We start from the raw sequence: 144,179 nt of genomic DNA on the forward strand, positions 1-144,179 counted from the left end.
TTTCTCAGCAGACGAATTATAACTATCATTAGAGTAACATTGGTAACCATGGCAGAATTGAATGAAAAATCATTTTTTTTTATTCTAACATTTTAAATTTTGTAAAGTCCAAATTCCAAATTAAGTACTTTAATTTCCCGAAATTAGTGTAAAGACCAATTTTTGTTGACTTTTCTGTAAACAACTAATTACAATTATAATTCTTGAATTATTTTGTGATTATTTTCTTTTTCAGCTAAATACTTAAGTAATAAATATGGAATATTTTTTTATTCGATAAAATCAAGTTAATTTTAAACATTCTAAAATTAAATTTTAATATATACAAGATTAACCTCATTTCATTTCGAAGAATAAAGGAAAAAAAAAATAAAATACAATAAATATAAATATTTATTGTCATTCATTTCTTCTTACACAAACTTACAATCATGTATAAATATTTACCCTTAATAAAACCAAATAAGAAACCAAAAAAACAAAAAAGTTCACATTAAACTTGAAATTTTATTCCTGTGCATAATATAAAAAATATTTTTAAAGTCTAGTTTTGAGCTTGTGGAAAGAAGAAAGCGACAAAAAAAAAAGAAGAAGAAAAAATAAAAAATTATTCATTGTCACTGTCATATATGTATGTATGTGCATATGTATGTATCATAATTCATGGCGCTCCCGTAACATTTCAACTTAAGGCTTTTACTTATCATATCTTTTTTTTCTCTTCCCATTTAAAAATTTTGAATACATTAAAATACTTTATAGTTGAATGTAAGTATTAGTAAAAAATGCATAATGAATAATGATAATTAAAGCTCTCATTTATACTATGAGTACCTTAGCTATACTTTAATTAGTAAATTAATACTTATGTTTAATTGTTTACAACGATACTACTTTTTTAATAATAATTCTTGCAGTTAAAATTACAATATACTCGGAAGAATTAATTTTCCAAATAAAAGGCCAATTTTATTAACCCTTTAAATTTTTGTTGTTCATAAAATGTACATCAATTGTCATATGAATTGTAATTGTAAAATTTTCAATAGCAAAGTTTTTTTTGGTAAAAATCTGAGAGTATATTTTTTATTTATTTTATTAGGTTTAGATGTGCTCAAATTTAAAAATTTAATACAGATTAAATATGCTGTGTTACATGAAGTTATATATGTACATACATATTATATAAAAAATATAATATCTATTTAATTTTATAGTCATAACAAGCCCAAATATGTATTTCATTAAAAACAATTCATCAATGTATGAGTGAAAATAGTTTAAATAAAAAATATGAAAATTTTTTGAGTTTCGAACAGTTTTATTGAGTGATAAATATGAAATATGTATTACAAATATGTAGGTTACGTTTATAATATTCTTTATTTTAAATTATTGTCATGAAATGTAACTTCAATATTATTATGTTTGAAAGAGTTTTTGAAATAATGAGGGGTTGAGGTGTAAGAGTAGTAAGTATATAAATGTTTTCTATAAACTCTTTCATTATTTTAAAGGCATAATATGAATTACTAAGCTCTTGCTCAAATATAGAAATGAAAATTAGAACATTCCAATGTGAGTTTATAATTAGAATTTTTCAAAATATGAAATGAAATTGCCTTCAAATGATTTGCGTTTATGAAATATCGTTTGTAATAATTGAATTTTTTTTATAATTAACTTCGAAACGTAGTACTGCAAAAAACATAACGTGATGAATATGAATACTAATTTGCTGCTCATACTAATTTCGGTATATTGCGAAAAATTAGCCATGTTTTTGAAAAATTAGTGACATTTCTTAATGAGCACAAATATATCACAGTTTTTACTATATGTCGCGATATACTGTGTTTATGACAGGACATAAATGTCACGCAGTTCAACATAATAAATTCTATACTTGTTTTCAGTTTTACAACAGCTCAATTAAATTACTTGACTAGGTGTTAAGGGAATGGGCATGGGTTCTATTTATTCTGCATTTTCATTTATGTATCTAGACCTGTGATCTAAAATTTGCTTTTTGAAAACACAACCATACCTTAAAGTTTTATTCTTTACAATTTTTTTTCCCCAATCTGGTTTTGAGTCAAAAAAAATTTTTTTTTTCTCTTCATTTAATTGTGTAGTTGTAGTAGTTAATGTTTATATTCTCTTGATTTCTTTTAAATAATAATTTTTATTTTTATTTTTTTTTTATATTTAAACGCGCAAATAAGACATTTACTTAAAAGAGGAACACAAAATCACAAAAACACAAAAAAACAGAAAAATAAAACGGGAGAAAAAAAACAGAAAGAGCAATAAAATAAGAATAAAATGAAACGAAACGTCAATGCCCGACTAACCTTGAAATGATATTCGGTTTTGGTGGGTATTCCATTCCGATTGCCGATAATATGAGGAACTTTGGATTTTCGGTTTTCTTGTTTTCTTTTCTTTTTTATTTTATTTAAGTTTATGTTTTTTTTTCTCTGTTTTTTTTTTATTGTTATATTTTCATGTACATTTGTGTTTTTTTTCCTGTTGTTATTTTTGGTTTTTCTTTACTTATTTTCAACATTTTTATTTATTCTTTAATTTTTTTATTTTTTAGAATTTCGTTTTCTTACTATTACTGTGTTCTTGGGCTTATTTATTTTTTTTTCGTATTTTTATTGTAAATAATGTACTTTTGGACAAACCTTGTGGCCAAATCACCGAATTTTTTTTTGTGATTTGCATATGTACATATGTACGTATAGCATATATTTGCGTATGCATGTATAACAACTTTATATGTACATATGTACATACATTGCCCAAAATTCATTAACAAGAGAATGTACAATAATATAATTGAATTTGAAAAAAAAATCAAAGCGATAACTTTTTTTGGTTTTCATGTAGGCATGAATACCTACTTACATACATGCAAGTATGTACATATATGAATTATGTCGGTAGTTGGTTGCTCATTAATGGAAAAAGAATGAAAAAAAATTAACAAAATACGTTCAAGTTCAAAGAAAAACAGAAATGTATGTAAGAAAAAAAAAACAAGAAAAATATTTTTACTTCAAAATTGTAATGAACCAGAAAGTACAAGTATTTTTCAGGAATTGTTGTAATATTTCGTAGATAAGAGAGTATAGTAAAATGCAGATACATATGTATGTGTGCAGGTTAGCTGTTACATTATATTTACACTAGTAAAAAATAACTTTGAGTTAAAAGGTCATATTAATTACAATTACAGATAAATTGAGATATTTTAATTTTAAAAAATTATGCTAAGTAATTATAATTTATATTTACTATTATTGAGTCACTTAGCTATATGAAACATATACACACATATACACACATTCAGCTCATGATTGTACAGCTCTTTATTTCCTCAAATTGCTACTACATTCAATAGTCTTACGAAACTGAGAGAAACTATTAAAAATAAATATTTTTGCTACCGACTGTGGTAACAGACAGGGTGCTCAAATTTTTTTATTTGCTTCTATCTCAGATATTTTGGTTCGAATTAAAAATGGCCATAGTTGTTCTGAATTTTCAAAAACACTATTGTGTATTAAATTTTACAAAACTTTTAAATATAAATTTGATTTTTTTCGTTACTGAACATCCAATTCAGCCTATTGCAATCAAAATCTAATTGAATAAATTACGAATTTTACCATTATTGAGCTAAATCATAAATGTTTGATCTTCTCAGCTTAAAGATTGTATTATTTGTACCAAAAACTTGAATATGCTCGTCCAATGTATTGCCCTCCTTTAGGGGTTTTTTTATTAGGTACTGGTGTACTAGACTTAAGGTTGCATTGTTTTTTAACTATATATTTAATTTTAGTGTTTAACTATCAAATATAAATGTGTGTGTATGTCTCTCACTAGTCCATATATATGTATTTATAAATGGAATCAAAAAACTTTCGTTCGGCTGAATTGAAAATTTTATGTAGTTATTTTTTCGATAACCAACTACATAATATACAACAAATTCATATTTTTTTTGGGACTAACACAAAAGAATCAACTTGGAAACAAACAAAAAAAAGAAATACAAAATGATTTTTGTGTTGTATAGAGAAAAAAAAAACAAAAAATGGGAAAAAATAGGAAAAAAGAAGAATAATATCAGCTTTCCTACTATTTCCATTCCCTTGACATTCAAAATAAAGAAAAAGTGAAAATTTGTTATTAAAATTTGTCTCTTTTGTTTTTCTCATTGTTATTTTTGTTTTTCTATTCTTTTTCAATTGAATATTTTCATTAATATTTATATACAACACATAAATCAAGAGTTATAGAAATTGCAATTAAAATAGATTTTTCGATTGTAACACCAACAAATTTATTGTTAAAAAATTTATAAAATGTGACACATAGCACATATTCCGTATGAAAGCTATTAGCGCTCTCTGAGAAGAGAGCAAACATAAGTTTTTGTTTTGAAAAAACATTGAGAATTTCCTACAGTATTCCTCAATATTTTCTCAAATTATAAACAATAAAAAACAAAATGTTAAAGGAGAAAAAGAAGTCAATCTGAGAACAATCTGTCAAATGATCGAGAAAGGCTATGTTTTTTTACGCACATAAATACCATTCAAAATATCCAAAACATAAAATTTTAGAAACTTTTAAGAGATGTGGGGGATACAAATGTTTTGAGCGTAGTGTTCTTAGAACATAAATATGCTCTTTAAAATTGTGTACTTATATTATTTAATAATTTTTTTATATATTGTCAAATATGTCAAATATGCGTTACCTATTGTTGTGAGTGCACAAATCTGCCGTAGAATTTTTATTATTTTATTTGATTTATCATAAAATTTCAATTAAAAAAAACATACATATGTATATGTACATATTACATACATAGATACATATTTCATTTGGATTTTTACTTAAACCATAGAGTCTTAAACTTTTTTGGAATGATTGCTAATTTACACATTTAAGCCTAACCAGGCACAAAACCGTCACAAAATGACGAAATTATTTATATAAAAATATAATTTTGCATATATGAAGGTTAACATACCAAGAAGTATTGAAACTAAAATTTTAAATGAGAATTTCGTAGAGTCACATTTTCCATCTAGAGCTGATCATAAGGGCTCAGGCAGACATACAAGTTTTATTTTTGCAATTGCTGCTTGATTGTAAAATCGTTGCGCGCACGTCTAAGCAACTAAACTATTGCGTCAAATTAAGCCGGATCGCATAAGCTAAAAATTGCAATAAGTTTGTAAAAAATTAAAAACTGTTTGATTGCTAAATTAGATGCGATCATACAGTTGGTCGTGCTTGAATATAAATTATTGGTAACAACCTACCTGAGCCCTAAAAGGCGATAAGCCGATTGTGAATCACTGATTTAAAAGCCTTGCTTTCCCATCTTGTCAGTTCAATATTATAAAACAAATTTTTTTTTATTTATGTTTGTATTTGAAAACGAAATATGATAAAATAAAAGACAAGAATAGAACTTTAAATAGAAATTAAATAAAGAAGAAAAAAAAATATTCTATTTCAAATCTAGCAAAACTCAAAAACTTTTTTTTTTATTTTTTTCAAATAATATTTTGGAAGTAAACAAATACAAGGCGAAAAGAAAATTGATGAAGTTCATCGAACTTCTAACAAACGCGCAAACGCTTTTCTAATAGATAAAAAAAAGATGTCGTTGTGTTGTGGATCGTTTTATTTCAGCGTTTTTTATTTCAAAGTTTTTAATTTTTTTTATTCTATTCTATTTTGTTATATTTCTTTTTTTGAGTAATTTGGGAGCAGTAAACAAGCATTCATTATACAGAATTTAATTTATCACCTATATACATAGTGTATATATGTATATGAGTATTTGTTATGTACAATTATTATGACTGTATATATAAAAGATAACAATTTTCTTTTGAGGTATAAAAATTAAAAAAAAAAAAATTGTTCTTGTGTTGAATAGTTCTAGATTTTACTATGCATAACCTATACCAAAAACTCTTATCATTACAGAAATACAGGTTGAGTATACACACACACACGTTTTATATCTTGCTCTTGAATTATTGATTAGTAAACAAAATGATTGTTAGGGGGGTTGGTAGTTTAAACTTAGTAAGAATAGAACCATTTTGAGGAACGTGACTTTTATATCGTTTATAATTAAAATTGAAGACGTATCAAAAGATTTAATGCGATTAAAAGACGAATAAAACTTTCATTACCCATTGAAAATACTGGAATTCACATTTACTGACTAATAGTGCGAATTCGAACCTGGTTTATAAACGGAATATATCTATATTGTCTAGAAAATGGAAAAAAGTCAAAATTGTTTTCATTCTGAAACAAGCTCAGATGGAAAGCTCAGATGGAAAGAACATGCCAAGAAGAAACGAGTAGAATTAGAAAACAAATTTTGAGAAAACTATTGGCTCCTTCGTTGTAGGGGTAGATTGACAACATACAACAAGGTGTTGTATATAACCAAATAATAAAGCCTAGATGGACGTATGGTTTACTGCTATAGGTTTACTGGAGCGATCTTGCCCAAGTTTGTACTGTGCCATAAAATATAGCGCTCGTTTGGAATAGCATGTAAATATTGAGACCTATTGACTTATAGGGGACGCAGAATATCATTTCGTTCATAGTTTATCAAGAATGAGGCACTATATTCTCTCAGACGATTAGCATGCAGATTATATTTAGATACGATGACGAAACAATTCTAAAAGTTGTTGGAGTACACAATGAATGTTTTTGTTGGTGTTTTTAAACGTGTGAAAATTTAATTAAGGTAATTTTCTAGATCGTTGTATTGGAAAAATTATTATAGACTATTAGATATTTCTTTACCAGAAGAGTAAGGTCTAGTTGGAGTTTGTGGCTGCGACAGTAAACTGTAAAAGATAATTAGTGACTAACCCATTGCAGGGCGGCAGTATGATTTCGAATTAACATTGGATGTTGGTAATTTCTGGAATTTAAAATTATTTTTTTAATTTGTGTTTTTTTATTTTGTGTAATTTTTTATATTACTCATAATTTGTTATTTCAGTTTAAATTTTTTTAATGAATTCATTCAAAAATTCTCTTTCGAATTTTTTCTCGAAGAAAATTTGAAAATTCTTTTCAAAAGAAAAAATAAAAAAAGCAAAAACTTTACAATGATCACCTCTTTAATTCCATTTTTTACAGCCTTACCCCGTAAGAAAAAAGTGAAAAAAAAAAATTGAAGAAGAAAACAAAACTAAAACTTAATTTTTAACAATAAAATGGAGTCCAGTGGGTTACCAAAACTGAAAAATATTAAATTAAAAAAAAAATAAATAAAATTTCCATAAACTTTAGAACATTTCTGTATGTTAAATGGTAAAAAAAAAGAAAAACGTGTTCGAAATTCTTAACAATTACAAGAACAAAAAAAAAAAAACAGAATAACAAATAAATTTTAATGTTGTTTATGCTTTTGGTACATTCAAAATAAGTGGAAAAGAAAGAAGATCACGCCATTGTTACATGACTTCATCTTTTTTTTAGCTTTCATTTACATGAATTTTTGAATTGTAATACATATGTATGTACATAGTCTTTTACATAAGACTTAAATAACAAAGATAAGAGATAAATATTGTTATATGTATAAGATGCGTTTATAGAAATTGAATAAAAAAATTTTTTCAATGAATTTTGTAAACAACTAATGAAAATATTTAAAATTTCTTTAATATACTAACTATACCTTCATTAAAACAGATTAAAACGGAGCCATTAAAATTTGATGAAATATAACCAACTTATATTGAGACGCAGATATCAAAGTCTAATGAGAAATATTGTCCGCGGACGTTGTCTTTATAAACATTAAAGGTTGTACAGGATTAGAGACATCACAATCTTTTTCACTACGCAGCTTTATAATTTATTTTAAAATTTACTTTAATTTTAAATTAATTTCAATTAATGTACATAATTTTGAATAAATTTTTATTATTTTGTATAATTATATGCATAAATATACTTACAACTTTTTATGTAAAATTCATAAACCAAAATATTATTGTATATAAGAACCCATAAAGAAAATTATAATTTCTTTTCAATATTTTGTAAAATCATAAAGGGGGATCGAGAATCTGTTCTTGAAGAGTCAAAATTTTGTGTAAAAACATTTTGATTCTTACCTGAAAATAAAAAGAGAAAAAAGAGCAAACATTAGTTTAATTTATTCAAAATTTGATAAATAAAATATTAAAATTTATAAAAAATGAAAAAGAGAATTTGTAATTTTTCTAAAAATCAGATTTTTTGTAATCGACATTAAAGCTTACAACAGATAAATCAATAGTGTACAGCTATATTGTATAAAAAGTACATGTTTTGTAAAATTAAAATTCAATAAAAATTTAAGAAAATTAACAAGAAATTCGGCATAGTTTGAAATAAGAATTCGAGAACTATTGCTTGCTACCATTCCGTCAAGCAAAGAGTTTGATCAATGGGGGTTTTCGTTTATTCAATTCTAGAATAATTCTAGCTTGTAGTGGGTTACACGTTACATACACTAAAAATATAGATCATTTGGAAAGTGCTAGCTGCAATAAAGTGCACTCGGAAATTCAATCTGCAATAAAGAAATGTAGCGGAGACCTCTAGTATAAATTTTGTCACTACCTCATGAAATTTTTTTTCTTTTTTAATTTAAAATTCAAAGAAAATTTTATATTTCAAGGATGTTAAAATAAGTTTTCTTTAAGCCTTTAAATCTTTTTAAAATTTTTTGATTTTGCTGCGAATTGGAAGGCGAAAAGTATTGGGATACAATTTCATAAACAATGTCATTTCTGTTATTTTCGAACGACTGATTATTTAGAAGTTTCAGAATTTGTAGACTATGCCTAAACAAAAAAAACCTTAGCTAAAGTTTTTGCATACTGTTTAACGCTGCGACTTAGAAATTTTAGTTCTAATGTAGAATTTTCAGCGCAGTGTGCATAAACGAAAACCCTAAATACCTGCATTACAAGAGACCAAAAATATTTTATCTTGAAATCAAAGTTTTTTTTTATTTTGGAACTTTCAGAGATTTTACAGCAATTTTTGAATTATTTTTTCAAGCAAAAATTTCATGAATTTCGATTTTAAATTCTTCTTATATTTAAGACTCAGAGTCATGGTTACAAAATTCTTAAAACCCTACTACACGATTACCTAATATAATCACTACTAGTTCTCAAATATTTTTAGCAAAATTTTCGGTACGATCATCAGTCTTCATCATTTAGTAAGAAAATAAGTTTTTATTGAGAAAATTAAGGTCTGTAATTGTGACCTTCTCTATATAAAAAATTTTAAAACCATAGTTGAAAATGATTTCAAATTTAACAAAAAACACGCACAGAAAAAAAAAGACAGACAATGCTATTCTTAATTTTTATTTTCAATTAAAAAAATATTAATAAAAATGGCTAACTGCCAAAGATGAAACGGAAAGATGGACACAAGAAAATACTTTAAGTACACAAATTATTATTGATATTTTGGTAAAAAAAAAATCTATTATAAATTGCGAAAATATGCGTGTATACAAAATATTTTTTCCATCGGTTTCTATAATATGGACGACGAACATGTTATACCATGATTGTTTTTCGTATCCTAGATTTTGTTTTTTAAATTTACTTAATAAAATTAAAAAAAAAAAATTTGAACATTTATTTTTATTTTTCTTTTCCATATTAAAAATTCTAAAATAATTTACATAAAAAGCCCATTATTGTATATAGGCAAAACCTATGTTATAAGAATAATAATTATTTTCTAAAAATTATTATATAAGTATAAGTATGTATATTAGTTCCGAAGAGTTGCCAAATTAGAACAAATGTTTTAAAAACAGATTTTTGAATAATTTGACTTTTCGAGAACAAATTTTGATATACCTCTAACAACATGCATCCACTGTTTTTAACTACCGCCCTGATGGAAAAGTTGATTAGAATTCTCGTATTTTATATACGAGTATGAAGCATAAATATTTTTACCATATTTGAAATCATATTTAATTATTAAGTATTTGAGAATAAAAATTTCTAGGTTGAACCTTTTTATAATTGAAACTGTTTACAGAACATTCTCTGATCTATTAGGCAATTTCTTCATACTTCTGTAGCTCAGTTGAATAAGTGTCCGCCTAGAAAGCTATATATCACTTATTCGAGTTCAGTTCAAGGAGAAAAATTTTTTAATAAAATTTTGTGCCTTGACTCGTTCTTTTGATTACGTTATCCATCTGTTCTGCACTTGTATGAAAAAATTTCCTTTACTTATTCTTATAAGAACTAATAATTAATATAACGAATAACACGTTATATTAGTAATTATAGTAATAACACTAGTCATGTTTTATTCTGCTTCATTTAAAAATCTTTGTCTATTCTAATATGTTCGAAAAATATACTTTTTGCAAACTTTTTAAATGAATTACTCGAAATTATGTTATATGATATACAGAACGGGTCTAGGACGATTAAGTATACCCTTGAGGGGCACGTTAACCAACCTATATGATACACATATAGTGACGAGTTACTGTTATGAACTTGGAATTACAAATTATAAATTTAATTCTTGTGCGAGAAATACTAAATACTTTTACTATAATGCACTCACAAACTACAAAAAAATTAGCTAAAAAACTCACTACATTTTTGTCTTCTGACACAAAATTAGTAAATCTGATACACTTAATTATAATTCTTATTAAGATTTAAAAAATTTTTATTATATAATATGAATTTATTATTAGAAAAATTTATAGCCAATAAAATAAGGAATTAGAGCTAAATATAGGTATGGCATGATAGATAATAAAAACTGAATTTTTTTAATACCATGCCAAAATTTTCATTTTATAAGCGTAGATCCTCTCTACACCAACCATAAATTCAATTCGTATTTCACCAACAAAAAAAAAAAATTTAAAATAAAAGGCTAAATTTGACAACGTTTCATTTTCTAAAAGGTTTAATTGTGCGTTTTTTTTTTTTTGACATTTTTCCTTTCTCCTCTTGAATACACAAAGCTTTCTGGATTTTTTTTTTTTTTTCAAAAATTATAAAATTTATTTAACATATTTAAATTTAGTGATTCGCCCATTTATGTGCTAATAAAGAGTTTTTAAGCACATACTTGCGTACGTATATGTGATTTTGTTTTTTTTTTCTAAATATATGGAATAAATTAAATTATAGTTAAAGTATAACGTGAACATTAAACAGAGAATTTAAATAATATTTGGGAAGAAAGCGCAAACTGAAGAGAGGAGGAATGAAAGAAAAAAAAAATTGTCAAAAGAAACGTAAGGAAAATAAGAAAATAAATAATAAAATAAAAATGAAAAAAAGCAAAAAAAAACAAATTTATACACAAGTATTCACTCTTTTTTTTTCTTTTTTTGTTATTATTGTACCAGTTTACGCACACGGGAATAAAAATGGGCGATCGATGATTTGTCCCAGGTTTTCTAACCTTGAACTTCACTAATTATATACGAAAGTTTAATTTATTTTATTCTTATTATTTTTTTTTTTCATTTTTTCATTGTGTTGCTACTTTTTTCGGCATTTTGTATAATTTCTAATATCTACAAAAATGTATGTACATAGAAAAAATAGCAAACAAAAAAAAAAATTAAAGAAAAAAAAACAAACAACAAAAGAGTACAAAAAAAAATTTAAATTCTATGATGGTTTTTTAAAATAGTAGTAGTGTTGATGATGATGATCATGATTCTTTTGATATGTTGATAATCCTCACAATTTTATACTAATAATAGTGTGCAATAGCTAGACCTGCCATTCAGCTTCTAGTACCTAAACAAAATCAAGTTAAAAAATCTTAAAAATTCATCCTTCATAGCAAATGTTTTTACTAATGGAATTCAATTGATCGTGGATATCTACCTAGTCCCCATCTATCTACCCATTTATAGTCTGTGCTTTATCTCTTTCTTTATACATTATATGCTATGTGATATGGGGCATGTTCATGGGGGGAGGGGATGGGCCAATAGACCCTTATATGTGGTCGCGATGCACTGTTACTCCGGTTATATAAATCTACAAATCTACATAATGTTTTTTGAACAATTAGGAATTTTAGCTATTATTTGTAATTAATATGGGTATTCTATTGTCCATGCCCGGTTCGAATTATAATTTAGAATCCCTGTCAGAAACGAAGATGAACTTGGTTAAAACTGAACATGATGTAGTTCATTCTTTATAATGAAAATTAAAACAAATTGCAAACATTCTACTTTCATAATAAAATTTTAAGAGAAGCTCGATCTGAAAACACACATGTATTTCGATCAAAAATCTAAAAATATTGCTATGGTAACAAGTTATTCTATTAGAAAAAGTTTTCTACAATTTTATTTTTTTTTCAGTCTGTTTTACTGACTGCCGCTCTTCTTTAACAAAAAAGCAACACTCCTATACATTACGATCTCTATATTAAATACATATAGAAATTTTAGAAGAAAAAAATACTTAGAATTTTTATTGTTTTCTTGTTTTATTTTAGAATAATTTTGGTATCTTAGTATTTTTTGTCTCTATATTCTTTATCTTTCAGCTTTATTTGTTTGACCTCATTTAAGAGAACATTTTTTTTGTATCTTTATTTAGTTTGTTTTCTAAATAAAAAAATTCTTTTACTTTTTTTTGGATTTTATTGTTATACCATTTCCTTTTAGGTACTCAGGAATCGAATGATTATAGCTGAAAGATTTATTAATTTTAAAAAATAATTTTTAAATTTAAAACTTCTTTTTGCTTCTGAAAATTTCAATTCCCAGTATATTTACTTAGTTAAAATTTAACTAAGAAAAATTCATAGGTTTCATAAACTAATTATCTACATAGGTTCTTCTCGAACTAATCATCTACCATTTGAGTTGATTTGAACTGTAAAAGCTCCTCTTCATTAATTCTCCTCTGTATTTTTAATATTTAACTCTAATTTTTCAATAATTTATTAATTAGTGAAAGGATCAACCAAAACTAAAATATGATAGAGCAGCATTTTGTTAAAAAGTTTATACATAGTAACAATTTCCAAAATATTGTGAAACACAATCTACCTAGAAATATGCTAAAAACAAATGTTTCAAAAAAAACTGTTATAATTGTATACAAATTTAATAATTATTATCTATATTCCTTTAAACATTCTAGTTATTTAACCCATGTACATGTGCAACATTTTCTAAAAGCATGAAATTGTCGCAAAATACTCACAATGTTTACAAACTAAAATTTTTTTAAATAATAAAATTTTTTTACTGAGAGATTTTATATAACAGAATATAGGTACGCATTATTTCTTATCAGTTCTAAAGTATTTGCATTTACATGTAAGAGTACTCGTAACATTTACTTCTTGTTTTCTAATAACTATTTCTCTTAATAACAAGAGTATTTTGTAATTTTCGTTATATTTTTAATGGTTAATACTAAATAGAATTAAATAGAGAAAAATTACCGTTTCAAAATTATACACTTTAGGTATCTACACAAACATACACATAGTTTCATTATATGATTTTACGATCGTGAGTCTATTTTGTGCATGCTATGAAAACTAAAATCTCAAATTCTAAAATATACTAACTAAATAAAGCGCTAATTAATAAATGCGGTAAATTTTAAAACTAAATAACGAATAGAAATGTTTACATTTTTCATATTATTGTAGTTTGTGTCTTTGCTAAATCTTAAATTATGTTAAAATACATAGTTTCTCTTTGAATAAAATAAAATTTTTTTTTGCGAAAAATATACGAAAAAGCTTTATAGAAAAATTAAATTTATTTTATTCGCTAATAACGGTAAAACGGTTATTTTTAATACAGCTTATTGTAAGATAAATGAAAAAAGAAATAAAAATAAATATTTCAAATGTGAATTTGCTTTTGCTGAACATAATTAGAAACACTGCTCATTGCTAATTCAAATTATATAAACATGATAACTAAAATTATATTAATTTTACTTTAGTATTTAAAAATGTCTATAATTGAGCCAAATATATTTCATTTGAATTGAGAAAAGCAGTAGAGTTCAGTAGGTAATTCGAATTCGATTTTTGCCGCAATTTTATTTCTAAAATAACAAGATTTTCGGTACTGTCCGTAAAATCCCTTAAATGGGCAGGAATCCCTTAAATTGGCATACAAGTATATAACAGACCCTCATGCTTAGTTATTGCTGTAAGTTGGTTATTTATTCCACAAAGCAAACTAACTTATAAAATTTATATTGCATTTATAATCGTATTCTACAACAAAAACATAATAAATCAGAATTAAATAACAAATATTATGAACATACGTATATATAACGTGTGTACTATCAGATTTTATACGTAGCTTACATTTATATATGTGCATTATAAACAAACATAACACATCTTATCATTTTTGCGTTTTATAATTTAATTCGAAATCATTGTTATAAATCTCAAAAATTTTACATAAATAATATACAGATAATACTTGTACAAATAGATTTATATATATATATATATATATATATATATATATATATATATTTATATATTGCATATTATATAAGCAAGCAAGTAACTATATTAATAATAATATTGTTTCAAACTTATTATTTGAAGATCATAATTAAAATACAGGGCGATTAATAAATATTACACTGTCACGCCTTATTGTAATCAAGTCATAAAAATATTGGTAATTTCTCGTTACTCTTCGGGAAAAAAAATTAAAATTCCAGGGAGTTAAATAATTGAATGTTTGCCGTAAAAAGTGTTGTAGATAAAGTATGCAAAATTATGTATATGCAAGACGAATCAGGAGAAAGCGAAATCCGAGAGCACCATTTATCTTTCTCTTACCATTCATCACGGTTTTTCGCTGTTTCTTTGAGGACACATGATTTGAATTTCGATTTTTTATATCGCAATTGGCGAACAAGTTTTGTGAATGGTATTTTTTTTCTTAATTTTTCAGAATGACCAGGAATCTGTCTCATACCATAAAGGCTTATTCCGACAAATTTATGTTTCTGAATCAAGCAGCAATTTAATGATCTTAAATAATATTAAAAACATTAAAATAGAATAACCAAAACTATTGACGCTTTCCAATTCCATATTAAAATTTTAGAAAAATTTATCAAGCTCCAAATATTGACAAACAAATTTTTCAACTCACCAATAATACTTAGGTTATACTTAGATAAGAAAAACAAACGACCCCCTGTGTAATAAATTATTTTAACATAAAAACAAAAAAAAAAAACAAAATCAAATCGTGATTAATTTGCAATTACCATCCTTATGTAAATTTATCATAACGTTATTCTGTTGATAGGTCAATGCCTAACCATTTAAATAAAATAAAATACTTATACTTAATATAAATCTGTGAATGTATGTATGCATTAAATAGCAATCAGACAAAAGCACAAAAAAAAAATTGAAAAAAAGAAAAACAGAACAGTTGCATATTAATGCATTCACTGTATAACACAAAACATGTGCGACATCTATAACAATAAAATCATATAAATTGCCTAGAAAACTAATAAAAAAAAAGAAAAAACAAAATCGTCAACAATATTGTAAAACTTTAAAAACAAAAACACTTTTTTCACTTAATTTTTATAATATTGTGTACATGTGCTTGTGAAGAAGAAAAAAAACTCTAGCCTGTATTCATAGTATTATACAAGTACACGTCATATACTGCAATTTTAATGCATTTGTGCATTTTCATCAACCTACATACAAAAAACAGAACCTCATTTTACATGGAACAGTAAGTGTGGTAGTTATACTTAAAATATACATACACATACTCATAAGTATATTAACATTCTAATGTAAATATGTGTACATGTAGGTGCACATACTGCTCAAAATAATATTTTGAGACAAGAGAATGTATGTATATTGTATATATGCATTTATATATTAAAATATATTTATACAACCTTAATAGAAGTGGAAAATTATAAAAGTATGTAAATGAAAATTTGCTATTTTCTTCTTATTGTTATTATATGTATATAGTTTTTTTTTCTGGGGTAAATGTACCAGGGCAATGTACGACCTTCAACGTGATTTGTATGATTATATTCAATTTATTTAATTTTACTTGTGCATCTACAAATAATATAATTTTTAATATAACACAATATATATATATATGTATATATAGAGTCTTGACTGCATTTTATATTATTTCATTAAATTTTTTTTATTGTTTTGCAAGTAGCAAGTAGTACACAGATAGTATATATAGTATATATAGTAGATAATAACGAATTTAATATTGCATTGCGCGTTTTTAATTTGTTTTTTTTTTTTTTTTATTAAATTTTAATAATATCTCGAATATATATGCAAGGGTTTCTATTAAAAATTTATATTTGACATATAGAAAAATATAGGCACTTAATGAATAATTTTTTTTTGTTCAAAAATTAAGTTTATGTATTATGGAATTAATATTTTTAGGCATGCGCCACTAATAAAATAAATAGGAAAGCATAATTATTACGTGTGTTGTCTTGTTATTGTTACATATACCCGTTATGTACCTTTGTATATATGCAATTGTACTACTTGATTATAATTATGTGTATACTCAAAAATCTGAGCCTTAAATAATGGTCATAGCTATATCTGCGAGCATAAATATAATTTTCGTTCCATTAAAACACTAAACGATGTCAACAATATCAAAATAATATGTTTGCATACAAGAATAATATGAAAATGCACTGCTTAAAGAAACGAAATGAGTCATCATGTATTCTATGCAAACCTTTAGATGTAAAATTAATAATTAAGGTTAAAGATTAATAAAATTACAGAATGGTCCATGGGTTTCTATGGCCTAGAATCATGAAAGATCAGTTTTGTTTGATGAAGAATAAAATGAAAATTGTACAAAAAATATTTTTATAAAACATTTATATATATACATACATATTCATTTATATAATATGAATTTTTGAAGGAAAATCTAAATAATGAAATTTTTGAAGGTTATTGAAATTATGTCAATGATAAGAACTTTACAGCACATACATCTACATTTGTATATTTAAAATTTTTTGTTAATTTTCTTATAATTCACATAATTGTAAAATTCTGAAAGCCTGATCCGTATTTTGTTTTTAATATAACAGAAAAATTATTAAGCAAATTATTTTTGATATATTTAAATAAAGAATGTAAAAAAAAATATTTTATAAATCTAAATCGTATGAGGTTTGAAAGAATTTTAAAATAACAGATCGAATATCCTGTAACTTTTACTGAAATTCTTAAATTCTGCTAACAACAAAACCATATTTCTTTTGCTTGCTTGATTTGAATTAATTTCCTTTTTTCCAAATTTCATTGAAAACTTTCTTTTAAATTTATATAACACCAATCCTTATGTAGTGTCCTTAAAAATTTTTCAATTTATTCCAAGTATATGCTTTTTATAAATAGTGTAAATTTATATATGTATATGTGTACATGCAATAACCATAATATCCTGCAACTATATATAATATATACATACATTATACATATAAAGTAAATTATATAAGAACAAGAAAAATAAGTTAATAAAAAACTAAAATTAACTTAAAAAATTATTCATAATATTTTGTTGTTGCATATTTGTTGTACGTACATACTTACATACACACTTATATATATGTACACTTCTAATCAGTGAATATTCATTTTATGTTATTTATAAACTTTTGTACTTTTCTATAATTTTTTTTTGTTCTTGTTTTTTTGTTTTTTATATTACAATATTTCTAAAGTCAATGCACTTTCACAACATTGCAATTTTATGACCTCGAACTAAATTTATTCAATTTTATATAAAATAGCAATAATAAAATAGCAACAAGAGCAATAATAAAAACAATAATATAAAAAAAAATAACAATAACAATAAAACTGAATAATGAGAATGAAAAACCTTAAAAGTTTTTTTACATACAAACATACAAACGATTGTATGTACAATTATTATAGAATAATATGGTGACGTTAGCAATTGCAAAAAATTGCAATTTATGTTTGAATAGAAAATATAGAAATTTTTTTTTGTTTTCTTTATGAAAATTTAGAACTTAGAAAGTTAAGTAATGATGATTCCCATGTAATAGTTTCAGTTTTATATAACATGCATTAGGCTGGACCTATGCTTAAAGAAAATTTTCTATTTATGTTAATTTCTATAATTTTTCTATTTAAATTAATTCTGCGTTTGTATTTTTCCGCAACAATAAATGCTAGATTAATATTTAGCACGTTTTCAAAAAATTTTTGAAAAAAAATGCTTCTCGAAAAATTTTGAAAAGTCCGTCTGTCTGTTTATCACACTTCTACACCCTTTAAAATAATAACAGTTCATTTTGCTAGAAGAAAATTTTTTTCCACGTCAATCCATCCTCAAGTTACGCCTCACGAAATTTATGAATAATTATTTTTCTTTACTCACTCGCCTAAGCGTCTAATTCAACCATTATATTAGTGCTTCTTCGATTTTTTTTTTTTCCTCATCCTAAAAGTATGCAATAGTTTTGTATATGTACAATTTGATAAAATGAATGAAACTAAAAGACACTCTTTTACAGTAAGATTTCATTTTGGGAGTCAAAATTTTTGAAAAATTCAAAATGGGGTTTAAGGCGTGCTTTAAAAGTTATTAATAAATTCATTTTACATATTGTTATACCATAATTAGATTAAAAATTAAAAAGATTATTTAAATATCATAAAGCGGTGGATATCACCGCTCAATATTGAGGAACTTATATATAAACAACAACACTTTCTGTTACCAATGGCACAACGTTCAAATATTTGATTATTTTAAGAAATTTCTTTTACTAAAATTGTAAAAGAAATTTAATCAGAATTAAAAAAAAAAACACAAAATTTTGTATAAATTTTTTTTGCAATACATCTCTAGTTATGCCTAATAAAAGTGCTGCATATAGATTTATACGCTGCTGGTGTAAAACTTCATAAATATTAATTTCAAAAGCCATTGATTAATTTTCTAAAAAATATATACGAGATACTTGATTACTAAATAAGCAATAAGAGCAAATTTCCCTGATAAACCCTGATCATATAAGAGATAATGGAATTGGAAACTAAAAAATTATATAAATATATTTTCGTATATTATATACATACATACATATTAACATTAACATTTGATTGGAATACATTCAGCAGCTATTCGAAAAGCAAAGTAAAAATTATATTTATTTTTTAATTTTTATTTGTTATAACAAAACTTATAGGTCACGAATTGATATGTTTATTTTATAATTTAAACATTTGTTGGCATTTCATATACATATATGTGTATGCAAAATTTTAACATAAATATTTGAAATATATTATATGTGTATTTTGTTTTAGAAAGAATTGATGTGTTTTAACACAAATAACAATTAAAAATTGCATATGATATTGAAAAATAATTAATTTTAATAAAAAAATTAAAATTATACTAGGGGTTTTTGGACTTCATTGAAAAAATTTTTTTTTTTGTTGCTTTATGTTATGACAACAATAATTTATTAAAAATTTTTTATTTAAATTTTAGAAAATCGAAATTCTTAAATTTTATAAATGGGGCAGTTTACAATTTTAACGTAAATATTTTCAGAAATTATTAAAATTATATCTTATATTAAAATTTTAATTTTGAAATATATTTCAAATTATTTAACAAGCTCCTAGAATTAATCGAATTCTCATATTTATTTTTACTTTAAATTAAAATTTTTCATGCAGCATATAATTCTATACAATAAGCGGAGGTATTGTTATCGTATTAGATTTCACAATTTGACTGTGCGATGCAAATACACATATTCCATATTTGAGAATTAAAGCATTACAACACTATTTTTTAACAGTTATTATTTTGAGCAAGATGAATATTGGTCTCTCCATCTGTTGTTTATTTTCATATTTCAAGTTTAGCTAAATCAATTTTGAAGAGTATTTGTATATAACCTCATTAAGTAAATTTTCCTTTGAATAAAATAATGAACAAAATTTTTCTTGAAATTTTATATTTTAATGTCAGAACTGAAATTTTTATATAGGAACCGATTTTACATTTAAGATGTTATGTTCGTGAGGTTAATACTACAACTATAGATAACTCGAAAATTTTATATTTTTAGATAATTAGCCCAGGCTTCATAAAATCGAATATTGTCAGCTATCAATATCTAAGCCTAAAAGTATTCTTAAATATCTGAAACTGATAATACCAGAAGTAGATATTAACATGATAAATTGTTTGTTATTGCTAAATCTTTAAAAGTCAATATCTCTGAACCAATAATTGCGAATTATCTAATTGTAGCATTAAGCTCATACGATATATAACGAAAAAATATCTTAAAATTCTTATGGCTACGAATATAATAAAATTTTAATATGTTCCAATCTTCTTAAAAGTTACCAATTTCCTTAACTAGTAAGTTAAGAGACAGACAGAGAAAAACGGAGTAATGAAACTAGTACGAAAAAATAATGTCACATAATTAAGCAGCATTAATTACTTGTAGTAATTAAGTAATGAAGAAAATTTATTTTTAATAAAATCTTCATAATTTTATTATTTTTTAATAGTTAAATGAGTTATAAACGTTGTCTTATGCCATTTATTTGGTATTCAAGCACATTTTATTGATTTCATTATTTCAACTCGCCCATACAAAACTTCATATTAATAACAATTATACCTTATTATAATTACATCGTAGGTGCATTTATTATTATGACAATTCATATATTTTTAATAAAAAATTTTAAAATTTTTATAATTGTACAATATAAAATAATTTTTTTTGTTTTTTACTTAAATTAAACTTGTAAATTAATTGACATAATTATTAATATTTATTTATTATAATAAAAAATAATTCCTTTTATTTTGTATGTACATATGTATATGCATGCATACAGACCTACAAATATAATTAACAAAATCATCAAAATAACAGCAATATATATATATATATATATATGTAATTATTAATATATGTATGTAATAATAATAAAAATGAAACTACTACATCATTTTATTTTTAAGGTTAACTATAAGAGGAAAATTTAATCGAACAATGCACTTTCAATAACATAAAATTCAAAGTGCATTACCTCGTATAAAATGCCATTTTTATTTGCTTAGTTTTATCATAATTGTCAGAAATTGCTTAAAAAATATATATATATGTTTTAATATTACTATTGAAATTATATGTATATACATATACGTACATAAATATATAGATACAATAATATTGCTATTACACGATCAATTTATTTATTAATTTGCTCTTTTTTTTACTGTAAGTTAAAGTTATAGGCCAACATAAAATTTTATGCTATATATTGTACGTATGTATATTATATTAACTTATTAAACATAGCAAAATAAAAAGTATAACAAAATAATAAAAAAACATTCCAATTGAAGACACTTAATTTTTATTTGTTCAGTTCAGGCTGCTATATTTTGCTCTTTATTGCATACATTTGTAGCATTCTATATTTGTGTTTACTAATTACTTGTATGACAATTTTGTTTTCTTTAGTATTAACTCTCATTTTCGATTTTTTGTTTGATGTTATGCTTGTATTCATAATATTGCTTTAGCTTCTATGATATTACTATGTAGTATTTACTGTAATTATGTACATTTCAAATGTATAAAAAAATTTGAATTGCTCTAAATATAATTTTAACCTACCTTACTCATTATCATTATACTTTTAAAAGTTTTCTCATAATATAAAAATTATTTATTTTTGTCAGTTTAATATTCTTATCTGAGATCTCTCTCTCTATCTCTCTCTCTATTTGCCTACATAATTGTTGCATCTCATATTTTAATAAAATTTTCAACACCATTTCAATTTTACTCTTGCAAATATTATTGTTCATATAAATTTACAATTATTTAAAGTATTAATACTGTTATACTAGCATAGAATATTATTATATATCAATATTGTATACTTAATATCTAGTCTGCAATAATTATAATATCAAAAAGCAAAATAGAAACAAAAAAAAGTACAGTAAAAGTAGTTTTCTTATTAAAAGTAAAATTTTTCAGGTTAGTTCTTTACAATTAGCTTGCAATTAGTTCTATGTTTGAACATAAATATGCATAACTATGTTGAGATTGTAAAAGCTTGTAACCCCCTTCTTCATTTTATATCAGTTTAGAAGCTTAAGGATCTTTCATACAAAAAATATATTTGTATATTTTCATACCTTAAAAACAAGTGTTATACATAAATGTATGTGTTCAGTATAATGTTGTCACTTTTATTCACTGTTTCCTCTTTACCTATATACGAGTAGCATGTAATGTAATTTTTTTTTGTTGGAATCATGTTATGCGCTGTCTTATGTTATAAATGTGTATTAGTTTAACCATGAAATTTGTTTTTCTTTTCTTCTTTTTTTAATGGGGAGCTTTGATTATAAAAGAGCGCAATTTGTTTCTATTTTCTTCTTTAGTGTTGTTTCTGTGTCACAAATTTTTTCTTTATTCTTATTTCACTTGTATAGGTATTATACATATTTACATTTTATTTGAAATGACAGAAACAGAAGCAATATAATTTAATATTGTGTAGCATTATATAGAAACGATGAAAAGAAGAAAAAAAAGATGTATAAAAGTATAACTTGTGAATTGAAAATCTAAAAGTGTGAATGCAATTTTCGCTAAGTACTAAAACTAGTCATATAATAGCAAATATAGGAGTGTATTAGTACCCATAGTATACAATATAAGAGTTATTGCGATAGTATAATATAAGAATAATGTTGATTTCATGACATATAAAAAAAGTATGTATATTAAAAAATGGAAAAACAATTTTTCATTTTTCTTGTTAACATGAAAATTTTTTGTTTTTACCTTCATGCAAGTTATGATCTCCTATTACTTTTTATATGTATGTATAGAGTTTTGTTATATTATATTTTTCATTTTCTTTTTTTCTGGTATATTTTAAATATTACAATTTATTGAGTAGATAAATACTTAAAATACACATGTGTATTAAATATTTTGTATGAACAGATTGTATTAAAAAATTATAATGAATGTGGCATAATAGTATAAGTAAAGATATACACATGTTATTATAATGTAATAAATCTTTACGAAAATAGAAGAAAAATAAAAAAAAAAAAAAAAACAAAATTACGACATTTTAAAATAAGAACAAATGTGATAGAGTTTAGTTTAGGGAGAGAGAGCGAGAAACGAATGAACTCAAATGACACGGTTTAAATTCAACAAAATTTTATTCTAATTTATTTTTCTTTTATATCTTTCATTTTATTTCATATATTATTAATAATAATATTATTTTGAACAAGAGAATATAAAATACTAAAATTTATTTTATTCTATGTCTACTCGTATATCTGTATGTATGATATTTCAAAATTAAATTATTTCTCAGTGTATGTGTGTAATTATAGTTTTTCTTCTAATACAATTTAAATTATGCATTTTATATTAAATTTAAATTAAAATAGAATTTTTATTATTTTTGTTTATTTTTGCTTTGATAACATGACAAACATTTTCAAAATAAATTTATATGAACCCATTGATAATGAAATTGAATTAATTATATTAAATTGCTTTTGTTTTTTGTTTTAAATAGAACATGAGAACATTTTTTTTTTAATAGATGACACTCAGAAAAATTTAGGAGTAGTTTTTTAACAGATTTTCTGAAATTTTAGATTTAGTGAATTATCTACTAGGGAATTAGTAATAGTAAATGAAATTTGCATATACTATAGGCGTTCACTTCTGTAATCATCAATAGGCGTTCACTTCTGTAATTAAGGCATCAAAACGTGGTTTTAACGGTACATATACAGCTAGCTATTATAAATAAATACTAAAATTAACCAAATTTTGAAAAAAATGTTTCCAATACAAAATTTGCACCCATAAGTATGCAATTTTTTTTAAGAATTAAAATTATAAGAAAAAGAATTATTAATTCCCGAAATGACCCTAATAGCCGAGAGTATAACTAATACATTCTTATTTATAAGCTACATTAGATCTTAATAAGTAAATTAAATTTTTAAATTTAAAAAAATTATTAATTATTAAAGATAAGGATATAAAATTGAAAATTTTGACTTCTATTGACATTAAAATTGAAATACTGTAATCGAAATTTTCATTACAAATTAAAATTACTCAATTATGTTTAATTTTTCTTTTAATTTAATTTATATTAGAGCTATTCCTTTAAACAGCCTTGTACAAATTCACACATATCAGATTTTCAAATTATGAGAATTTAATTACGAAAATTTTATTATCAGAAATCAAATAAATAGGAATTTAAATGTAGAATATCTAGAACAACATTTTCCTAACAAAAAAATTTTAAAAAAATTGAATAACTTTAATTGCAAAATCAATTTCTTAAAATATCTGTAAATGCATTAATTATTTTAACATTTTTAATTAAATCGCTCATTTAGTGTTTTTTCCATGCATTTTTTTGGACTCACAGCAATATTTATACACACATTATAAGCCAGGACGCATTATAATATGACAAACATGTTTAATATTTGTACAATATATTAAGCATGTCAATAAAAATATTTATTATATGAAAAAAAAAAAATTTTTCATTTCAACTTAAATTTACTGACATAATATCTTTGAAAAAAAAACAAGATTATAAAAATTATAAAAAAAAAATTTGAATTCTTTCAAATTCAACACATTCTATTTTATGTAGGTCTCGTATAATTCAGTTATACACAATAAATTTACGTACATACACAATACATATAATTTTGATATTTTCCTATAATATGTACAAATCTATAAAGATAAGCAAAATCTTACTGTATATTTTTCGTATATATGTATGTAATATTATATGTTTATATAACACGTTTTACTCATACTATATATACCTTTAAATATGTGTCACCACTATTAACAACAAACTAAAAAATAAGTATATATAGCTATATAATAGAAATAAAAATAATAATAAAAAAAAACAGTTTAAAAATAGTTCACTTTCAGTGAATATACACATACGCATATACATACATATATATTAAATGGCCTTCGTTTCATTTTCAGCGTTCATCGACCTAAAGTCCCAAACGACCTACTTAAAATCGACAAAAAAAAAAATTCAGAAAAAATGAAAGCGAAATAGCATTATATTTATGTATATATGTACAAATACATGTGTGTATATAGAAATATATTATTATAATATATATGAAATCAAAATCGATTCTACAACATCATACTAACTTAAAATTCAATCTAAAATATGTATCCACACAAAAAACAAAGAAGAAAAATATGAAAAAATATCGGCATAACATTAGAACATCAGAAAAATCAGCAACATAGGAGTAAATTCAAGTTATTTTTATAGCAATAGCAAAACACAATATATTTTTGCAAAAAATTAAAGATAAAAGTGAAATAACCGTAAGAAAATAATAAAAAATAAAAAGGTTTTTTTTTGTAGTATTCTGTGCTTTTAAGGAAATCGCTACTTTAATTCCTAAAACTTTATTTTTGATTTTGTTCAGAGTAAAGAAAGAATTTTATGAATTTGTCTCTATTGGGCACGCTATCACTACTGTTGCACATAATTTTCATATACTAGTACTGGTTAGTGTATCACTTGTTTTAGAAATGATTTTAAAAATTTACTTGGACTACTTTCAGTAATTCTATATAATAGTATTCGTGAAATTAAAAAAAAAATTTGCACCTCCTGGTTGGTTGACGGAGTAGATGCAGCTGGTCCATCACAGCTCAATTAGAACAAATGTGTCATTTTGCTACCATTTACCCCGAGATGACCAAGCAATCATTGAGAATGCGATTATAGGTGGCCTATCTTTCAACAGATATTCCTTTTAAACAAATATCGGTTGGAAGTACATAATATTTGTTGAATAAGAATCTTTCGATCATTTTTTGATCACTGTACTGACTTCGATTTCAGGTTTGGATCATTTCTTTTTATAAATTATAGTAGAAAAAGATATTAATTGTCTTGATTAGACCTTATTAATTGTATATTTACAAAATCTATTCAAGAATCATTGTAGTACATTTTCTCAATATCATTTCAGGTAGCAGTTGAAAGAAATCATTTTATAAAATTAATTAGGTATTCTACACTCAATTAAATATTTTGAAATTTTATTCTGGCTGATCCGGTAAAATTTGATATTAAAAAATTTCAACACTAATCTTGAAATTGTTCAATTTTAAGGAATTATTTGTGCAAAAATTATTGTACAGAAATTTTAAATACATGCTGTTATTTAAATATAAGGTTAACTGATGCTAGTTGTCCTCGAAAATGATTACGAAAACCGTATAACAAAAAAAAATCATAATAAAAATAAATCCTTTATATTATATTTTTCTAAAATAAAAATCAGGAGCCAATATTTTTCTTATTCAATATTATTTGTATATATTTTAAAAATATATATTATATATATATATGTGTGTCGTATATATGTACATATCACAATTAATATTATATAAGAAAAAAGTAAAATCCTTAAAAAAGTACTGTAACATGAAGGACAAAATTATTATTCTCTTGCAATAATCTTATACATACATACATAATATACACATATACATACACTAACAAAGATAAGAAATTAAAAAAAAAGAAAAACCACAATTTATTTATACACTATTTATGGAAAAAAAAAAGGTGAATGATTTTTCGGAAGGTTTTCAATTTTTTTTTTCCTTTCTTCCTATCGACCATATTTTTACAAGGATATTATTATTAGATCAAAACTTATAAAAATGATGAAAATTTTATTATCATTAGAGTACTATACCTAAACCATTCAGCCAAAAATTACAAATAAGAAAATAAGAAGAAAAATAGGAAAATTCTATTTCAATTGAAAATTTTTCTTTATTTGTAAATGTTGAAATTTTATTTCAATGTAGTTGTAGAAAATTTTCATTTTTTTTTCTATTTTCCTTATGTTTTAGTAAAAGTCTCAAAATTTTATAAATTATTCAAAATTAATACGTGGTAAAAATATGAGTATATTGTATGAGTCAAATGTCAAATATTTGCGTACATATGACATAACAAATTTTTCTCAATAGGTCAATATTTTTATTCGTATGTGATGTGATGACAATAATGAGAAAATAATTTTATGACACAAAAAATTTTTAATATACATATAGATTGTAGCGTCATATTTTATTTATTCGTTGGTATAACGTGGCGTTATAATTGTTATACACTATTTATAGCTGTAGGCAATATAATTTTTATGTATACTAATATAAAAGTTAAAAAAATACAAAATAGGCGAAAATTTTCATATTTATTTGTTCACCTCTTATACAAAATATAGTATTATTTTTGTTAAAATCCTCATGAAATGTGATGGTAAAGAAACTGAAAATTTGATCGACACATGTCCTCAATTTTGTTAATATACATTTTGTTGAATACAAAAGCTTTTCTTTGGCGAAATGTTAGCCTCTTTTCTGTTGTTTTCTGATTTTAAATGTTATATTAAAAATGTGAGACTAGTTCTTAACAACAACCGCGCACTATGAAGCAAAATTTGGTTTCAGTAGTAAAAACTTCAAAAACCTTAATGATGGTATGATTCAGTTTCGGTGTCGTTCTTAACAACCCGTTTTAAAAAAAGCTCTTGTCAAAAATGCGAAATTTCAAAAAGTTCAATAAAATTAACGACGGTGGGTAAAAATTTATGACATGACAATAAAAAATTCCAAGAAAATAATTTTGTCTAGATACCCCTTTTAAACATACGAGTATAATAACACCATCAAAATGCGCGGCAGCCGCACTTCACATTATGAATGACAACCGCGAGTTCTCAGTATTAAGAAATTTTAATTTGGACGCGTTTTTTTAGTAATAGGAAATTTCAATGTTTCATGTTTTTTTCCGGTAGCATTTTGCATAATAAGGCCGAAATTTAATTTTTTTTAGAAATTTAATTTTTAGTAGAACAGGTTGCTTTTTGTAATAGCAATACAAATGACATTTTCTGGTATAAATGCAAAAAAGTAGTAAAAATGGCTTTGCAGTAGTACGATAATATAGAATGTGAAAATGTAGCAAAAAAGTACAATTGTAGTAAAAATAACAACACTATACTAGTACCTGAATGAATTTTGGGAACCTTAACTGTATTTTATTTAACATATAAATTTGAATTGGATGAAAAAGTTCGGCTACAACTATAACAATATGAACAAAAAAGTAATGAAACTGAGAAATTCGAATTATATCATCTATATCGACAATGAAAAGCTGAGAAATTTCATTTCGACGCACAATAAATTGCAAAAAATTAGAAGTTAGACTCTACTTTTACTCTAAATCTTATCGGTGTTAATAAGGGGGTGTCACACGAGCTTAATTTGCAATGATTTTCTTTTAAATGATTAAAAGATTTTCTTTGATTTTTATTGGAAAAAAAAAGGACGTATTAAATTTATTAAATGCTTATATATGAGTTTAGAATGTCCTTGTTTCCTTTTTTTTTGCATTTATAGTTCTTTACCTGTTCTCCACTTTACAAAAATCCTTTGCCAACTACTTTCTTTTATTTTTATTTTTTTTTGTTATTATTAAACGACACAACAGTTATTCTTATACAATAAATAAGTTTTCATTTTATTAATTTTCAGGTCAATGAAGGATGTTGAACTTTTTTTCTTAGTTAATATCAACCATGAAGGATATTTGTTTTTTATTTTTTCGTTTTGTACACGTTTTGTGTTTAAGTATAATATTATGTAGATTAATAAGAGTATAAATGAATGTGTGTGTGTGTGTATAGAAATTGTAGAAAATTGGAAACAATTAAAATTTTATTCATGTATCAGTTAACAAGGATTTGCTGTTTTTTGTTATTGTTTTGCTATTTTGTAAGGAAGTGCTCAATTGTGCAAGTAAAGCAATGGAAAAATGAATATTATTTAAATTTTATAATTGTGTGTGTGTGTATTTGTGGAATGGTGATTTTTCTTAATATTTTACTTTTGTTTTCAAATAAAATGTAATTTTAGGTCATTGTAATTTTTATTAGGTTTTAAGATTTTGCTTTTTTTTTTATTTAATTCTTAAACCATAACAGTTTATTGAGTTTTAAAAAATTATTTTTAATTTAAAAGAAAATTAATTAAAAAAGGATTTATGTGTGTTTCTTATATGTTTTTTCAGAATATTTTTTAAATCTAAATTAATTTCAATGAATACATCTACCTATAAACACATATAAATGATAAAATTATATAAATTTCCACAAAATGGAAACCCAGTTAAAATTGAGGTTATTTAAAATGGATATTGTGAACATGAGTGAAGTAAAAGTTAATATAATATTAAATTTGAATTTTATATTGGTAGTAGAGTAGAAATACCATATTGAATCAGATTGAGGTTTAGAGTTTATATAGTCTAGTGAAGGGAATCATATGATTTGATAATGCAATTGGGGGAGACTTTCGTACATGTTCTAGTTGAATTTGATTATTTTGTATTTTTATTACTTCTAAATTTGAAAATTTTTAAATAAGATTTTAAAATACAAAAAAAAAGTTTTTAAAAGAAATTACATCATATCCCTAGTTTATGACCGCGTCAAGGCTATGTATTAATTATCAACATGTGCGAACGAAAAATGAGTTACCGCGTACGGCATGGAAAAAGTTATTAATGAAGTTGGGCCAAATAAATAGTTTGTAAAGCAGTAATTTTTTCAAGTGCTTTTCATCAAGTGAAAATACAACATATATGGGATGAGACAAAAAAAAAATCGAAAGGGAGTCGAAGTAAAAAAATATTTTCTTCTAATGAAATGAACTATTTATTAATGTCTGAAAGTTGTTGAAACCTCAGAGTTCTACATGTTGTCGACTAGAAAAAAAGTGATGTCAATATTTTGAAAAATGAATTAATTGTTAATTTTGACGGCTTTTTGCTGTTTCAATGCAGCAACAACTAACCACTACTTATCTACGTTTACAAAATTTGAAAAAAGTTTTTGATGTCCTTACAATAAATAGTCGAAAATGATATTTTTAGGTTTTTCGGAGGCTACAACTTTTAGAGAGAAGGAAATACGTCAAATTTTCATCTACGGAAATAAATTTTTGTTTCTTTTTCAAAATTTTCTCGGAAAAAGGCTAAAAAGAAGAATGAAATATGAAAAGTTTAGTTATTAGGTCTATAAGTTTGTTGGAACGAATTTGCACAGTTCTTTTGAAATGAATGAATGAAGACTGAAAATTTTACGACCTAATTTACCTAATTTTTTTTTTGGCTCGGACTAGAATCCGCTATAATAGACTTTACATTTATTTTTATACATAATTTTTTCTGTTTTTTGACCCAAAAATCGACTTTTTCTCATTCCAAAAAAAAATTTACAATATTAACCGAATCTTTTATAATCTGAAAATTTTTTTTAACTTCCAAATTTATAAAATTTTGCCAGACATATACGAAATAGCCTTTTAGCATTTTGGAGTATTACTTGGAACTATTTACTGAAATTGGCTCATACATATACACATATGAAAGCTAAAATTTTAAGAAAATCTTCGCTTTGAGAATTTTATTTGAAAACAATTTTAAACTAGTAACCCGAACTCTTTCATATTTCTATAGAAACTCAAAATTTTAAAATTAAATAAAATTTCGTTTTTCATTTTCATTATTTTTGAGATTGTACTGAATAAAACCTGTTACTTAAAGAACAATATACCTACACATATACATTTTATAATTTAAAATTTTTTATCTTATAATTTCATTATATTATATGAACATAGTTATACCGTAAGTATAACTGAAATTATATAAAATTATAGTAATACAAAAGTTAAAATAAAAATTATAATTAAAATTAAAATTATTTTTCGACTGGCCCAGAAAAAAAAAACAAATTCAATAAAGATAAATGTTATTTTTCACATTTCAGAGAATTGATAATTTATATTTTATATATGTATACATACATATGTACATGTACTCAAATATAAATATTAATATAACTTCATTTATTTAATGTAGGACACCAATTTGAAACAAAATATAAATGTATGACATGTGTGTAGTATGAATGATTTTTGAATAAAATAAAATACACACTAATACAATTACATACATATGATAAATATACCTAGATACAATAAAAATATTTACACACATATTTTAAACTTTTATAAATACCTTTAAACTACATTTTATCTATAATTTAGTTTTTCTTTTTCAAATACAATTTCTCACTTAATTTTTATATTATGAAAATTTGAAATAAAAAAATTTTCATACTAAATAAAATATCATAAAGAGCATAATAAATAGACAGAAAAACAAAAAGGAAAACAAAATGGAAAAAAATTAAGTATCAAAAAAAAAAAATGCAATCAACAACGTGCTAAATACTAAAAAGTATGCTTTGTCAACATTATTACATACAAAAACAAAAATTTTATTCGTTTTTAATGGCATATGCAGGAGAAAGAGATAGAGACGTGATGGTATAATTATAGCGACTAATATAAGTAATATCTAATATAATATTCTATATGTATGTTTGTATATTTTAATATACAATTTGTAAACGTATATAAATATGTATATGAAATGCACACATACAACTTTACAATAATTGACTACAAATCATACATTTATATACGAGTATATTATATTCTGTATTATAAAATAGCAATTTTCAATTACAATTTCGTTCATAGTTGTTGAATTGTTGAGTACACACATTTCCTGAAAATTAGGCCATGGATTCTATCGGTCATTGCACCTCTATATAAATATTATAAAAACAGCAAGGAGAACAGCGATTGCTATTCATTGTACAATTATAATTTTTTTTTCTTTATTATTTTTAGCACTTTTCCAAAAAATTTTTTGAAAAAAGTGCTTATTAGTTTCACTCTGTCCGTCCGTCCGTCCGTCCGTCCGTCCGTCCGTCCGTCCGTCCGTCCGTCCGTCCGTGGACACTTTTTTTGTTTACAAAACTTCTACACCTTTTAAGATAGAAAGCTGAAATTTCATATGTACATAGATCTTCACTAGAAACTTATTTCCGTAGAACAAAATTTTTACCTATCTCTCCCCCTCTAGAAGTTATACCCCCCCAAAACACTAAAAATGGACTTTTTTAAATATTTGTTGCAATGAAACCATAAGCATTTTTGAAATTTTGCAAATGCAGAAAGGCAGTGGCTTGCTTCCCCTAGCGCGGTATACTATAGTTAAACTTTAGAAAAACAAAATGGCCGTTCAAATTTACCGTTATCTAAAGTCCTTTTTTTCCAAATTTTTGATGTCATTTTTCTTCTAGACCCCAGCCTGTAGAAACTTGAAATTTTAGGAGCTTTTAAACATTAACAAATAGTTTATTTTGTTAGAAGAAAATTTTTTTCCATCTCCACCCCCTCTCAAGTTATCACCTCTTGAAATTCGTAAAATTTGAATTTTTGACACCTTATATTTCCGAAACCGCAAGCTTTTCCAAATTTTTATAAACGCAAAAAGATAACAGTAAATTCCATGAAATTAAAAAATATAATTATTTTTCTTAACTTACACAATTAACCCTTAAAATCGAGCATTATGTTAACTCCTTTTTATATTAATTTTTGCTTTATTTCAAACACTGCATATATGCGTCATCCTAAATATATGCAATTCTAGAAATAGTTTTGTATATGAATGAAAATAATTTTAATAGTTTGATAGGTATACATAGACTGTATTTAAAAGCACTTGTTGAAGGGAAAAGTGCTACAATACAAACCATTGGTTTGACCCAACTTTATTTATATTTAGTTCAAAAAAAAAAAAATTTATTTTTTTTTCACATTCTAAAAATTAATAGAAAAAAAATAATAGAAAAAATAGAAAAAAAAGTAAAAATTTTGTAAAGATAAAATTAACTTCAAAAGAAAAAATTAAAATAAAAAAAAAATCTATTGGAAACGAGTCATAGAAAAACGAGCTTCTTATTTGCTTAATATAATCCTATAGGTAACAGTAAATGTGATAAAAGCATAAAAAATTTTGTCTTTCGATAATTTGATCTGTTGATCTATTATTTTTAATTGTTTTGTGCTTTTTTTATTCTTAATTTTCTTTAAAATTATTTGAATTTAAATGTCGGCTATGTTAGGACCAGAAAATGTGTGTTAGGAAAAATTGTATGGTGGTATGCATATTATTTTAGTTGCATATTTAAATACATTCCGGTATATTTTAATTATGTATATAATTTAAACGAGCAAACATATACTAGAGTACAAAAATTTCAGACTTTCTTTATTTTATTTTAGTAAGAATATTATATAATGCAGTCAAAAATTGCATATTTTCGGGGGCTTCATATGAAAAACGTAAAACACCCAACCCTTTTTTAATACAGAGCATCTCAATAAAGAAGTAAACGTTCATTGTTGATTCAATAATTAAAATTATATTGCTTAACCGGACGACGTCAAATCTTCGATTTGGCAGACACATGTTAAAAAATTCTAATTTTATTTTCTTCAATTAAAATAATTTACGTACTAATTTTTTATGTCTCATTTTATTGAATTTAAAAAATCACCAAATTTCTGAGAAATAAAGAAAATGATGAATGAATCACTTTTTAGGTCTCTTGCACGGTTTTCGTTTGTAGCATACTTTTATGAATGAAAAACGTGAAACGAACTACTCAAAAATAAATTTCTGTGGTTATAAGTAAAACGTGCTGGCGAGGATGGATTTGGTTGTTCTTAATTTTTGTTTTGACTTCTAAATTCGAAAATTTTAGTGTAATTGTATAAGAAGCTATTAATTAACGAAAACTTTTGTTTCAAACTTAATATGCTCAAAACATTAATTTTAGATTTGTAAAATTCAATAAAGACTCGAAATGGTAATAATTCAATTCAGGCTTGACAATTGCATTATAAAAAAATTTTCGGAGTAAATACTTTATCGAAAAAATGACTCCAGAGTACTTTTATATACAACTACGTAAAAAGAACACAATTTAAAAAGCTTTTTAGAGTGTTATCAACAATATGATAGAAAAATGAAAAACAAAAAGTCAACAAGAATAGCAAAACAATCAAAAAATTGCTCATTACTGCACATACAAATACGTACATACATACGTATAAGTATGCGTATGCATGTAATCTTAGTTGAGTATTAAATGTATGTATGTATTTTATTTAACAAAAAAAAAAACACATTCTACCTACATGGTAAACATATCGTAAATTCTTTTAACAAAATAGAGAGCAAATAGTAAAACTGCCAAAAAAAATTAAAAAGAAAGAAAAAGTAAGAATAATATAAAAATTTGGGTTAAACTTTATCATCCGGTCATTGACCGTATTCACTTTTAAACAAAAGCGAAACTGAAAGCTCTTAAAATTTATTAGGATTCTTGTTGTTGTTTTTCCTTTTTTTTCTTTTTAATGGCTGTTCTTACGTTTATTCTTTGTCTTTCATTTTTAGTTCAATGAAATTGAAATTTTTTTTTTTAGTAGATATTAAAAATTATACTGGAGAGAAGAGAGAAATAAAATGAACACGAGACTTTATATGAAATTTATCGCTCACGTATGTTCACAAACATATATAAAGCTTATCATGCAGAAACTAGCTGTTATTTTGAGATTTAAATGAACTTATTCGTACAAATATAAAAATTAAATTGAACAAAAAATTGAAAATCTTACATATACATAAGATTGGAGTCTACATTCTAAACCTAATCTACTATACCAATTTTGTGAAAGGAAATTTTTGTGTGAAAAACTATTCTGTGTTATTAAAGTTCTTAATTTTAGCATGTACAAGAAATTTAAGGAATTATTCAACAAATTTATTAACTCCACTAAATTTAAAATAAAAATACAATAAAATCAATTTCTACTATAAATTTAATAAAAAACAACTAACACCACTACGTACTAGAGTTCTTGATAGTTTTATTGCAATTCCCAAATTATATTAAATCTCAAAAATACTTTGTATATAGAAATTTGTATTAAATATTTTTTTTTCTATTAAACTCTCATATTTTATTTGAAATTTTAAATTAATCAATTACATTCCTTTTATTTAAAGAGGATGGCAAGCTTTCAATGAACACATTTTTAAAATCAAATTGAATACGTATACAAATTTATAATTTGTAAAGCTTCCTCTAAATATTTACTATATAAATTTATACTATTATTGTGCAGAGAAAATCTAATGTCAAGCATAATAGCTTTTATTTTACGAGATATCGCTAACACGATAATGGATCAATTTTTCATTTCGCATGATTCGCATTTTTGGTATTTGCAATTTAAAATTATTAAGAGAATTTTCTAGATTAATTTCGGGCCATACCATTAAGTTATTTAGAATTCAATAAGGTTGCCATCTCTACGAAAAATTTTTGTGAAAAGAAAAAAATTGTATTTTAAATAATTATAATTCGCTTCATATAAATGGGATAAGAGTTTTAACGTATTGGATCGTTCAGGCTTTATGATCTATTGGACTATGATTACATCGTAGGAAATATCTTTTCCCAATAATTTAAATGGAGAGCACAAATATAATGGACAGGGTAAAGACTGAGATCAACCGGTAGTGTTAATCTCAGTCTTTACCCTGTCTTACGGTATATCTGGGATGACAATGAAAAATTGCACAAAATATCCTGCAGATGTTCAGAAAAATAAAGAGCTATAAGTGTTTAAAATTACTCATTCAAAATTCATCTTAATAAAATAATTACCTGCTAAGACCCGTTCAATTAAACGATCTGTATCATCAATTGCTTGTTTAATTTTTATAATATTGTAATCAGAGAATAATTTCTCTTTATTACCAATCGTCATTTTCATTTAAAATAATTTCTTTTTTTTTTTTTCTTGTATTTTAAAAATCAATTTTAAAATACGATCTTTGTTAAATGCTGTTTTCCTTATTGATTCCTCTTTAATTTTTAGTGAAAATTTTCTTTTTTTTTTTCAAAATTTATTTTATAGCTTGTTTTTTTTTTCTATCTTTAATAAATTATTAACCACAATATAAGAATTTTCGTAGAAAATACTTTACTTTTTCTATTCAAATTTTTTTATACTAAATTGTTTATTAAAATATTTTTTTCTTTTTCTTTTTTTGCTATTTTGTTTGCCTCTTAAGATTTTAAGTAATTGATCACAATATGCTTTCTTAGAAAATATATATATATATATATATATATATTGTTGTTTTAGTATACAAGAAAATACTCTATTTTACAATATTAAATATTATTTACTTAAATTTGATGATTTAAAATTTAAATAATGATAATTTCGGCACAGATTAAATTTCAATTTGATTAGGTTTAATAATTTTTATAAGTAGATCTAAAAAATTGAAATTTTCGACTTAGAATTTGTTGAATTCGTTATGATATTTTTAATTTTATTAAAATATGGCACCGAAATATTAATTTTATAATTTTTGTAATTAATTTCTACATTTATACTTTTAATTTTTATTTAAATATTTCACTATAATATTTTTTCTTAATTTTTTTTTGTTTTAATTAAATTAATTAATTTTTAATATCACATTTATAACAATTTTAATAAATTTGATCTATATGAGAGAAGAAAAAAACTAGCTTAATTTTTTTTTTATTTTTCTTTATTTGTTGTAATTTTTTTGTCTTTTCGGCCTCTGAATCTATAAATGATATTATAATTTGTTTAATTTTGTACCTATACATACATACATATACATACACTTAATTTCCTTTATGAAAAGAAATGAAAAGTGTGCGAATTCCGTGTTCGAAAAGTTTTTTTTTTTGTGTTTAGTAACGTTTGTGTCGGCTTGAAGTTTGAATTCTTTTATACATTGTCACAAAAATACTAAATATTTTTTTTTAACACTTATAAATGATTTTTTGAAGGAAACATTTTTTTTTCTTTTTTGTTTTTTTTTCAATATTATCCTATATAGTTTTTCTTATTTATTTTTATTTGCTTTTTTATTGTTTATGTTTTTCTCTTATTTTTTAAGGAACACTTTAAGTAAACTGAGTAAATTTTAAGCATTCTCTCTCTCTTTGTGTCTTTAAAATTCTAAATTTTTATTAATTTGAATTTTCGGAAAAAATTTTCAATAATTCAATTTATTTTAAATTTTATACAATAAAAAAAACATCAACTTTTGTATTTTAATTTTTTTGATATCTAAAGAGGAACCCACCATCCAGTGCTTTGTCTTTGTGATATTTTACTTATTTCATACAAATTTATACAAAATTTTCGAAAATATTTTCATATATGAAGAAAAAAAATTCAACAAAAAAATTTTTTTCTAACTTTGATCGTTGACTGATTTTGTTTTTGCTTCTTTTCCTTTTACGTTTCTCTCCTTTTCAAAAAAAAAAAATATAAAAAATATTTTTCTTCCTTTATTTGTTCGAAAATGTTTTAACGCTCCAATAGAAAATTTTTTTTTTTTGAAAATATTCTATTCGTCGTGTATAAACGATGAAAACAGCTTGCAAAGCACAAGATGAATGAATTCTATGTAAGCTTCAAAAATTTAATCAGCTGAAAAACTAAAATATTATAAGAAAAACAACAAGAAGAAGAGCAGAAAAAAAATACACAGAATTTCCAATTGTTGTAACGTGCATGCGGCAACAGAACAAAAATCATAAGAACATAAAACAAAACAAACAAGTCTACGATTACTCACATTTTTCTTTATTAGAAATAATGAGGTTATGATAATGTAAAAGCTTTTCTATTACTCAAAATTTTCTATACAAATTTTATAATAGAAAAATGTTAAAATGGAGGGAAAAATAAAAGCTTTCGAAGTTTTTTCAAAAAAAAAAATATATGAGCTTTACAAAATCAAAAATAGTTTCAAATCTAAAACACACAGAAGAAAAATTTCTATGTAAGAGTAAGTAGAATAAGTAGTACGCATTTAGTGTGTCTAATGAAAATTTGAATTTAAATTTTTCTATTGAGCTTTTTCAAAGTTTTTTTCTTCAGTTGAAAATTTAATCGATTCTCGAAAGTTTTCTATTTCAACTTAGAAATTATTTTGGAATTGGTAAATTGTTGAAGATTTAATAGAAATTCTTGTAGAAATTTTTTTTTGTATTGAAAGTTTTTAAATTCTAAATTTTAGTTTTCTAATTTTTGGATATTCAGTAAAGCATCTAAATTTTCTAGTACGTCTATGCAATACTTTGGATGAACCAATAAGTTCATGTTTACTCAATTTGGTAACTCATTTAATTTTAATAAATTATATTTAATTTCCAGAAACACATTTTTTTCAATATTTAAAAATATCATAAAAAATTGCATACTTTTAGGGCATTTGAAAATATATTAGATAAACAAATTTACATTAGAACGTAAAAGTTTAGTTGTCAAAGAGATAGAAAATCAGTTTTGTTTCTAATATTCTTTGTATACTAGAAGTCGTAAATGGGTTCTAGTGGTACTTTTCACGCATATTGGTTTATGATCCGGTAAATGAATTCTGTGAGGTTTTTACTTTTGCGAATTACAAATATGTATTAAAAATATAGTTTTCTAAAACATCTAAAAGCGAAGCTCTGCATCATGGACATACTGCAAACATAATTAATTTGGCATTTATATGAGTATAATTGTAGGTAAATTATTAGAAATAATTTAATAAATAGGTTTGGATTTTTTTTATTTTTTTTATTTCGCATAAAATATTAAAAATCTTTTCTCAATATTATAATTTTAACAATCCCCCAGACTTCCATATTTTAAGAAAATGTGTTCGTTGCAATGTTTTAGGGTCTTTATTGTATTTTAAAAGTTTTCGACGATGTAGTCAGCTCCAAATTGTTTGGAAACCGTTTTGAATACGTAGTCACCCTCTATTACACGCTCTACTACACGGAATCCTATTATTAAAAATTTCAATTAAAGAGCAAACAAGCTTTACGAAGTTCTGCGTAGGTAAAAAACCCAAAACTTTATTAAAACTTTTTCTAATGCCAGCAATTTTCTACAATAACACAAAGTTTTCAAAAGTTTTTTTCATAACTAAAAAGCTTTTTCAAACTTAAAATTATTTTTTATTTTTTTTTTAAATAAACTTCGTTAATCTCATCATATAAAATTTACCGTTAGATTTTTGTTAAATTCAAAGCTTTTTAATTACGATTTAACATTCTATACAAACATACACACGGTTATACATAAATATCTATTAAAATTTTAAATTGTATATAAAAATGTTAAAGCTAGAAAAGTGTAGAAGCTAGATAAAATAAAATCACAAAAAGATAAAGTATTAGAAATGTATATGTGTGTGTTTTGTTATTTTTAAAGTTAAATGCTATATGTATGATAGCATAGAGCTTGGGCATGTATTTGATTATGAAAATTACTTTTCCTTGTATTCTAGTTTTGCTTTTTTTTTTAATAGAATTTTACATAATATTAAACACGTGTAAATTCTCATTCCGCCGCCACAACAATTTAATAACAAATGTATACATTATAATTTTAATATCTTATATGTATTATGTACTCGTATGTATACGTACATACTGTATATGAGAAAAAATATACGTACATAAGTACTTGAATAAAATTTCACTTTCAATATTAAGTAAAATGGTAAAATTTTGGAAAGCTTCATAATAATTACTAATGTATGTACGCAGGTATGCATAGATATTTGGACACAATATTATGAGTATATGAACATTTAGGTTGCCTCGTGTATATGTAGCACATGGATGAACAAAAATAAAATTTTAATTACAAATTTTTTATTTAAAAACACAATTTCATTGCAAATTAATTTTTTATGGCAGTAAATTATAAAAGGAAATTTCAAATTCATAATAAATTCAATATGAAGAAATTAATATTAAGACATTTGAGAAATTCTAAATGAAAATGATGAAGAAGAAAAATTTTTTGAGAGAAATAAAAGTATAAAAATAATTTTTCAACTCACACACTGACATTTAAAAAAGCATTTTAATTTTTCTTGTTTTCTCTTGTATGTGATTTTCTCTCTTTTTTTTTCAGTGTATTTTTTTAGAAATTGAAATTATTCTATTTTCTTTTGTTATTTTCTTCTTGTTGTTTTTTTCTCTATATTTAATTCGAATTTAATACATGTTACTGTTTATAAATATATTATGTATGTAAAAGTGTATGTAGGGACGCAAAATATTCATATTATGCATGTATACAAGAATTTTTGTTGTGGATGAATTTTTCTGTTATTAGGTGAACGACCGTTCAGTTTATTCGACCTTCAAAGTATCTGGGCCAAGTGGAATAGAATAAAAATAATAATAGTAGTAAAGAGAGAAGAGTGGAGAAAAAAGAGTAGGAAAGTGAAGAAGAAGAAGAAGGAATAGAAAAAAAAAAAATATAGAATAAAATGAAAAGTTTATTTTAATTTTTTTTATTTTTGTTTTATGAATTAATTCTGTTTTATTTTTTATTCTTAATTTTTTTTACTATTCTTTGCTAAAGGTTTGGTGTAATGTACAATTGTACATACATGCGTACAGACATAATTATCTCTATATCTTACACTTAATTTATTTATTAATTTTTTCGTTTGTTTTTAAATTTTTCTTTATTGTTATTTGTAGCCAAACAAATATTTTTTGCGCCATTTACTATTTTAATAATTTTTCATATTTTTATTTTCTCTCTTCTCTGTTTTCTTTAATGAACATTATTTGTTTTTTTTTTTTTTCTTTTTTTAAAATGCTGTAATTTCAGGCGTTATATTTATTTTCAGTCTCTTATCACTTTTTTTTTGTTTTGTATTTATTGGAAATTTTTAAGATTTGACTTTATTATTTCAATTTGTTTTTTGATTTCTTCTATCTAGAAAACTTATAATACATGGGTGGTTTTGCGATATTGATTAATTTTTTTTCCATACTATCGGAATTGGTGTGAAAGAGAAGTTGGAAGAGCAAAAAGAGAATTTAACGATACGTTAATAATACGTTCAAATCATTTACCATGATACAAAACAAAAGTCCACACATATACAAAACTACAAATCGCATGTAAACTAGATTTGGCAGGCATCCGATTAATGTTACATGAAAATGTTTGACTTCTGCCGTAATTTACCTTTTTATATCATATTGTCCATTTTGTTACTATATCGAATGGCCTTATGATGTTTTACTATACCGTAACTTTATTATTGCTTTCGAACTTCTCACGTTATTACTGCTTTTGATGTTTGATGGACATGAAAATTATAGGGTGAAATTTTTAAATTATTTTGTGAGAAATTCTATAGATTAGCAGTTCTATTTCGTTGAATAGAATTTAGGAATTTAAATATCGCAAGACTAAACATACGCAAATAATTTATTATGAGAGCAGAAAATTAAAAGATCAAAACTGAAATTATGATTATTAATATTAATTACCGACGGCATAGCATACAATAACGGAGTAGGAAGTCGGGTTTTCGGTTGGAATGCATTTCTCCGTAGTAGGCAAGCGGAAATAAATTATTTTTAGAAGCATATCGGCTTGTTTTTCTGTCTGTCACGCATGTATCTTAAGTTTGACTAAACTGATTTTGATAAAATTTTATATGTGAGTATACTTTGGCTATGGAACGGATTGATCAACTTTTGGGGTATACCAGGCTTTACTAGACTTGTTCGCAGGCCAATTTTACACTTTTGCGTATATAATGAGAAATAATCAACCTACTTCTTTGAAATTTAATATTTAAATTTGAGGTGTTAAAACAATTAATCCATAAATTTTTCGGAAAGATCTGAGCTTTGGAAACCAATCGACGGCCAATTTTAAATTTTTTCACCATATCTACGGAAGGGATTGATGAAATTTTTTGAAATTTGATATTTGAATTTTAGCTTTTACCGAAACTGACTTTTCAATGAATTCGGATGGCCAAAGCGAAATTTAAGTACAATTTTCTAGGTATGTCAACTAAAAGTTTGGTAACTTCCTTAAAATTGTAAGGTGTTTAGAAGACATTTTCATAATCTTCTGTAATTTTTTCACTAAACAAGGCAATATACATTGCGCTCGGTTATGTGCTGACCATATCAAATTTTTATACCCGTACGAGCGTATGTTCGAAGGGTATACTAAATTTGCCTAACGCTAAGAAGTAACGGTCTTAGATATAGACTCAAGTGTATGTTTTTGATCAGCGTCAAATTCTGAGTTGATTTAGCTTTGTCTGTCCGTCCGTCCGTCCCAACGATAACTTAAAAACTAATTGAGCTAAGTTCACCAAATTTTCACAAATGATTTATTGTAGTAAGTGCCAGAACCCTCTTTAAATTGGACATGATCGGGGTACAGGTTAGGGTAGTTGCCATACAAGTTCAAAAATTTATTTGGCCATATCTCCTAAACTATAAAAGCCGTTGCATTGAAATTTCGCACAAGCAAATATATTATTAGGACGTACATATTATTAGCAAATACATTATTGTGTTAGATAAAAGTCATTGAAATTGCTTGGCTGCTTCTGGTATCTCTTGTTTCCTTGTGGTAGCTGCCATACAAATTCAATAGCAGTTTGGCTATATTTTAGAAAAACACAGAGCTGAAATTTTGCATAAATTAATATGCTAATACGGAAATTTAAAGTCATAGTCTGTCCCATAGCCAGTTATGATATCTGTATTCGCACATAGGATTACAAATTCGTACGGGTATCACAGAGTTGACAAGGTCAACTCTATTTTTTTTCTCGTTTTTTTTTTAATTCTGTGCCATGAAGGCAAAAAATAATAACAAAAAAAAACATGAATACAAACAAAAATAAAAATAAAAAAATTACGCAGAATTTTTTAAAGAATAAAAAACAAATCACTTAGTGCTTAAATACATAAGTAAACATTTATGTTGATTATTTTTAAATTTTATTAAAATATAAAAAAAAAAGAAATAAATCAAATTATTTACGTGTTTTTGTTGTTTTGATTTTTTAAGTTCTATAGGAAAAATATTAAAGAGATACTAAAAAATATTTGGATAACAGTTAAGTAATAGTTTTTGGAAATTTAATGTTAGTGAATTTTTATATGAGTCACCTTTGCTTATTCACTTAATTTTTAATTCAATTGAAAAGTCACAAACAAGCTCGTAAATAGATCAACTACTACATTGAATGAATTCAAATATTTAAATTAACACGAGTAATAAGTAAACATTTCCAGTATTAGTCAAGTCAATTTGCAATAACAGAATTAAATTTAATAGAAATAGGAACAGTATAAGGAGACGAAACGATTTCTTTACTGATACTAAAAGAATTCGCAAAAGTTTACACTTCCTAGTCGACAGAACCAAAAAGCCCAAAAAAAAATGTGAATGACATTATAATTCACCGGCTCTGCAAAATTTTTAAGAGAAACGATTACATTTATCGAAATTGTATGTATGAGTTTTATGGAAGGAAGAGCATGGCAGTTTTATGGAAAGAAGAAGTTGGCAAAAGCACTAAAAATAAAATGAAATAAAATTTATAATTTCCTTTTTGAAAATATTTGGCAATTTTTAAAAAACTTAAACTTGAACAATTCAAAATAAAAAATACGAGTATGTGAACATTTCTAAATTGCGAATTCGATCATAAGCTTCTTGTTGTTCCTGTTGTATTTAAGTTAAAAAATATTTAATTAGATAATTGACCTAGAAAATTCAAAATACAAAAATGTTTACTATAAAATCGTAATTTTAATAAAAAAAGAATAAAAATCAATTTTCGGAGATAGATCATAGATAAATTTAAAAAAGAAAAATTTAAAAATAAATTTTTAAAAATAAAAAAAAAAATTTGTTATATAAATATATTTTTTATCTGTAGAATGTATGTACATATGTATATGCTATGTACATTAATATTTCATTCATATTTTTCTCTACTACATCCGATACTACGTTCTAACTATAATTATTTATAGTTTTTAGATTGTACGCTATTTTAGTGATGAAAGAATATTAAAAATAAAAAAAGATTTTGATTACATAAACAACTATGAAAGCAATGAAAAATATTTTTTTAATTTGAAAAATTCGAAAAAAAATTTATTTTTTTAATGAGTTTAGTTTTTTTTTCCAAATTATTCTGATCAAAGTTGTTGCCAATTTTTCCAATTTTTGAAATTATAAATATTAATACTATGAGTTTTTTTGAGTTATTGAACGTTTTGAAAAATGCTTAAGTTCGTTATTCTATTTTTAAATCTAATTTTAAATGCAAACTGAAAAGAATCTATTAAATTTTGATTACTAAAACTGAGATGATAACGTTTTTAAAAATTTTCAATGAAATTTCGCGCAAAATACCTTATTAGAAATGGTATTATGGCAATTTGTTCTTTAACAAAATTCGATTTGAAAAGGGTTTTCAATTTAACATTAATATATTCCAACATTTCAAATACAATCAGATATTTTTCTAATTTCTAATTAGGAAGATATCTGATTGTATTACTTAAAGCAAAATTTTCTAATTTTTGATATTCCTAAAAGTAAACCTAAATATCAGGCCAATAAAAACAGCAAAAAAATTCTTGTTACTCCAATATACTAAAGATTTTCTAAGATTAAGTGTTAAAAGAATTATAATGATTTCATTATAATTCTCATTATCTCAATTGTTCAAAAGGTAGTTATAAGTTTTCTCTGAATTTTAAAAAATCTGTTCTACTGCATTATTGAACTCAAAAAAACATTAATATTAACTGTTGCAGCCAAAAATTTAGAAAACAGAAAACAAAAAATCTTGCATTATAACTAAAAACAAAGAAAAATCGTCAATAACAATATCAACTTATTAATAAAATGCATATACAAACTGTTATATATTTTCTGTAAAAATTTTCTTCATATATTGCGTAAAAATTAAAAACGTATTGTATCGTATAATATGCAAAATATAAATTCTTTAAAATGACAATTTTAATTTTTTCATTTCAACAAAAAATTCTGTATACCTTCAAACATGTATGAAATCATATATTTTACTTTCAACTCAAATTCTGTCATATTTTCATATAATATAATGTTGAGTAAAATTAATAATAAAATTGTATTTTACTTTTATATAAATGAGAAAATATGTTACCTTACAAAATCATTATATTATATACTATACATAGATAATCTCCTCCTTGCAAATATATATGGCATATAACACAATAATATCATATATATATCAGAATGATAATAGCATGAAAATCATAATAGCATGACCTACGTCAAACGTATCACTGTTAATGCCAACCTATATAATATTATTTCTGATATATATTAGTATTCTATATTCATATATATCAGAAGTATATTATTCTGAGAAATATACTTGGGTACGTATAAATAATTCAAAATTGGTTTCTATATCTTTATGTATGTATGTCAAAGTCATACTATTCTATACATACATAACTGGTATACGGGTTATAGATTTTTAAGTCTCCTTTATTAATATAGGAGGCCTAAATAACAAAACAAAAAAAAAATAAAATTTTGTGTGCAAGTATGTGTTAAAAATCATTTTCTTAAGCTTCCAATACCTTTATTTTAATTTTTTTTTTGCTCTGTTTTCTAACAAAAAAATTCGTCCTTTCGGTGTCCTTACAAAGTTTTTTGCCGTTTTTCTTTTAATTTTCTTTATTTTGTTGTAATAAGTTTGGTTTTGTTTTAAAAATAAAATTTTATCATGATTTTATCGCACTAATAAAAATCTTTTTTTTTTTTCGGCTTCTGTAATTTTTGTTTTGTTTTTTTGAATGTATGTGCAGAATATAAATACAAAATATTATATATATATGCATTTAAAAATAAAGGACACTTTCACTTAAAATATAATAAAATACACGAGAGAGAGAGAGAAAAAAAAACATCTGGGTTACAAGGTCATTGAACTAACAAGGAATAAAGAAGGTACACACACATATAAATATATAGGAAGATATAAAATAGGATATTATTCGAATAAAGATATTATTATGGAAAGAGGGGCAGTAGCAAGAAGTGAGGAACCAAAAAGAAAATAATATAGAAAAAGAAATGTGTAGGAATTGTTGTGCGTATAGGTAAGAAATATTTATTTTGCACTCTCATTTTTTATTAATTTTATTTTTATTTTTTGTTATTTTTTTTTCTTTGCGTGTGTTATCTAAATTCTTAATATTAATATTGTTATTGTGCGTTATACTCTCTATTCTTTTCCTCTTTTCTTTTTTATCTTTTTAGAATGCCATAATTTTATACTGACAACATGAATGATGATAATGATTATCATCACGAATGATGAGGATTATCATAATATTAAAAAAATGTGGATGACAGTGTCCTTGATATACAGAAAATTTTCCCTCGTAACCTACAAAAATTTCATTTTTTTCTGTTATATGTATATGTATATAAGAAATTGTGAGAGAAAAAGAAATGAAATAATTATGCGTTCACTTTCGAATACAACACATATGTATTTGTGTGTGTGTAATGAATATAAAAATGGGCCTACAGAAAAGGATCAAAGTTGAAAAGGGAATTTTTTTTGTATTTTTGTTTTTTTTTTGTCTTTTTTTTTTTTGTAAAAATAAGTATAAGTAAACAGAGCGCTTAAAATATTGTGTAGGCTTTTAAAAGTAGGTTTCTTTTCCTATCCCACATAATTTTACTTGTGTTAGGTTAGGTTTTCAAATTCATATAAGTATAAATTTATGTTATACATTTTAATGTTTTGTATATGCGAATGTTATTTTTATTTATGTAACTAGAAACATATAAACACACACCTACTTAATAAGTGTATATAGACTTAATTTAATGTATAAGTTGGAATTTTTTTTTTGTTTCTTTTTTTAATACTTTATTTTTTATTTTTGGCTTATATATGAATATATTTGCTCTTGTAAATTCCTATATATATATATATACATTAGTATATATGTTTATGTTACTGTTATATAACCCATACTGTTATTATGTAAAAGTTTATTTAATATCCCTAGAATTATGTTAGTATATAAGTAAAGCTGTGAAAAAATTTCGAACAATAAATATGAGGTGAAAAAATGGAAACTTTTCTCTTTGCTCTTAATAAGTTACATAACCTTAAACAATAACTTATTTTATTATTTTTTCTCCCCACTGTCCCTCTTATGTTTTTTTTCTCTTTTTTCTGTTGAATTTCATTTATTATTTAGAATTTATTATGGCTTTGTGCTACAAGTTTTACATTTAAAATTTGTAAATTTTATTTTATTATAAAATCATCAAATATTCGAAAATTATCATTTTAAAATAATTTCGTTGTTTTTAGAGCAATAACAATTTTTTATGAAAATGAGTCTAAAGCATATGAAAGCAAACTTTACAAATGAAAGCAATATTTTATCATTTAAAATAAAGAAAATACAAAAATATTCAATCCGACAGAACTCTAAATTTAGCCATAGTTTCAAGTAAATTGAGTTCAATATTACACTACTACTTTTATATAAGAAATTATAGACCCAAACACTTTGTTTTATACTATAGTATTGTTTTTAGAATTATGTAAAATAGAACGGAATATTTTGGTGTTAGATTCAATAAAAAAAGAATATATCTGTTGTTGCAGTTTAAATTTTGCAGTATTGAATTTAGAAAAGGACACAATTTCGAACAGGAAAATCGAAAACTGAACTCTGAAAATTTTGAATAAGAACCACTCTTTCTTCAATTTTTGATATATCGTTACGCGATTTGGGACAGAATAGAGAGAGAAATATTTTGCACTTTCAACAACATGCCTAGTTAAAAAATTGTTTTTCTAAGTTTTAAAATTATCAAAATTTATCAAAAATTGTCATTTGGAAATTTCTAATAATGAATTTTTATATATTTTCAATATTACTTATTTAAAGATATTTAATAAGATACACATCACTATTGTCTTTGACTACACACAAATTAAGCTCGTACTTATTGAGTCGAGTCATAATATTATTATTAACAATTAAACATAAATAGGTCAAACATAACAAAATTTATATGAGACTTTGTAGGAAAGTTTTTTTTAATTAAAAATATAAGCCCTTAATAACTCTATAATAATTTCTATAAATTTCATTAACTATAATTCGAATTTATGATTGTCTATACCTTCTATTACATTTATTTGATATGCGTTTTTCTCTATACGCATATAGGTTTCAGCCTTCAAAAAAACCTAGGTAATGTTAAAGTAAAAGTTTTTTAATTTTCTAAATATAAATTTACTTTAATAGATTCTTGTATACGTGAGATTATTTATAAAGCAGTTAAATTAATAATAAGAGGTCAATATTGATTAATTGTTACAATTAGCTTTTAGTCTATAACAATGTAATTTAGCTTTTAACACTTAATTGGAGAAATGTGATTAAGGTTACTTCGTAATCAAAAATTTGTTCTCACTATTTTTAGATCGATTGTATATACCAATAGGAATATTATATATTTATTGTGTATTTTCAAATAATATAGAAATAAGAATTATACAAAATTTTGGATTTAAGGACTGCACGAGTGCGTCATGAAATATTTAATTCCGAAATTAATATAAAAATTAGTGTTCTACTTTTTAATATTTTATAATAATCTTTTATTAATAAGAACGAAAATCTCTAAATAATAGTGAAAATAAATATTCACATATCCACCATGCTGCACAAATTGAAAGCACAAATTAAAAATCATACATTTGTCTTAAACAATTTGAAATATACCCGAATTCAATGAAGTTTATGAATAAATCACATAAAATTGATCACATATATCATTATATAAACATACTAACACACGATTTGCCGAAATAATTCAATTTTGAATTATTAAACAAATTACCTAAAAGTATGCAATTTACATCAATTTGATTATCCCTAAATGTATGCAAGAAATCACTTAAATATTAAATTTGAAAATTCTATTGAATATAATATTAAAAATGGACGCTCATCTACAATTGCTAATCTATTTCTTTACCTTTATATACATACACATGTTTACAATTATTGTACACTATTTATTATTGAAGACACAAAATGACAATTTTATCACCCTCGCTTTATTTTTTGATTTTGACTTAGGTATTTTCGAATTTTTAAAATAATTCATTAAAGGCTATATTGTTTCTATTTCAGAATGAAAAATTACTAAAAATGTAAATTAATTGCAAACAATCTGTTCTAACAAAGTATAAAAAAGTTTTTCTTTTGTTACCACTCTCTATCTTATTTACAATTACATTTCTCTCCCCATTTTTACATACATGCAATATAAAGCAGATTCAAAATATGAAATCACAGTACGTGGTAACTAGTAGACTGTGATAGTAAACAAAAATCATATTCCATGCATACATAGACATGCGGAAATATTTAATTGAAACTTATAGGGGAGATAAGAATATTACCGGGATGTTTCAAAAAAAAAAGCAAAATAAAACGATGAAAGAATCACAGAAAAAAAGAAATACATTTAATTTTATTTTCAACTTCATTTTTGCCCCCTTCTCTTATATAACAGTCGTTGAAAATCTGAAAGGATAATAATTGGCACGTGTCTAAATGAATCTAAAAGAATTCTCTTTGACCCTCAACAGTTCTATATAAATATATGTATGTATAAATAATATGAAAACATAGATAGTTATATCCTTTTATCATTTTGATATCCCCATTTGGCTTGTAGGTATATGGTTTTTATTGTTACATTCTGTTAATAATATTCCTTATATCCTGTGTATTCAAAACTATACAAAAAAGGCCGATAAATACTTGGAAAATGAGATTGGTAAATGTTAAAGATAAAAAAAATTTTTTATTTTTTTATTTTTATTTTGGATCGGTTTTGCTTTTTTTTTGTATTTAAATTAAATGTGTATCTTAGTGTATCTTATGTGTATCAATATTATTAAAGTTGACAAATCTTAAAAGACAATACGGTATTAAAGTAAAAACATTACTTTTAAGACAAAATCGTAGTTAGAAGTAGCTCTATATCAACGGTTATCTCAATTTTTATTAACAACGAGGCAACTAGGAAAATCAAGTTTCAAATTTTGCATTACAACTCAAGCTATCGCTCGTTTTATCAATATGTAGATGACACCGCATTATGTTGTCTCAGAGAATAAAGAAGTCATGCTTATTAAAATTCCTTAACTCTGTACAGAATCATAACTTTTAACTTGCCTTTAAAAATAAAACATTTCATAAATTGCTGACACTAGCAATGGAAATTTTGATTGAAATTAAGATTGCCTGCTACAAATAACTTCTTAAAATAGTTAAGGTTTTGTTTTACATTTTGTTCAAGGTAATTCTTCTCAGAGCTGCTTGGAATAGATCGAAACCGAATTCATGCTATTACTGATTTCTTTACTGGGCATTATCCGGTGAAATATCATTTGCACAAACTGGGCAAATCGAGCTTTTTTGTGAGTAGGTTATGTAAGGGCGATGAGGAGACGATCATACATATTCTGTGTGATTGTTCTTATCTGGCCGTCAGGAGCTGCAGACGGTTTGGGCGAGGCTAGCTCAATGTGACGGAGCTCGCGTGTTACTCCCGAAAATATCTCCGGGTATTTACTTCGGACCGGGGTAATGTAAATGGAATAGGGGAGAGTTATATATGGCTTATTGTGGTGGTCGGGAAGGGAGCTGGGGGAGTTCCTTTGCCTAATCTCTCTGGAAAAATCCTATCTAATATAATCTAATACTAAAATATCATGACCCCCTTTAGAAGGAAATGTTTTAGAAAAAAATCTATGCTGTACTAAGTTTCATAAAATTCTATTAGAAAACAAAGTTTGTAAAATATTGCAATTAAATAAGAAATTTAATCAGCTTACATCATTGTACTGCAGTTCATATTATGTCAAGGATTAAACTTACCTGAAAAGAAGAAAAAAAAAAATAATTAAATAATTTGAAAATTTATTTTGTTTTTTATAATTTCAACTGATAATTTTTCTACACTTTTAATTTTTTGTCTAAATATTTCTAATATCTTACACTTTTACAACACTTAAAGGTACGTCTTTAAAATAATATTTGCAATTCAATACTTTCAATATATTTTATAATTCCTCAAAACGGACATATTCTACAAACTAATTTAATTCGAGACTCATCCAGGTATATATTACGTTCGTGCACAGTGTCGAATTCGGAGCTGATTTAGTTACGTCTTTTCGTTCTTATTGTTTCCCTACAGAATGTATATAATATAAAAAATGGCAGGGTAAGTGTAAGTGTAAATTAGGATACGATTGAGACGGTAGCTGTCGTATAACGTCAAAAACAAATTTTATTATACTTGACTACTAAACTTTTTGAAAATTTCATTCATATGTGCATCACAGAGCTGTCACAGAGCAGAGAATAATAAATTATTCTATACAAAGATTTAACATATTAAATTGAACGAGATTGAGTGGCCAATCGTTCTATTTACACAAGCACTTTCGGCTATAAACCGAAACATGAATCATTTAAGATTTGAAATTTTTTTTCATTTACAATAAAATTACAATCTTTTTCCTTGTTATTCAAACCTTTTCTTTACATTGATTGCTATCATTTTAATCTATTCCCATTCAAACTATGTAAAACAATTTAAGATTGATTAAAATGGGACCACTTACAATATAGGATGTGTGCATATAAAATTAACCCTTAAAATAATGATAATATTGACCCAAAATTATTTCGAATTATCTTTATACATATGAACCCAAAATTTTCGTATATAAATTTTATATACACACAAATATGCATATCGTATAAAAACTAAATTTTAAATCTGAAGGGAGCACAAATTTTAAGAAAATAGTATTAGAAATTTACTTTTAACAAAATAAATATGTATGTACACATATACATATGTACATATGTAAAAGCAAAGTTTTACCTCTTCTATTCACTCGTATAAACTTAGAAAATTATCAACCTTGGTAAAATTTTTTAAATTTATATTTATTGTTTATATGTGCAATTTTACCCCATTTCTTTAGAAAAACTGAAGAAAAAATTTTCTTACAAGGAAAAGTATTTTCTCTTCCTCTTTTCCATCCTCCTCCTCTTCCCCCCCCCCCCCCCCCCAAATGCTCTTATTCTTTTCAATAATCCTGAATAACTCAACTAAAACTGATTTCATTTAATTAAAGTTACCAAATTGTTTGAATAGCGTTAATGACTATAATATCAAGGGATTTTGGTATATCGCAGGTAGTTATTAAAAAACTCCTTAAATTGAATACAGTAAATCTTGCGCTTGCAAGTTTAAGTGACCAATATCCAAACTGTTAACCAAAATGATTGAACAAAGCTAAGCTTTTATTCGGTAAGAAAAATTCAATTTTTTGGTTTTGCCCAAACCATTGTAAGTAATATTGTGTATTTTTTAGTATGAGAAAAATTTCCAATAACTGAATGAAAAACTTCGAACAGATTAAAAAATAGCTTGAGTTAGTTTGCCAAAAAACTTAATAATTCCAATATAAATGACATCACATCAAAAGTTTGAAATCATCGGAACTCATATATTCATTCCGCCAATTTCAAAAGGAAAAAAACATTCAGCGCATTAATCTGCTCTGCACTTCAACTCAGTAATTCAATACATGACTCTTTGAGAAATGTTTTTAAAACATTTCTCGATCGTCTACATTCTACGTTATTGGAAGTCACACATTATAGGAAAGGTGAAACAAAATTTCAACTACAAAATTCACAATTTGATCCTTCTATTTAGTAGGTATGGCATCTTTTTTTATTGTTTTTCCCTTTATATTACGCATTTTGTGGAAAAAAACAGAATCAAAACAATAAAAAAGGAAACGCATACACTAAAATAAAAGGGAGACAAATTTTACTGTTCAATTTTCCAAATTTTTTAGTTCTCACTTTCAATTTTTGTTTTTTTTGTCTTCTTTTTGTTTATCATTCATATTTCCTCTTTCCGCTTATTTCCTTCTATAATTTTTACCGACCCATTCTACTGACATTGTCTTCATTCTCTTTCTCCAATTGCTTTTGTTAATGTATACCCCCCTCCCCACCCGTTTTAACTCAAGAATCAAAACAAATTTCATATTGTGAGTATAATGTGTTTGTATGTGTATATATGCATATTACATAAGTATGTACATTTACATTTATCTTTATTTAGTTATGCGTCACTGCTTATGATAAACTGCTACGTTATACTCTTGTATTAACGTTTCATTTTTTTTTTGTTTTTCACTTTCTTTCATGGCCAATAAAATTGTATGTATGTGTGTGTCAAGGAATTGTATTGAATGCGTATTGTTGGTGTTATTTTAATATTAAAAAAAAGTGTATTATTTTTATTTTTTTCACTCCTTGTCTCACTCCTGATTTTCGCTCTCACCTCTCCCATAAACCTAATATAATATATGTACATAAATTCTTATTTACAATTTCTGTTTTTCTTTTTTTTTTGTGTTCCCTTATTCAAAACGAGTCAATTATTTTGTACATTCATCCAAAAAATCATAGGTATAACATTTGTATATGAACCTCTCATCATCATCATGATTATCATAATCACCATCACCATGACTGTATGAATGTGTTAAAACTGAGTGGAATGGAGTTTTTTTTGTGTGTTAATATGTTTGTGACTTACAACTACAATTACAAGTTATGTTGTTGTTTCCGAAAGAATTTTTATTAGGGGTTACTCTGTGTCAAGGCCAGCTCATGAAATTTGTTCTATTTTTTTTTTTGTTTTTTTTTTTTCTTGGTTTTTTTCTTGTGAATTGCGTTTCTTTTTTTCTTTCTATAGGTTTTGTTGTTGCTTTGTTCATCGGGCTGTGCTTTTTTCATAGCACTAAAATATTATAACGATGTTAAACGAAATTTACCGAATTAAAATTAATTTTGTGTTGATGCTGTTGTTTTTGTTATTGTTTGTTGTTGTCATTATTTTTCCCTGAAGTACTCAATTTACGTAGGTTGCTTGTATTTTTTTTTCTCTTTTTTTTTTTAACGTATTTTTTACAAAAAGGATTCTTTTTTTTGCGATCATGATTTCAATGTGGAGAGGAACTGAGATATTTTTTTACTTTCGATTTCGCTTAGTTTTTGTTTTTAAATTTGTACAATATACTTATGAATGTTTGTATGTATTTGCTTTGGAAATATTTTAAAATGCAAGGATATCAGAAAAATATTAAAAAATAGAAACCAAAGATGCTATTTATGTGAAATAAAAAGCTTAGTCTGAGTACAAATTTTTCCATAGTATTAAAAAAATTGGATATTCAGTGAAAGCTGAGAAAAATTTCGCGTAAATTGATTCAAGTATACTGTAATATGCAATTTTTATAAGTTTTATTTAAACTTCTATATTTTAATTTAAAATTTGTATCAGATTTCAAATTATTATTTACATATTATATGTCTCATGCAAGAAAATTACGATATTTTAATAAATTCACTAAAATCTAGGCACTTGATTTTAAAAAAGCTGAGATTTAAGTATACGAGTGAACTTAAACGGCAGCACTTCACATACTGTTTTAGAATTATAATTTAATCCTGTCATATATGTATACGTTATAATGACCTTAAATGAAGTATACTACACTATTGTTGTTCTTTATCTTTTACCGACCGCATTGCATACAGTAAGGCAGATGATGTGATGGGACCAAATTTCAAATGTTGAGTTTTCGATCTATTTACGCACTTTTACTCTATAGTAAAAAGTGGAAATTTCGTAAATAAATTATTTTTAGTCTGTCTGTTTAAATTTGTGGTTATCAGAACTCGTGAACCCATCTTAGGGCCGATTTTACATTTTTTGCTATATCTGCGGATGTAATTCATGGAATTTCTTGAAATTTCATATTTGAGTTCTGGTTATTACCGAAACTAAGTCGAGATCTTTTCACAGAATTTAGATGACATAAAGCGAAACACTGCTAAGAGCCAAATTTGCATATTTCTAGGTATATTAACTAAAAGGCTACTAGCACCCTTAAAATTGGAAAGAAATATTTAAAAGAAATTTTCATAATCTTCTGTCACACTTTCACCCACCAAAACATATTGCGGTTGGTTATGTGCTGACCACATTAGATTTTTTCCGAATGGTAGAACACAATTATTATTATTTCCATTTTGATTGGCTATAATGAATAAGTTGTAAGGTTATTATTACAAAAAATCGATTTGTTTCAATATTTTATGTAAAATTCTAACTAAATTGAACCACAAAATGTTATTATAAATTTGAAAACCTAAAAATAGTATAGATAAAATTACAAAAAACTTTTCGAAATAAAAAAAAATTAAGGACATCACTTGAAAGTAAAGTAATGTGCTAAAAAATATAGTACGGGTGAACACTCTATTTACATACCTTGTAATAGATTATTCTTTTATTGCATTCGTAAACCGTATGTTTTTATAACTTAATCAAAATTGTTCAGAATTTTCAAATTAAAATCCGTCAATTTCCAAAACCATTTAAAAATTTCAATTAGGAAATCATTTCAGGCAATTTTTGGCATACTTTCATTACATAATAATTTTGAATTCAAAAAATAAAATAAATTCACAAATGTATGTATGTTTATGTGTATTAAAAATTAATTGAATAGAAAAGTTGTGTAATAAAATCCCTTTGAAGATTGTTAATGATGATGCTTATATTATGCCAAAAAAAAGCCAGAACTCTAAACATTAAATCGAAAATATTAACTAACTCTTTCATTACATAGCACACCATATGAAGAAAAAAACAGATATAATTAACCCTTTGCTCTCACAGTAACAACAAATCTCTTGTGAGTTCTTGTTTTTTTTTCTTGATTTTATACATAAAAAAGAAAAAGTTGGAAATTACAAGTTAATTAGTGAAGGAACAGTAATTTTGAGAAATTGGAAAAATTGGAAGGGAGAGATTTGAAATTTTTTTTTATTTTATTTAATTCCCACCAATTCATTCTATACTTAAAGTTTGAGAGAAAAGTATGCAACATCAAAAAATTTAAAATTGCCATTAAAGCATGAAATAAATGAATTCCTTTTTATGTTTAATTAAATTTGGATTTTAACAAAAAACCTGAAAGCAATGGATTTTTCTTGTTCAAACGGGCAAGTTATAACGATATCGAAAAAACCTTTAAATTACTCAAAAAAAAGGAGAGGTCAATATCTTCTCATTAAGCCCTTGCGCTTCCCTTTACTGAAACAACAAAAATTTTTGAATGAAAGCTAATCTAAAGTGATCACGAACACAATGACATCCTACAAGCTGAAAGTTTGTTGATGATAATCTTCAGCAACGCATTGCCTCCCCATTTCTTTACACACATAACTGTTATCGATTAGTGTACTGGCTTATCAACTGAACAGAGACACAAAAAAAAAGTGTATCAGATAACTGCTTGCTTTAAATAGGGATGTTTCCGTGACTCTGCCGCCACTCAAACAATATCAGCAATGATATTGTAAAAAAATTCAATTCCAATTTCACTAAATACAAAAAATTTCCACAATTTTTGGTTTTAATTAGACTTATGAAAATGCCTAAAGTGTGCGAATCTCCTAATATTTAATAAAAATTAACTCCATTTTAATTTTAACCCACAAACAAAGTGTGTATATTATTTATTTAATTTAGTAATTGACTCCGTAAACACAAAAATTATTAAGCCAAAAGAATAATAAAATTAAAGAAAAAATAACAGTAAAAAAAGGACACTAATTATTTTCTCGTTTCTAAATTTTTCTTGTTTTTTTTGAATTAATTTTCTTTTCGTTTTTTTGATTTTATTAAAGAGGGAAACAAACTTTATCAAGGATTTTTTTTATAATAATTTGACATGTGCTGAACTAGGTACAGCAATGCTTTAAGCTACAAACCAATAAGATTTTGATTTTAATTTTTCAATGTAAGTATGAAAAGCTTTCCACTAATTTTTGTTTTTTTTTTTACCATGAAATTATATTTTTTCTTCTCACTTCTATTCCATTCGAATGCCAAATGCTATAGATGCATACACACATACAAATATTTTTCTCGTTTACTTATAAAATAATTTTACACAAGAAAATTTAAACATAATTATCTTATAGTTTTTAAAGTTTTTGGAATATCTGTATGATTTAACGGTTGATTAAAATGCTCTATTATTAGGAATAACATATATATCCCTTTGATCTGGTACCAAAACTGTAAAAGTGCTTATAATGCAAAAATTATTTGAAATTCATGTCCTTTGCGACCCCCCGGCACTGGTTGTTTGTCGTCGCAAATATTCGGGAACTACTGTCCAACTCCCTTTGCGATATCTCCACTTGATATACTTGGAACTTGGGGATATTTTGGGTAGGAACGTGGAAAGGCTACAATAAGTCGTCAATGACTGCGATGACACGGAAGCGATCCTCTTGCCATACTCGGTACCCTTAAAAATCTACAATCTACTTAACTATAATCACTATTTTTGTTCTTTTATTAAATATTTGACGATATTTTATTGAGAGCAATATGAAACATTTTACGCCTTGCCCTTACCGGCATGTAAATAATTATTTACTTTCGCGCATATTCACAAAATCAAAACCTTTTTAAGCTTTTGAATCAGAACTATATATTAATTTTTCTCAATAATCTTCAACATTTTTTACCGACTGGATTGTGTACAATAAGATAGGTTCAGTGGTGGCACCAAATTTAGAATGTCGAGTTTTCGGTGGCAACGCATTTCTTCATAGTACGGAAGCGTAAATAAACTATTTTTAAAGAGATGTCGGTCTTTCTGTCTGCCGATCTGTCTGTCTGGTCTGTTTGTCTCTCGGTCGCAAAGCGAAACTCTACTAAGACCCAAATTTACATTTTTCGAAGAATGTTAATTAAAAGCTTACTAGTATTTTTGAAATCGTAAAAGTATTTAAAAGACATTTTCATAATTTTCTGTAACACTTGCACTAAACTAGACAATACACATTGCAGTCGGTTATGTTCTGACCATACCAGATTTTATTCATTTGAAATTGGTTTTAGGATCAAGGTTTTCAAATCAAATTTTCTTTACTTATAAAATCCTTTGAATTTCACATAAAATATAATAATATTAAAATTTATTGTTTAACGTGATTTTCTTTTAATAAAAAAAAATTAGAAATAATAGAAAACTCTTGGCATTATAATAAATATGATAGGAGGCGAATATAAAAATTATAATCTTTACCATTTTATAACAAAATAAAGCGAAAGAAAAAGGTTTTTATAACAAAAAAAAAACAAGAAAAAAAAAATAAAAATCGAATAATCAAAAAAAAAACCAAAGAAAGGATATGGCAATAATGCTGCCAAAACACAAGAGAAATATGGTATGAAATTTTCAAGGTTAATTTCCTATACATTCTTATTGTAGTTTATTGACACCATTTTACCATTTTATTTACATTTCTGCCTATATTTTTGCTTAAATATTGTATATTTACATTAAAAATAGCTACTAGATACACAAAGTAGAATTTTCTAAAAGAAAAACCAATAAATATGAGTCCTTAAATATGCACAATAGTTACACACATACATATATAACAATACATATGTATGGTAAATTATGTAAGTATTAAAAGGAAAAAAAAATTTAGCATATTACCAAGAAGGAACCTTATATAAAATGAACACATACTGTTTTTACCGCCAATTTCCTAACAGTTTTTTTATCTATTATTCTATATAGATAAAAATATTTATATTGTACAAGCGTATTACATAATTAAAACAAAATATAGAAAAATATTGTCCCTAAATAATATTTTAGAAGAGAAGAAGAATGAGAACCCATTTTTAAAAATATCAAAATTCATTGGCAATGAGGAATTGGATAATCCTTGGATTTCAATGGAAAGTAGGTAGGAAAATGATACATTTTTTTTTGTTTTTATAATTTTAAATAGAAAAATCTTGTATAACGCCTATACTGTTTACATTTACATAAATTTTAATATTTTTAATATATGTACTCAATATGATAATTGCAAAAATTCTACGTAATTGAAAAATGTCAATAAATTCGCGGACATAATGCCCTTAAAAAAATTCGTGTAACATTAACACTTAAATAAAAATGTTTGGGTATTTGTTTGAACATAGTTACAATGTTGTCATTCAATTAAAGAATTAAGAAAATTTCGCAGAAGGAAAAAAATTGAAGTGTCTTCATTTTTATTACTGTTGCTTAGTTTTATTTACTCTTCAAATATAACAACATATTTAGAGCAGGAAAATACTTCTAGAGGAATAATAACGTTGAGAAAATACAAATGTAGATAGACTGAACATAATCAATAATACTCATTATTTACAGTTTTCTTGTGAATTCTTCAAATCCATTTTAACATTTAAAAAATAATGCTGTGTGGTATATAATAAGTTTTCCTAAATATTAAAGAAAATTGTGAAATTAGTTCAAATGATTTACCTCCCTTTAATTGTCTTACAGGAGAGAGTAGATGACAACAACAGGAATGTGGAAAAACAAACAGGCCGAGTCATTGCATCTTAGAAAGATCATCAGATAGCCAAAGGTCTTGATGAAGCCGAATGCAAATGGTAATATGTATCTATACTTTTCAATAATTTGAAAGGAAGTCGGTTAATCATAATACTCATCTCCTTCTGCATCATTATAGAATTGATATAAATTAAAGAATGTTTTTGAAAAATAATCTGTGCAATATAATAAAAGAAAACCCCACTCATTTATTTAATAGATGCATGTATTTCCGAAATATTCAAACAAAACAAATTTATTTTTAAATTTCGAGAAAAATTCGAACAGTTTCTTTATACTAATCAAATTTATATGTACATACAGTGTATAGTTCAGTTCTAATTTTCTGTCAGTGTATAGCTGATGCGAACAATAATAAGAATTATTAAATTAACATGAAAATTTAATATGAATCACAATGAGAATAATTTATATATACATATATATAGTGAAAAAAGGACAAAAAAAATACATTACTTATGCCACCTAACATCAATACTATAAACCTACACATATACCACACAATTTTTAAAATAAATATAATTAAGAATGACAAAAAGGAAATTTATAGTTCATTTCACCTATCTCTCTTGCTCATCGCATTTTATTCCCAAAAACAAACACCGCTCTCATCTCAAAATTTATTTTTTCTTATCCTTATTCCTTGTTCTGTTGACGCTAATGATAATAATAATAATAGTAGTAGTAATAATGATGATGATAACATTATTTTCTAAACCACAGGATAATTTTTTTTTTTTTGGTTTATTCTTATACATCTACTCACAGAGGTAAATAAACTTTTCCTTTTAAATGACCTTGAATTTTATATTTTTATTATTTTATTAACATTTTATGTTTGCTTTTTTTTGCGTATGTTATTGCTATTATTCTTTTTTTTTTTTTTGATAAAGCTTTTTGATTAATGAAGCCCAAAAAAAATATATATTTACAAAAAATTTATGTATGTAGATTTATACATAAAAACAAGCAAAAAAATTAGGAAAATAAATGAAAAATTCGGTTTGAAAAAAAGTTCCTATTCCTTGTAGTCACACACACACACGCATAATAAAATTTTTTTGCGATCAATTTGAGGTTGAATTTATTAAAAATATTCAAAAAGGAAATTCTATTCTACTGTTATGATTTCTAAATAATTTGAATTTTAGATAAAAAAAATTTAAATTTTCTGTACTCGACGCTAAACTTCTGCTCCTTTTAAGAGAATTACTTTCATTCTACCAAAATTTTTAAAACTAAAATAAATAAAAATTCTGAGATTAACAAGAAAAATTAAATAAAGAGATAAAGATATTAAAACAACAATGGTGACGAATGAAAATTCTTTTACTGTTAAACTTGAATAATTTATGCCTTATAATGATTTAAAAGGAAAATATATGTATATATATACATATACACATATATAAATAGAAAAGGATTTATTTTTTTATTTATTTATTTTTTCATTCCATTTAAAACAAAAAATTATGTAAAAAATTTACTCAGAAAAATTTACTCAGAACAATAATAAATTTAGTTGCCCAACAACCCATGCTCTCTATGCGAAATGAATGAATATTAAATTTTAATTATCCTTTTTTTTGTGTTTTTATTTCGTTTTTCTTGGAAAAATGTAATATTCTACTTTTCATGTTATTATTGTTGTCGCACGGAATAAAATTTTAATAAATTTTCTTGTCTTATAGCATTTGTTTTAAAAAATATTTTTTTTTAAATTTATGGATAAAAAAAAGATGGCTAAATGAAAACTAAATAACTGATTTAAAAAATAAATACAATGTACAATATTGAATATAAAAAACTTAATTTAAGCAAGTAAAAACTGACCTAAATAAATACTAAAAAAAAATCTTATTCTTAGAAAATTGGAATCACATAGAATCAATTAATGAAATATGCTAGTGGTAGGGGATTGAGAAGTAAGAAAAAATAAATTGGAAATAAAATAAATGTAAAAAAGTATTAGCAGATCACATTTATTTCTTATAAGTTAATTTATTGTGATAGTACAAGAAGCACAAAATGCTTATATGTATACGTTTAATTGGTTTCACATTTTGGCCTCGCAAGAAGCCTACAAAAATTCTATACCAAATTATATGTGTGATTCTATTATTATACAATGTTTTTCAAGTGAACAACACTAAATTATTGTATTTCGATAATTATGAAATTTACAAATCATTAGAATTAATTTAAAAATAAAATATTTTTTATATGCTTCATAAAATTTCAAAAATTTAAAAATTATTTTATAAATTTTTAGCTTTTAACGATTTTCGAAAAAGCTTTCCTATTATAAAACTTCCATTTATTTTCTTCCTAAAGTTTCAAAACTAATTCTTAAAATATTATGCAATATGCAGTTTTCATTCTAATGCATTCCACTATAAGAAAACTAAAAAAAAAAGAAAAAATAAGAACAAATTAAAAAAACTATTAGAACTGAAAAATGATACAATAAATTCTGGCGCTGCAATCGTTAAATATGTTTTACAAAATTAAAAACTAAAATTTTTCTCTTTTATCGGTAAAAAAAAAATAAATAAAAAAAAAATGTGTTTACAAAATGCAATATTTGAAATTCTCTTTAAAACATAATGATTGCATTCATTCTAATGTAAAATGACCGTACGATAGACAAGGACAAATATATTATGCAATTCTGTATATTATTATACTCTTAATTTTTTATATATGTATATGAACTGCAGAGCAAAAGTATAACATAAAATGCATTTCTCTTAGATTTCTTACTTTAAAATTTTTTTTATCGCAATTGAAATTTCGAGTTATAAGAGGATATTCGGAGAGTACAGAACAATATGAAAATTAATTTAAAAAAACCAAAATTCGCCTATTCTTATCAGAAGAAAAATTTGTTTTAAAAAAAAAATCTTACACTGACTGCACAAATAATATTAAATATAAGGAAATGAAATAAAAATAAGAATAAAAAATAAAATATTTGAATTAAAATTAAAATTTTCTCTTCATTATACAAATATTTTTTAATTAATTATTTATTTTTTAAATAAATATTTAAATTTATATTGTGATAAGAAATTTTACTAATAAAAATGATAAACTATACTTAAAATGAATGTCAATGACTAAAATTCTTATAACATTGTAATTTAAATTGATATTATGATAATACTGTCATCGTAATTACATTCACTTCCTCATTTCATTTATTATTTTAATTCTCATTTCAATAAAAACTATTTTCAATACGGTATTTATTATCAGACAACACAAAAACAAAAATTAAAAAAAAAAAATTCATAATTTTTTTTATAAAATGCTCTCTGAGAAATATTATGCATTTATCTCGATGTACATATGTATATGTAAAAAATAATTATTTTATCATGTGATACGATGAGTGCAACCGAAATAATATTGACATTATTCATACAATATTGTTCCACTCTCATTTTACTGTTGTCTTATCTTTCTTGTTCGTTCCCTCTTTTTTCTAGTTTCTCTTTATTTTATTGTAATTTGAAATTGAGTGCATTTTGTAGTTGCGCATTCTATTTTATGCAATCAGAATTTTTTTTTGTTTGTATGTATGTAATTCCAAGGGCATTGGCATTGGCATTGCTTCTGCAAGGCTTAAAAATTATTTTTTTATTCTTATTACATTTTTTTCTTTTTGTTTTTAATTTATGTATGTATATAAAATTATTAAATACCTATAAATAATAAATGCATACGTGCAAATAAAAACTAGCATTAATGCATTGTACGCAAGTACATATAATATGTACTTATATATATAAATGTAAATGTGCCTATATATATCGCTTACCGGTTTCATCATCTTTTTTAAATGCAAGTTCATGACCGTATTCCCCTTTGGAGTCTTAGCCCTCTATTCTTTTTAAGGATAAACAATATAATATATTGTATAATTTAAAATTAATAATATAGTTATAGAATGTTATAGAAAAAATATATATGTAAAGTAATAATTTTTATATGTACATATCAAAAAGGAAATTTTGTAGTTTTGTAGTACTACAAATTATATTCATTATTTAAAGTGAGGACATATGTAGCAGGTTGCATTGCAATTACGAGGACAATAATGAAACAAAAAGAAAAATACTTTTATTATTTTAGTTTTGTAGTTTTTCCTTAATTTTTTCTGTATATATATATAAGTGTATATTATTTATATATTATATACAAGTACATAAAATTATTACGGTTGAAGGTTACTGAATTTTCATTGTCGCTCTTACAAGGAAAACGTAAATTATTTATTCGATATTCAATAACTACACGTAACATACGTTATTTTTATATTATATGTAAAATTTAAATAGTATGTAGTTAATATACAAGTATGTAGTTATAATTTTTTTTGATATTTTAATAAAATGGCCTTGTTCTTGAACGGACCCGTTTTATATACTATATAGCAAGTTCTTTTTTTATTGTCTTTTCTTTTGCACGTTTATGTATAAAAGTAAAAATAAATTTTACCTCACGCCTTCAGTTTTTCCAATTATTTCTTTTAAACTATGTAATAAATTTATATATGTATGCATAATAATATCTGCGTTTACAATACATTTTTTAATAATATATACATTTTATATACTTATGTAAATATAATATGTAGTTTCTTTTTGTAATTTAAATACTAGATTGTGTCATATGTGTCCATGAACTATGTGTAAATTAAGAAATTAATTTTGTAAGTTAAACGGAATAGAGATTAAGATCGAACATACTTGTACTTACATACATTTTATTCCGAATATTATTGTAATTTAAAAGTACAAATATACAATGTAGAAAGTGAATAGACCTATGTCTTAATAACCTGTGAATTGTATATGTAATGTAAAATTTTGGTCCTTTAGTGTGTTTTTTTTTTCTTTTGTTTTTTCTTAAAATTATGCCTACAGTTTTGTTAATAATGCTTTCAATATTAATTTTAAAACACCATACGAGATATTAAGGTTTATGTGATTAATTAATATACCAAATAAAAAATTAAATTAATTGAAAATTAAATCTTCTTCATATTGTAAAATTTTTATTATAATAAGTTAAAGGATTAAAATTATATGCAGATTAACTGAAACTTGAATATAGCTCTGAAGCAGTGTGATAGAATGAGTCTAGATGAAGTTAAGGTTTTCCTCTTTTTGGCCTCCTTTTTGAATTTTTGATCCACAAAATCGGTCCTTACGTGAGAATTATCCAATTTTTCTTTTCTCCTATTCTATCTCAAGGAACAAACTTGAATGAACTTCTTCTAGAATTTTTTTGGCGAAATTTCATTTTTATCGATTTCTTCAGTGCACTTTAAAGGTACAAACTTTTAAATACCGTTTTATTAATACCAAAATATTCCCTTATATAAAAATATAAAATATTACAGAAATTAATGTGTAATAAAATCTTAATTTTTATAATAAAATTTTAACCGTATTCCGTATATTAAAGTTGAAGGACAAAATAAAAAATTGTATTCAAGGTTAGAAAGATTTAATAAAATATATATAATTTTACAATTTTATAAAAGTATATATATATGTATGCACACATATTCAAAAAAGTTATACTTTTTCAATCCAACTTCATTTCAATTTTCTGATGCAATTGAAACATTGTTTATTTCTCGCTTAATTTTAATTCTTTATGTATACATATATACAAAAATAATGTACACAATTTCTTATGAACACAACCAGCCACGTACAATTTAAAAATATTACAAAACTATTAAATTTACTTGATCGTATAAATGCGGTGATTTAATATGTAACCGCTTTGGTGACCGTGAATTTCTATATGAAATATTAAACGAATAAACAAAAAAAAAAGAAAACATAAAGAAAAACAGAAAAAGGATTTCTGTTTTCCTTTTATTTTTCATATTTACTCTTGTGTTTTTGCAAATGAAATTCCAAAGAAATGTCCTTGATTCAAATTATTCAGAAAAAGAAAATATGAAAATAAATAAAATGTATAAAAAAAACAGCAAAATAAAATATATAATTGCATATATGGATGCTATTTTACAGGCATGTTTCTTTGAATGTTTAAATTACATGCAGTAGGAGATGCAGTGAAATTGCATTTCAAATTCAATAAAATTTAAAAAGAATTTAATAGTAGACGGAAAATTTAAACAGACAGTATTTATACATATTAAATGTTATACATATTACATATAAATATTACAAATAAAAATATCATCCGTTCTTATAGAAGATTAACGTGGACTGTTATAATATTGCGAGTATAACAAAATTACTTATATTGTAGTCATGGTAACAAACAGAATGATAATGAGAAAACTTTAGTTTCCGAAAACTTTGAATCATTCTATGACTCATACGTAATTTCTGTTATTATTCGATACTATATATTTAAGATTGCTAATTTTTAGAATTTTAAATACGAGTATGTGTTGCAAAAAATAAATTTTAGTTTTCGATTTGCTACTTTCAAAATTATAGTTTCTTTTAGTTCTAAATATAGTATTCGAGTATCGCTCAGAATAAAGAACTTTACAGAAATTTGTAATAATAAATATCGTATAAATAAAAATTCAGAAATATATTTCCTTTATGAAAATAATTTTGCGAGTTTTCGAATCGACTACATTATCAAATTTTTCTCTTTAAACATTCCTTTGTTCCTAATGATGGCAATTTGATGTAAATAAGAGTAGTAGCAATATTAGATTATACTAATTTAATCTGTTCTGCAAACGAATGCCGAAAATGGAAAATTTAAATGCTATAAGCACCTCCGATTTCTCAGTTATTAAACCTTATTTTGATTTCATATTTCCATTAAACTTTCGATACCGTAATTTTTTTGCTTAATTGATGATAGTAAAACCCGAAGGCATTGGTTCGAATCCAGTGGAAGTGGAAAATTTTAACATATTATTTAATTTTATTGATTTCATCACAATTGAAAATTTAATTTGAAACAAATTATTTTATTTCGAAATTTTGTATTAAAAATTATTCAAATATTTGACTGAGCATAACATAAAATATTAGAGTCTACATCAATTCATATGTATTTTTCTCATTTCTGAGAAAACATAAATTATTCGATATTAAATCTTATTCAGAAGTATGGTCAAAAAACAATTTTCATATTCGTATAGTAACTTAGAAAATTTTTCTATATTTATCTTTATTTATAAATTTTTTAAATGGAAAAATCCTTAATTATATTAATAATAACAGAATAATATTATTTTTATTATAACTGAATTAAATATATTGTATAGATTCTTTCTCATACTATTTTTAATTTTGAAAAATTACAATTATGTGCTCGTTTTTAAAAATATTTTGCTATGGAAAACAAAAATTAATTTTTTTTTTCAAGTAAGAAGTCCTTGATAATGAAAATATTTATTTATAAATAAATGATATTTAATATAAAACAAGATTTGCCTTGAAAGAAAATATAGTTACTCATACATATGTATGTATGTAAAATATATTATACTACTTTATATACATACAAAAATAATATTTTTTTATTTCTAAGTATGTAACTCAGTAAAGTATTAAAAATATATAGTCGAGGGAAGGTATACTTAAAAAAAAAATGTAATATATAAGCGTCATACATAATGTACGAGTACTCCAAACATTTTGCAATAATAAAATTAAAAATATATTATATTATGTACATTTTAAAGGAAAATAAAATCGAAAAACTTATTCACTCCGTGTAAATGAACAAAAAATACTGATTTTATATTATATACCAAGTATAACAGTTTTATTTTCAATACTATTATACTGTTATATATTTGCATACCTACACATGAATTTTCTTTTTTTTTTTTCTTTAATTTATTATATTATTGCTTATGTACTCCTATTTATATATATATATATGTATATAACATATAATATACAAGTTAGTAGGTTCCATATTCTATGACAACAACAGAAAAGTATATAAGAGAAAATGTTAGAATGGTCATGGCCATGGACAAATATTTTTCAGTTAAGCCTTACAAAAATGTAGGTATACATACAGAATTTTATATTATTGGTTTTTTTTGTTATTGTTATTATTGTTGTCATTGTTTTTGTTATCATGAATAATTTGATAAAAGTACCTATCGTAAGAAATTTTATGCATGTATGTATACTATAATGGGACACATTCCATGTGCAAAATAAAAAACAAAAATAAAATACATAAACGTGTATAGGATTTCGAAAATTCAATATTGTTTTTGTTATGTTTAATTTTTGTTGCTATTTTATTTAGTATTTTATACACAGGGAAAATCATGCTCTGTTATTATTTATAAATTTTCAATTTCTTTTTTGGAAAGTATAGAAAATTAACTACAATTTACTGTAGTTAAATATCGACCATATTTTAATAAAATTGGACAATTTCAATTCAATTTTAAAAATAAATTTGCTAGAATAAATTTTATGAAATATAGCTGATTTTACAACTTATGGAAATTGGTTGCAATTTAACGGAAATAGGGCAAATCTATTTTACTGCTAAATTTATGGTCCGTACTTCTCAACGAATACGGCGGTTCATTAAGCAAATGTAGCATTATTTCAACTCGCCATACATTATTGGTAATTAAAATTTGTTCTACTTTAAAGAACTGTAAATTTTTGTAAAACAGTAAAATTTTGTTCAATAAAAAAATTTTCTATGTTTATTTTTAATAAAAGTTGATGAATGTACAGCCCTTATAAAAAATTTTAGTTTGAGAATATCCCATCGACCGATGGATTGTATGAACCAGAAATTTTAGCAGCTTTTAATTTTATTAAGAGTTTATTTAGTTGAAAATTTGTAAAATTTTGTATTTTTTGGGCCTTATATTTCTGAAAACTGTAAGCTTTTCTACATTTCTATATGGGAAGAAAGATAAAGCTAAATGTCATGCCATAAAAAAAAAATAATATTTATATTTTTTTTTTAATTATCTTCATTCACACATCAGAACTCTTGAATTCAACCATTATGTTTTTATTGGCCTCCTTTAATATTTTTTTTTATCTCATCCTAAATGTATGCAATTATTTGAAATTTTTTGGTATATGAACGAAAGTAATTTAAATAATGTTAATAAATTATTTTAAACAATACAATTTTCACTTGTTGGAGGGAAAAGCGCTACTTTACACAAACCCAGCTTTATTACTTATATAACTATAATTTAGTTGTTAGACTTAAAAACCTGATACGAATTACATCTACAGAATTGAGGTTATTATCCGAATTTTGAAATATAATTTTTGATAAATAACAACCTCTTATTTAACGGTTTTTGTGGCTAGAATAAAACCACAAAGATCCTACTTAATTCTTAATAATTCAATTTTATTTTATTACCCATAAACTCGTACATTATGAAATACATATATATATAATTTCAATTAAAATAAAAACACAATTTTAATGCTTTAATAAAATTAAAATATAAATTTTTTAACTTAAACTTTTTAAACAAAAAATAAAAAACGAAGGTGGTTTTATTTATTGTGTTCTTATAATTAAATTTAAGTATAAAAATAACACTTCATAATTTTTAAAATAAATTTTTTGGTTTTTGTACTCTACCATTTTATGAAAATTTTGCCCTTGAAAACCTACGCAATATCATTAAATAAGAAACAAGAAAAAATTTAACCATGTCTTCCTTAAAATGAATTTATTTCCAATGTCAATGAATTATTTGATTGTTTGTACATGAATTTAGAATATAAAGACAACTTTTACCCTTTCCTCATATATAAATATGAAATTTTATTTAATTTATTAATTTATTTTTTGATATCACAAGTTAAAATAGGACAAAAGTTCGATTGTTCTTTTAAATTTTGATTGGAAACCTAATAAAAATTTCGAGTACAAATTTAATACTTTCTGAAACGGAGTCCTTTTGAATTAATACTATATTTAATAACAAGTTTTAATTATTTTAGAACAAACAGAACATAAAGTAATGGTTGCAAAATATTAGTTTAACTACATTTTTAATCGTGAAGGGCTATTAAAATTCTTTCAGAAGAGAATCAGCAAAAAATCTAAGTGTGTGTTTAAAAATGTTAATATATGTATATAAGCAATTGAATATACAACATGAACTTTAGGTTCATAATAACCAAATAACAAAAATAAACACCTGCTTCTTTAATTTTTGCAAATATTTCTACATTTTTTTTTTCCTAAATATCCTTTTATAGGATTGTTTTTTTAAACTAAATTAGAAAAAACATTCAATTAAAATAAGTATACACATACAATATACATATGTATGTATATGTATGTATGTACATAATAAGTAATATAAGTGAAAAGAAGTTAGAAATTTATTTAATTAGAAAACAAATAAAATTATTATCATCAATTACTCATTCTATAAAATTTCATGACATACGCTACATAACTGTATTTAAAGTTGTTTAAAAGGTCATTGAAAGGTTATTGAATAATCAAGGTTATTATAACATTTTCTACTTAAAATATCTTATAAACCACTTTTTGCATAAAAATATATACAATATGTATATATAATTATTATAATTATTATTCTACTTAACCATTAAGCGTGATAGCATGAATATTTGTTAAAATTTAAACCAGGAAAAAATGTTTCTACTTAAATTTTTAATATATTTTAGTATACATATGGCAACAGTGTAACATTTCTAGCAACTTCTGGTTTAGATTGAAAATCAAATGTTATACTTGCTTTAACGAAATAAAATTTAGTGTTGGACTAAATTTCTAAACGAATTTTAAATAAAATTGTTCAAAAAAAATAAATTTAATAAAAGAAATGCACTATACAAAATATTATCCATTGAATCTTATAACAAAAGAGTGGGAACTTTACACTACTTAATTATACAACCTTATTATTTCATTCATAACTCAACTGTTATCAATGCGTTCGCGTTAATTTTCTGACACCAAAATTATTTCCGTTTTAAAAATAATAATTATAGAAGATTGCATATTTTACCAAGTAAAAGTAAAATACCAAAGCATTTTTTAACAAATTCAATTAGCTAAAATACAATTGAAAAAATTAATTAAGTCAAAAAATAAAAAAAATGTAATTGTTATATTACAAATTACATTGAAACACTAACACACCGACAGAAGTTATTTTATGTGTAGAACAGGTTTTATGCAATTCTATGCATACAGGTTCGATTCGTATAAAACCAGCATATACTGTACAGCATATTATGCAAATGAAATTAAAAATAATTTCATGCAATTATTTATGAATCATATTTTTACAAATTATAAATTAATTTTGAACTTGTTTTAAAATAACTTGTTCTTTATAAATTTTAAAAATTTACAAAGAACAAGTTAATAAAATTTCATAAGTATGTAATTTAAAGTAAGGTCATTTCTTATATTTATACGGTACCATTCAATTACACTTGCTATAATATATTACTTTTATTTATGCTCACAATTTCATAAAATCCAATACAAATGAGAGGGTTCGTTTTTTATTAAGTTCAATAAATTTTAGTTGTACTCTGCCCAATAATAATAGGTCTAGTATCAATTGTAAAAGTGTTAATGCCATCAGAATTGAAATATTTTTATTTTCAGTAGTTGAAAATGACACTAAAAAAAAACAGAAAATTAAAAAATTTTTTTAATTTTTTGTTAATAGCAATGCTACAACTCATATTAAACTATAAAGCTGATATTAAACTAGTTTTAGGGTTATTTACATTGTTGCTCGGATACATTCATTACTGTTGTTATTATGTTGATATCTTCCTACTGCTGTTTTTGTTTTTTTTTGGTTAATCTCTTCAAATCAGTGTTTCTCAAATTTTCCTTATGAACTTGAAAATTTTAAATATAGGTAATCGACTACAATGGACTAAATTAATTTTAATACCTGTATGAACGTATGTTCGAATGGTATACTAAATTTGCATTACGGTTTGTATCACTCAGAAGTTATGGTCTGAGATATAGACTCAACTATATGTTTTTGATCAGCGTCGAATTTTGAGGCGATTTAACCATTTCTGTCCGTTTGTCCCAACGATAACTCAAAAAATAATTAAACTAAACTTACCAATTTTTTTAAAAATGATTTAAAACAGAAATTGCGAGAGCCGAATTTGTACTGGATATGTACTGAATGATAACTTCACAATTTATTTGGCTATATTTCAGAAATTATTGAGCGCATAGTTTTGAAAATTTGCATAAGCAAATATATTGTCAGGGCTGTTATGTTTGATAAAAGCTGTTGAAATTTTTCGACTGCTTGTAGTAGCTGCCATACAACTTCATAAGCTGCTTGTTAATAGCTCAGAGTTCACACGGTCAACTAATCTGTTCTCGTTTTAAGTTATTTTTGTTAAAATTTCAAAAAATACTATTTAAGAATATTTATGGAAACAATTAGATGCGTTTACTTTAAAACTGTACATTAACTGAAGAGTTTTTCACGATATATTTAAAATTAATTTCTATTTACTTGAGTTAAGGAATTAATTGAAGTATAATATAAAATAATTGTATTATTAATAAATGTTAATGTGAAATTTGTATGAATTGAAAATTTATTATTATCACGTTTAGCGGCATATCTGCTAGTATTTAACTCATGCCACAATAGGAACACTCTTATAGCAATGTATAATATGGCAATTTACTCCAGTTTACATAGCATTAAAAGTGTTATTTTCATTAGTAAAAAGGTGAAATTAATTATCTATTAAATTGGCTTCAATTACATTCGTCTCATATGTACAAAATGACATTGGGTAATGGAAATCTCTTCCCCTCACACATATCACCAATAAATATATAGGTAACAAAAAACAGATTGAGAAACACTGATTTGTATTATATATGTAGTTGTTAATATATTCTTGTAAATGATTAATATAAATAAGTATGTACACAAAATTTATAATTCTATCCTTCTCTAACCTAAAAAATTAACGCATTAACAGCATAAAAATGTAGTAAAAAATAAAAGAGAGAAAAAAAAAATTATAAAAAATTTTATATGAATTTTTTTTTTCTTTTTTATGTTGTAAATGAAAGGGAAAAAGTATGTTGTGAATAAAAGGAAAAGGAGTAACAAACAACAGTCTCAACAATAATAGAATATAAAGAGGAATAAATATATGGGGTTTGTATTCAATGTGTATGTAGAGAAGTGCAGTAGAATGCATTGTTTTTGTTGAACGGAAAAGGAAGGTTTCAAACTATTGTTAATGCATAATAATATATATAATTTTTTATATATTCATTTATTTTGTATTACAAGAGTATGTAAACATATGTGCGTATGTTAATTCAATATTAAAATAGCTAAAGTTGAAAAAGGTTAAATGTTGATGCCAATGACTTTTGAAAAAATTTTATTTAATGTTAAAAAAATTTTTAAATGAGTTGAATTTTTTCAAGAACACTGCTCCATTTTTATTCCTTTTCAATTTTTTGTTTTTTTTTTTTTTTTGTTGCCACTCTTTCAATAAATTGAATACTTTTTGATGTTTTAGAATGAAATATGATAAAGATGGAGAATTGTCTCTCATATGGCACTTGCTGATAGCCTGTTTAGAAAACAAGTTTAAATTGCTAATGAAGTTTCTGTAACTTGGAAATCAAATAGATGGGTATCCAAAGATTATAACAATTTAAAACAAAAACGAGCATTTCTAGCTTTATTTATTTGTTATTAAAGAGCAGCACACCCTTATTCTAGTATAAAGCAAATTTTTACATTCACATACAAAATTAAAGTTAAAATGATTAATGAGAATAAATAAATGAAGAGTATATTAAAAAATTAATAAAATTTACATAAAATTATTGAACCACCTGCTTTAAGATATTGATATTGAATATTTTTTTTAAGTTTATTAAATTAGTGTGTATACAATAAATAATTTGAATATAAAAAATTCGCTACGGTAAAGGTGTTGTTAATCTTAACTTCAAACTCCTCTATCTTACTATTAATTACAAAATATTTATAAATTTGTTAGTTTAGCTGAATTCAATCTAGTTTTTATTACGACCTCATTCTTAAACAATCTGAAACTTATGCTAAAATTATTTTATAAAATATAGAAAACTGTTGGTTTTTCATTTTTTATCAAAATTCTTATCTACGTACATACACACATACAAATTATGTATGCAAAGTAACAAAAAAAGTAATCATTTAAAAATGTAATGTTAACCTCACTCAAAAATATATTGAGTTCAAAATTACCAATACAAAATTTCATGCAAGTTTAATAAAATGTGTAGCGCGATATTTTGTTATCCAAAACTACATACTTATACAAAAATGGTTACGAATAGTCTATGCAAGTTGCAACTAAACTATAATCTGCATGTATAACAAACCATCACAGCGATGATGAGACGCTATGGTCTCTACTGTATTATGATGTTAATATACAGATATACATGTGTACATACACATGGTGCCTTAGCTTAAATAAAGGTACTCGTCGTACTTCATATATGCACAGTAATGCAAAACAGTATTAAGCATGAATGCATAGTATAAAAGTAAAGCATGCTGTATATCTCTGTATAGCAGTGCGCGTAAAATTTTTTAAAATTATTTTTGTTATGATTTTTATTTCTCTTTTTTTTCCCCTTTTTAATTTTTATATTAAATTTCATTTTGTTTCGCTCATCGACATACTTACGTTATACCAGCTAGACGACTATGATGATGACGATGAAATATACAAGAACAACCAAAAAATAATCACAAATAAAATTTTTAATCGGCAACGAGTTCTTTTTTTTCTTCACGTATTTTTTATAACTAACTATACCATTCAACTTAAACAATAATAACGAAGAAAATGTTAATGACCTAAGTCAAGGGCACTGACTGACTGACTGAGTTGCCGTTCTTCCCTTTCATATCATATTGTTGTTGTGATTATAATGTTATGATAGTGTTTTTCATTTTTTTTTTATTATTTCTTAACATAAAATTGATTAAAAAAAAAAATTATTTTAAAAAATTGAAAAACTTGGAGTTTTGACGATATTTTTTTAAGAATTAAAAGGAAATGGAATTGTGAATATGTATTATGAAAAATGTCGAGGGTTTTCTATATTAAAACTGAATATATTATATCGTAGTATGTATGTGTGTGAGTTTTTGATAGCTTTATGGTCAAATGAGTATCAAATTAATTAATGAAATCATTAAAAAAGAAAATTTTTATTTATAGGTTAAGAGTATAAAAGAAAAGGTTCTTTTAATGTAAAATAAAAAAAAATGAAATTAATCAACGTTTAATTGCTTTTAATTGCATTAAATCACAAAAGGGCAAAATGTATGTATATATGTATACGTATACATATTATTTAAAATTCATTTATTTGTAGCAAATTTCAATTGTAATAATGCTAGCAAATTTTAGAAGTTATAGTATGTAGAAATATTCTAACTCGTATGTTTTAAATACAGCGTACGCCGAAATTACAAGAACCGTCTCCCCACAGCCCTATAGACATACATACATACATACATACATATATATTAAATCTTTTAAATAAACATTCTCATATTTTTTAGAAAATACAATATGGAACATTAATAAATTATTGGGAAGGTATTGACAATATTAAAAACGGTTTGACTAAATTTTAATAACCACGAAAATTTTAATTCCCACGTAAATTAATTTCGTTTTAATATTCTTGAACATCGTTCATGCATTCTCATAAATTTTTCATATTTGAATTACATGCATATATGTGTGTATATTTAAAAAAAAAAATAATTTATAGCCAGCCCATAACTTTTCGTTGTAAGTACATATGACGTATTTGGATCATATTAGCTAAAAAGGCAATATTTGAACTTAAAATGTCAAGTACTTTCAAACAAAAGCAAACATTTAATAAAAATACTCAGAATTACCATTACCATTGCCAATATCGGATTGAAAAAAGTAGTCATAGCACTGAACTTTATAAAAGATCTGTGTGCGTATACATACATACATAATTATGCCACCAAAATAGTGGACCGCGTCAACTCTGTGATTCTCGTACGAATAAATTATTTTTAAATTTCGGACACAATTGACACACAGTTTCATTTAACCTCTTGTTCATACAATCTAAGAGAGTTTAACCAAATTCACTTGTTTAAAATTTCAGTTTTATAGCTTCAATAGTTTTTGGGCTATGAACAAACAGCTTATGATGTTGTATAGCAGCTACCATATGCAAACATACATTTGTATGGGTATTATTAATTATTAATTGAAATGCAGTAAATATTGCTGTAAAATGAATAAAATTAAAACTTTTCCTAAATAGTACTAGTAAAATTTTCCTATTTTAAATTTCACGGAATGAAAAACAAAAATTCACCGAGTGCATACATTAAAGTTAACCATGCACAAATGTTACTCCTTTCTTTCTATCTATGGCATCAATCAGAAAAAAATTTTGTAAATTTTATTTCTCTTTTTTTTTTTGGGATTGGTCTACTTTTTTCATATAACAATATGATAACATTATAATGATTATTTTAAAAATTAATGCATTGTTGCCTGATTTTATTAAGTCCGAAAAAAGGGGGAAAAATTTTTTAATAAAAATGAATAAAAATTTTCTCAAAGTTGTACAATAAAATTTAAACGAATTATTTTTTTATTTTTTAATTGATTGAAATGTGTGGAATTGTGTTATTTTAATATTTTCTAGTATTGTAATTTATAATGGTATGTTAACACATTAATATTTGCTTATTTTATGTTATTTTTTTAGGTTAAATAAAATTTGACGTTAAAAAAAGGTAATAAACTTTATGCCTTTTATATTGAGTTCTTTATATTTAATACAAAATATTGACCCCTTTGGAATTATAAACAAATTGGTGTGGTTATTAATACAATTGAATACAATTTACGTAATGTAATTATATTATTTTATTATTGTATTTAAAATAGGTATTGTAAACCTTCATTTATTTCGAAGCATGTTCAAATTTTTACTACTTGTACGAAAAGAAAATAAAGGGATTTACATTTAATATAAGGGGTCAATGATACCGATACATATTGTTAATTGCAAAAAAGTTTCATTATAAAATTTAATTTGCCAATATTGATAAATTATTTTATTTTTTTACTAAAATGCATGTACTTTACATCTATATACGTATGTAATATAGCAGATATATTTTGGTAATTGCTTTTATACATTCCTTATATACGAGTACGTGTTTATACCAATGTAAATTCTAGTTAGTGAGTTTCCAACATTAATTACTTCTATAACAGAAAGACCTCGTTTTATTTAATAAAATTTTTTAAATTCCAACTAGCAAATCAGGCTGGCAATCATCTAAAGACGACGTGTGCTTAAATGATCGGGTTAGATGAAACCTTCCGAAAAGATGATCATTCCTTTCAAAGTTATAAAGTCAGGACTTATACACATCAAATATTGCTTGCGAGCTTTATTCGATTTAATGAAAATTTAATAAAAATTTGATGTTTAAATGTTTGTAGATCTTGCTTCATAGAAAATGTAGAAGAAAATCCGGTTCTCTTTTACGAATTTGTTTCCACTATATTTGGAGAAGAAAATTGTTAAAGAGAGTCATGGACATTGCCAATCGGCAGAGCCTTAATTGGTTTAAGCTATTAGATATTTCAGAACAATTTAAATAATTCACTGAGTTGACGGTTGGCTTTCTTATTTTATTATGAACTCTACACCTACTGTTTGCTGAAATCGGAATTGTCTGCGAAAATAATCTGTATATAAAGATAAAAAGGCTAATAAAAACTTTTATGTAACTAAAAATGTACATGTTTTCCACCGCGAGTTAAGAAAAACTTGTATATAACAAAATAATTATGCATAATTTAACTCTATAGTTATTGTACAAACAATAAGACCATCAAAATGTTATGAAGTATAAATTTCCTTTCTAAGAACTTAAAAGATATATTATGTACATAAAAATAGGCGCAAAATTTTCTTTTACCGTCCTTTAATTTCGATAAAAAACGCAATAATAATTTGAAAATATTTTTTGACCTTGAAATCAATACCAATAACACCCAAGTTTATTCAACTTGATGTTATTTTGTTTGTTATTTTGTTTTTCTACATAAAAAGCGTTATTGCCCAAATATTTACATATTGGTTCAATTCTAAATAATTTCAAACATAAACCGTAAGAAAAAATAATAGAAAAAACAAACACAAGAAAAAAATATAACAATAATAGAAAAACTTTTTGAATAGAAGGGCATAAGTATAAAGTAAATGTCATTTAAAAAATCACTTTCCATTAATTATCCCCTTGGTAAAATTTGCAGGAAAATAGAATAAAAAGAAAACAATTCAAATACCAGCACTTCTTCTTCTTTTTGTGTCAATGGAATAAATAAATCATATTCTTCTATTGGGGAATGAGAACACACTTGTCGATTCGCATTCAAAATTATATAATAAATTGTAACAAATATTTACTAAATGTCATATGTATGTAATACATAATATAATACCCCCATGCATTGGCTACATGAAATGTGATAGTGTATAACTGTTGAAATAAGATTGCCATTTAGACAGAAATTCATATTTATGGCTTGAGTATAACAAAAGTATAACAAAAATTTCACTTTATTAAAAATTCCAAAACTAGTATAATGATATATGGCAGAAGTGAGGGAGGGAAGGAGTGAAGGATGAGAACTGGTCCACTTTATATACATAATATCATTTTAATAAAATTGGGGTTTAATATATGTAGGTTAATTTTTTTAACTTGTTGAAAAAATAATTCAGAGTTTTCCCCAAAATACAATACAATATTTTAAACTATTCAGTAGAATAGTTCAGTACAACATTTTAAAAATTTAACAAAATCGCCTTATGTAAGTCGATCACTTCTTTTGTTGGTTTCATTCAAATTCTCTACTAATTTTCAAAATAAATTCATTAATACAATAGAGATCTGAATATTAAAATAATCGAAATGAAATAGTCTCCCTTAACAAAATAAAAATTTTCATATTTAATTCCATTATCAACTAAAATCGGACTAAAAATAAGACTAAAATCAAATTGTAATACGGAATATCCGTGTATACATAAAATCTTGAATTTTGAATAACTTATGCCATTCATGAAATTTATTCTAAAAAATTTTTATGTCATTTGGCATCAATTCATTTTAATAAAATTAAATATTTTTTCACTTTAACAATAAACAACAAATATTTATGATTATGAATAGAAAATATTTCTTCTTAATTTCAAGGATTTTGTATTTCTCGAATCCTACGTTCATATTACAAGAAATATAACAAAAATTAAAATAAAAATGCTTATGAATATTATAAAACAAATATTTTTAATTACATAAATATTGCAAAATGTTGGAAAAAAATACTAGTCATATAAAACACACTTTATTTTTAACAGAAATATCTAAAAACTAAGTGCCCGATTGTGTCATATTTATTGCACAATACAAAATCATGATTTGCTTCTGCCAATATTTTGCCAGATGTTTAAGTTACTATATGAAATTAGAAAAAAATTATTTTTATTTTAATAAAGATGTTAAACATTTGTTCGATAACATTTGTTCATTTTGCTTTTAAATGACGTTAAGCAATTTTAGAAAAGTAATTTGAATAACTGGAAATTAAGTTGTTTTCACGTAAAATTTTATATAAATTTATTTTCTTTGTAAACTGGGGACTCCAGCACCAATCCTCTCTACTTATTTGAAAGTTTCAGTTACACTAAGAGTCGAAACACTATAATTAACTATACTAGTGAAAACAGTACTTTTTTAAAATTTAAAAAGCAAAAGTAAACTAAAGAGGTTGGTACATTAGAACCCTGTTTAACAACTAATCCAAAATATTAACTTCAATACATTGAGAATTCATTTTTTTGTTCAATAAATGATTTCTTAATCCAATTCTGAGAGTAATTCTTAATCGTTCGATTATTATATCAAATCCTATAGTACTTTATTTAATTAATAATACGAGTATTATGAAAAATATTATGAAATAAAAAAATGATTTTAGTTAATACATGCTAAAACACGCAAACGTTACAAATTTAACACTAACGTTACAAATCATAGCATTTTTCTCTCTAACATAAGTGAAAATGCAACTTTAAATAAAGTTGGGTCAAACCAATGGTTTGTATTGTAGCACTTTTCCCTTCAACAAGTCAAAATACTGCTTTTAAAAACAGTCTATGTATACCTATCACACTATTAAAATTATTTTCATTCATATACAAAACTATTTCTAGGATTGCATATATTTAGGATGACGCATATATGCAGTCTTTGAAATAAAGCAAAATTTAATATAAACAGGGGTTAACATAATGCTCGATTTTAAGGGTTAATTGTGTGAGTTAAGAAAAATAATTATATTTTTTAATGTCATGGAATTTACCGTTAACTTTTTGCGTTTATAGAAATTTGAAAAAACTTGCGGTTTCAGAAATATAAGGTGTCAAAAATGCAAATTTTACAAATTTCAAGAGGCCATAACTTGAGAGGGGATGGAGATGGAAAAAAATTTTCTTCTAACGAAATAAACTACTTGTTATTGTCTAAAAGCCCCTAAAATTTCAAGCTTCTACAGGCTGGGGTCTAGAAGAAAAACGACATCAAAAATTTGAAAAAAAAGGACTTTAGATAACGGTAAATTTGAACGGCCATTTTGTTTTTCTAAAGTTTAACTATAGTATACCGCGGTAGGGGAAGCAAGCCACTGCCTTTCTGCGTTTGCAAAATTTCAAAAATGCTTATGGTTTCATTGCAGCAAATAGTTAAAATAGGCCATTTTTAGTGCTTTGGGGGGGTATAACTTCTAAAGGGAGGGAGATAGGTAAAAATTTTGTTCTACGAAAATAAGTTTCTAGTAAAGATCTATGTACGTATTAAATTTCAGCTTTCTATCTTTAAGAATGTAGAAGTTTTGTAAACAGACACACGGACAGACGGACGGACGGACGGACGGACGGACGGACGGACGGACGGACGGACAGAGTGAAACTAATAAGCACTTTTTTTCAAAAAATTTTTGGAAAAGTGCTAAAAACAATGTAGTTATTATATAATTTTCTTTATGAATTTCTCATTCACTCACCAAAAATATTTCAAACTATTACATACTTTTAGGATAAGTCAAAAGAAAAAATTTTAAAGAGACATTAACATAATGGTCGAATTCAAGAGTTAATTGGCTGAGATAAGATAAGTAATTATATTTTTTAATAGCAAGGCTTTTACCATTAACTTTCGGCATTTTATAGAAATTTGGATAAGCTTGCAGTTTCACAAATTTAAGATTCAAATTTTGGGAGGCTTAAGGAGGTGGTGTAAAAAAATTTTCTTCTAACAAAATAAACTTTTTATTAGTGGCTAGAATTTCAGACTTCTATATCTTATCGTTTAGAAGAAAAACAATAACAGTATAACATCTTTCTAGAATCAAAATCTGCGAAAAGTGATCTACAATTCCATATACTTTTTATTCTATACTTATTTAATCAAGATTAATTGTTTAAAAAGATAAAATCTTTTGGGCAATCAATCTTTTCAATATAATACACAATATTGTTCAAAACCTTAAATAAAAAGCTTCAATTCTTATGTACCATATGCAAATATGAGTATAGTTATGCAAAACTTTTTATACACTTAAAAAAACTATACACGTAAAATATGAAAAGCACCTAGATTACATTTTATATAACAATATTATATTTTTCATATAAAAACTACCTATATACTTATACACATATTCGGGATTATACACGTAATCTACGAGTATGTTATGTAATACGAGTACAAAAAAAAATTTGCAAAAATTTTATTATAATTTGAAATTCTCTCTAATATTTTCATTTTTAAATTGATTGAAAATGGCAATATCTATGTAGTTATAACACGAGTAAAACAAATATAAAATAAACACAAACAATCGTCATTAAAAACACAAAGTCATTTTATTTCCAAAAAAAAATAAAAAAAAAATAAAATATAGAACATTTACATCCAAAAATAGAAAAAGCTCGAAAAACAAAAAATTATTAAATATTATTAAGTAAAGTTAGGAAAAATTTCATATATTTTATTCTATGTATGGGTGTATATCAAGTATACCCAACCAAAATATGTACGTATACCAGAATGTAAATTTTTTTTAAAAAATATAGTGAACTATATGTATGTATATACAATTTACATAACTATATAACTATGTATGTCGAGTATATATGTACGATCTAAAATTTATACAGATAAGCTTTTATGTACTTAACGTATATGTGAACATGTATTTGAAAATCGATGTAAATGTTTTGGTTAAATGACCTTGAACTTGACAGTAAATTTTTCCTACTTAGCCTAAATATTATAGTTTAAGCTATTTCTTTATTATTTGTTTTCTTTTTTTTTCTCTCTATGTTTTCAATTTATTTTTGCTTCTATGTAAAAAAAATTCTATAAAAGAAAAATATGAAAAATTGTTATTATTATAAGTACAGTGTTGGGCGTGTATTTTTAAGCAAACAATTATAAATTTTGTAGCAAAAAAAAAAAAATATTAAAATCTAGTTTAAATAAATTTTGTTTTTCATTTTTATTTTTATTTGCAAATAATGAATTAGATCATTATGTAAATTTGTTTAAGTATTTGTTTAAGAAAGTATCATAAAATAGAACACATTGTTATTATTGTTAATATAAAAATTAACAACTGAATAGCCCACTCTGCAAATGATTTAATTTGAAAAAATTTTTGAAATTCATTATGAATAATTAATGTATGAACGCATATGAATAAATTTGCAAATAAATGCCAAACTAAATAATCTGAAACTAATTTCAATTACTCTAACTTTCAACTAAATTGTATAAGAAAAGAACCTAGGTTAGCATTTACATAAGAGCGATTATAGAATGAAAATTTTTAACACTCAAATTTCAGAAAGAGTGAAAACGATCTATTGTGAATGGTATTAATACCTAAATACTTATACTATACAAAAGATGCAATGCTTATTATGTAATATAATCATATTACACTAATCGTTTAGTAAGTATATATTTATAAATATTTAATAATTTTGTGAAAAGAAAATTTAATAATTTTCTTAAGTTACTTTTATTAATTTTGTGCCCAGATTGTAAATTATTCTCATACATATAAAATATTTTAAGTATATTACATTATTCTTAGCATCTGTGCACATATACATACATATGTATAGGTAAAATTAATTGAAATAATGTTATTAGTGCACAAGTTCACTTTATAATTTATTGGTACAGGCCCAAGCATCTATGTGTTCTATATTTTAAAATGCATATTATGTATGTATGTATGTATGTATAAAAAGAAATGAACTCAAAATTAGTTAATATAACACGTTTAACGTTTAATATTTAATTTTTTTATATACATAAGATGTATAAACATACGTATGTGCATATACATACATATACATATTTATACTTCGAAATCAATTTATTTATAATAAAATTCGATTTAGATTTTGTAAAATAGTTTTTAAGTTTTATATTATTTTTAGCACTTTTTCAAAAAATATTTGAAAAAAGTTCTTATTAGGTTCACTCTGTCTATCTATCCGTCCGTAGAAAAAAATTTTCATCTATCTTCCCCTTCTACTGCGGGCTACTTTTACTGCAGAGAAGACTGGATGCTAAAATGAACCCGTTATTTAAAAACCTTTTTTTTGTAAATTTGTGATATAATTTTTCTTCCAAACCGCAAGTTGCAGGAGTCTGAGCGTTTAGCAGCTTTATCACACTAATAAATAGTTCATTAGTAGAAAATCTTTTTCCACCTCCACTGTTTCTCAAGTTATGGCCCGTGAAATTTGCATTATTTGAATTTTTAGCAAGCTTTTTCGAATTTCTATAAATACAGAAAGCTATCACACAATCAACGCTTAAATTCGAGTATTATGTCAACGCCTCTTTTAATTTGTTTTTTGCCTCATCTTAAAGGTATTCATTATTTGAAGCATTTTCGTGTGTGACGAATGCAAGTAATTTCAATAATGTTGTACACAGATTGTTTTTAAAAGCAGTGTTTTCCAATTTTGAAAGGAAAAGTGCTTCTTTACAAACCACTGTTTGGACCGAACTTCATTATTTTTTTTTTTGAAGTAATGAGTATAAGTATATAACGAAGATGTGCATGTATAGATAATTAGTTATTATTGAAAAATAAATACGTAATTAATTAATAAAGAAAAAAATATTGCAACAATTTGTAGAGAATTTTTGTTATGCAATTTTTTTTTTCTTAAATAATTTTTTCATCTCCATATTGCACAAAATAATTTAGTCATATGTACCATACATACTTGTATTACTTATATGTACATATATAATGTAAGTAACTGTAATATTACTTTTTAATATTATGATTTGTTCCTATTTTAATTCTCTTTACTTTTATGTCTTATTTCAATGTCAAATTGTTGCTAAATTAATGTATATATATAAATTTAAATTTCCAAATGCAGTACATATATTATGAGTATAAACACAAGTACATATACATAGAGACATATGTATATGTATATATAATAAATTCACATTAAAACTTGGCCGGTATTCGGTAATCAAAGTGAACTTTCATAAGCTTTATCACAATAATGTAGAAAGATTTGTAATTCTATGTAATTGACTAGTTTCGTTTTTTTTTTAATTATCGTTATTTGAATTTAATATTCTTAATTATCATTACAGTAATTATAATTATCAATACATTTTATATGTCATTTTAATGATTTATGTATGTACATATGTTTGTATGTAGTAGGTATATGAAAATACTTTCTAAAAGTTGAATTATGCATATTTAAATTCGAATGAAAAACAAATATTGTATGAGTTATAGTATGAGTTTACCTTTTAAAATAATTTTTTAATAATTAACAAGGTCTACTGGATTCATGTTAGGCGGTAGTTTTGTACTAAATCAGGGAGATATTTCATATATTGTGTTAAATAAACAAGCTCTTTTCTCCCCGGCGTCCCATTTTCGAACTATACAGGAGACTTTGTAAATTATTAGACTATAATTGAAAATGTTATATTTTCTCAATTTACAATAATAAAAACTCTTAATTTACAATAATAAAAATAAATAATAAAACTCTTGTCTAGTACTGTGTAATACAGATATTTCAAAAGCATTTTAATTTGAACCTTCTTCCTATGGTTTTATAAAATTTAATTTGATAATCATTTAAAATGCTGAGAAGATTAATTTCTGAATAAAGGTCGTATTATAGCCTTTCAAAAGTTGAATCGATGATAGAAAATTTTTTTTTAAAGAATTTAACAAAATTTTGGTTCTAAATCAAAAATATCTTACGCGACTTTTCCTATATATAGTTTAAATGAATTGACTTTAATAATTGATATAAAAAATATAGTTTAAATGAGTGTTATTATTAATTCCAGAATAAACAAATCAAAATTTTTCATATTTAATCTATAAATGTAGGTCTAATTTATTTAAATACAATTACATTATATAATATCATTTTAGTCGTACAAAGTAAATATTAATTTTGAATTTAAACTTAATTTGTGAAATAAATTTTAAATTTATTAATTAATTTTCTATTTTCTTTAATTAATCTATTATGATCAACAGTTCTAATACGATTTTATGCTTGAATAAAAATAGAATATTGTTTAAGTAAACAAATTTAAATATTACTAAAGAAAATAAAAACATTAAAGATTATGGCATGCAGTCAAAATATAAATTATTTTTAAATATTAAAAGTCAAAATAAATTTTGACCAATACTCGTAAATAATATTATTTTTTTTTTAAAACAAAAAAATAAAAATGCTTCCGTGTTCCAGTATTTACCCATACATACTTACATACATTTTACGAATGTAGTGATTCATACAATATCAAATAGATTAGAATTTTCAGACTTATAATAATTCATAACATAAACATAAATAAATGCGTAATTCTTTAAAGGTTGCCAGATGTTTATGATAAAAAAATAAAAAATTATTTGAAAATAAAAACCAAATTCATAATTTTGGCAAAAGCGTACCTCTATATACATATTTTGCTCTTAAGAGCATACAAACAAAATTAATAAGAGAATCAATTTTAAATAGTCGTGAAAATTTTGTAATATATTGCATATCTCAAGGAGGAGAACATAAAGAGTATTTAATTATAATTCCAAAAGAGTATTTAATATTGGGAGTATTGAGTTTATAGGGTTAATTAAATAACCAACAACACATGCATATGTAGTATTACATTTTAACACCCTTGTTTACCGTTAACTCTTTGTTTTTTCAGGAATTCGATGAAATTTATACTTTTAAAAAGATGAATATCCGATAATCGAAATTTTGCTATTTATATTTTCCGCTCAGAACGAGAGAAAAATTTAAAAAAAAAATTTCTTTTAACAAAGAAACTTTAGGAAATTACGGCTAATGTGAACAGTCATGTAAATATATATGTAGATAGACAAATCTTTTTTAAATGTTGTACACAAATATTTAAAAAATTCACTTTCAAATTTTATTTATTTTTATGAATTCGGCATTATTATTATTATGTAAATTATAAATATTATTTGATTATAATTATAAATAATAAATAATCATATGAAATTATTGAACATTTGCAAATATGTACATATACATATGTAGTTATAAATAGAATCATTTATGTACATAGTTTTGTATACTATAATCTTACATTATATTATAATATTGATAAAATTTCTATGTCGACGGCTATAATGTGAGTATTTTATTATATAAAAATTCCTTAATAATTTCAATAAATCTAAAAGTTAAAAGTGTTATACGATGATGACATTTAGGCAAAAATGATTTATTTTCATTTTTATCTTCATATTGTATTAGAATATTTTGTCGCATTAATATTAGTACATACGTAAATCGTATGTATATAGAAGCAATTATTGTGTATATAAATACCATAAATAACTATCATTATAATACTCGTATTCCCTTCCATAACTAGTTAGCTATTCTATGTATGAACAATTCTAAAATTTCTATTCAGTTTTTTTCACTTGAATATAGTAATTTAAAAATGTCTACAATATAAAATGTTTGTAAGAACAGAAACAGAAAACAAATGGCAACAAATTGGAAAAACAAAATATACAAAAAAAAAAAAAAAAATTAATAATGAAAATAACAGAACATACACAGAACAACAGTAAAATTATAAATTTTTATATCGGTTTATCTTTTTATATTGAAATATTATTCTAATGCTCCCCAATATATGTGTGTATATGTATATCTGCACTCATTTTGTTAATAGTATATCTATAAACTATACATTCACATACATATAAGATGTATGAAATATTTTATACAGTATTTTTATATTTATACACCGTGTATAAATATGCGAATTAAAACGGCTATTTCGCGCATTCTGAAAAGTCAAGGTCGTCATGTTCTATATACTTATATGAATACAACAGAAAAAAATAAAATAAAATAAAATAGGTATAAAAATTAAATTCTATTTTCAGAATGTACACGTATAATAAATATAGGTGTTTATATAAATAATATGTATGTATAGATAAGTGTGCACTAATAATATAAAATTCTTAGTATTTTTTTGTTTTCTTTCCTTTTTTATAGGTTATTCATACATCATATCACAAAATAATAAGTAAGTATATTATTCTATATACTATATGAACCTGTATACATAATAACATTGTATATGTATATAGAATATATAGATAAATTCATTTGAAATATGATATAATAGGTGTAGGTATAGTGAATTTTTTCATTATAAATTTTGTTATCTGAGTAATTTAAACTACATATTATATTCAACAGAATATACATGTGTCCGTATATGTAGGTAAATTAAAATAGTACAGTATATATAAGTACATATTATGTAAATTGTAAAATGTACATTTGTTTTATATTATGAGAGCAATTTGCTTTGAAATTGAATTAAATTGAAAAATAAAGCACATCTGATGTGGTCGGTATATAGGAGTAATCGGCCAGTTCACATGAATTAAATCGAAAGTCAATTAAAAATAAAACAAATTTGGTCGTTCGTTTCTACAATTTTAAACTTTTTTACTCTTATGTTATCACTTTTATTCATTAAGTCGAATTTACCCTAACTAGAATTTCTCACAGATATTCTATGATAATTTATTTATGTATAGTTATATAAAACTACGTTTTTGCAACTGACTATTTTATCAAAAATTAATTGTTTTTATTCAACTCAAGAGAAATATTCAAATATTCGTGAAAATACCAGGATTCTCCGGAAAATACAGGACCTCGGCAAATACAAAACTTTTTACAGCTACAATCAAAAGATATCTTTAACTTCAAAGAAAACTAACGTAGCAATTTTAATGAAAATTGATGCGTTTACACACAAGGAATACGCAGGCATTCCTGTCAGAATCCCGATGTGTGAAATTTGATTTTAAAACAATACCTTACACACTGTATTACGATATACATTCGTGTATAACATGAATAGTCACAAGTTGATCTGTGTCAATAATTAGTTAAATACTATATAGTATACGTAATTAAGATAAAACACAAAAAAAAACATGTACATAATAGCATATACATATGTACGTAGTATGCTTTGTTTAAATATTAACATTATTTAGGTGCAAGCAATCAACAGATTATAGCCTGTTAAAACTTATACAACAAATTGAGTAAAATTTTAAAAACTTATATAATTCAAAAGAAGGTTTTAAAGAATACATATTCAATCTTGGCCTAACAAAAATTATTGTTCGTTTTAGTCCTCTCACATACTCAAAGTAGTCAGAAATTATATTTCAACAAATAATAACGAGATATTTGAACGGCCACCCTTACCCCCAGACCTAAAACTAATAAATCAATTTTGTTTTCAAAAAGCGCATAATTTCATATTTCAAATTTTTTAGTGTATAAATTCCTTCAAAACGTTATTTAGGTTTATAATACCATTTTAATCATTTAACATTTGAATATTATGTATGTATTGTAAAAATAAAGTAAGTTCAATAGGTTTGTCAGCTTTTATATTCCTTTACGTATGTACATATTATCTAAAAAAATATTATGTATATTGCCTACAATGTACACACTTATTTATAATATGATTTTAATATTGAATAAATTTTCTATTTATCCGATCATTATTTTTTTGCATAAACCTAAATACATAATATTATATATGTACATATGTATATTATGTACATATGTACTTGTTACAACTTAATTTAAAAAATCCAATGAGTATAATAATGTGTAAATAATATAAAGTGCAACCGATTTCAGTGAATTTTAAGCATTGCTTTTAATAAATATAGATATATGGATACTCTTGTATATATTAGAGTGCCTATATTTATTTAAGATTTGTAATACGATATAAAGTCAGTGTAAAACTTAAAAATGCGGAAATATATTTGTTATAAAATTCAAAAAGGTTATAATAAATAATAATTTTTTTTTTTTAAATTAAGTAGATTTTTATTTAAAATATAGAATGAGAACAATAAAATGAAAAACAAAGATAATAATTTTACTTATATTACTTTTATGTACTTATATACATTCATAAATGTGTATGTACTTATGTATATATAACTAGAATTTTTCATATACAATTTAATTATTTTGTTATATAATACTTGCTATTAATTATGTTAATAATGTTAATAATGTGTACATTAAGCTCAGCAAAGTTAACTCTTCTATATAACGAATGTAATGTTAAAATTTTTGACCGTATATTTTAAGTGTTATAATACCTGGTTTAAGTTCCGATAAACAAAAGAATTTTCATAATAATGAATTTTTTTTAATACGGTTTTTATCCCGTATAAGGTAAAATTAATAATTCATTTAAACAATCCGAAAAATTGAAAATAAATATGCAAATGTATGAATTGTTTTTTACACTTATAAGCAAATAGAAAGTGGTCGTTGCTCATGTCCGGTTTTCTTATTAACGGCTGCAGTTAAAAATTACATGTTTTGCTTCTAACCTTTTTTTTACATTACATTACAGTTTTTTACTCATTTGCAAAAATTTCAAAAAAAAAAATACAAATGAAATTTCAAGTATCGTAATTTTGTTTGAACTCAATAAAGTATAATTTATGACAACTGTAATGTCAGAACTAAGAATTTTTAAATGAAATTTAAAAAATTTTTGTGCTAAAAGCATTAAGTAAAACAAGGAACTTAATAATAAAAGCAGTAACCAATTTACACCATATTTTTTAATCAAAAAGAGCCTAGGGGCACGTTATTGCATTATGTTAATGAGTTTTTGCATTAATATATTATAGTTGCAACAAAATGGCTTCACGGACCATTCGGCAATTTAAAATTGATTGGGTGTTAATAATTAACAAGTAAATTCGAGCTCGAACATTACACATTACTGTTACTGAACTTATTAAAATGTTACTGAATTTTTTTCTTGTCGTAAAGAATATAAAATATTGGTAAGCTTTGCGAAAATGCTTTGTTTCATATTCATTCAAAATAAAATTTTGAAATTGACTAACATTACAGTACAGTCAATTTAAAAAAAAAATTCTAAATTTTAAAATTATGCAGCCAATGATCAAATAATATTCTTGCCACATTCTAAATTTATATAACAATACTCGTATTCTATTTCCTTAAACTTAAACTGACATCAGACAATTTTCCATAAATTTATCTAAAAATGTTGTACATATGTAATTATGTATATAAAAAAATTGTAATTAAATCCTAACCTTGAAATAATAACCTATTAAAAACTTGTATTCAAAATACATACATAATATATAACTTTCATTAAACTTATTGAATTTATTACATGCGATACAACATATAAGTATATGTATTGCTGAAAATAAAGTAAAATAAAAATCAATTGACGTGTAACACTTACATAAACTTAGATACAATTGTAAATAATTTAAATATTGTATGTATTATGTAGCATTTGATCAATATAAATCGATAGAGATAAATACATGCAGATGTAGGTTAAAATGGAACAGGTATACTGCATGATATTCTTGGTGTTTTGTCTTTAGTGTTTTTAATATTTTACATATTTTTCATTAAAATTTTCAAAATTAAATCTACTACATTTGATTTTTCACTTTGCGATGCTCGAATGCACTTCCTATACGACAAAAAAAAAACTGGCGTACGATCAATGGTTCGTAATTATTTAATTATTGAATCAAGTAAGAATTAAGGACGTTCGAAGATTTGTTAAAGGTCTGTCAATTAGTCTTTCAGGTCATGTGATTCGACACCTTTTCTTCTTTTCTTATCTTCTTTGAGATTTCCAGAAATCTCTTTTGCATTAACGACGTGAAATTTGTGATTGACAGTATTTTGACCAAAGTAAAAGATGATAAATATTATCTTTAAAATCTCTAAAAATGAAGCCCGTTAAATTATACGCTCAAATTTACTCAAAATTCTCAATGAATAACAAAATTTTACAGCACGCGTTTATGCAAAAAAACAGAGCCACCAGGAGCACTCTCTTTAATTACAAAAATTACTTGCAAAATTTTAAATTATGGATATTTGGTATTGAACCAAACATCCAAGAAATAGACAGATTCTCTTTCATTTTTACAATACTAAAGGCATTGTACATGCATTAATTTATTTTGTAAGTGTTAACAAATTAATTAAAACAAAAGTTAAGAATAGGAATGCTTATAACTGATATACTTAGAAAACCAAATAAGAAACAAGTTGTTTTTGCTAATTTAACAACAATATTTTCAAATACTATACTATTTTGTTATTGTGGTTCAATAGTATATGTATGTACATATTGTTATACCCTGCATTTATTAATTATGTTATATAACAATATACTTTTTATTTTCATTTTTATTTATACTTTGTATAATATTGAATTCAAATTAAATAAAAAAAAAATTTTAGAAAAACATTTTATATACTTAGTTATTCAAGTCATGCGATAATTTTTTATTTTTGTTCTTATTTTGTTTTTTTTCAATCTATTATTATTTATTCTAAAATAACGATATGGTAATTAAACAAAACACCCAATTTAATATCCATACACTTTAGTCTAAGAAAAATTAATATTAAAGAAAAAATAAAACAAAAGGTAGTTATTTCCTATAATTTTTCTATTGAAATTAAACTTGTTGCATGCGATATTCGTAAATAAAAATTTATGTAAGTGTATATTTAAAATTGCACTTACTTATTTATGTGTATAAGAATAAAAATATATTATGTACATATGTACGTAGAATAGTGCAACTGTATAATATATATAATTATATTTGCGTAAATTTATAACCATGATTGTGTAAATGTTTGTGTATTTGCTTTTAAATTCAAATTTTTCCGCCTCTCTATCTCTCTCTTTTTCACTCATTCTTTATCTAGTTAACAATTTATTTGTTTCTTTTTATTTTTAATTATTTTTTCACTTACAGTTATTCTTTGTCAATTAAATTTTATTACAGAAAACTGGTTATACGAATATGTACATAAGTATGACTAGTTTGTCATATCGATTAGATTAAATAATATTGACAAGGACACGCATTATAATAATAATAATAACAATAAAAACAACATAAATAAATTTTAGTCGTGGATTACTTATAATAGAAATCAATATATTTTTTCTCTTTCACATGTTAAAAAATATTTTTAATTATTTATAGCTATTTACTAATTAAACATTAGTTTCAAGGGAGAATATTAAGAAAAAAATGCTGGTTTTAAAGAATGCATATTCAATCTTGGCCTAATGGAAATTTTAGTCCGCCTTAGTCCACCCACGCACTCAAAATATTCATGAATTATGTTTCCGCAAATAATAAACTAATGTTTGAATGACCAACTAAAACTGTTTAAATATCTCCAGTCCTAAAACTGTTATAATAGTTTGCCTTATTTCACACTAAAACAGGCCAAAAAGTTTCTTCTTCTTTTATTTTAGCCGCAGTTTCAAGAAAATTGGCCAAACTTTTTAAGATCCAAGATCTTATTTTTAAGATCAAAGTTCTAAAAGTAATTCAGAATAGGGGCGGAATTTACGTTTTTTAAAATTTTTTTGTTTTTAATAATTCTAATAACTCTTATTTTATTTTATTATAGTTTATATTGACTTTAAACAAAATTTTGTAAAAAGAAGGGCCCATTATTCATCTAATAACCAATTCAATGATTAAAATAAATTTGAGAGATACAACAGAAGCTCGTCTAATTGTACCCCTTCACATATTTTTTAATATTTTCTTAGCTGAACATTGTTATTTTGTAAATTGTTAGAAGAATTTGGATTTTTATAAAAAGTTAAGTACATTTATAAAATTTTAAATTAAAATATTTAAAAAAAATGTTCACTTACCTAAATCTGGTATGGAACTTGACGGTTCCTCACTATTATTATTGTTCATCATTGAACTACTACCACTGGATACTGATGATGATTGACTTGATTGTAGAGCACTGGTTGATTTAATTTTTGGTGGCGGAGGTGGAGGCGGTGGGCGCATGACATTACTATTATTATTTATATGATTACTGCCACCACCACTATTACTATTATTTTTAATACTACTACCATTACTAATACTATTACTACTACTGCTTGATACCACAGGTGTACGAAATATTGTCGTATTACTGTTATTATTACTATTACTATTGTTATTATTATTAACACAATTGTTATTATTATTATTATTTGTATTATTACTGGCAACACTTATATTGGATTTTTGTATTGTTCCATTATAATTATTATCAATAGATTTTAAATTACTTGATATAACATTAACATGTCTTGTAACAATTGATGTAGTGGAATCACTATTAGTATTATTACTATTATTATTATTAGCATGTTTTCTTGCAGCCGCTGCAGCTTGTTCTTCTTCAGCCGCTACAGCAGCTACAGATGATAAAATACGTAGATTACTATCTGGAGCATGTAAATGATGATGAGATGATGATGATGATGACGATGAAGATAGTGGTGGTGATGGTGATATTATTCGACGTCTTGATTCTTCGTCATATAATCGACCATCACAAATAACACGAACTTGTTGCTGCTGATGTTGTTGTGGTTGTTGTTGTTGATGATGATGATTTTGTTGTTGCTGTGATTGACGTATTTGTTGATGCATTTGCTGTGGTTGTTGATGATGTTCTGCATGATGATGTGATGACGTTGGTGATGATGTAGTTGATGATGCTGTTGCAGAAGATTGCAATGACCCAGAATTTGATGATGTCTGTATTGCTCTAGTTATTACTATTTGAGCTGTTCCACCATTATGAGATGATATATTAAGTGGTGGTGGTGATCTAGGACATCGATTTCCAGATCGATTTACAATTGAAATACTATTACCACTTCGTGTTATTTCAACTTGTGATGCATCAATATGATATTCTCTTGCAACATTATGATGTTTATTATTTGAATAACGTTGTTGTTGCTGTTGTTGTGACTGATGATTATCTAATTGATGAGGTGGTGATTCTGACTGTCGTTGACGATAAAAATTCATTTTTGGAATAATTTTTGGACTATTTTGGTGATGATTTTGATGATAACTTTGTCTTTGTTGATGCTGATGATGATTTTGATTATGTTGATTTGAAGATGATGAATGATATTGCTGGTGTTGCTGATGTTGATTACTATGGTAATGATTACCATGATATTCATCAGTAGAATGATGAGATCTAGATGGCGATGAAGAAGATGATGAAGCAATTGTTGAAGATGATGATGATGCTATATTATCATCATCTATTGGTTCTATTTTAATTGTTTTTGATCCAATTGATATTGAATTATCACTTAAATAATGCATTTTATTTGCGAATTTCATTTTGAAGCAGAATTTTGTTGTTTTCTTTGATTTTAGTTTTGTTAATATAATTTTGTTTTTTTTGTTTTGGCTCTCGATTTTTTATTTTAATTGAATTTTAAAAACAGGATCTTTCTTCCATATATTTTTTGTTTTTTGCTTGGAATTTTTGGAGAAGAAAATATGGTATCAAAAAATATCTTTTTTTTTATCTTCAATTTCTTTACAATTTCTTAATTAAATTTTTAAACCTTATTAATCAAATTTCCTTATTTCTTAAATTTTAATATGATTTATTTCTATCGCAAAATCAGTCGTTTCTTCTTATATATTCGAAGTTTCCTTTTTTTTAATTTAAGATTTTAATATCCTTAATCCTTATTTAAATTATTCATATGGCTTTAAAAGTAAACTAATTGCTAAATATAAGAATTAATCAGCCTTTCTGGTTACATTTAAATTTTAAGAATTATCTGAGATTAAAAAATAATATTTTCTTAGGTTTATTAATTTAATTTTATGTTTTACTTGCAACAATTTTATTTTATAGCTGTTTGAAACAATTTATATTTAATTTATTATTATGCATATTGATGTGTTGTGTTGAAATTTTAAAGCATGATGGAACTCTTTTAGGCAATTCTATAAAATTTAAAATAAAAAAAAATAAAGATTTTTGAATATTTGTTCATTTAAAATTTAAAAGCAAACTAAATTCAAATAAAATAACAAAATATTTTTTGAAATTTATTTACAATTATTTTTTTTGAAGTCATGGCAACTATGTATATCAATTGGGTCAACTTCAAACTAGTTTTAATATATGAACATTTGTAGCCTACTTCTTGTAAAACAAGCAATTTCTCAAAAGAATATTCTTTTTATGCCAAATAAAAATTTAAGAAACCTTTTTCATTAACATTTTTCTTCGTCACCTTTTATAAAAAACATGCGTCACCTAATACAATAGTTAGGTTTATCCTTACAAATATTTTAGATTTACTTCTACACAAATTGTTTTTTAAATTTTAAATTAAATAAATAGTATATTATGATGCATATTGAACTAATTATAAAACAGAAAAACTTTAACTATTTCAAAGGATTGTAAAAAAATTTATTGAATTCATTAAAGTTATAAATAACTGGTATGTCTAATAAGGAAATTTTTATTTAAAAACGTCCACATTTCGAATTTTATATGTACATATATAAAATTTGTAAAATACTCATATATACATATGTATGTTTGTGCATTGTATGTATAATAAGGCTCATATGCACGTCAGAATTTGTATACATACATATGTGAAAATAAACATTTATATTGTATAAAAATTTTAAATACTTTACGTCCAACAACTTTGCAAAATAAAACTAAAACATTAAATATGCAAAAGAACATAAGAAAATTGAAAATATTCTAAAATAAGAATGAAAAATATTGATTTGCCCTTCTTGCATTTTGTTCTTTTCGTATGCGTATTGGACTGCTAACTCTTCTTCTTTATATTTTTATTTCAATGTCAAAGACATTGTTATATAAAAATATTTTAGTAATGAATTTTTTGTACATTTAAGGCTGAATTCCTATTGTGAGTACATTAGAACAAATTGTACTAGATTTCCACTTTGATTAAGTTATTGAATAAAAGAAGAATAATGTGCAAGTTTTCGATATACAAAAGAGACAAAATTATGAATTAAAAGTTGGGATACTGAAATTATTCTCTTAAACTACTTCCGAAATCAATAAATTATAATTAAAAAAATGTGAACATTCTTGTATTACTGACGGATTATGCCCTAAAATTTATAAAATTAAGCAAAGAAAATCAAATTTGATTTAGAAAACTTGTAAATTGAAGAGGTAAGTGGACAAAGAGGTTAACTTACATTTGCATTGTGTTATATTTTTTAATTAACAAATTGTAAAACTATTAATTTTTTTGTTACTTATTTATTATGTGCACTGTCAATCTCATCTTCTATTAAGTTTCTAGCTATAAGAGTAATCACAGTTGAAAATATAAGAAATTTAATGGTGTTCTATCCGAAAAGCTCGATTTTCGTCAAGATGTTAGTTAACCCCTTTGTCCACTTACCTTTTCAGTTGTCAACAATATTGTTTCGTTATTTGGATGCATGATCCCTAAATACTAATTGTCACTAAAATATTAATTACTTATTACTCCTAAAAAATATATTCAGAATTCTATTTTCGAAATTCTAATTAACGCAGATTTAAATTTTTAATACTTAAGACAAAACTTTAAGGTAAGACATATTGGAAACTAGGTTGTTCATAACGAAATGTTGCTAATACAATTTGTTTATAAACATTAGTGAATTATTATCAGAAATATAGTGAAATTTTTATAATTATAAGTAATAAAGCTGAATTATATTAACTGATTTGATTTTATGGAAGAGTCATTGCATATCTATTACTCTGTGTTTCTGCTGAATACGTTCATGTACTATCTCATTTTTAGTTAAATATGAACAATTTCTAAGCTACGATTATATTTTAATGACATTTAAATTTAAATAAAGAAATCTTGTTCTACAAGAGTAAATTACTCAAGTGAATTAAATTTGTTTATTTAATATTATAATTAGTAATTTCATTAAATTTACATTTTATTTTTAAAAGAAAATTTACCTTTTTTTAAAATTTTCTTTTCAATATTTTTCAAAAATTTCCTTCTTTTTTTTTGTTTTAATTGTTCGTATATATTTTAAATATAAAGCTTAAATTCCTTTTTGTTTATTTATTTTTTTAATGTTCTTATCCTTTAAAATGTTTTTTTTTTTATATATAATGCAGTATGATGATTTAAAAAATATATTTAGTTATACAATATTAACTTAGTATACGTATATTAATAATTATGCATTTATATATATCCTATATATGTATATATATATATAATTTATTAAATTCAAAAATTTTTAAGATTAGTTATCCATATATCCATTGAATTATATACATTCATATAGATGCAGAAGTTGAATATATTATTCAAGTAATACCGTATACATACATACATATACAATATAAATAATATTAATAGTAAAGCGAATTCCTTATATGAAAATCGTAATCCTTTTTGTCATTTAATTTTGTTTATTTTAAATAATAGTAAGTAATAATGGTAGTGATTAATATAAGTATTATAATAATATAAATTAATGATAATATTCACTTAAGAAAAATTATATATGTAAGTAATATTGTAATACGATACTTATTTTTGAATAATTGTATAATTAATATAAATAAGAGTAAATATTAGAGATTTTTGTGATATTTTTATATAACTTAAATAAGGAAGTAAATGTATGATGATATTTAAAAATCATATAATATTTATTTTTAAGCTATGATTATTAGATTAGATTTTATAATTGCATATAATAGAAATTTTTTATTTTATTATGATTGAAGATGTTTTTTATATTTTAACTCAATTTTTTTGAAAAGTATTTTTTTTTTTTCTAAAACATACTTTATAAATAATATAAAATTTAACAATAAAACAAAGAAAACTGTTATATTTTTAATTAATAGTTAATTACATTAATTATAACTTTACAAAATTTAAATATGTATATAGTTGTAAAATGATTATTCATTTAAAATAATAATCGAATAATGTTTGTATAACACATTAAAACAAAAATTATTAATTTTATTACTTTTTAAAATATAAAATTGAATAATATGAAAAATTAAATTTGTTTTTTTTTTTTGTTTTATTTTGCTTACTTTTTTTCTATCACGATTTGATTATGTAAGCAGTTTTGTTTACTATAATGGAGAATGCATTTTAAATATTAATTGCAAAAATTATTAAATTTATACCACAATGTTGATGTTCAAATAGATTAAAATTTTCAAATAAAGAAAAAATTTATTACTATTATTTTTAAAAATATTTTAAATTAATTACTTTTTTTTTTGAAATTTTATTTCTTTCTTTAATAATTTATTTTTTTTTATTAGCAAACATTTATTAAATATATTTTTTCTTTGAATATTAAATTAAATACTTGAAATTTTTTTTTCATAAATTTTTATATGAATTATTAAAAATTTTATTTTTATACATCTTTCAATTTATAATTTAAATTGTTTTTATTTTTAACTATATGCACACTTGTACATATTATATTATATTTTTCGAATATTTCGAAATTATTTTTCATTATATTAATTACATATATATATATATTTGTTGTCAATGAATGACATACAATATAAATTGTTACTCACTATTTTATTATATTGTTATACTTTAATAATATTTTCAAAAAAATGTTTGTATATTATATCATATTATATATTTTTTAACGTTGTTTGATCTAAATTCGATGACAGCTTTATTAATTTGACAGATTTATTAGAATAAATTATAACTGTTATACACTGTTACACAAAATTATATATGCATATATATGAGACATATACAGGTATAATAAAAAATATTTTTTATATTTCTTCTGTTTTATTTATTTATTTATTATATTTTGTTTTTTTTTTTTTCTGTAATTTTATAATTGTATATTGATATTTTATTCCTTTAAATAATTAAATTTCAATAATTAATTTTATTTATTCAAAAACTTTAAGATTTTTTATTATAATGTTAAAGTTTAATTTTTGTTTTTTTTTTGCTTTATTATGTAGAAAATTTAAATTTTTTTTTTAAAGTAAATAAAGCAAAATATGTACGTATATAGTAAAAAATGAAAACAGAAAGAAAAAATATAATATTATAATAAAATGATCACATAAGAACAAGAATATTGTAAGAAGAATAAAAATATATGTATGTACATATGTATTCAGTTTATATACTACATATAGTTATGTACTTGTATATTAAAATAATTGTGACATATAACAGAAAAGAAAAAATGAAAAATAACAACACTACTATGCATTTCAAGGTCAATCAAATTATAAAAAAAACTTTTTATTTTCTTATTATTATTTTTTTTTTTTTAATTTTATTTAGAGAACTAGGAAAAGAAATATTTATTTTTTTGTACTTATTATGTACATACCTACTCGTATAACTATTTCACTTATAGTATACAATTTATTAATGTTCAAATACACACTTATGCATATATACATACATATATACATGTATGATTTTTAGCTTAGAATTAGATTGTCCGAATATATTAAAAAAAAAAAACAAACAAAAATAATAAGTAAAATAAAATTACAACAACAATAGAAAAAAAATTTTTAATACACGTAGAAATTTCAAAAGCTTTTCCTTTTTTTTATTATTATTATTATTTTCTTGTTGTTTTAATTTTTGTTTTTATTACTTTTTTTTTCATTTAAATTACATAAAAAGCCAATATATGTGTTATATATATATTTTTTTTGACATTTTACACGCTTACAGTATTAAAAACATTTTGTTTACAATAATAAAAATAAATAAAACAGATAACAAAATTTCATATACAATAAAAAAAAAAAAACTCGAATTTACATAATATGTATATGTAAGTATATAATGTATATTATGTATACAAATATAATCAATGTAAACAAAAATAATTGAATTTCTTAATACATGTAGTACCTATTTTTTGTTTTTGTTTTTATGAATTATGTACATACATACATATAACATATAGAGTATTACTGTTTTTTTTTTAATAGAATTCACTTGAAAGTATTTATATATTATATATTTAATATATAAAAATTATATTTGTATATTGACATATATATTTTTAAAAATTAAAAAAAAAAATATTTTTGTTGGCCAGTTGTTATTTTTGAAACACATAAAATTTATAATTAATAATATTCAATTTTAATTTGTTATACGGCTCGTAATATTTATTAATCTGTTATACGGCTCGTAATCTGTTATACAGCTGGTATACATATACATACAAATATATATAATACATTTGTTTCACATTAATTAATTAAATTGTATATCAATATAAAGTAATTATTATTCAAATATAAATTTTTATATTAATTTTTTATTTTTATTTTTTAACACAAATATTACGTGAAAAAATTTTTACCTTTTTTATTTTTACATGAAAGTAATTTATTTTTTGTATAACATTATTATATTTCTTACATAAATTGTTATACAAGTAATATATAATATTTTAAAACTTGTTATACTGATGAACCTTGTTATTTTTGTTGTTTTTTTTTTTTGTTTTTGAATATTGTTTTTGAATAAGTTACAAAAATAAATTAGATTTAAAAAAAAAAGCGAAATTGTTATATTCTTTTTGTCATTAATTAATACACGCACATATCTACTTTTTTAAAATATTTTTTTTGTTTTTTAATTTTGTTTTTCAAAAAATTTTATCAATAATATTTTTCAGTATATAAATTATATTTTTTTCGAAGTTTTATATTTTTTATTTCAAATGCATTATTAAAATTATTTATGTAATAATCATTATTAATATAATTTGGAAGAATTTTTAATTTTTTAATATTGTTAATGAAATTCATTTTTTATGTTATGATTGTTGTTTTTTTTTTGTAATTTAATTTTGTGTTTTTTGTTTTTTTTTTTGGCTTTTGTATTTACATTTCATTTGAATTCATTTTCACTTTTATCTTAAACTGGATGGTTCTTAAATTGATTTTTAATATTTTTTTTTGATTTACTTATATAATTTTTAATATTCTTATGCAATTTTTTAATAATATTGTTATAAAAAAATATACATGCACATAAATATTTCAAAAATTACAATTTATTTTTGTTGTTTTTGTTTTTGCTTTTTGCTCCTTTTCTCTCTATTACTTTTCTTTTATATTATGGAAAATTCAAAAACAGTTTTTTTGTATCAAAAAAGTAGGAATTTCATTTTTTATCTGCTGAGGTTTTTTTTAATATTCTTTTATAAATGAATAATTTTATTTATTAATTTTAATTTATTTGTATGAAGACAAAAAATACAACAACAGCACATACAACGGGAAAAAATACTTATTTTTATATACTTAAATTATTTGTTTTTTTTTTATTTTTTTTTTGTTTTTTGATTCAAAGCTTTGTTGTCATTTTTTAGGTATAGATTTTTTTTGTAGTGTTATTTTTTCATATATTAAAATTTAATAAAAAAAAAAGAGACAACCTGTTTGAAAAATTAGAATTTTTTATTTACTTTTTACTTTAATTTTTTAATTATTTATTTTTTTTCCGTATAATTTTTCAAAATACTCAAAATTTTATAAAACTGTTATTTATGTAATTTGTGAACAATTTCATACTCTCTTTCCAAAATGATATTTTTCTTTTGTTTTCGTTTTTTTATAAAACAATATTTTTCCCGCAACAAAAAGTCAAATTAAAACAAAATAATTTTTTTTTCCCAATATTTAATGCAAAAAAAAATTTTTACCCAATGATAAAAAAAAAATAACACAACACTACAAAAAATTACCGAAAATAAATACAAAAAAAAATTTTTTATTTTTTTTTGTTTTTTTTTTTTATTAAAAAAAATTTTTTTTTTTATTTTAGAATCCACATTAATAGCACAATTTTTGTTCTGAACGCGCCGTAATACTTTCTCTTACTGACTGAATTGGTTTTGTGCAATCATAAAACTCTTGCTTAATACTATGAAATTCAGTCAGTACGTTCGACGCGCTGCTTATAGAAGATGAAAGTGAAAATCTTGTAGGAAAAAAAAAGAAAACAGTAATAATAAAATCATATGAAAATAATAAAAAGCAAAGCAGAAAATATATACAGAAATAATGAACAAAAAGAAATAACAAAAAAAAATATATATATGTATGTATATAAAATCAAGAACAAAACCAACAACAAAACTGCCTTATTGAAAAAGAACAGGAAAAAAATATATCGTATATAAAATTATACATATACTAATAAATATATATGAATATATTCATATACATATACATAAAAATATCCTATAAATAAAAGGAATAACACACAAAAACGAGAATTTCTATGAAAGCAAGTTTAATATTGTATATGTATGGATGAGTGTGCATACATATATGTATGTTTGTTTAAAAATAAATATTCTACAGATATAATATAACAAAACCATAAGGTATTCTAAAACATACATTTATCTGCACAATATTTTATTTTCATATGAAATATGCATATATGACTGTATGTATGGACTTATCATTATAATACATAAACTATATACCTTACACTTTAGTTTACTAAACTGTTCTATAAGTGTGTGTGTGTAAATACGTTTAGATGCAAAATGTATTCCATACATAATATTTGTATCAGTGTATATAGTAAAAGAATAAATTTTCTTTATCAATGTCAGAACATTGAAATTATATTGTAAAATAAATTGTAAAAATGAAATAATACGAGAAAGAAGAACAAAAATTTCATTATCGAAAGAGAGAGAAAAACATTGAAATTTTTGCAAAAAGAAACTGAAAATAACCCAAAAAAAAAAAAAATCAACAAGAATGAACTGAAGAAAAAATTCTCTTTCAAAAATTACCGAAATTCTTGACACAAAAGGGAAATTTTTTATTTTTAGTAGTAGCATAGCATTGCGTTTTGATCTTGACTGACATGCAAGTAGAATTTTTGTTAACAATAATAATTTTGATTATTTCTTCTCTTCAATGTCAGAATAGACATTTTAAAATGTTAGTGGGCCTGTGGCTATTTTCGTATGTATTCATAATATAAATGTGTAAATATAATTTTTCTCTTGATAATTTGAATAAATATTGAATAATTTGAAACTTACATTTTTAAGAAGTAAAGAGAAAAATTTCTCTTTTTTTATGTACTTTAGAAATTGAGAAATATAGGTATAACATTATTATAATTTATAATATAATATTACTGTTAGGAAAATTTTATTGTATGAATATAAATGTTTTTATAAGATTGCTATAATACGTTATGCTTTTCTCTCAAAACAACCCCTAGCCCTTATTGCATATGCTATATAGACGCAAGTGTGAACGATTTTATTCTCTTATTTTTATGTAATATTAAGTAATAAACTTGTTTAATTTCCCGCCTGACTAGAATGAAAAATTTAATTACTGCGTAATACTATTGCTGCAATTACTAACGTGGAAACAATATAAAAGTGAGTTCTGCGTAAGTGTTTCATATACATACGTAGATTGGTTCATTTTTAAATTTCATTTCTATTACTGGTTTTTTTTTTGATATCATAAAAACTTACTTTGAAAGCCTTCTTCTCATATTTGTTGCGTAATCCAAACATAGCTTTAAATTGGTTTAAATCTATTTCTCATATTAGGTTTCAAAATTGTAAGCAAAAATTCAAAGAGTTATTATAAACGAAATTTTTGTTTCGAAATTGGAACCGTTACTGAATTGTGAAATTTTAAATTAATTTTTTTCTTCATTCTGTATAATACAAATGTAATGTTAGCTTATTGTCGTTTCTTCGACCATATTTTCAAATGTCATGATTCCTGGTTATTTATCTAGAATAAATTCTCACATAGATAATTCACGCTCATTCGAAATTTAAATATAACAAATTTTTCTTCCGGTGTTTAAGGGTATAAAATAATATTGTATGTATAGATATTTATATCTCTACTATTTCTAGTCTTAGCTCTTTACATGAGGGCAAAAAATGTTAGATTTTTTTTTTTATTTTATTACATTACATTTACATTACAGCTTTTAGTAATTAACAGTATGAGGAGATTGATAAGTGAAAATTTTTTACTTTTAATTATTCTATATGTATATAAGAGTATACGAGTATGTACGTGTATGTAATAACTGCATATATGTTTGTATATATATATATATAACACTAAACTCGAATAGAACTATAAACTCATTACAAAAGTGGTTCTATAATGTAAGTATTCCTATTATTTTCTTTACATTTTTCGACATTTCAACTAATTCTGACATTTTCATAAAATTTTTTCAACAACTTTAATAACCCGAAATGATCATTGAAACTCTGAAATGCAACAAAATCTAAATATAGTTTTTTATTTATCTAGTGTTCTCTTGAAATTGACATGCATTTTCCTTTTAATACAACATTTACATTATGTACAAATTAATGTTATGAAAAAATTTATTTTTTCCTCTATTCTTTCAATACGAGTAAGTACAAGTTCAATACTATTAGTTTACGAATGCATCTGACTGTATGTTATATGCACATTCACTATACATAGAATTATCTTCCTGTATGTGTTGTTCAAGTTCAAGAGAAAAAGTCACTCATTATGTTTTTTATAAATACATGCATAGGTATGCATATATTAGGTACTTTAAATTTTCAATGTGTTCTGTATTTGCCTATCAGATAAATTGCATACAGTTTTATTTTAAATAAAACCATATTACTTATGTACTATTGATTACATGAATTATGTGTATATATATTAATGCTTGGGAGGACGTCTGTTGTATGTCACATTTAAACATAATGAACTTTTTCGAAAAATTTTTAAATAAATTCATTTTAAAATTAATAATTCCATAGCAGAATAGTATAACAAAAATTAATTTTATTATATGTATAAAAAACTATTGTTCATACTATTTCTTGAAAATTTTCGGTTGTTGTTGTTTACTATTTGTTACATTCCCGAAAAACCCTTCTTTTTAATGAAACTTATATGAAGAACATTATTATATTTTATGATGTAAAAGTACAAATATAATAGATTGATTTGAAGACATTAAATATAAAACTGTTATACCTCATATTTACTATCATTATTCCACATAATTTTAGTACACCTGTGGACCTGACGCCAAAATTTTTATTTTATATCTTATATTTTGTTTCATAGCTCACTGGTCTACTACCTTTTTGTTCTTATTCGTATAATTAGTAAATTACCAGACATGTTCAGAAATACCAAGTGTTATACAGAATAACAGAAATTCAGTAATCTCTTCTCTTTTTTTTTATAACATTCGTAAAGATGTAGATTTCTTTATTGTTTCGTTACTATATAAAAAAGCAAGAGTGAAATTCCCCTTTACTCATTTTTCTCTTTTTCTCTTAATATTTTATAACTAGTATAGTATAAAATATATTCTCTCAATAATTCGAAGAGAAAACCCAACAAAATAATAATTATGTTTATGTAGTAGTTATGTATAATATGCCTTCATTTCATTTTTTCTCTTTTTAAACTAATCCATAAGAAGAAAAAAAAATTACTATTGCCGTTGCCGTATCATGTTCATGGTAAATTAATCAATATTATATTTTTGCTCATAGAATTTTCAAAACTGTCTCAATGTCAGGGATGAGTGATCAGTATTAACGTATATATTTATATATGCAATATAACAAAATATTGAACTACATACATATATTTTTTTTTGATAAAATGAACTTGAATATGTATGTGTTTATGAAAATAAGGAGAGAAAATTTCAAGGAAAAATATAAACAAATTGACAAGTTTTTTAATTGAAAGGAAATGAAAATGAAGAAAATGTGTGTGGAAATAAGAGAAGAAAAACTCTACATATAATATAATAGAGTATATAAAAACAGAATAAAAAAGGGACTAAAATTAAACAAAAACAAATTACCGGCAGGCAAAGCTATTTTTATACATAATTTTATGTATGCAAGCATTATGTACATACGTAAACATATTATAAATGAAAAGATACCTCCTTTTGAGAGCTTAAGAAACTAAGGGTATGGGTAGGTCGGTAATCGACAAAACAAAATTCTTGTTTTCATTTTAATAGGTATATATAAAATACATAATATTATTATATGTTTTGTATGTTATGTACAAATATAAAATGTATATTCGAATTTTATATTAAAATTGACTATAATTTAAGTATAAATACGAGTAATATTTTTATTCGAAATACTATTATAACAGGATGTATAAATTTTAATACATAACATAAAAATGTAAAAAAAAAACAAAATTTATGTAAATAAAACCAAAGAGCAAAATTTTATTTCTCACTTATTGCACAATTACAAAGGCACACATGAGATTTATAAGATTATATATCACAAATACCAACAGTCATCATATATTATACAATCAATTTTTGACTTATGTTTACAACCCATTATAGCATATAGTCAATTTTCGAACACTTTCAGGTTGACTGAGGCTGCTTCACTTTGCATTGCATACCCATCATTCACATTCAATTTTCCATATCGTATTGCAATTATGTATATGATACTTCGGCGTGACTCTTATTCTTCTCTTTAATATTATATACATTATAATGTTTTATCTACTTCCTACTTTATTTATATTGCATATAAAATATAATTTAATCTGTTTCACATTAATATACTAGGTGACACAATTATGTTTCTTTTATTGTAAAATTTTTTGAATCAATTAAAATATTACATACTCGTATGATATCGAAATTGGCTTTTCTCACAAGTTTACAAAAATGTTACATTTTGGAGTCAAACAACTGTTATGTTAGAGATATCCCTTTAGACTACATGAAAAAGGAAGTAGGAAAAATAAAGTTACAAAGTTTTATCAATTGCAATTTTTATAGACTGAAAATTGGCAATAGACTGTAACGTAAAGATTTTTATAACGCAAGACTAAAATTTTTGCTCTGCTGCTTTAACAGAACGATGAAACAGAATGATTTCGTTATGTAACATAAAAATATAACCATGTTTTTTAAATTTTTATTTCGTAACACTCAATATTTTTATGAAACGAATTATGATAAAATATTTATTATTTTATAAATTAAATACACATATATTTTTAAGGACATACAATGAAATTTTAGAACAAAAATCTACCACTTTTAAAATTATAATAAAATTTCTCTTGCAAAGTATTCAAGAGCGCAAGTGCATAACAAATAAAAATTGCAATCAAAAGGTTAAGGATATTTTTGATTTTTATTTATATATATACATTCATAGGTACTAATATACGAGTATATCCTTGTGTAAGTTTTTATTTATTTTTTTTATTATTACACCCGTTTGCATTCAAACTATGTAAATTCGTTTATTTTATGTACTAAAATCATTGTGTATAAAATTTGTATAACATTATGTATGTATAATTTAATAATTTTTTATATAATAATTTTATTCTAAACCTTCATTTTTGTATAGTTGAAGGATTTTTATTTGGTATTAATATAAAAATATTTACCTTGAATTGCATATTAAATAAAACAAAAAGAAAAAATATATGCAATAATAAAGAAATATGTCGTGATTTTTAATAACCCGGTAGTTATTATAAGTTATAAGGACATTAGAAAGTTCTTTAGTACTTTTGTTTTTTTCTTAATTTTTATAGATTTTACAAATATTTCAATCGAATATTTGTAATATTTTTGATTTATTCTCAATTTTTATTAAATTGTATTTTAGTTTTTCGTATATTATTGATTTAGAACTTATATATTATGTATAAGGTATATAATATGAATAATAAATAAAATAAAATACAAGATACTATTAATTTAATTGAGCATATTTCAATTTGCTGTTGAAATCGTGACCATACAGCCATATATAAATAAAACTTACTCAATAACATTAAAATTAACATGCAATCTTTGAAAAATTATTTTCTAAAAAATTCTAATTATAAAATAAATTGCTAGAACTGCGCAAGTTATTGCAAGAGTCTATAATTAAGGAACTATGAAATATTTATCTGTCGTAAACAGTCACTGAAAATTTTGAAATAAAATTTATAATGTAGACATTATATGAAAATACATAACTCATTTTTAGTATTTATTTCATAAAAAATTAAGTGTCTGTTTGTATATAAGAGAAAATTTCATATTATAAATATTCGCCCATGATTGACATGAAAAAAAAATCCTTCTAATGAATTTTGTCATAAAATAAATAAAATATGTCCAAATTCTCATACTGCCACAAAAAAAGCAAAGAAAGGAAAAATAAATGTTACATTGTAAATATTGTAAAAAAAAGGGAATATTGTGTAACAGAAATTTAATGTCATGGAAATTCTAAAATAACTGAGAGAAAACAACAAGGTGAATACATAGTCATAATTCAACTGAAAGTAAAATTTGCAGTTTAAATTGTAATATTTTTAATTATAATAAATACATACATACATACATAGAGCAATTTTCAAAAATTATATTTAGGATGTTTTATTGTTTATCCTTTGCTTTTCTGTAATTTCATCTTAGTTTCCGAATTTTTATGGAGTCTGCTATTAGAGACTCACACACGATAACTAATATTTCATTTATTAAATATTAGTTTTGTTATATATAATAATTGTATGTGTGATTAAAATAAATTAATAATAGAATATATCGAAAAAGTGTTAAAAATTACAATGTGTTTAACATTTCTTTAACATCTACTAAAATTTTTTAATTTCACTAGCATAAAATTGCCGATTCCGGAAATAAATTTTTGAATTACTAATATTCTTGTAAATTAAACAAATTAAAGTAAAAAAAGAATAGGAAGCCGTTTGGAGAATGCACTTAAAGAGTATTTGGCTTTAGCAGTACCGCATGAGCATTAAATTTACATTTTATCATTGTCTAACGTCATTTTCCGGCATGAAAAATGTTCCATTTCTGATTTTTCTCTCTTTTTAAAATTAAAATAAGAGTAATATATTCATTTTTCGTAAATGTTGCCGATTTTTTCTATCCATTTCTCATTTGTATACTTTTATTTCCTATTTTCATAGAAATAATTCTCTCAACATACACTTGAATTTTATAAAGAAAATTGTAATACATAAAAAGATATGGTATACTCGTATATGTAATGTTAATTTTGAGAAGAAAAATTTGTTAAGATGTGGCAATATTGGGTACATAGAGTGATGAAACGAACGATATGGAAGGTGAAAGTACACTAATCTCGATGATTTAATATGAAAACTGAATATGTTTGTAACATTATACAAAGAAAGCCTGAGGAAAAATATTTTTATTTTCCCATTATATATAAATAATGTGTTTTATTATATACGCGTATACATACATATTTGGACAATATGTATGTATGAATACTAGAAAATGAACATATATGTACGAAACTATTTAATATATACAAATATAGTTAAATATAGTATATATATATATATATGTATACAATTTCATATAAATGTTTTATGATCTTCGCCAATGTCTTATATATAACAATGTCGATTTCATAAATTTACGTAAATATGCAATCAAATCGAAAAAAAGAGTGGTAAAATCAAAAGGTCTTTCAAACTACAAGTTGAAATGGAAGCATCCTTTGCATTCAAAATGAGTTTTAATTTGTATATGCCTGTTAAATTTTAAATAAAAATTTAATGCTGCAGATCTTATAGAAATATAAAGTACATATATAAATATAATAGGAAAACAAAAAAAATATATATTTCAATTTTAACTGTTATATTATGTAACTCATTTTATATTCGGCTTTTATAACAATTTAAACCCCATTTGCCTAGCTCTAGCATATGTATATTGAAAAATGGAACAAAACAATTTTCGGGTTCGAACCATATATGCATTTACTTTATTAAGTGAAATCGAGATTGTAATTTTGATTATGCAGCCTGAAAAAGGATTTATTTGCTTTTAGCATCAGAAGCATCTATACTAAAGTTAATTTTGCAAACCATACATAAATTAAAAATTAATATATAATTTTTTTTTTTCTTTTGTTTTGTAAATTGATAAAATCGACTCTGTTATACAATACAAGAACTTGCATACATATAATAATTAGGATTTAAAATCTGTATAATAAAAATCAATTATTTCGTCTGCGGAAATAAAAATACAATTGCCAATAATGCAATATTCAATGTACAAAAAAATTTCTGGATTTTATATTTTTTATACATACTCGTATATATTGCAAATTTTTCATATAAAAAAAATTGCAATATATATGTATCTACGTAATTTTACATACTAAATTAAGCTTATAATTTTTATAATTTTGTTCCTGGTAACTAATAAATGATTCTGAAAAAATGAGCGTTTTCACAAACAGTCTCTGACTGTTCTAAAATATTGTTATAAAAACTATTATACATTATTATAGAAATTACAATTGGAATTTAAAATATTATGCATATATATATAATTTATAGTATAATATATACTTAAAATTGTGCATACTTATATAAGCGAGTACAAACATATTCATTTACAAATACACTCATAATTACATAATATAACTATATAGTAAAATAAAATTTACTAGTCCATTGCATTTCATTAGAAATACGAAAAAGAAAAATTTAAAATATAATATTTTCTATGTACATTAATATAAACATATATACATATACCTACTTATATACTTTTACATAAAAACTTTATTTAAATAAAAATTTTAAAATGCGCAGACGCTGATGTCCTTGCCCTTGGATTTATTACCCCTGAAAATTTCTATAGTTTATCCTTCACCTTTTTATTTTCATTTGTTTTTATTTGGTATTTTTTTTTTCTTTTTCTTCCAATTAGTTTTAGTATGTTGCATAGTTATACTTCTATCATATTATGTACTTGGAAATTTTCATAAGCCTCCCTAAATTACCCATTTTCCAACTATACTTTATAACTATTATGTACAAGTATATACACACATATATGTATAGACAATTTAATTTTTTTATTTACATATAAAAATTTTCTTGTTATATTTTCTTTATATATTGAGAAAAGCCGTCTCTTGTATGCATTTTATATACATTTCAATTTTTTTTTCCTTATTTGTAATTTTATTATTTTTATAAAAGCATTAACACATTAAAAATTATAATATTTTTTAAATTAAACAAAATTATTAAAATATTTTATATTTGAATTTTGTGTTTTAGAATATTTAAAATATTTTTTTAACAAATAATCATTTTCATCTATTAAATATGAATTATTTAAGCCTATATGTAATAAAATATTGTAGGATTTTTTATATACTATATACTCACTTATATACAATATAATTTTTATAATATACTGAATATGCGTATAGTATATAATGAAAGTAAATAGAAAAAGTTCAGTAAACTATTTCTGAATTCTAAAAATAGAAGTTATAATAAATATTTTTAGATAAAAATAATTGCATATACATACACATACAAAAAGTATTTTTTATTTGACGAGAGAAATACAAAAATTTATATTTGTAATTTATAATTTTAAAATTATTATTTAGAAAATATAGACTTGAGCTTCACATTTTAAACATAGCGTCACGTATATAACTACACATTATAAATATGTAAACTAAATTGTAGTATATAATGGGTACATTATATTTTGTACATGAACTTCATTTTGATTTTTGTCGCAATATTTTTTATATTCTGTGCAAAATATTTATTCTATAACTTTTACTTGAAATAAAAAACTGCATTCATTTATTAATTTAATTATGCGACCAATTTATTTTTTAAACAAAAGTTTATATTTATTAAGTTTTACTTTCGGATTGAGTAAATTTTACATTATTAACACTTTTCTAAAAACTGTTCTTACTAGTTTCATTCTTTCCGTCCGTTTGTTAACCCGCCCATGGATATGTTTGCAAAACTTGAAGAGAAAGAACTGAAATTTCCTATATACATAGATCTTTAATGAGAGTTTATTTCCGTAGAAGAAAGTTTTTTCCTGCCTCCCAGCCCCCCCCCCCAAATTAATACCCCATCAAAGTCCTAAAAATGTCATTTTAACTTATAACTTATGGTAGCAAAACCAGAAAGATTTTTCAATATATGCACACGCCAAAAAATAGTGGCTGGATTCTTCTACCACGGCATATCAAATTTGTATTTTAAAAATTACCGTTAAAATTTACAGTTATCTAAAGTCTGGAAATCTGAAATATTAGCACCTTTTAGATACTATTATTCTACTATTATTTAGAAAAAAATTTTTTTCCATCATCTCAAGTTATCGTCTCTTGAAATTTTTAAAATATGAATTTTCGACACCATATATTTCGCAAATTGTAAGCTTTTCCAAATATAAATGCAGCATCCATCCAAATGCCATGCCATCAAAAAATATAATTCTTTTTCTTAACTCACACAATTAACCTTTAACTTCGAGCATTTGTTTTATTTCAAACATCGCATTTATTGTTCATCCTAAATGTATGCAATTTTTGAAACCTTTTAGTATATGAATAAAAGTAATTTTAATAATGTACATAAATACTCGTAGTACATGGATTGTTTTTAAGAGCAGCATTTTCACTTGTTTGAAGGAAAAGTGCTATTGGTTTGACCCAACTTTATTTTTTAATATTTTCTTCCATGCAGGCATTTAATAATAAAAATAAATAAAAGCAATTTTAAAAAAAAAGTTTGACTTGGTTTTTTATTTATTTACTTAATTTTTTACGAATCTATTATAATGCATACCTTCATCTAAAGTAAATATTGCTATACGTACTATGTATTTACATACATATATTCTTACAGATGCATACACACTCATGCCCTATCTCTAAATATATGGGTTATCAATTTAATCTTACTAAATGTGTACATAATTATGGTTTGTTTTTATCATAAATATTTAATAACGAACCCGCCCTCAAACTAAATCAGCTAGCCTAAAATTCCATTACCTTTCGTATTATTTAAAAATTTATATTTTAAACACTAAAAATCTTACAAACCCATTCAGAACCTTACAATATTATTTTTTTATTGAAAGTCAAAAATTTCCTCTTCAAGAAATTTTATCATCATAAACGCAGAGTATATTAAACACATAATGTATATATGAATATAAAAATATTTTATAAGTTATATACCATATAGGCACTATAAAGTATTTAACAATATTATTTTTCAGATTTTTTATGGGAATGCAGAGATAAATGTTATACATATAGACATGTAAACATTCATGCATGCGTAAGTATAATAGGTTCTTAATTATTATATACACATCATATCACGTATAAGTACAACTACATTTATAACGTATGTACTTCAATTTATCCCACATATGAAAAGAAAAGAAGATCACTTATGCATATATTATGCATACATACATACAGAAGTATGTATTTTTACCGACCGCATTGTATATACAATAAGGTAGGTTATGTGATGGCAACAAATTTTGCATATCGTGTTTTCGGAGGGAATGCACTTCTCCATAGTAGGGAAGTCTAAATAAACTATTTTTAGTAACCTGTCGGTCTGTCTGGCTGTGTGTGCACACGTGTACCTCAATGTCGGTTGAACCGATTTTCATGAAATTTTATATGTGAGTTAGTTTTGGCTATGTCACAGATTCATCAACAGATTTTGGGATATATCAGGCCTTGAAAACTGGACTTTTTTGCGTGCCAATTTTAGATTTTTGCCCATATAAAGAGAAAATAATCAATCGATTTCCTTGAAATTTAATATTTAAATTTTTAGTACTAAAACAATGAATCTATCAATTTTTTGGAACGATCACGAATCGGAAACCAAAATGGAGGCCAATTATACATTTATTACCATATCTACGAAAACGATTGATGGAATTTCTTAAAATTTAATATTTGAGCTCTACCGAAACTAACTAGTCAGGAATTCGGATGGCAAAAAGCGAAACTCTACTAAGAGCCAAATTTACAGTTTTCTAGTTATGTTAGCTAAAAGCTTACTAAGGACCTTAAAATTGGAAAAAAGTATTTAAAAGGCATTTTCTGTAAATCTTCTGTAACACTTTTAGTTAACTATACAATATACATTGCGGTCGGTTATGTGCTGACCACATAAGATTTTTTTTTCAATACTTTGTTGTCGATACCCTTAGTATAAATTCATACTTATAATATGCAACAATGAATATAATTCAACATTTTCAGAACAAATGAAGATCGTTTTATATGAAGAGTTACTTACTTTCAATATTATTAAAATATTATGAAGCTACTACGAATGTTATAATAGTAATAATAAGAGAGATAACATAATATTGTTATCGAAGTGAATTAAAGTTTTCATACACACATGCATACTTTACTTAAAAATATTAATATTGTTAACTTTACTCACAACTAAGTATCACAACAAAAATATTTCCATGCATGCACACACAACCACAAAATTTAATTATGTCACAAAGTCACAGTATCAGGACATTTTCTTATTATTATTGTTCTTTTTTTTATTTATTTTCTTTACTTTGTTTATTATATTTTTATATTATTTTGTTGTTGTTGTTCTTATTGATATTATTTTAGTGTGTGACTTTTGAGTATTCACAGTTCGTTTTCAATGTCAAACTGATATCAGTTCAGTGACCGAAATTTTTAGTTTTTATTTACTTATATTTTTTTTTTATTTATTTTTAAATTCAAGTTTTTTGTCAAGAGATTTTGCTTTACATTTAAAAAAAATTTTTTTTTTTCTTATATTTGTTAAATCACTTTGTTTTTTTTTTCTTTTTTTTTTTGTAACTCTGTATGCGATCGTGAAAATTTTGTATTTATTGTTTAAGTGTTTGTTCTCTTTTATTATGAAATTATTTTAAGTTCAACTTATATTTTGTTCTTGAAAAAATTAAATATAAAGAGGAATGAAAATATTTTTTTTTTTTTAAGAATGAAATGAAATTAAAACGAATTTTTTTTTAGAATCAACTTTAGAATGCAAAAAGGGGGAGGGAGGGAAGAAGTAGAAGAATATAATTAGGTGGCTTTTTGTTGTTTCCGAACTGGTAGAAGTAGTAGTATAGTATAATATAATACATACATACTGTTTGTGAGAGATAAGCTTAAAATTGTAATAAAGAAAAATATTTGAAATCTCATTTTTCTAAAATAAAACTAAAAAATTTAACTATGAAATAGCTGAAATTAAATAGTTTATTCAAAAAGTGGAAGATATTTTTTTTTATATCAAAGTAGGTTGTTCAAATATTTTTTTTAAATTGAAATACTTAGGTAGTATTCTTTTTGATTTAGAGATTTTTCAACACAATATTAAAAAAAAAATACCATCACGAAGAATAAATTAAAATGGTAATGACCTCATTTTAAGAATGTATTTTGGATGTGTTATTAAAATTAAGAGCCTTATGCATAAACGCAATCTGGATTTTATGAAATGATTGACTGCATAATTTTAATTTTTAGTATACTAGTAGTAGACCATAATTTATGAAAATTGGCTTTAGTCATCTTACAATAAAAATTCTAATAACAAATTAAAAACCTATTGAAAATATTATTAGAACACTAAAGCCTGACTCTAGGTAAACATTTAAACTATAAACCTATTAAATATGTTACACAATTTAATCTCTTAATATATTACAAAATGGCTGAAAATTTTTAAAATTTTAATAGGGTTTCATAAAAATTCCAAGTAAATTAAATTTTTTTTCTAATTTTAACATTATATTTCTAAATAATTTGCATTAATCTGTTATTTTAGAATATATAGTGTTAGTAAGTCGTAATATTACACTCTGTGAGTACAAAGTATATTTCATAACGCGTTTAAATATTTTAGAGATAATAGATTATTTTATTTACTTTGTAGAATTTTGCTTAATCGCATCAAACTCGCAACGAATAAAAACACATGTTTACAAAAATATAATGATTAAATTCTATAATTTGTAGCTTATAAGTATTTTGAAATTATGCAATCCTACATATTGTAATAATTTATTGAAGTAGGTATGTATATACATACCTATATATTGCAGATGATAATATATTTTTGAACCGATCTTTAAACTGATTCTTAATTAAAAGAGTATGTAAGTTCGTCTTATTTCAAATTGAAAAATATAATAAAAAATAAGTGAAAGTAGACAATTTTAAAATGAAATTTCGGATATAGTTTTCAAAATTTAAATGCCTTCTCGCTTTACCACTCAGCAACTCACGATGAATTCTTCTAGAAACGCTTTACTAGAAGTCAGGCCGGGTCATTCCTAAAAATGATAAAGAAATGATTAAAATACAACATTTGCTATTTTCTTTAATTGTGCTTCCATTTTGCTTTACTTTTTTACTGCCTGCTCTGGTTCTCCGGACTATCTAAATATTTTAGATCATTCCTCTTTCCTGCGTGATACGAGTACAATCTCTATGTACTTAGCTACCACATTCAATTATCTCGTGTCCTTCTGTTTTACATCTACCTCCAAATCACTTCGTTTTACATACTGTGGAGATAAGCACAAAAATATGAATGCCCCGACATAAACTGTATAATATAGTGACTGGCTTCGCCTTGCATTCGATGTATTCATCTAGATCGAGCATCAATCGAATTTTTTCCATGCATGAATAGTAGGTAATAACTCTTATATTTAATTTCAAAATAATTTTTTTGTTCTTACATGTACACCTAAACGCAACTCCATTTAGTTTTCATTGCTCATTAACGTTTCATTTTTATCTTACCATATTATATTTGTTTTTTTTTCCCAAACTCCATGCCAGATATTCACATCCCATACAAACAAATTCAATCAAATTAATTTAACCTAACCAACATTATATTTCATTCAATTGTTTATTCTCTGTTTCAATTTACATTGACTTTGACTCTCTATTTACTTATATTCTATATTCTCTTTCAATCCCCAACCCAACCCAACTTGTTTATTCATCCGAAGTCAAACGAAATAAAAATTTTAAAATTTGATCAGCAGAACATAGTGAAAACGAAAATGAAAAAAAAAAACAACAAAAATTAATATGCAATGAAAAACACGATCATTATTTTAAACCAGAAACGTGAGTAATCTAAAGAAGTAAAAGAAAACGAAAACCAGATCAAAAATTATGAAAATATGAGTAGAAAGATAAACCAAAAAAAGAAAAAGAAAGAAAGAAAGAACAACTAAAAACACGCTGGCTGACTTCGAACAAGTTTTTCAACTCACAAACTGATAATGACCTCGACCTCTAAAAAAATTACCGAATCATACTTTTTTTTTCCTTTACATTTTGCTTCTTTTTCAGATTTTCTTCTTTGCTTTTAGCTTTTACGATGTCTACAATACATTCAACATTGTTTTTCTTGCCTTTCTTTATTAAAATTAAATCAAAATGTGAGGGCACTTTTGGCTATCTGAAATTTTAAAATTTATGTGTGACATGCATACATATGCACCTACATATGAACATAAGTATATTCGTGTAATGATAGCGTGAATACGGACATCTTCTGGTTTAACAATGTTAAAATTAAACTGTATGGCATTAAATGTGCTCTCTCACTTTTCTGCCCATAAAGTACTCTCGAAAATTCTATAAAAATTAACTTTTTATATTTTACATACAAGTGTTGTAACGATATTTTCATTCTTGAATAAGAGAACTATTTCCAATTAAATTAAATTATGACATTTGAAATTCTCGTGAATATAAATATTTAATACTAGAAGCAGCACTAGAATATACTAGATATTACTATTTGCATAGGTTTTTTTAGTACATTATTAATTATATTTGAGTACAATTTGGTATTTTTCTAAATTTTCACATTATTTCTCGCATTAATTCTTATTTTCGTCATTATTTCCTGCAACTTAAAACTTCAGCTATAGCAAGTCATATGATTCAATTCCATTTAATAAAATTATTGAAATATTATGGTGGGTTCAACAAAATTTCCATAAATTGCATACGGTTTCATTTTTAATCTACTTTATATAGATTTTTCATTTTTTCTCCTCTTTTCATATCGTCATTCTCCCTCGCTTTACTTTTATTTTTTGATTGTTCCAATTTTTAAATGCTCCAAGGGAATACACTTATAAATAACACTATAGGGCGAATATATTTACAATGCATACATATGTATACATAATATAGGCTATTATCTTGATAAAAAAAAAAGAAAAATCAAAAAAAAAAGTGTAAGATATTATAAATGCAGAAGGGCAGTAGAGAAAAAACCAAAAACAACAAATTTATTAAAAAAACAAAGAGAATGTCGTGGGCAGTGAATATTTCACATGGAATTTTTCCATATGTATGTATAAAATACATGCTACATATTGAAACTACTTACATATTTCAAATTGGTCATTAACTTCAACATATCTAGAATGTTAAATGCGTGTTAAAGTTTTTGACCCTTTTAATGGTAACAAAAAAGTAATATTAAATTGTAAAAATAATTTATAATAATTTCATATAGCAAAATTTTTTTTTATAGATTTTCTTTTCGAGCCACATACGAATTAAATACATATTTACAATACATACATATTCAAAAAATTGTTTTAAAATCCATATGCTGATAGTTTTTTAAATATTTTTTGTTATTTCTATCGATTCTCGTTTATTTTTGAACAAATAAACACAATAAATCACAACAGTGCATTTTCCTGAAGTTCAGAAGATTGTTCTCAGCTTAATCACTCTGGCGAATCTCGAGCGAAGAAATTGTCTAAGCGAGAGCAAAACACTGACGTCCAAAGGCCTCAAAATTTCAATTCATGACTCCTGGATGCTTGATAGAGAACGCGATGCCAAGCTGAACTAAAATATATCACGTTTAACTGGAAAGTAATGCACTGAGTATTCAAAGCTCCTACTACGCAACGTAATATAGAGCAAACAAACCTCAGATGGACAAATGCAAAGTAAAAAGAAAATCGTGGAAAAAGCTAAACTTGTGTCGCCCTAACATTTAATATCTCTTTGACGGGGGAACATTGATGCTGCAATAGAGGATATTGATGCTCTAATTGGATGTTATTTGTTTTTCGAACATGATAACCCGCAAACAATCTCTGTATAAGGCTGCGGTGATAAAGAGGAGGTCAAAAAATTAACCCACTCCTTTGTTTTTGTTCGACAAACTTTAGAAAGAGACTTTTTGGGTCTCAATTCTTCTATAGGAATGAGCGAATCTGAATGTTAAGAACTATAATCAGTTTTTGAGCAGTTCAAGGTGGTTCCATTGATAGAGAGCAAAGCAGAGATCCTGCAATATCACAACGGACCTAAATAACCAAAATGTACTCTTCGGATGCCTCGTCAACCCAACCAATCACTAATAATTTTGCTGACCATTGAAAGCTAATTAAAAAATAGATTCATGCCTGAATATCCAACATTAGTATACCTATGGATTTTTTCTTCTCGTTGAATAATTAGAAGTTGTAAAATAATAATGCTTTTTTTTTAAATTTAGATTAAACAAACAATAAAAAATAACAAATTATTTTTTAGTTGTTACAAAAAAAAGACTACCAGACTATTTATTCAATATAAATGTAGAGACAGGAATTCTGAATAATAACCGAAAGTTATATTGGAGTAAAATGAGGTACACAATGTACATATTTCGCTTTCTTATTTATTATAATTAGTATAACACCCACAAACACAATAAACACATGCACACATGCACACATATAATAAGGAATGATATTATTAATGAAATTTTGAATATTTGTTTTTTTATATTTTTATATAAACACATAGAAATGATGCGGGTTTTAAATTTCAAAAAAAAAATATTCTACCCATCTGTTTAAATAAAAAATTATTTCCGTTTACAAATCTTTTCTAATTTGACTATATTTATACAACCAGCCCATTTTCACCATTACAGTTCCAAATACAATATATTTTGTTTTTCTTACCTTAATTAACTTTCGTTATTCGCATGCAATCACAATAAATAAATAGAATTTGTCTAATTGTCTTATTGAAAAAAAAATTCCTAATGGTGTCTTCAAATCATTATTGAGGGGATATCTGCTTACATATATAATATGTACATTGTATGTATATATTTTAAAACTATCTGTTTACTCTAGAAAATTTTTCACTAAATATGCTCAAAATATACAAGTAAAAAATGTAAGTTATAATAGCAAAAATTCTATAACATGCTATGTTATAAAATAAATGTTACAAAGCACAATATGAGACATAAAATAAAAAAAAAATAATAATAAAAGTAAATACAAGTAACAAGAAGAAAAAAAGTATCAGACATAAAAAAAAACAGAGAGTATAAAAAATCTAAATGCAAAAACAAAAAATATTAATTCTTGTTGGAAAAATATCGACCCAGTTGAGGCTGATGACCGAATACCCGTCTTTTTGTTGTTGTATTTTCTTTTGTTATCTGAACAAACATTAATATTCTCTCTCTCTCCCTGTTCTTATATTTTGTATAAGTACATACATATGTGCATATATAGAACATTTACATGCATTAATTTTTTAAAATATATACATAAATACATACATACATTTATTTTTTTTTTTATATCCTATAAAATAATAGCTTAGCACAATATTAAAACTACCAACAACAAAACAAGCTAACCATCCGACAACGGCAACAATACAACAATCAGAACAAACTCCCTTTTTTTTTTGTTTATTTTCCTTGCTTCAATTTTAAACTTCTCCTTTTTTTTTTATTCCATCGCTTTCCTTTTCTAGTACTCTTATAATGCATTGAACAATTCAATATAATATGAAATACAAAATAATATAAAAAAAATAAAGTGTAATGTATGTTTGCGTGCATGTCAAATGTATACTCGTTACATGCATTTACAAAAATATATACATATATAATTAAATATTATGTTGTGCAGATGTTTGTACATACTTGAAAGTCGACACTGTCGGAATATATGTACATACACATATATTCTGATAATTTTTGTACATACATATTGCATTACTTAATTTTTTTTAATAATATCCCATTCTTAAAATATTTTTGTTGGTTCTCTTTTCATTTAATATTGTGATGTTGATATTTTTATACTCTTAAAAATATTCTACATAAGGGTCATATTAAAATGTCTTAACTAGACTTACAATATTTTTTGAAAAAGTTTACATAAAAAGTATACCTATATTTACATACTATGTGTATATAGTAAAGAATTAAGAAAAGAAAATTTGTCTTACACACACACATTCACGAAGAAGTATAAGAACACACATTGCATACATAAAAAAAATATAAGTACGATGTCTATGTTTATACATCATGTACATTATTTATCCAAACTCACTTATGTGTGTGTACGTGTGGTGTGTATGTAGATGCATATCTTCTTTAAAAGTTCAATTTTTGAACTCTATAAAATGATGGTATTTTGATATGATAAAAATTTTTAATAAAAAAAAAATGTAGTAATTTGAAAAGAATTTTAAGGAATAGTCGAGATGTCTATTAAAAAAAAAATAAAGTTACGGATTTTGTAGAAAAATATTTAATAAAACTTTTTAACTTTAAAAATGTTTTTTTAAATATTACACTTAAAATTTTGAAAAAAATTCCAAAAACAAAAAAAAAATGAAAATTTTAAGAGTAAAAAATTGTTGACTAATTCATTTTCTTAAACTTTTAGAAATTTACCGAAATCAAGCAACTCGATGCGTCTTGACTTGTTCCAGAGACTTGATAGTAAAAATGCTTGCAAGAACTTTGAATCAGCACATGCTTATCCCATAATTATACAAAATCTAATAACAGTATAATACTGGCGTTTTCTGAATTATGGCCCTATTAAACTGTTGAAGCATAACCAGTTATATTCCATTAAATTACATACAAACTTATTTTTAAAATATTAAAAACGTAATTCACAAATATTTCTAACATAATTTGCACTTTATGGTCATTTTATGTTTCCTACAACTTACTTCTTTATGCCGACGACGTGGTTCCTTGTTTTTAATATTCTAAGCTACCCAATAAATATTCTAAATATTTTAATTTAACTTTTATGTTATTAAAATTAATAAAAACTTTATATGAATCGTACATTTTGTAAAATAATAAATTTAATTTCAAAGTACAATTATGTTTAATTTTCAATATATTACAACTACATACACATATGTATATGCTACTTTTAGCATATCTACTAAATTATTTAACTTTTTTATCAGAGATTAATAATCACTTAATCACACAACTTCCTATAATTTTAAAATTTTAAATGATTTTTTAAATAATAGACACGAAAATTTCAAATTCTATAAAAATACACCATTTTTTTTATCGTATTATACAAAAATCATATAATATTTTTGTAACTCATATATTTCGAACACAATATTATAAAAATTTCTAGTTTTATACAAGGAATATTGTGCATTGTTGTTATAATATTAGTTCAACTTTTATTAATTTTTCCTATATAACACAATCCTATCAAATTTTTCAATGTTGAAAACGTAAAAAATGTAAAATACTTTACAACCTTCACCATACTTTAGCTATTTATCAATTTAACCTGCATATTATGTATGCATATACATACATACACACATACATAATGTACATTATAACACTGCTGTTTCATTAATGTACATATATAAAAATATATGTAAAACTATGTACATAAATTTATAACTACATTCTTTAACTTTCCCCCATTTATATATGTAGATCTCTGGATATTCATTCTACTAATACTCATTCCTATTAGAGCTAGAAAAAAATAAAAATTACAAAAAAAAAAGAATAGATTCGGCTTTGCTTTCTGTTTTCTTTAACACACATTAACTCAAACATGTACTACATGTGAAACAGTAAAGCATAGAAATGACATAAGCAGTTTTTACATTGCCAACATTGAATGCACAAAACTCAAAATATAAATATTGTACGGCTATTGTTTGCCTACTATCAGAAAAACAATTTTTTATTTTTTATCTTTTCATTATTTTTTTTTTGGGGAGTTTAAATATTATATTTGTATATGTACACATACATACTTACATACATTTGTTCAACTTCCCATTAAAAATTTATAAAAAATGTACTAACACATATGCATACACACAAAAGAAACATTAAAATAAAACTCCAAAAACAAAAAACAAACAGCAGAGCAAAAAAAAATTATTGCTATCAAAATGAAAATGAACGGAGTTGATATAAAATGAAATCAAGAAGTAAAATCCGCAACGCGCAAGCAACCCAGACAGGTCGGTGAAGGTCATTGCTACCAAAAATTGTATGATTTTTCTGTAATTTCTTATTTTTTTTACTATACTTTTTTCATTCTGTTCTTTTATTTTCAGCCTTTTTTTTATATTTCTCTTTTCTCTTTTACAAAATTTACTTCCATCCACCCCGTTTACCCGTGTCGATTATCTAAAAACTCCCGCCCTTGGTTTTATTTATTTTGTTTTTGAATTTCATTATTATCCAGAAACAGCAACATTGCATTTTCCCTTTATGCTATGGGGATTATAAATATGTATGTACGTATATTTTTACGAAATACATACTTATGTAAGTACATACTAACATACTTAAGCACATTAAGTAAAATATAACAAAATAAACATTCATACAGATATGAATATTTGTGGAAAGAGCATTTCAGTATTTAAAGGTTATGTTTATAGTGGCGCGGCTGGACGAAATTTTGAATAAAGAATTTCTGTGAGTACATATGTATGTACATCTAAATGGTACATACATAATTAAATACTACACAAATATATACATATATATATATATATGTATAGATATGTAAATGCACCGTATTGAAAATGTACAAGTACACATAACTAGATTCAGAACAATAATAATTTTTTATTATTTCGTCAAGGAAGCATAGCGCATATGACTCCAGAGTATGTTAGCATAATAATATGTAGTATGTATAAGGCAGGAAGAGAACAAAGGGGTGAAATAAGAAAAGAAAACTCTGAAAAAGAAAGGATTATTGAAGATGGGTTCGTAATTATTCACATATATTCATATATATTATTATGTTAGCATGAATGTGAGCTTGTATGTAGATTTGTAACATTGTTTACTCTCATACCCTACATTTTTATGCAAAGAATAATTTTGAATAAAAAAAAACATAGTATATCTAGAAAATAATATGAAAGAAAATATCAAGTTATGGTTTACGATTTACATACAAACATACATAAGAAGTATGAATAAACTTAAGTTTTATATATTTATACATACATAATTGATCCGTACATAATATTTATATACAAACGCTTAAATTATGATATTGTTAGATCTAAATTTATTTTAAAAAAATCTATTAAACATGAAATTTTATGCTTTCTTAATGTTTTCCTAAAGTTGGTTCTGTAAAAGAAAATTTAATGAAAAATTATCTGAACACAAAATTTTATTATACACGTCAGCGTATCTAAAACTCTATGGTACTTCCGAAATAAGGTGATATTTGGTTTTTCGGTTCTCATTTTCGAGTTACAAAACCTCAAAGTTAAAATGTCTGAATCTGTTCATTTTTTACATTTTTACTGGTATAAGAGAAATATGACAGACAGACAAAACCTGTATATTCATTTTAAAGTTTAAGAAATTTTGTAGCGATGTATATTATTGGTTTTACAGGCTTTTTTGATATAACTTGAATAGCCCAAGTTCAAAGTCAAAATTTTAAAAAATATTTTTTTTTTCAGTAAATTATGTTAAAATTTTAATATGATAAAAGCAGACTTAATAAAATCTATAATCCTGACTTGCGAGCAATAAAATCTTTCAATAATTAAATTCAATTTAGAGCAATGAGACCTGATTTGTTAGATACTGTCCAATTTAATTATTATCCTAAAATATTCAAGGTTAAAGGTAAATTCGAATAGTGCAAATAATATAAAATGCTCTGGGTCTATAACTTGTAGTTTTTTTAAAAGCGTCTAATCTAATTTAATTAAATTTCAGAACAAGAGACAATTATTAATCAATTTCCACCTAGCATTAAAATTTTCATTTAGGAAAGAGGAACTGGCGAATTCAAAATTTTCTAAATTTTAAATTACATACAAAACTGTTATGAAAAATTTTCAATTAATAATCGCAGAGTCTTTTTCTCTTCTATTATTCCATTTTAATAATTTATAAAATATCATTAAAGAACAACAAAAGTAAAGACAAATGAACGCACCCAAAAACAAAATTTCAGTACTTTTTTTTCTTTTTTTTTGTTTATTATGACAATTTTGAAAATAAAGTGAAAATTCCTTTGTTTGAAGTTATACTGAAACCATTAAAATGTCCGCCATCAGACTACCAGGTCATAAAGTCCTAAATAATACATAATGGATATGCATAAGTATAATATACAAAAATTTCAATTGAATTATATATAAGTATGTGTGCATATATGCAATTATATACATAGCATACACACCTAATAATAAATGAAAAGGGAAAATCCTTAGATATAAAAAAAAAGGACAAGAACTGAAAAAAATTTTTCACTGACAAAATTCATTCTTTTTTTTTGTGTTTTTATTTTCAGTAAATATAGGTTGATGCAGATAGAAAATGTTAATAGCATAAAGAGAGTTTGGAAACAGTAAAAAGGCACACACAAACCACATTTTGTTTTTTGAATACAAAAATTTTTAGCGACGACAAAAATCATTAATATTTTAACAGTATTAACACGAAAATGGTTGAAAATCCTTTGGTGCTCTATTATACAATTATATAACAATAAATTATATGTACATATAGACAATGACATTTGATATATTTCATATATGTATATATGTATATAGCCTAAATATATAGATGATATCCTTTTCCTTTTTACTTATAATATTTGCTTTTTCCTTTTTGTCTACTTTATACGTTTTTATTTTATTTTAGAGTTTATAATAATGTCTGGTGTTGTTGTCATCATAAGTTGTTGACGTTGTCGTTTGTGTTAACTGTATTTTATTTTTACTATGTTATATACATATACAATATAATATTCCAAGTATATAGTAGATAATATTTATTTTCTTAAATATTTTTTTTGGGTTTTTTGTTTGTCTCGTTCCATAATAATTGTAAGGGATTTAATTGTATAACCTTTTATATAAAAATAAATATTATTTTGTTAACTATAGGAAAGAAATGAAACTTTCTGGAGATTTTTAAGTTCATCCAATTCTTTTGATATTATTTAACAAAATTACTGCCAAATGGTCCAGTAGTTCTTTCTATATGCACTTATTTTATATATATCTCCTAATTTTGATTTTTCTACGTTTTTAAGATTTGTTTGTCTAATAAAGATGGACTGACGATACTTAGCCTGGTTTCTGGTAGTCAGAACCCCTCTGATACACAGACTCGATCGTATTTTGAAGAGCCTAATTCTGATCAAAATGATTACTTCAGTATAAATTTGATAAAATTTTGAAATTCAAATAAATGTGCAGATACACTTATAGAACAAATTAATTAAATAATGAAAAATAAAAATTATTGAAAAGTAGTGCTGTGAAATATATGATCGATTATTTTATTCTATCAGTGGATTCTAATGTTAAATGAGTCTCACACATATCCTAGCTAATTTGCATTTGTTTGGATTGGAAATTCATGGAACACATAAAATTGTTTTAAAATACGATTACTGGCCTATTCTTACACGTACATAATGTAAGTGTCTTCCTATACCTTAATTTTGCAACAAAAAATATATAGTTCAGCTACACTATGTAATATTGTTTCATATTTGTCAAAATGACGTTCAATAATTGCTTTCGGTTATCATCTTTTGTAAATTTGGAGTTATTGTAAATTAAAATTGTAAGTTATCTTGTATAACTGTAAATTGAATCAAGACGAATTGGTTATTCATGCTAGATTTTCAATTTCATACACAAAATTCATGTTGCACGGTGTTTGAATATGAAATAAGTTTAATTAAATTATAAACAGAAATATTGAATGTAAACTTCTTATTATAAAATATAAAAATAAATAATTACAAATCTGAAAAAAGAACATTATAAATTATAAAACAAATTTATAATTACGGTATAAAAAATTTTTCATAATAAATATTTGTAAAAAGATCACCAAGCATTTTAATAAACGAAAAGAAAAGAATTATTTTTTCCTTATTTATTTTTCCTGTCTGTCTGAGTAAAAATTCTCTGTTCATTTCAATTTTTATCATTTTCTTCTTTTTTTTTGTTTTTATTATTCTGGTTCCTACAGGAAATGTTTCATATTTTTACCATTTTCTATTTGGGATTCAACTCACTGTTATATAGAGAAGGGAAAGGATAAAAGAAAGAAAAATGTATAAATATTTTTTATTTTTAATACACTAACACAAAAACCTGAATGTAAGTTTTCTTTTCTCATTCCTATAAAAGAAAAATTGTGTTTTTTCTGACTTCGTATCGTAAAGGTAAGAGCATATTTACACACAGATACAAATATCGCATTCATTTTATGCATTTTCCTTTTTTTAAGGGAGTGTTTCATACTTTCTATATTTCTTTATTAGAGAAAAGAAAGAGTTGTCGGTTCTCTACAAAAATTTTTCTTCTGTAACAACAAAAAACCAAAAAAAAAAAATAGGGAAAAAAAAACAAATGCATTTTCTTTTATTTTTGGCTTACGTGCAAAATTTCATGTTGTCAAAAAATTAAAAATGGCGACCGCATAGACTACAGTATATTTTACCAAAAAATTTTGTTGTATTTTTTCTTTCTTATTTGTTTTTTTTTTTATATTATTGAGTACAAAAAATTTATTGAAATTTTCGTTAGCTTATGACACCACCCGAAAAATATGTAATAAAATTCCCCAAAAGTATGCAATTTTTTTTATATATTGAAACAAATGAAAATTACGTAAAAACTATAATTGTAACATGTATACTAATAAATTATCATAAATGTTATAATAGGTATTCTATTGTGTAACTTCATAAATTGAAATTGTTTAGTCAAAAGAATTAAACTAAATTAGAATTGTAAACTTAATTATTAATTTAGATTTGAATTTTGGAGTTATAGATAGTAAAATACCCTGGCATAAGTAATCGATTACAATAATTTTTTATTTGGAAATTATAGGCTGAAATTTTGTTTATATAGCAAAATTTTGTTAAGGTATTAAATTATATTTTTTATTATTCATTAGAAATATTAAATTTAAAATTATCAACGCATATAGCGAATTAAAATTAATTATATACTGTGAATTCAAAAACGCTGAATAAAATATTTCATTAAAATGTTATAACAACGAAAAACTTTTGAAACTACTGCATTGTAGGTTAGCTTTCGCTAGATTTTGGAATATCAATGTGACGATAAAAAAACATTACCCAGTAAAAGATTCTCTATAAAAGACAAAACCTAGTAAAAGATTCTCTAAAAGACTTAGTAATTTAATTTTAATAATTTGTTGTTCTTGTTTTTCCTCCCATTTCTTTGTTGTTTTAAGAAATATTTTAAAATCTCAGAATAATTCCTACCTAATTAGAAATTAGTGGTTCTGACAAGTCTTTTTGTGAAAAGTACACAGAAAGCAGTCTCAAGTTTTTCGCTACAGTATCTGCTTTTGTTTTACGTTTTCACTGCATATTCGATACATTTTAGAATAGCTTACACTGGAAGGAGCTTTGAATAGTGTGCAATGTCGTTATAGAATATGATACATTGTAAATTTTATTTTTCCACTGAGTTTTGGAAATCAAAGATTCTTAACCGTATTTTTCTCTTTGATTTTTTCATAAACATTTTAATTTTAAAACTAGTATGGCCAAAATTTAATTTTTAACGTAATTTACAGAACTTCAAATCTATTCAAACAAATTTGGAGTTGAAACAAAAAATTATATAGAGTGTATAAAATTTACTGCAATACAGAAATGTCAATTTATCTAGATACAATTTTTGAAATTATTTTAATACATAATATACCCAAATAAAACACACGAAAATACTAATTAAATTTATTTATATATAAAATTATATTATGATTATAATTTATAATTAATATGTATGTATATATAATAACCACATACTCATTCGAGCATTTTGTATTTAATTATGTACAATAAATTATTATTATATATATAGTATAAGTAGTTTATCAAAAAACCATTAATGTTCTATATAAAAATGTCTACATCTATATGTATAGAATATTTTAAAAAAATATGGATGACTATAATGAATTGACATAAAAGCCAGTGGCGCGACATTAACAACGACAACAAAAATAAAAATAGAAAAGGAGGAAATAAATGAAACTAAACACTGAAACTGAATGACTAACTCTATAACTGCGATGTCTAGCAACCAAAAACAAAAAAAAAAACTAAATTTTTCCTTAAAAATATTTTTCATTCCCGATCAATTTTTTTATTTTTTTTTTGTTATTTTTTACTGAAGTTTTCAAATTGTATCCAAAATGGCCCCTACAGTTGAATATATCGTGCAGAATAATTTCCTGGTTTATGCTCGATACAAGCATACAATCCTTTTTTTATTCATTCACAAGTAAGTATAAATGTATATATTTTCAATTTAATGTACATATATATGTATGTATTCTATATATAGGAAATATAATTTCAAAAATGAAAATCTAACCACTTTTGTATGTTTTTATTATTTATTTTGTTGTCCTTTTTTTATTTTGTTATTTCTGTAGTCTAGACAAGTTGGTTGAAATTATAAATATGTATATATACATATCTATATACATACTCACAACATAATGAACCTAGATATATAATATGTATACTATGTTTTATGCACATATAATATATTTAAATATAAAAAATACATAAAATAAAACAAAATATTATATTAATATTTTTAATAACATGGATACGAAGAAGCAAATTATTGAGCAAGAACTCTATTAACTTAATATTTATATGCATATATACAGTATACATACAATATACACATTGAAATATTTAAATTTGGGAACCGAAAAGGATATGCAATATCCTAGAAAGGATATATAGAAAAATATTTAAAATGAAGACTTCATGCAGTGTAAAATTATATAAGGAAAATATAGAAAATAAAATTATTATAAAATTTTTATAATCCATAGAAATATTGTTGTATGCATATAATATGTATGTATAACAAATATTATGTTCTGATATAAGCAATTTTATGCAACGTTATTATCCACATTTAGTCATCTGAAATGGATTTAAAACAGCATGTGGACCAAAGGTATAAAAATAATTTCTAATTTTAAAATGAAAAATTATAGAAAATTCCTAAAGGTTTCTTTTTCACTTTAGCGTCCAAACTATTGTTTGGCTTTTATTACTTTCAACTTTGAAACATTTTATTTAAAAACAGGTCCACGTCTAACTGAATGAGAAAAATCTCTCATAAAAAAAAAAATTTTTGATAATTAACACGTTTACATTAACGTACTCTTCAGTCACAACAACTATTGTAACTCAGTATTTTTAAATAAGCAGTTGACTTAATGCGTTAAAAAAACGCAACTATTTAGTTGCCAAATTAATTTTAAATTCGTGATATTAGTAGAATGGGGTCCAAAATAAGGATGAAATAAAGATTAAAATTTTGATTATCGTTTTATATAGAAACATATATAAAATGTCGGCAGGGCTTCGTTCCTATTCTTTTTTCATTTCTAAAAAGTTGTTGTTTCAGATCATTTCTTAGAAGAACTAAATCCAATGAAAAATTATGATTATTTAAAACTTAAAATAAAAATTATAAAATGAACAAAAAATTTAGTATTTCCAAAAAAAAAAATTCAAAAACTTGCTAACTTTTCATTAGAATTCTTAACTGTGTTGAACTTGAACATTTTCTTATATACACAAAATGCAGTAGACTGCAATTTAAAATAGAAAACTGTTAAAAATTTCCGAAAACTTTTCTTCTTCACAAAAAAATCTTTACTTTTTTCTATAAAAACAAATATTAAATAAACATCTTTGACATTCAGCACGACCCACCGCAGAAAACTTGTGACAGATTGTTAAACTTGTTCATCCCTGACAGCAGCATAAATTATAATGTATGCATATTTAATAATTCATATACATATTTACATAGAATGTGCAAGGATTTTTTTATTTTTTTATAAATTTTATAAACATTTTTATATATTTGTATTTAGTGACATCGGGTGCAAGTCTAACATGCAAGTACATTTTATTATCATGATATAAAATATAATGTAGACTATGCATGATTCATGGGGCTCAATTTTTATTCTTATTTTTTGAGAAAAACTTTACTATACTTCTTTTTTTTGTATTTGCAAAACATGTCGATGAATTAAAAACAAAAAAAAACGAGAAATAATAGAGTTGACTGTGCCAACACTATGATACCCGTACGAATTTGTTGTCCTATGTGCGAATAAATATGACATAACTGATTATGGAACAGACTATGACTTTAAGTTGACGTATTATATTAATTACCATACTAATTTATGCAAAATTCCAGTACTGTATTTTCAATATTTTCTAGGATATGGCCAAACTGAATATATTGAAGTTCTATGGCTGCTATCACAACAAGTCAAGAAAATTCAATGATTTAACAGCCCTAATAATACACTTGTTTTCACGAGATTTCTATTTTATAATTCTAATAATTTCTGAGATATAGCCAAATATTTTTTTAAGTTGTATGGCAGCTACCAGAAGGAGCCAAGTAATTTCAAGGAATTTTATCAGACACATTGGCCCTACTAATATATTCGTTTGTGTGAAATTTCATTTAAATTTTGAAGTTGTATGGCAGCTACCCGAACCAGTACCCCGATCATATCCAATTTAAATAGGGTTCTGGTACTTACCACAATAAATCATTTGTGAAAATTTGTTGAACGTAGATCAATTATTTTTTGAAATATCGCTGAACCGGACCGAAGAACAGACGGACGGACGGACAGACAAAACTAAATCAACTCAGAATTCGACGCTAATCAAAAACATACGCTTGAGTCAATTTCTCAGAGTAATATTTCTTAGCGTTACAAACGGTAAGGAAAATTTAGGATACCCTTCGAACATATGTTCGTACGGGTATAAAAAAAGAATTTTATAGAATAATTTCAATAAGTTTTAAATTTTTATTTTTATCAACAATTTAAATCCTGCAAAATTTCTTATGGCAAAAATGCAAACCAAAGGCCTTTAAAGCGCATAAGCATATAAAATTTAATAACTGCAAGAGTTGGTTCTCCTTAGCTATAAAAGATAAAGGCTTGCTTCAGTGAAATTTTTAAACAATTCTAATAAAGAGCTTCAATTCTCCAAATGATTTTCTATTTTGTTGTATACAAAATATACTTGACATAAATTTCATTTCTGGTGCATATTTTTCACGCAGCACTTATTTAATTTATGATATTTTGGATAGAATTTACAAATAAGATTCATTCACTCCAAATTCATTCAAAAATTGATTTAAAATTGTCTTTGTAATATTAAGAAGCATAAATACTCATATATTTTCCACTTTAGGCTAAAGCACTTTTAAATTTGTTATTAATTTTCGGCTAGACTTTCGGACATTTTATTGATATTCTGATTTATTTTATTGTTTATTTTTAACTTCTCAATAAAAATTCAGAAAAAAAATGGAGTAATTCAGAATGTAAGATTTTTAAATCACAATTTTTATTACAAACAAAAAAAAAATAATTGTCATTAGAATACGAGTACAAAAACAATAAATAACCAATAAAAATAATATTTTTTTTTTATATTTATAGCACTTGGACTGGTAACTTCAATCTCAAATTTTTGTTTTTCATTTTGTAATGTAGAAAATATTAGAGTGCTTTAAAGAGCTAGACCATATACATATTTATTAAAAATATAAAACAAAAGATCTAAAAATAATATGAAAACCTTATATTTAAAAAAAAAATTATTTTACAAAAGATTGAATGGTTCGTTATCCTTGAACATTTATTATATATTATTAATAATTTCGATTTGTAATATATAAGGATTCAGTTTTATACACTTATATACACTCATATACACATAATGTAGTAGATCTATTTCGAAAACGTATAATTCTCTATATTGAAGATCCTGAAAAAGGAGCAAAAAAAAAAAAGAATATCACAAAAAGGTCAAAAAACGATTAAAGGTTGATGATTTGGCCAATGACTCATTGGGAAATTTGCTTAATATCGAACAAGGAGATTATATGTTCCAAAAAAAAACAAGGATAAAGCATAAAGCAAAAAAACTACTAAGAAATGCATATATTTATTTTTGTCTGTAAATATTTGTATTATACGAACAATATTTTCAAAAGTATCTGTGCTACAAATAACATTATTCTGTCAATGTGCACATATATAATTATACTAATATAATAAATATACTGGGTATAGAATGGGTATATGTATAAGGGCCAAATTATGCGCGTTCGTGTAGAAAATCTTTTATGTATATACATAATATGTATGATTGTTATATGAAAACCAGATGACTCAGAAATAATTATTTTACTTTTTATAAATATATTATGCACATATGTACGTGTTATAACAGAATACTTCTAATGCTTAAATTAAAATATTGTCTAAGGCATTTAAATTATAAGAATGGATAAAACCCTGCATTATTTAGTTAAAGAAAAAAAAAATTAATTCTCATTGTGACTCTATGCATTATGTGTAAAAATTGTTTTAATTTAATTCGCATGCTCAAGCTTTTTGCGAAAATTTAATGAACCGAACTCGGATTTTTCTAATTTTAATAATAATTAGTAAATGATTGCTCAATACGATTTTGTTTTCATGTTTGTGTGTTATATAAATTTTATAGCCCGTAAAATGTGTTTTAATTAAAATTATATATTGATAATAAATGTTTGGTTGAATGGCAATAGTTTAGACTAGTAAAAAAATCGTAAAGGCATTAACTTTGAATATGTACAGAGAATATTTTGTTATACTGAACTGGGTAATTTACTGTGCTTTCGTTGGTGTGTTAATTGTTACAGCAAGCAACAAAGAACCTTCTACTTACTACATAAATGAAAATGGAAAAATTTTATAATTAATTTATGAAAATTAGTTAGAAAAAATCTGTAATACATAAATTATATTAAATAAAAGCAAAATTTTCAATACAATCAAGTCTAGTACTGAAAATATAGCAAAGTTATATTCATATATATGCATGTATATCGACATTTTTCTAAAATATTTAGAAAATTTCCAAAAAAAAATTTGATTATAATCTATTCCAGACAAATATTATAAATACATAGCATAAACAAATAAATTCAAATAAAATCAGATCAAGGACTTAAGAAATTTCAGATAAAATACCATTTTGATATTTTATTATATATATATATATATATTTACAAAAATAAAAATTTTATTCATTTGTTATTCTATCATAAAGAAAATATCTTAAACTTATTTGCCTATATAAACTTAAACCAGACCATATGCATTTTTTCTCATTCAATAAACACACATACAAGCATTATTTTATGCTCAATAAAAACTGCAAGAAAAAAATAATGTTCAATTTTTTTCTAAAATTTTCTCTTTCATTTTCTGAATATTATAGTTTCTAGTATTTTCTATCGTATTTATTTTGTTGTTCAAAAATATAATAAAAACAAGAAATTACTAAAAAAGAAAAAATAGGGCCAGACAAGTTGTTTTCTAAATATGAACTCACAATTCTTCTTTTTTGTTTTCTTGCTCTTTTCCCCCAAACAAAATTTGATATATTACAAAAGAAAATTTTGTAATTTTTTTCTATTTTTCTCCAAAGGTCATTCATCTAGTACATTGAATGCAGATATTTAAGAATGAAAAAATGGAACGACTACGTGACAATTTATTTAGATAATTTTTAAAAATATTCAATAAAAATTAATGAAATTTGTAATTATATAATTTGAAAAGGAGTAAAAACTCTTACCACACTATTAATTTTTTTTTAGCCACTAAAATTGTTTAATTAATTATTTTACAAATTTGGGTTTTATTTCGGGGTAAAAGTTCATAATTTTTTAATAGTCCTAAAGAATAACTGCACGAGAGTACAAAGGCAGCGTGTGATGCGGAAAAGGTATTAATAATATTGTTATGATTCCTTGTTAAAGTTCAAAATTTGTTTAAATTTGAATAGCATATAGATGCAAGATTTGGATTTAATAACTTCAGAAACGTAAATGTTTTTCCTTATAAATAATACTCTTCATTATTTGATAATAGAAAAGTTAAGTGCCTGATCATCTATTTCACTATTTTACTCAGCAAGTGAAAAGAAATTGAGTAATTATCATATATTTGTATAAAGTAATTAGCGAGTGAGAAAAATTATTCCGTATTGCGTATCTCGCATTTTTCTAAAATGTACACATAATTTATTCACTTTGTTTTTGAAAGTGAGACTATCAGTCGATAATTTCAGAAAAAAGGTAAAAATCCAATTGAAAAAATGAAATATCAATTAGAAAATCGCAGAATTCTGATTTGAAAGTGAATGAGAAGTGAGTAAAAAAGCAGATACATGAATTAGCTGAAAATTTACCTAACTTACTCCTGAAAGTATGCAAAATTTGTTAAGCATTTGTTTGTTATCTTCTCTGCAAATAACCAAATTTGAATATACATAATATATAGGTACATATACATATATTTAATACATTTTAACATTATTTTTTTATTGTCAATAAATATATAGAACAACAAACATTTATAAAAAAAAATGTACATAAAGAAGTAAAAAATTGACAGTTACAAATTTTCCTTTGTTATTTTTTTTTTTTCATTCTTTTTTGAATGCTATTTTTTTTTTGTGTTCTTTTCTAAGTCTGGAAAAACTCAAAAGACAAAAAAATATTAGAATTTTTTTTTTCATATTGTAAATAGTAAAATCACAATAATAATAATAAAAAAATTTTTACCCCAAACTACTCACTCACTTTTCTCTTTCAATTAAAATATTAAAGCAAAAATTTTTTTATATCTTCCTTATTGTAATTGTGTACCATGAAACGCAGAAAAATATATCTTAACCACGGATATCTATGCACATGCATACATACATATTATTAAACTTAGTGAAATATAAATAAAATACATAAGATTTTTATGTAAAAGAGAATTATATAGAGTAATATAGAGAAAAATCTCATTTTTATACATAGAAAAACATAAATATAAAAATATAAAATAAAGACAGATAAAAAGAGAAATATAAGAGCAAAGAGCAAAGCAGTGTTGCCAATAGTTTAAATTCTTTTAAAATACGGAGTTATAATGATTGTTAACCCTGTACTTATTATGTTATGTAGGAGGTTACGGATTATTTGTTTCGGAATTCTAAAATGATCAATATGAAATTCATAAACTGTAATTTTCAAAGGAATTATTAACTTTTTATAAGATATTACACAAATATTTGAATTTAGAAACTTCAAGTTATTGAAATTATACAAAATATTGATTTGCATAGTAAACGAACAATTTTTATTATTAAACATCAAAAGACTTTGATCCTGATTATGGTGCTCAATGCTTATCCTATAATATGAATATCCTTATCCTAAAACTGGTATTAACCATATTTAATATAAAAATTAAATTAAATAGATTGTAAATTATTCCGACCACAGTATAGTTAGCCATGCTTTATTATAGCTCTCTCATATCCCATTTACATTATTCCGATCACAATTAGATACCCGGAGATTATTCCTAAAGGAATTTGACGTGAGCTTCCTAACACTAAAATTCCCCTATTCCTAAACCATTCATATTAATGAATATATACCAATAAATTTTCAACGCAAAGTTATATTTTCAAGTTCCAAACTCTTATACCGGTTCTTAAATATCTCACAAGAATAAACTTAGTTTTCTTTTTGAAAATATTCCTACATTTGATATTATACTGTATAAAATTCACATACATCATTAATAGTATACGTGTATATATATATATATATATATATATATATATACCATTATTTAAAACAATGGTCATAGTTTTTTAAAAATTTTAATTTTAATTTTAATATTTTATGTATTAAAATTACCTAAATTAGTAGTATATTATGTTATATATCACAATAATATATAATATATTACATAATATACTTAATCAATTTTTAAATAAATATTTTAATTTTAATTTTATATTATATTTTATATAATTATATATTATTATTAAAATATAAAATACATAATGTATAAATACAGGCATTTATTTATTTAATTATGTATATAAGTAATATTTACGTATCAGTCATAAATATATTCTAGTATATATAAATTTATTAAACAAATCCCGACCCATCCTAACAATTTTGCGTGACAAAATGAAAATAAATGAAAACTCCCAATGTTAATTTATTTTTTTTTACATACGGCGCTTATATGTATTTGTAATTTTTTCTTATTTTTTATTTTGTTTATATACTTATGCCCACATTTTTGTAGTACACTTGAATATCATGGTATCTATACATCTATATACTTAAGTATATATATTTTTATTTATAGAAATTCATTTTCTTATATAGAAAACAAAAAAAAAGAACAAAATAAAAAAAAGAGTAGAAATAAAAATTTACTCTATAGTGAGTGTTTTTCAACCACCCCACTTTCTACATTGTGTGCATATATATAATATATATATATATACCAAGTTATATATTGTGCATGCATATAGACCGTATATAAATGTTGTTCAGTATTTGACTTCCTTACACATTGTTTCCCCCAAAAAAATGAAGAGGAAAAAAAAAAAAGAAATAGAAAAATAGAATAAAACTTTTTCTGTACTTGAAAATTATACTTATGTTTGCATTTTTGTTTTTAGATTTTTGCTTTTTCATAAAGATATTTTTATGTTTAACACACACACACACAAACACATTCATACAACCTTAATACTAATTTATTATATGTGCATGCCTCATACTACATGATTTTATAAAAATGATTTTTTTTCCTCTTTTTTTTTCTTGTTTTATTTGGAGAGCTCTTATGGACTAAATAAACCCCAACGACCCAGGCATTGAATTTTCTCTGATAATGATTTTCATTTTTTTTTTTTTTTCATTTTTCTTATTTCCCTTTTTATTTTTATGGGTTTTTGTTTTTTTTTTTGCCTTTTTTTTCCCTCAAATCTTGTTTTGGTATTTGCTTTTTATTGAATTTTTTCTTTTTTATTTATTTTTTATGCTATAAATACACGCCAGCATATTATTATTATATATTTTGTAACAGTATACACATTCATTCATACATATTTATTATATATGGATATTTTATTTTATGTATACATACTAGTTATGTTGTTATATGTATTATTGTTAGTATAGAGCGTTCGTCGACCTTGCACTTCTTTTTATGTTATGTATTTTATGTGATATTGCTCCAGTCTCGAGTTTTTTTTTCGTTTCTTTTATTTTTGTTTTTTGTTGAGTTTTATTTGCTTTTTATTAAAAATATGTACATGTGCATATGTACGTTTATACTTATATTACACACATATGCATATTATGCATGCAAGTAGTATATAATACATGTGATATTCTACATAGACTCGTATAGCGTTTATTATAATAATAATAATATATATGAATGGTTTTTAAGTAGAACTTGAAAAATGAATAATGAAAAATAACGAAAAAAAAAAATAAAAAGAAGAGAATAATTTATTTTAGAGTAAAAATAGTACAAAAATGCAAAGAGAAATAATTTATGTGTTTAGCAAATAATGAGTATGTACCTACATAAGTACGATTGTAGCAACGTGGTTCGGTAAAAATGGAATTATAAACGTAAAATAATAAATTTAATTTTCATAATCATGTTCAATATAGTTTAAAATTATTTTCACATTTCATTTGCAGGACAACTATAAGAATAAAAATACTTCCATTTTAAATATTAATGAAAATTTTGCTAAAATGCAAGAATATTAATAAATTTAATAAAAATTTAAAACAATTAAAAAAAAATTATTATTAAAAATTAAAAGAACTCTAAAATTATTTGCTCCAGGGTGCATTTTGAATTTTTGATGTTTTATTTTCTATATAAGCCAAATGGTTGTCAAAAATGGTTCTCAAATTGTTGAATACAAAGTGTAGGCAAAAAATTATTAAAAATTTTTAAATATTATGCATTACAAAGCAGAATTTCATCTTTTCCAAATTCAAGAAAGCGAAACACAATTTTTACACCATGTTTTGTGAGTCATCCAACGATCTCTAAGAACTATACTAAAATACTTTTCCAACTGATCAATTTTTCTCATTTGTTCAATATGTAAAAGTTACTATATATACTTCCAGATAATTTAAGAATCACCATGAACAGAAGCAAAATAAAGATAAATAAGAATATAGCAAGATTTATAGATATTATTTATTGCATACCCACATATACACACTTACATATTTATATGAGCTAAGTTCTGTGTACATATTTAAATAACCAATTCAAATTCATTTAAAAATTTCAATTGAATAATGAAAATGAACTTTGAAATTATTATTTAGTGGGGGGTTGGGGGCATTCACTTCACAAAACCACCTTATTCTTTATTTCAATTCTCGAATCAATATCGAGAAATAAAAAAAAAATAAATATGAATTTTTTTTTTTAATATTTCAATATCAAATACAGAATTGCATATCTTCCCATTTATTAATTACTTTTTAAATAATTTTATGGTGCGGTAAAAAAAAATATTTTTTTTTTTTTAAATAAAGAATGAAACTAAAAATAAAATAAATAAAAATCAAGCATAAATAATAATAAAAGACCTACTCTTATGCACAGATTTTAATTACAAATTTGAGGCCATTGCCATCGGTACTCAAATAAAACTTTTGGCTTAGACTGCGCAGATGCAATTCTTTTGCTTGTAATTTTTTTTAATTTTTTTCTTTTCATTTGTTTTGTGTTTATTGCTTTTGATTTTTTATATTTTTTTTTTTCAATTTTGTGCTTTTTGTTTTTAATATTTCAAAAAAAAAAATAATGTTTTTCTTTTCTTCATTATGAACTTCGGTACAATTTCTTTTCCTCTTTGTGTCATGTCACAAAAAATAAATGAAAAATAAAAAAAACAAAAACTCAAGATTTCAATATCAATCTCACATCACATAATATTCTAACAGTAGACTTAATAATTGGCTTTATGTATTTGTGAACAAACATATACTCGAATCTTAATAAATACAAATGCAAATGCATAATATACGTGTGTATGTTTGTGTATATAAGAGATAAGTATTAAGAATTAAGCAAAAATGCAAAACGATCATAAGAATATACTAGGAGTTTGAGTATAGTACTCTGCTCACCACACATTATAAAATTTTATAGTTGGAAAAAATAAAGATTATGGTGGAATAAATGAGTCTAAAATATCAATGAAAAGGTAGATAGATTTAATGGTAAAGTAAAGGAGATTTGAATTGTTAATGTTGTGTATTAAGGTAAATAACATGAAATGAAATTTTTTCAAGGTAAAAACAAAATGAATTAGTTAAATATTTAAATGGCACAGACCACGCACTAGAAATGTAAAAAAATTGAGTATACCATGATTAATATTATGCACCTATAAGGAATAAAAAAATATCAGAATCAATTGAATATTTTTTTTTTAAATTTCCCTTTTATTATGTTAATTGAGTTTTATTCAATATCTTAACACGTTCTCTAACATTATTAAACGCTATGTCATAAAACCAGAATATTATATTCAAAAGTATTATTCGGTTTTTAAAATTTTGTCGCCTGAAATTTCATTTTATCCGCTTTAAGCGCTTCACAATTAATTACTCACTTTAATCGATCTTCTTAGGAGTTTTCACTTTAAAGCGTGAAAGGTATGCTTAACTATGCTTGCATATCAATTAATATTTTGATATTTTTTTCGAAATACAGATCTATAAGATTTAATAAAAAAATAACAAGAAATGCAGACAGTAGACATATAGATATCTGTTAAGGAGTCTTCTAATAACGAACTATGCGTTTATAGCACATTCTGATTCGGTTCTATGGAACAAGTCCGTTTTTTATCACAAATTCAACTCTTTTAATCGATATAACGCTACATTATCATAAGGAAATTACATATATCCCAATTTCAATTATTTTATCGGTGCGGTCATTTAAGTAAATGTCACATAAGTATTTTATGATCCAAAAATTTTCATGCAATTTGTTCGTAAAAGTTTTTATCAAGAATTTTATAAGAACTGCCGACAATATGCATCTAAGTATTTTATATTACCGAGCTCACATTTAATTTTTTGTAGTGGGCCAAAATAAGCATCACATGAATTTTGGTAGCTTTTGATAATTTTAGTTTTCTAAATTAATACGAGGCTGGCACTTTGAAAAGTACTGATAGTGCAAAAGAATTAAAGTTACCGCCAATGAAATTACATTGTTAGCTTATTGTTAGATACAGTTACAGCTGCTTTAGCAGACTTCAAAGTTAAGCAACTAGAACAAAACTAAAAATAATTTCATTAAGTATTTTTAATTGCTTAATTTCTAATACATAATGTACCAAACTGAATACCCTGACAGACGGTCTAATAATTTTCTCTAATTTAAAATTTTAAATTAAAAATTCGAAAAAAGAATATAAAAAAATGTGTACTTTAACACATATATAAACTTACATACATATTTATATAAGTGTTATACAATGCACACAACCATATATATTTTTATATTTTTTATAATAACAACAACTATTAAGAATTTAAAAAGTAGAAAAAACAAACAAAAAATTTAAGATATCCAGACTTTTGAGTTCATGACATCCCTTGGGCATACAAATGGCAAGTTCACAAATAAAATACTCTATGTAGTTACAAAACTTTTTTTTTTATTCTTCTTATATTTCTTCATTATTTCACTATATATAAATGTGGAAGCTAAAGCAGCGATAGAGAAGGCATGCAATAAAAAATACAAAATAAAAGCATTAAGGAAATTTTCATCTATGAAATGCTAGAAAAATAAAATAGAAACATAACTGGGAGACGCTTGTTATATATGTACTTACATTAATAACCATAGATAAGTATATGCAAAAGAATAAAAAAAAAGAAACAAGAATAAAGGGCGATACCCCAGTCGCTTGATTTAAAGAACGGCAAAAAAAAATACTTTTTTCATTTAATTCTCTTTCACCCAAGGGTTCTTATAAGGGGGGTTAAATTATAAGATGTTTCCTTAATATATGTATTTTTTTACATTTTATTTAAATACAATTATATATACATATATATATATGCATAAAATGGAGATCTACAAGCGTTTTTTGTTTTTTGTTTAAATCGAAAAATTTCAGTTTTATTCGGGGAGAAAATGTAAGCGCAGAAAGTGAATAACCCAAACACATTTTTTTTCCCATCTTTTCTTTCTCTTCATAAATTCATTATAAATGCAGTATAATAGTTGTGTTGTTATAGTTTTCATATACAATTTATTTGCAGAAATAAATTTATATATATATATATGAAAATATTAGAGTATAAGAACATTTTGTTCAAATAAGTGGAAAGAGAGTTTTATAAAATTTATATGCGAAATGAGGTTTGGGTTTCAATTTATTCTGGGTCTGGATTGCGTTCTTCTACATTTTATTCTTCTTTTTTTTTTAGTTATGCTTCTTTTGGAAAATGAACCATGAGTTTTCAGAAACTTGCTTGCATAATTGGGGAAAATAGTAAAAGAAAGAAAACAAAATAGGAAAAATGACAAAATTGCAAAAAAAAATATTGAGCATTATAAAGAAATAAAAATACAGAAGGTCTATTTAAGCTTTATGTTATACAAGAAAAATATGCAAACATAAATGGGTTGAGGAGTTTTCGAGGTTAATGTCAAACACTGTTTTTGTTTTTTTTTTTTTTTTTTTGCCTGCCTTTCTTTTGAAGTTTCTGTTATACAATACTAAGCAGCAAAACAAAAAAAAAAATATAGAAAATGGAAAAAAAAATTGCAATAATCTAACGAAAAAATCATAATGAAAAATTTGCTGCACGTAGCATAACAATTTTTTCTTATAATCATGGTTAAGGCTTCACTTCAAGAACTCTATTATATAGTATCTCACTTATTATATTTTAAAGGGTTTCTATACTTATTTAAATGGTTTGTTTTTCATTGCACGAAGAAGAAAAAAAACAAAAACTTGGTTTGCAAAATAATTATGGAAAGTACAAAATAAATAAAAAAATTTTTTAAGTTGATTTTTCATAGAGTTTTTAAATTGTTAAAAACATTTTAATATAAAGTACAAACAATATCGAGTAGATGCCAAAATATCCTATAACTCATATTGTACCATATTTAACAATGATTTGGTAAAATATTTTGCAGATTATACGATTTCCATCTGGCAAATTCTTATGGTTGTAAGGATGAATTTTTAATAAAATTAACAAATTCTTGAGTGTTAATTTAATGGGAATTTCTTCATACAA

General features: G+C 23.9%; 1 protein-coding gene across 2 annotated transcripts; it reads right to left on the reverse strand.

The window, feature by feature from the left end:
- Positions 1–7,678: 7,678 nt before the first annotated feature.
- LOC129610471 (uncharacterized protein DDB_G0283357-like) lies at positions 7,679–95,476 on the reverse strand. 2 transcript variants are annotated; one of them, XM_055523072.1, is made up of 2 exons: positions 93,419–95,476; positions 7,679–8,198 (listed from the first exon to the last, which is right to left on the reverse strand). In XM_055523072.1, the coding sequence occupies exons 1-2, from the start codon at positions 94,914–94,916 to the stop codon at positions 8,101–8,103; spliced, it is 1,596 nt and encodes a 531-aa protein (XP_055379047.1). In that variant the 5' UTR covers positions 94,917–95,476; the 3' UTR covers positions 7,679–8,100. The 2 variants fall into 2 exon arrangements, with proteins under 2 accessions (XP_055379047.1, XP_055379048.1); XM_055523073.1 differs by lacking the exon at positions 7,679–8,198 and adding an exon at positions 50,695–51,196 and having other exon boundaries at positions 93,419–95,473.
- Positions 95,477–144,179: the final 48,703 nt, after the last annotated feature.

This window comes from Condylostylus longicornis, unplaced genomic scaffold (assembly GCF_029603195.1).
Source record: "Condylostylus longicornis isolate FDR11 unplaced genomic scaffold, ASM2960319v2 ptg000044l, whole genome shotgun sequence".
NCBI classification, from domain to species: Eukaryota; Metazoa; Arthropoda; class Insecta; order Diptera; family Dolichopodidae; genus Condylostylus; species Condylostylus longicornis.

Coding starts and splice junctions, on each gene's coding strand:
- LOC129610471 (XM_055523072.1), bottom strand. CDS start 94,916: ATGAAATTCGCAAATAAAATGCATTATTTAAGTGATAATTCAATATCA. Junction 8,199..93,418: donor AAGTTCCATACCAGATTTAG/GTAAGTGAACAT, acceptor TTTTATTTTCAG/GTAAGAATCAAAATGTTTTT.